Consider the following 138,298-nt stretch of genomic DNA (forward strand, 5'->3'; position numbering starts at 1 on the left):
TACTGGCCTGAGAACTTGGACCAGTGCCATTAAGTAGGGGGGGGGGGGGGAAGGGGCCAATCAATGAGGGTTGTGACATTGTGGCCCATCATATTGTGATGGATTCACCTATTAGGTTGGCGCCAGCACAGCTAAAATCTACACTAGATATTTACTTGGTCCCGTTCTGGCGGTGGATGTGGTGCTGAATTACAGTGAGATTTAGCTGCTAAATGTTGCTATTTCTGTGCCAACTTTATGCCATTATGGGTGTAAATTTGGCAGCCTGTTTTCACATCTCCCCAATTTTAATTTCTATTGAAATCAATGGATAACCAGAGAGAAGGGGAACAATTGTGACTTTGTGCGATAGTATAAAATGGGTGATAGCGCGTTGGCAGCCTGTTTTATATCTCTCAATGTTTATATTTCCATTGATTGCAATAGAAATTAAAATCGGGGAGATGTAAAAACAGGCTGCTGATTTGTTATCACCCATTTAACACTATCGCACACACAAAGTCAAAGTTACCTTCAATATGTCCTTGTGGACTTGCTGGTTTGATTTTTTTTCTTCCCTCAATCAGAGGTTCTGAGGCTAACTGCAGCGACCCACTCCCCCCCCCCCTCCGCCCCGCCCCCACCCCTTGAATTTGATCAGCAATGTATAGTTTTGAAGAGTTTAAGAGAGTGGCCCTGAATACACTGTATGCCTTTTATGGCCAAAATATGCACATGACCTGAGATACTTAATCATGCATAAAAACATTTTATAAATCAGACCTCATCTCAAGTATTGTGTCCAATTCTGAACACCACACTTGGCAAGGATGGCAAGGCCTTGGAGAAGGCGCAGAGGAGATTTGCCAGAATCACACCCAGAGGAGGGACTTCAGTTAAGTGGAGAGACTAGAGAAACTGGGATGGTTCTGCTCAGAGCAGAGAAAGCTATGGGGAGATTTAATAGAGGTGTTCAAAATTATGAGCGGTTTTGATAAAGTAAATAAGGAGAAACTGTTTCCACTAGTGGGTGGGACACAGATTTATGGTAATTGGTAAAAGAACCAGAAGGGAGATGAGGAGAATTTTTTTAACGCTGCGATTTGTTATGATCTGGAATGCACTACTTGAAAGGGCGGTGGAAGCAAATTAAGTAGTACCTTCCAAAAGGGAATTGGATATATCATTGAAAAAGATTTGCAAGGCTATGGGGAAAGGGCAGGGGAGTGTGACAAATTGGAGAGCTCTTTCAAAGAGCTGGCACAGGCACGATGGGCCGAATGGCCTCCTCTGCGCTGTAAGATTCTATGATTCCCCCTTACTGAATCTACCTCTGCCAATTTGTGCGCTATTTCTTTCAGTGATTCATGGTGCTGTTTGAGTCTGTGCTGGTCTTGCTATCTAGATCACCTGTGTTGCAGAGATGAGTGATGTGTGTGAGTAGCACTTTACAATGTGCAATGTTGATGCATGTGCAGAGCAGCCATCCATCTTGCAGGTGATATCATGCTGTTTAAGATTGATGCGTGTCTGACACATGTACTGTTGAGTGGAATCAGCATCCATCTTTCACAGGGCTCCTGGCCCATGTCGGACAAGCAGCTGTCTCGCAGACTCTTCCAAAAGTCCTTCAACTTGTAAGGTGGACACTTCACAAGATATTCAAACGAGGGAGACCTATTCTAACGCAGCCATCCACAGCCCTCCCCATCACAGCATCCAACTGTCTTTGATATGATTACAATTTTTTTACCTCCACTGCCTTACCCAGATTACATTCCATGTGTTGACCATTCTTTGTGTGATTAACTGTCTGCTATCAGTCCGAAATTTGGCTTTCACCAGTTTAAAGGTGTGTTCCCCTGTCCTACAGTCATGGTACACCTTGTTCCTCACACACCCGTAGATAAGCATTCGGGATTATATATGACACCTCAATTTAGATTCTCAGACAATAACCCTCTGGTATATAACAGGTAAGGGACGAGGAGCAAAGGGATTTGGGTGTCTCGTGGACACAAATCACCAAAAACTAGCGCACAGGTACAAAAAGTAATCAACAAAGCTAATGGAATGTTGCCTTTTAACTCAAGGGGGATTGGAATACAAAAGCGAGGAATGCATGCTTCAGTCGTGCTGATCAGGGCAGGTTTCCCACCCTCATTGGCCGCTGTTACTTCCAAGTAGGGGTGCCAACACTCCAGGATTGGCCTGGAGTCTCCAGGAATCAAAGATTCATCTCCTGGCCACTGCTGGGAGCAAAACCCAGGAGAAAAATCATAGCGGGTGTTAAAAAAGTGTGTTTTTTTTCCATTTTCTTTGAACACCTTCTGTTCGTTAGGAGAAATGGCGATTTTACTGGCAGTCAGGAATTATCCAACCGGGTAATGGAGAATCTGTTCGCTTTCCAATTGGCCGTGGGAAGGTGCGGCGCGGCGAATGATGGACGTGTTGGGCGACCAATGGTGGTGAGCGGAGCGATTGGAGACCGGGGGGGGGGGGGGGGGGAGGAGGTCATGTGATGAACCGCCAGTGATACGTCCAACCAGAGATGGCGATCCAAACTCCGAGGCAGATGACCTGGTGACCCTGGACTATCGCTGGGAAACCACCACCAAACATTCCAATGCGCCTGACCCTTGGATGATGCGTCGGGGTCAGAGTGCAGCTCACAGGCAGGTGACAGTCCCGACCTGAAGCACTTCCAGTAGGGACCCTGTCGCGGAGGAAGGCCGAGGCCTGGGTGTCGGGTAGGGGATATATTCCATTTCTCAGTGTTACCTTCCCAAATTCACTGGGGGACAAACGTGCCGGTCCATTTGCAGGTTGTGACCACTTCACACAAAACAAGTGGTTACTTTATAGTTTTTTTTACTGCTCATAAATGTTCAGAATCCAACCCATCTCTGTATCAAGGTCAGTCAGCTCGATATCGGTATTTGAGAGCTCAAGTTGTTCACAAAATAAGTCTACAGGTTTTGATTTGCTACAAGCAATTTATAGTGCAATAAAATGCAGATGTAAATCGAACAACTTAATTACATTGCAGTTAAAAATGCCAATATAGTAACTGTTTTATGACAGCAGGAAGACATGTACAATGCAATAAAAAACAATAATATAGCACACTCACCATACACGAACAAATGCATATCTTTAAAACAGGATTCTTTGGAACGGAGGAGGCTGAGGGGAGACTTGATTGAGGTGTATAAAATTATGAGGGGCCTAGATAGAGTGGATAGGAAGGACCTATTTCGCCTAGCAGAGAGGTAAATAACATGGGACATAGATTTAAAGTAATTGGTAGAAGGATTAGAGGGGAGTTGAGGAGAACTTTTTTCACCCAGAGGGTGGTGGGAGTCTGGAACTCACTGCCTGAAAAGGTGGTAGAGGCAGAAACACTCATCACATTTAAAAAATACTTGGATATGCTCTTGAAGTGCCGTAACCTACAGGGCTACGGACCAAGAGCTGGAAAGTGGGATTAGGCTGGATAACTCTTTTTCGACCGGCACAGACACGATGGGCCGATGTGCCGTAAATTCCTATGATTCTATTCTATGATTACAGTGCTGCCAAGATTATTGCAATAACTCAATGAAGGTATAACCTGCAGTCATCGAGCATTTAAAACTTGGCACTACCTAATCACTACCTCTTGATTTACTTCCTCATCTCTCTTACCTCTTTTTAAATCTTGCTAGATTTAGTCCTAGATTGTAGGCTTTTACCTAGGCTGAATCTGGAGTCAGTTGTAAGATTTGGCGCTTTGGATCCAGGAGGAACCAGATATATATCGGTCAGGCCCAGCCTACTTGAGTGCTCCTTTTTAAAAGTACTTCAATGGCTGTAAAGCACTTTGGGACATCTTGAGGTTGCGAAAGGTGTTGTATAAATGTAAGTCTTTCTTTCTTTCATTCTCTGCTGAGTATTTTAACTGAGCGCATTAACAGTTAATGTACACTTGGTCCATGAGATCGCGTGGGCTAGTTTTGATCGCTTAAGCGGGTAGGCGAGGAATTTTCCAGAGTATTTTTTACCCTATTGGCCCTGGGTTTTTTCTAGGGGGGCGGGGGGGGGGATGTTGCTGATCCCAGGAGATGACATGTCTCTAGGGTGGGGCAGGGGGGGAAGGTGGTGTAGGAAGTGTCTAGACACGATGCTCCGACCATCATTGTGGGGCAGGCTTGATGGACCAGTTGATGGTGTTTCCCTGCCTGTTGTTTTCGTACGCTGGTATGTTTTGTAATCATTACCATCCAGGGAAAGATTAGAAGAATTGTATCTGAGAAAGGATGTTCTTGCCATGGAAGGAGTTCAGCGAAGATTCACCAGGCTGATACCTGGGATGGCAGGAATGATGTATGAGGAGAGATTGGGTCGATTGGGCTTGTACTCGCTGGAGTTTAGAAGAATGAGAGGGGATTTCATTGAAACTTATAAAATTCTGACAGGACTGGACAGACTAGATGCTGGAAGGATGTTCCCGATGGCGGGGGAGTCCAGAACCAGGGGTCACAGTCTAAGGATAAGGGGTAAGCCATTTAGGACAGAAATGAGGAGGAATTTCTTCACCCAGAGAGTGGTGAACCTGTGGAATTCTCTACCACAGAAGGCAGTAGAGGCCAATTCATTAAATATATTCAAGAAGGAGTTGGATATATTTCTTAAGGCTAAAGGGATCAAGGGGTATGGGGAGAAAGCAGGGACAGGGTACTGAGTTTGGATAATCAGCCATGATCGCATTGAATGGCGGAGCAGGCTCGAGGGGCCGAATGGCCTCCTCCTGCTCCTATGTTTCTATGTATTTACACAAAGGGTCATTAGATTATGGAATGCTTTACCAAAGCACCTACTGAAACTAAAGTAATCATAGCATTTAAGAGCGAATGAGATAGAAGGTTGAAGAAAACCTCAAGTGTAAGTATACGATGAGAAGAAAGGAAATGGGACTAGAGGAGATTTCTTGGATGTGTCTTTGTTGATTTTGGTTGAGGAAGGAATGCAGGCCCAGGACACCAAGAGAATTCCTTGCTCTTCTTGAAAGTCCACCAGAATGAGAACAGGCAAAGCCTCAATTTAATGTCTCATCTTGAACCATATCGTACCTATCATTTGCATTTTTAAGCACACTGTCCCCCAGTCACCCAGGATCAAAGTATACTTTCATATGCAGGCTATTTTAAATCAGAGAAATGGAACCTAACATTTCCATGACTAAACCTGGTGTAGTGTATGTAACCTGTACTACCTTAAGAGGATACCTTAAGGTAATGGACTACTTTTGATGGCTCCTGTACATTGTAGTACCGGTGGTGACCACACCGGTATATAAACCCTGCGGAGCAAAGTGTACCTCAGTTCAGCCCTGACCCTCAATCACTAAAGACCTGTTTACTTACTTCTGTAGTCTGTGTCCTGTTATTCAATATAACTGCACTTGTAAACACAGACTCAACAGTGGTGATGAGTCTGATCTTACCTAGTGGCAGTTTTGCATCCAAGGAAGCTTCGTCCTCAGGAACGGGCGTCGAACAAGGGCATCCGCCCTCAACATCCTGCTGAGCACTGCATCGCACGGGAGGCCACCGGGAACCCGGGTTCAACACCAGCAACAGGCGGTGATCATCCCTTCTCCGACAGCGGCGGGTAAGCCCGATCGAGCAGCAAGGGGGGGAAGTCGGCCGAGTTGTCAGTGGGAGAAGGGGAGGGAGAATGAAGAAAAGGGCGGAGAACATGACCGCAGCCGGTGTCAGGGGCCGGACTGCAATCGGGGCAGAGACGCGCAGCAGCCAGAAAAGCGTTTTATTGCCATAAGGACCCCGGGAGCGGCAAGAGCAGCAGCGCAAGGAAAATAAAGGCAGGAAGGACCGCTGGGAGGCGTGGACGGCAACAGCGCGGGAATCGCCATCTTGAGTCGGCGGGGGAAGAAGCCAAGCGCGGGAAAAGCCGCCATCTTAAATATAAAAAAAAAAAATCATATTAAATAATATCCGAAGGGAAAGGAGAAACTCAGCAAGGATGCCGAAAACGGGTAACATCACTGCTTTTGATAACGATGTGGAAGATTGGGCCACTTATGTGGAACGCATCGAAGTTTATTGTACAACGAATGATGTACCGGATGATAAGAAAGCACTAACCCTATTAAACTCGATGGGTGCGAAGACGCACGGGTTATTAAGGAACCTGGTAACCCCAGACAAACCGGCAGGAAAGAGTTTCGCGGATATTGTCACTATCCTGCAAGAGCATTTAAACCCCACACCGCTGCTGATAGCGGAACGATTTAAATTCTACAAAAGAATTCAACTTAAAGAAGAAAGCAACGCTGAATTCCTAACAGAACTGCGCAAGTTATCAAAGTACTGCCAGTTCGGAACAGGACTAGCAGACGCATTGAGAGATAAGTTTGTGTGTGGGCTCCTAAGGGAAGGAACCCAGAAGCGACTGCTAGAGGAAAAGGATCTTACGCTGGACAAAGCTTTCAGCATTGCAGCATCCCATGAGGCAGCAGCACGGGGCGCTGCAGAGATTCAGCAAAGGCCACTGGAATTCAGCACCAATGAAATGGCATTGGACGCAGTAAAATGCTATCGTTGCAGAAGGACAACACATGACCAGAACCAGTGCTGGTTCAAAGACAAAGAATGCAGGCAATGTGGCAAACTTGGTCACATAGCGAGAGTATGCCGGTCAGGAAAGAAGACCAGCAGCAAAAAGTCACCGCAGGAGAAGTACAAAAAAGTACACAAGGTGACAGAACAGTTCGGATGAACAGAAGGCAGATTCAGACTCCAGCAGTAAGGAACTGGGTTGTCTGAAAATACATAATGTGGGTAACACAGCAGACCACCAAACTATCTGGGTCATGCTCCGGATAGCAGGAGTTCAAGTGAAGATGGAATTGGACACAGGGTCGGCATTAACGGTCATGAATAAGCAAGATTACAAAAGGTTATTCTCGCACATTCCCCTGAGGGATACGGAGATTGTATTGAAAACATACACGGGGCAAATAGTATACCCCAAAGGAAAGATAAAAGTAAATGTGGTCTACAATGGTAAAGAAAGTCAGAAAATGGACTTGTATGTGTTACCTGATGGAGGTCCGCCACTACTGGGACGGGAATGGATCCGGAAATTAAATTTGGACTGGCATTCCATACAAGCACTGACTGTGGATGCCTGTAAGGAGGACGACGTCAAACCTAAACGACTGTCCAAAATCTTAGACGATGCTAAGGAGGTGTTCCAACAGGGACTTAGAACACTGAAAGGAATTATGGCAACCATCAAGGTTGAAGAACATGCAAACCCAAAATTTTTCAAAGCCAGACCGGTGCCTTATGCGATACGACCTGCTGTGGAAGCAGAGCTGGAAGGGCTAGAACGTTCAGGGGTACTGTCCAAAGTGGACTGGAGCAAATGGGCTACACCCATTGTTCCTGTCATGAAGCGTTCGTTGAGCAATAAGCCGGGGGAACCTGGGAAGGTTCGCATCCGTGGCGATTTCAAGATCACTGTTAATCCAGTTCTTCACACGGTGCAATATCTGCTTCCGCGGATTGAAGATATCTTCGCTTCGCTGTCTGGCGGGAAGCACTTCACCAAGATAGACCTGGCGCAGGCGTACCTACAGATGGAAGTTGATGAAGCGTCACGACAGTATCTCACAATCAACACACATAGGGGCTTGTATCGGTATAATAGACTGGTTTTTGGAGTGGCTTCGGCTCCGGCGATTTGGCAAAGGGCCATGGAGTAGGTATTGCAGGGAATCCCAGGCACACAATGCTATCTGGGTGACATCCTGATTACAGGAGATAACGATAATGATCACCTCGCGAACTTGGAGCAGGTGCTCATCAGATTGAAAGAATATGGGCTAAGAGCTAATCGCCAGAAATGCGAGTTCTTCCAAAAGCGAATCTCGTACTGCGGCCATGTCATTGACCAGGAGGGGCTCCATAAGTCACCTGACAAGATCGAAGCTGTTGTCAAAGCTCCAGCACCGGAAAATGTATCCCAGTTGAGGTCGTTCCTCGGGTTGGTTAACTATTACCACAAGTTTCTTCCAAATTTATCCACGGTGTTACACCCGCTAAACACTCTTTTGCAAACGGGAATACCATGGAAGTGGAGCGATGATTGTAAGCAGGCCTTTCAAAAGAGCAAGGCTCTGATCACCTCTAAGGAAGTGTTGGCTCACTTTAACCCAACGCTGCCTATTCGCTTAGCTTGTGATGCTTCTCCATATGGTATCGGGGCAGTGCTCTCACATAAGTTTCCAAATGGCTCGGAAAGGCCAGTCGCTTTCGCATCCAGATCATTGACCTCCGCTGAGCGCAACTATGCTCAGATATATAGGGAGGCTCTCAGCCTCGTGTGGGGAGTTAAGAAATTTAACCATTACCTGCAAGGCCAAAAGTTTACGCTGCTGACAGATCACCAGCCGTTGGTTTCCATTTTCAACCTTAAGAAGGGTGTTCCAGTAATGACGGCGCAGAGGCTTCAGAGATGGTCCCTTTTCCTAGGGGCACATCAATATGATATTGAATTCAAAGGTACAAAGCAACATGGGAATGCTGATGGGCTGTCGCGCCTGCCACTACCTACAGTGGAAGAGGCACCGGCAGTTGACCCTGTCGAGATATTTCACTCGACCATCATCGAATGCTTACCAGTCACCAATGCGGGTATTGAGAGAGAGACCCGAAATGACCCGACACTGTCTCGGGTCTACGACTTGACAGTGAAGGGATGGCCAGCACATGGCGACCCACTGTTACCAGCATTCTCAGCCAGACAAGAACAGTTGTCCGTATGTCAAGGAACATTGATGTATGGAACAAGGGTGATTATTCCTCCTAAATTAAGGGAGAGAGTTCTAAAAGAATTGCACGAAGGTCATCTGGGGGGGAGTCAAGATGAAAAGCCTTGCTAGGGCTTATGTGTGGTGGCCAGGTATCGACAAACAAATAGAGGCTCTGACTAAAAGCTGCTCAGGGTGCCAAAAAGTTCAGAACACACCTCCAATTGCACCACTGCATCCGTGGGAATGGCCTTCAGCCCCATGGCAACGTGTGCATATTGACTTTGCAGGTCCATTCATGGATTCCATGTTTTTGATAGCAGAAGACGCACATTCGAAATGGCCAGAAGTAATTAAGATGTCGACCACTACCTCGGAGAAGACGATTGCAGTTCTAAGAACCATATTTGCAAGGAATGGATTGCCGGAGCAAATATGTTCAGACAACGGACCACAGTTCGTCAGAAGAATTCCAGAAATTCATGAAAAAGAATGGGGTGAAACACTATACATCTGCTCCATATCATCCGGCTACAAATGGGTTGGCCGAGAGATTTGTACAAACGTTCAAAAAGGCAATAAAGGCCATGAGTGAAGATCATATTCCACTACAACACAAGGTGGACAATTTCCTAATGGCGTATCGAAACGCCACGCATGCAGTGACAAATCAAAGCCCTGCCATAATGTTCTATAACAGAAGGTTGCGGTCCCAGTTGGATTTGTTAAAACCCAATGTGCGACGGGAAGTCGAAAACAAGCAATTCCAGCATGTAAATAAAAAGGCCACTCGTAGTTTTGAAATAGGACAACCAGTGTTGGCCAGGGACTATAGGGATGATAAATGGCAACCTGGGACAATTCGTGCACGACAGGGACCCTTGATGTACACGGTAGACATTGGAGAGAACGTAATACGACGTCATGCTGACCAACTTGTGGAATCGAGAACAAGGGTCGACCCCATGTCTACGGCAGAGACACCAGTTGAAGAACTTATTGAGCCTATAGCATCTACCTCAGACTCTAACGTATTGGATGATGTTGAATCCATAGGAGATCAAGTGGATGAGTCACCCCAGCAACGGGAACCAGAGATCCCTGAAAGGCGTTATCCGGGCCGGATCAGGAGGCCTCCTCAGAGACTGAATCTTTGAACAGTTTTTGTGTGTGTAATTTGTATATATGTTATCCATGTAGTGTATTAATTGGGGGTGTCCACTGTTAAGCTAAAAGGGGAGGAATTGTAGTGTATGTAACCTGTACTACCTTAAGAGGATACCTTAAGGTAATGGACTACTTTTGATGGCTCCTGTACGTTGTAGTACCGGTGGTGACCACACCGGTATATAAACCCTGCGGAGCAAAGTGTACCTCAGTTCAGCCCTGACCCTCAATCACTAAAGACCTGTTTACTTACTTCTGTAGTCTGTGTCCTGTTATTCAATATAACTGCACTTGTAAACACAGACTCAACACCTGGCTCCTTTATCCCACAGCCTCATAGACCCTAAAACAAAACAGTTCATTGCCACAGTGACCCTAACTAACTTGAGACTTTGTTGGCTACACAGTTGGGTTCAGCCATAGAACAAGTATTAAAATGCAACGCTGGGTGGGGGAGGGGTTAAGTGTAGCCACATCATCAACGTGCGTGTGAAGGTTGCCTCCAGTTGATATTTCTGGCAAAGGGAACAGATTCCTGATTTCGCTGGAACTATTGGCCAGAGGAAATGATCGGGAACACATCGATAATGTGGCTACACAAAGTGAGGGGAGGAACTCACCTCCCCCAGGAGCCATGCACTCTCCATTATTCACATGGGGAAGAGATGCGAGGGTTTGGATGAGCATTTGTTGAGATGTCATTCATTGGATGCCGGCAGCCCTCAGGTATCTCGCCTGGTGAGTGTCAGCAGGCTACTCAACCATGGTGGGCACGACCGCCAAGCCCGTTATGCCCTCACTCCACATCCACACAGGTGTATTTCCCATGAGGCCACAGGATACTGGTCAGGAGTGGGTGAGGAGCCCAGGGGCGCAGAGGCCAAGTGCGGAGCCCCCAGCTACTGTTTTAACTGAGATCGGCAAACACAGCACAGATTAGGGATCGAACTTGGGAGCTTCCTGCATTGTTAAGCATAAAAAAAGACTTGCATTTACATAGCGCCTTTTACAACCTCAGGACATCCTGAAGCACTTTACAGCCAATGAAGTACTTTTGAAGTGTAGTCACTGTTGTAATGTAGGAAACGTGGCAGCCAATTACACACAGCAAGCTCCCACAAACAGCAAGATTCTGAAGGGAAAGGACATGGCAGCTGTCTTTCATTCTGCCAGTGCCATTTACACTCCATCTTTTGTCTCTTAACTTATCCCATTACCATCTCCTTTTGCCTTGCACCATCTCTTAATCTCTCCTGCGCCTTCCATCCTATCACAGACCTTCCCTTTTGTGCTTTCCTCCCCTCCCCCCTTTCCCTGCCCCTACACTTGCTTAAAAACCTGTTCCATCGCCAGCTTTTTCCAGTTCTGACGAAGGGTCATCGGCCTGAAACGTTAACTCTGATTCTCTCTCCACAGATGCTGCCTGACCTGCTGAGTATTTCCAGCATTTTCTGTTTTTATTTAAGATTCTGAAGGGGATTGACAGGGTAGATGCTGAGAGGCTGTTTCCCCTGGCTGGAGTGCCTAGAAGTAGGGGGCATAGTCTCAGGATAAGGGGTCGGCCATTTAAGACCAAGATGAGGAGGAATTTCTTCACTCAGAAGGTTGTGAATCTTTGGAATTCTCTGGCCCCAGAGGGCTGTGCTGAGTCTTTGAGTATATTCAAGACTGAGAGAGATAAATTTTTGGACTCTAGGGATATGGAGATCAGGCAGGAAAGTGGAGTCGAGGTCAATGATCAGCCATGATCTTATTGAATGGCAGAGCAGGCTCAAGGGGCCATATGGCCTACTCCCATATCTTATGTGATAATGACCAAATAATCTGTTTTTTGGTGATGTTGATTGAGGGATAGGTATTGGCCAGGATCCTGGTGACAACTCCCCTGCTCTTCTTCAATATGTTGCCATGGGATTTTTTTTACATCCACCTTAGAGAGCAGACGGGGCCTCAGTTTAACATCTCATCTGAGAGATGGCACCTCCGACAGTGCAGCACTCCCTCAGTACTGCACTGGAGTGTCAACTTGGGTTTTTGTGCTCAAGTTTCTGGGGGGGACTTGAACCCACAACCTTCTGACTCAGAGGCGAGAGTGTTGCCCACTTTTTATTTATTATATATATACTTTATTGAACATTAAGAACATTTACAACATCTTGATCATTTCACTGTATGATACAAATCAATTCCACCGCCCTGCACAGCCATTCTGCCACCACACTTTAACATCAAAACCTGAAGTTTAATTTGTCTCCTGTAACATATATTAATCGATTGTACTTTAAAAATTGGTTGTAAAATACTATCCTTAAATTCCTTTCTGAATAAAACATCCACAGCACCTTATAATGATCTTTCAGCTTATATTTAAAATACTCTTAGACTGATTCTCCTCCCCTTAAAAAACAGAGCATTCCTTCTTTGCACAATCACGAATCTAGCCAAACTGAACATTAAATTAATTGCTGCTCCGCTAGACTCGGGCAGACTCTCCTGCAATCCCCATCTCAAAATTGAGTCCCACGGGATTCCCATTCTCGCTCTTCGGTCCCCACCCAGCAAAAAAGCTTCACACAACTGTCGAACATAGTACTAAGTCATTTAACTGCGGACATAACACCAGTAAATGGGACAGAGTCTCATCCCGTGTCCCACACACTGGGCAAGTTGCCGCCTCCACTCGCCCAATCTTGCACAAGACTGTCATGGTAAAAATCCGGTTATGAGCCAATTTGAAATCCAGTTCAATCCACTCTGGACATTTAAAATTCACCCACACTCCCTTCCAAATCCTGTTGAAGTCCAGCTGTGGGTATATACTCTGCCAAAACTCCTGACCAGCAGGTGTCTTGAATCTCCATTCTCTAAATACCTCATAGAAATCTCAAGTATTACAGTTGTCAAATTGGACCAACTCTCCCCCTTTCTCCAGTACAAAGCTTGGAAAAGCAGGATGCATTTTACTTCCTTTGGAGATTTCCGCATTAATTCCTCCCATCCAATCCTGTGGCATTGCCCTCACAATCTTCTCATACATAATTCCTATTGCTTTTTCCTCTACCTCCTGATCCTCCTCCCACACCATGTCCCTCACTATCGCTTCCGGCAACCAACCTGGAATCACCTCGTATAATACATCTTTCACTGATATAATCCCAGCTTTTATAAAAGCTTGATTAAATAAAACCTCTCCTTCGATGTTGACCCACCTGTTCAAAAATAAGGGCTGTTCTAAAAATTCCTCAGCCCCCTTGGGCATAAACTGCACACTTTTTAAAAATTGGGCCCAAGTCTCTACAACCCCTTTATAAAACCTAGGGAGAAGTTTAATCGATTTCAAAAACATATTATTGTATTCCATATATAATATCCCCTGCCCTCCTATCCCACTTAGTTTTAAAAAATGCTCAAAACAACTCTTCCAAAAACTTGTATTTGACTTCTGAAGAAATCTCTTCACCCATTTGATTCTAAAGGATTTTTTCTTCAAATCAATATCTGGGAAATTGAGTCCTCCCTGATTTCTCCATCCAATGATGGTATTGTATGCCACCAAGGCTGGTTTCCCTTCCCATAAAAACCTCACACAAGCCTCTCGGATGGACTTTTCCGCCCACTCAGGAATATCCTCCACCGTCAATAAGTACCATAGCTTAGATAGCAGGAGAGCAGACACCACTGTCGCTCTTCCTTGCACTTTCAACCACCTTCTTTCCCATCTTCCCAAAATCTTTTTAATTTTCATAACCTTCGGTTCCCAATTTAATCGATCCACTTCATCCCTATCTTTCTTGCACCCCATATGCACCCCCAAAACTTCCAAAACCTCCACCACCTTAAAGGGACATTCCCCCAACCCCTCCCTGCAACCAGGCATTGGGACTTACTATAATTCACTCTGGCACCTGAAGCTCTACAATATTCCTCCACTACCTCCATAGCTTTCCTCACTGACTCCCCTTTTCTCAATGTTAAGGTTGTGTCATCTGCATATTGGTGTATCACCGACACCAGCCCAGAACTGGGGACCACAATCCCAACTACACCTTGTTTCTTTCGCATCATGTAACCTAATGGTTCTGCTACCAATGTGTACAACAATGGGGACAGGGGACAACCCTGTCTCACTGATCTCTGTATCGGAAAATACTTGGATAAAAAACCATTACATTTAACATAGCTAAATATGTTTGAATAAAAAATCCTTATCCACTGAATGAAATTTTCCTTGAAACCAAATGCTTCCAAAACCTTCAATAAAAACTCACGAGACCCCCTATCAAAGGTTTTCTCTTGATCTATCTTTAATACATAAGCCTCCCTCCCACTCTCTTCCATGAGCTCTATCGCATCTCGGATTGAGACCACAGAGTCTGCGATGTCCCGGCCTATGACCCCATAGGACTGAGGAGGCCAAACTATCTGTGGTAACACCTCCTTCAAACGATTTGCCAGAACCCTCACCAAGATCTTATAATCCACATTTAATAATGTGATGGGCCTCCAATTCTTCAGATCCCGCCTATCCCCTTTATTTTTATAAGCTAAGCTTATGATCCCTCTTCTCATAGATGGGGCCAGGCTTCCCTCAATTTTAATTTCCTTAAAAACTTCTAAGAGCAATGGACTTAAAATCTCGCAAAATTCTTTATAAAATTCTGCACTTAGTCCATCGGACCCTGGGCTTTTCCCCCCCTTCATTCCACTTATTGCTACTTTTATTTCCGCTAATCCTACTCCTTTGTCACACATGCTTCTCTCATCCTCCTTTAAACCCGCTTCAATAAAAGCAGTAACCTTCTCTATCTCCAAATTGGAAATGTCTTCTTTAGTATATAACTCTTGATAAAAGCTGCTAGCCGCCTCTAAAATCTCCCCATTTTCATGAATGATCTTCTCCCCTACCTTCAACTCTTCAATTAACGATAATCTCTGTCGCAGCTTTTCTTGCTCTAGAAAATATCTAGTGCATCTGTCGCCCTCCAATGCATCTCTAGCCTTTGCACGGAGAATGGCCCCCTTGCATTTTTCAGCTTGCAATAATTCCCACTCTTCCTTTAACACTCGGAACTTAGTCTCAGCTCCCTTATCCCCTCCATCAACTGCTTTACAGACATCCGTAAACCTTTTGTTTATATTCTCTTCTCGATGCCGGTTAGCTGCCGCCCTCTTTTTCCCATAACGTACCGAAAAAACTTTTACTTCATATTTGAAATTATCCCACCAAACTCTTCTTTCTTTCAAGAACAAAGGTTCCTTCCGAGCATTCTTTATTATATTTATAATCCCTTCTTTATAAGCAATTTCTTTCAGGTATTGATTGTTTAAAATCCACACCCCTGAACCGATCTTAACTCTGCTGTTCCTAATTCTAAGAACCAAAGCCGAGTGATCACTAAAAAATACTTTTTTATAATAAATCTCCAGCACATCAGAACTTAACCCTTCCCGCAATAACACAAAATCTATTCGGCTCTGTTTTAAAACATCACCCACCCAACCTGATCTGGAGAACTCCCTTTTTATGGGGTTCTGGTCCTTCCATAAGTCTCTCAAATTTAAATTTGTCATCATTTTTACAATCATCCCTCTGGAGTTATCATCCTTAAAGGTCATCTGGGCTGAAATGTCCATCCGAGATAAAAATACATTAAAATCCCCCACTATACAAGGATTTTCCACCTCTGCCGCTTCAGTGAATAACCCCCGAAAAAACTCGCGATGCTTGCAATGGTCGTTCGGTGCATAGATATTAAAAAGAGATCGCAATTAAATCCCTCCATTTTTACCCTTAGCCGTAAAATTCTCCCCTCAGCGTCCTTGTCCATCAAGGCAACGTTCTCTTTTATGGACGGACTCACCAAAACAGCCACCCCTCTACGGTTATTGTTTGCACAACTCGCAAACACCTCTCCCTTCCAAACCTTCTGAACGCTTTCTAGGATATCCTCATCCCAAAAGGTTTCTTGCAGACACAAGTCCGTACCTTTAAAACCCTGCAACAACTGCTGCAATTTCTTCTCACCCCTCAGTCCGTTCACATTAATCGAGACCAATGTAATCATGGCTCCAAAGAAGGGAAGTATGCCCGATAATCTCCCCATCATTTAATCTCTGGCCCTTCCCTCCTCACATGCTCCTTCCCAACTTCTCGGGCTGCTGTTGCTTTTTCCTGCAGCCTCGGACTCTTTTTCCCCTCCTGTTTAAACTTTCCCTGCTGTTTCAGCCTCTTCCTTGCTTTAAGTTTGGGCCCAGGAGCTGCCCTTCCTCCCTCCTTCTGCCCCTCACTAACCTCTCCCTTTTCACATGATGCCACCCCATCCCCGACTTCCATGTCTCTGTCCCCCTCTACTTCCTCACACTCAAGCTCTTCTGCAACCCCCTGTGCCTGCTCCCCGTCAGGTACATCATCTCCCATAGAGAGTCTTCCTGCTATCGCAGTTTCTCCCACTGTGCCGCTCCCTTCGACCACGCCTCCACCTCTGACCCTTGCACCTTGTTCCCTCACTCCATGGGACAATGGCGCACCTAAATTGTTCCCTTCTGACGTCTCTATCTCGCCGATCCCATCCTGCTGTCCCTTTAAGGCTCCTGCCTCTTGCACCCTCTCCCCGCCCTGCCCCCTCCCGCTCACCAAAATATCCGACTCCCCGCCTCTCCCCGGAGCACTCACATCCACCACACACCCCGCTCCTGCCTCCTCTTCCCCCGCAGACACCAGACTCCCCAGGGGGGGCCGAACTGCACTAAGGCTCGAGTCTGCACTCGACCCTCGCTGCTGTCTTTGTTCCCCTCCACAGCACTCGCCGTGTTTTCCGCCATCTCCATCTCGATCTCCGCTCCGCCATCCTCTGCCTGTGCTCCTTTTTCCTTCATTTTACCGGCTGTGTCCGCCGACTGCACCGCACCTCCGGCCGTTCCACACTCCTCTCCTTCTCCCATCTCATCACTCATTTGGCTCCCTTCTGCCACACACTCACAGCAGGTGGGGCCTTTACGACACACCCCACAGCTCTCCGCCTTGCAGCTCCGCGCGATATGTCCCGACTCACCGCAATTGTAACAATACAAATCAGGACAGTTTCTTACAAGATGGTCATGTCCCAGACAATAGTAACACACCTTTACTTGGTTATCGTGCAGCACACGAAAGTACTGCACTCCTTCCAGTGTCTCGAACTTCATACTGTAAGGCAAAGACCTCACCCCCTCTGGGAACCGCACCTTTACATACCGGGTTCCGTCTGCTATCCGTGTTCCCAGATAGTACCTCCTCTTTATTTCAGAACAGATTTTAATGTCCCACGACTCCAACTTTTTGCTTAGCACTTCGTCCTCGATGTACACAGGCAAGTTCAAAAATGAAACCGCCACCTCCTCTGAATATAGCAGAGTCACCTCCAAGAATTTCTCCCCAACTTTCAGACTGAGCAGCAGTTTTTCCACCTCCTCACGGCCACTGACCATCACCTCAAATCCCACATTTGGTTTTGGTCGGCAGGCAAAACAGCTTCCCTCACCACAGTCCTCATGAACCACCTGGATTATATCCCAAGCTCGAATCTTATCTTCACATTGCACCACCACCGTATTTTCTTTACCAAACCTCCTGAGGTCCCGGCCCAAATCTTTGGGCCTTTTTTTTCCCCTTCCCACCACAGTTTTTTCCCTAATAAAATTCCTCTCGGGAATATTGTCCTCTGAGGGGCCCGGCACTCCGGACCCCTCAGCAGCCATCTGGCTGTTTTTTGTGGGCCAAAAAGGCCCTAAAACCTGAAAACAACACCCCAAAACCCTCCACCAACTTTTTACAAAACTCCTTCCAACACCCAGCTGCAATTAGGCAACCAGTCACACCTGGCTCACTCCTAGCCCCTCCCACCTAGAGAGTGCTCCCCACTGAGCTACAGCTGACACACTAGTACCAGATTAGGTGTGGGATTACTCAGCAAATCATCAGGTGGAAGAGGGGGTCATATCATTAAAAAAAATAACTGCAAAACAGGGCTATGAAATGAAGTTTCCATAAATTGGATTTAATGCGTGGAACCGAAATCTGCAGACACTAAACCCATTGACCCAATGTCCTTCATTGCTGCCCAATGTTACAGTGCCATATAATCATCGCATGGAATATTTCAAAGCCATAATCATAAACACTAATGCCTTGTCAGGTTGATTGCTTTTAATTGATTCATTGCTTTTTATTGAAGGTTTAATTGAAATCCTGTAAGTAGGACATAAACCGGAAGAAGCCACAATATTAATTAAGTTTCAACAGCCTTGATTGCTTACATCAATAATTTCCCATCGCCATCCCCTTGCTCTGTCCTTAAGCGATTGTTGCTCTGCTGGTAAGTAACGTGAGGCAGACAGAAATTGCTTCTTTCTGCTACTTCCGTGCAGGCAATCACCCTGACACACACCACACGTTATTTAGAGCTACCAGGGCCAGAAGCAACGGCCCATTAAAATAAAGAGATTTTTCTTTTTAATGAGAAGTTTTAACACCAGTAAAAATGTATTGAATGCATTTTCTGACGTCTTAAACGTTTCATCGGAATCGCCCCTGGTGGCTGAGTTGGCAAACGTACTGCTAATTGGTAATTATGGAACGGAGTGAGGAAAGAACCAGGTTTGAACTCCTGGGCCCCCGACTTAGCGAAATCGCAGCCAGGGTAACGGTTTGCTGCCAAAGCTAAGGAAGTGACAAGTCAGCCAGGGTTCCCTCTCCTGACTCCTGCTGAAAAATGTATACATGTTGGCATCAGGTAAAGGCAGACCTGTAATAAAAACAGAAAATGCAGGAAAGACTCAGCAGGTCAGGCAGCATCTGTGGAGAGAGAATCAGAGTTAATGTTTCAGGTCGATGACCCTTCGTCAGAACTGGAAAAAAGTTGGAGATGGAACAGGTTTTTGAGCAAGTGTAGGGGCAGGGAAAGGGGGGCGGGGAGGAAAGAACAAAAGGGAAGGTCTGTGATAGGGTGGAAGGCAGGAGAGATTAAGAGACAAAAGGGATGATGGTGCGAGGCAAAAGGAGATGGTAATGGGACAAGTTAAGAAATAAAAGATGGCTCTAGATGAAGTGTAAATGGCAATGGCAGAATGATCGACAGCTGCCATGTGAGAGAGAGAAAAAAAGATAGGGGCAGAGGTTATGGTCTGAAATTGTTGAACTCGATGTTGAGTCCAGAAGGCTATAAAGGCTGGAAGACCTGTGCTGTCTTCTATCGTCTTATAGCCTGCTGACACTCAAGGGGGCGATTTTAACCCGACTCGCTCCGCAGAAACCTGGCGGGTGGGCAGTTAAAATCGCCTCGGCTCTTAGCTGTCCGAAAGCTGCCATGATGGCAACACCTGCAATTTTAACCTCCTCTCCTGAGCAGGCAGCAAGGACACACGCCCAGAGCCAACAGGGACCTTCTGTACATGTGCATGTTGCGGTCCGATGACATAATTGAGACCCGACTGTAATTTTAACTCGGGCCTGAGCGGGGAATCCGCCTGGAGTTAAAATTGGGGGCCTCGCTGTCCAGGCAGATAGGTCACTATGGCAACCAGTGTCTATTAAATGAAACCTGAGCAAGAATCAGTCCCATTCAGGAGAGGAGAGGTGAAAACAATTCTCTATTGGGAAGGAAATCTGTTTCTATATTTGGAGAAAATCTTGCTAAATACAAACAAAACTCCTAACTGTTATACAGTGATAATAATTACAATCTTAGTACAAGATATGGGGATTCCCCTTCATAGTTTGTCCCAAAATAAAACCCGCAGAACCAAACAAAACCCAGCAGCGACAGAGGTGCAGAGTAACAGGAATTTGGACAAGCATGAACTCTGTGCTGAGTAGCCCTGATTAATTCATGTTTCTCCAAGAGCATAGTAATTTCATCTAGTATTCTAGACTCCACTATATCCGACAACTGAAGTAAGATTAACTGGCCTATAATTTCCTGTCTTATTCCTGTCTCTTTTTTTTGAAGAGGGGGGAGTGGCATTTGTCACCCTCCAGTCTTCTAGCACAATGTTCCTATCCCTACTATTTTGGAAAATTATTGTCAGAGCTTTGCTATTTTGTCCCTAGCTTCCCTCGGGATTTTGGATATAAACTATTAGGTCCTTCCAAGGCCTCGCCCCTCTCTATCTCTGCAACCTCCCCCAGCCCCACAACCCTCCGAGATCTCTGCACACCTCTAATCCTGGCCTCTTGATCATCCCTGATTTTAATCACTCCACCATTGGCAGCCGTGATTTTCAGCTGCCTAGGCCCTAAGCTCTGGAATTCCCTCCCCAAACCCCTCTACTTCTCTCTCCTTCTTTAAGACGCGCCTTAAAATCTACCTCTTTGATCAAGCTTTTGGTCACCTTTCCTAGTATCTCCTTATGTGGCTCGGTGTCAAATTATGTTTGATAATCGTTCCTCTGAAGCGCCTTGGTATGTTTTACTACGTTAAAGGCGCTTATATCAATACAAGTTGTTGTTGTCCTCATGATTAGTCTACTTTGGGTCATTTATTTTCTGCCATTCCTCTCTGAATAGCAACCTCCACTAACAGTTCTACAACCACTGGTAGTTCTAATCTGCCAATATCCACCTGCACTGAGAAAACGGCAGCAAAGTATCGATTTAGTATCTCTGCCCCTCCACAACAAGCTTCCCTTCTTCATCGCTTAATGGACCTTCCCCTGCCTCGCCGATCATCTCAACAACAGGAAGCATGGCCACCAATGGTGGGGCAAAGGGAGTGGGGGGATACACAAGAGTCCAGAGTTGGAGGAAAGCAGAGTTCTCAGTCTCATCGCTGACGTGTCTATGGGAAGCCTCTTACAGCCTTGTTAACGATTTATTTTGCTAATTTTTTTGTCCGAGCTACAAAGCAGGTTGCCTCTCTCCCTAATTATGGAATCCCCGCGATTACCATTTGCTTGTTCTCACGTATTGCACGTGAATCCAGATTACCCTTCATTGTGCATACATCACACATCTGGAGCCTGGCACTCGATCCTGCCAATTCTGTACTTCAAATGCTGCTTTACTCTGTAATTAATGAATTAGAATCAATTCTCACCTACCTGCCTGCTGCTGTAGATTCAGACCCACTCTGTCTCGGCACTAAACTCCCTCTGCTTACTCAGCTGCTTGCCAACATATATAGAGACAGCAACAAGAGGAAGCATGTCAGCAGCACATATATGTGTCAGCTGTGGCTCAGTTGGTAGCACCCTCGCCTCTGAGTCAGAAGGTTGTGGGTTCAAGTCCCCACGCCAGAGACTTGAGCACAACAATCTAGGCTGACACTCCTAGTGCAGTGCTGAGGGAGTGCTGCACTGTCGGAAGGTGCTGTCTTCCGGATGAGACATTAAACCGAGGCTCCGTCTGCTCTCTCAGGTGGATGTAAAAGATCCCACGGCACTATTTCGAAGAAGAACAGTGGAGTCCTGCCCAATATTTATCCCGCCATCAACACCTAAAAAACAGATTATCTGGTCATTGTTACATTGCTGTTTGTTGTGTGCAAATTGCCTGCTGCGTTTCCTACATTACAACAGTGACTACACTTAAAAAGTACTTCATTGGCTGTAAAGCACTTTGGGACGTCCTGAGGTCGTGAAAGGCGCTATAGAAATGCAAGTCTTTCTTTATCTTTTTTATACAGAGAGACAGAAGAGTGGAAGACAATAAGAAAGACAGAGAGAGGGAGGCTGAAGCAATTTAGGGAGAAGGAAGTTATAGCAAGAGAGAGACTTTCTATTTGCCAGTGAGAGAGGGGGGAGTCAACTAGCGCAGAATAAACATGCATATTTATTTACAAGGGTGGATGGGAGGTTGTACATAGTAGATGGACCAATCCTTTTGTAAATTATTTATGATACATTAGAAGTCTTGCATCTCACATGTGCTTCCTGTACATGTGACACATATTTTCTGTTACATTCTCCTTGTCACACTTTGTTAATACTTCTCTGAGCAGTGCTAATCCTAGTCATAATTTAAGATGACACAATGTCAGTACTCATAGAAAAATGGAAATTTCAGCGTGGGATCTTATCTAACCTGTACTGATGCTAGCTCCACACTGAAGCTATCTACTCAAATTATTGTAACATACTCTAATATTGGAACTGAATGCAGGATCCATCTCATTAATTTAGTACAGTGTGTAGTTTAATAGTCTTTTTGTTTAATTGTAAAGGCTACTGTTGAGATCACCTTGTGTTATTGTACTGATATATTAACACTGGCAGTAATCCAATACTAATGATAATTACTCTTACTGCATACAGTCTTTTTGTATTAACTCCACTTTAACACAATAATGCATATCATTAGATAATAATTTTGTGTGAATAAACTGGACTGGTATTGTCCTGCCTTGTGAGGAATACACTAATGCTGGTTAAGCCTGATTGGAAGTCAAGTGGATTTTCCCCTTCAGTATTATCCCCTCCCCACCTCCCTCTTCATATGTTAGTCTAGACGGTATCAGCAAGCTACTTGGTGGTGAGGGTGGAGGCATCACAGCTGGTCCCCTTAGTGTCCTTACCCAAGGTCTACATATGCTCCTTCCTCATGACAGCCGCCCTCTGGTACCGTGCCTAAGTGGCCATTATTCATGCATGACTACTTGACCTTGAGCTGGGGAGAACATCACAGCCTCACCCAACCTCCGCACGTGGACTCTCCCCCTTAGAGGCTGCTGTATAGCGACAGTGGCCAACTGACCCTTCCGTAGCTCAACGTTGGGGTGGCCATTCATTGTGCCGTTACTGCTGCCTTGGGTGAAATCTGTGAACCCATGACAGATTGGCAATCGAAGCTGGGACTTTATAACTATGGAATCATCAGGATCCTCAGTATTCCAAACAAAAAATAAGGCATTCAACATTCTGTAACATTTCTTTTTAGATAGACAGTACATATATATGGTGTATATCAATATGCACTTTGAATCCATCGCACTTGAGATGCCACACTTTGTTGCAAATGCAAAATAATCTTTAAAAAAAGAAAGACAGGTGTCATTTTAACAATTTTTCTACAGGAAGGGTTTGTAAAAGAGTTACATTTAAATATTGGATTTGTAAAGCAAAGCGTATTCACACGAGTTTTCTTTTTAAAACAGCATGAAGTCAGAAGGTAAGATGGTAATATTATCGGCACTGAAATCACTTCCAAAGGACTTAAAAATTGAAATCAAATTCATTAGCCCATCTCGGTCATCGATAAGCACATCACACTCATTGTGTTGGGAGGTCTCTGGTCCTGCATGCTCGACAGGGATTATCTAACATAAGCCCTCCTCTCTGGTTATAAACACATAGAGAGATGAAATAGGGACAGAAATATTCATCATCAGTCAGGTTTTTTAAATAGTGAAGAACCCCCTCACCCCCAACAAATCACAGCTCAGGATACTAGGGAACCCCTTCCCCAACAAATCACAGCTCAGGATACTGGAGAACCCCTTACCCAACAAATCACAGCTCAGGATACTAGGGAACCCCTTACCCAACAAATCACAGCTCAGGATACTAGGGAACCCCTTCCCCAACAAATCACAGCTCAGGATACTAGAGAACCCCTTCCCCAACAAATCACAGCTCAGGATACTAGGGAACCCCTTACCCAACAAATCACAGCTCAGGATACTGGAGAACCCCTTTCCCAACAAATCACAGCTCAGGATACTAGAGAACCCCTTACCCAACAAATCACAGCTCAGGATACTAGAGAACCCCTTACCCAACAAATCACAGCTCAGGATACTAGAGAACCCCTTACCCAACAAATCACAGCTTAGGATACTGGAGAACCTCTTCCCTCAACTAATCCCAGCTCCGGATAGTGGGGAACCCCTTACCCAACAAATCACAGCTCAGGATACTGGAGAACCCCTTCCCTCAACTAATCCCAGCTCCGGATAGTGGGGAACTCCTTTATCAAGAGCAATGATTCACTAGATTGATCCCTGGGATGAGAGGGTTGTCCTATGAGGAGAGATTGAGTAGATTGGGCCGATACTCTCAAGTTTAAAAGAATGAGAGGTGATCTCATTGAAACATACAAGATTCTGAGGGGATTGACAGGGTAGATGCTGAGAGGCTGTTTCCCCTGGCTGGAGTGTCTAGAATTAGGAGACACAGTCTCAGGATAAGGGGTCGGCCATTTAAGACTGAGATGAGGAGGAATTTCTTCACTCAGAGGGTTGTGAATCTTTGGAATTCTCTGCCCCAGAGGGCTGAGTTGTTGAGTATATTCAAGACTGAGATGGATAGATGTTTGGACTCCAGGGGCATCAAACAATTTGGGGATCGGGTGGGAAAGTGGAGTTGAGGTCTAAGGTCAGCCATGATCTTATTGAATGGTGAAGCAGGCTCGAGGGGCCGAATGGCCGACTCCTGCTCCTAATTGTAATGTTCGAATGAATTGCTTGGGGGGGTTGTGGGAAGAGGGTCTCAGGATAGTGGTGGGGTGGGGATCAAAAGTAGCCTAATTATGACTGATTTTACTCAGCAGCTGCAATGTGGAGTGCACTGAACCTAGAATATGTGCAGGGGGATCTAATCACTATTACTGTGTTGCAAACTTGGAACTGGGGAGAAATCTGTTTTGAGGAAAAATGGGTTTTGTCGATGGTATGAGATTGAGAATGTCAGTGTGTGCAGTGAAAGCTTAAAGGAAGGGCCAATGCCTGAAAGCTTAATGATTAAAGGTGTCAAAGAAAGTGTTTTGGGGAAATATAAATGATTAAAAGAGGAGTGTTTACTAAGTGTACAACTATAAATGTCCGTTTTATATAAAAGTTGCAGTCTGAGGCATTTCAGAGAATCATTAGAAGTACTGCAATCAGTACTTGGGTGAGGCGGGATTGCATTATGCTTGCATAACTTTGTAATTTTAGAAGCTCACACCCTTTTGCAGACGGAAACAAATTTTAATTCTTTAAATGCCTCAACAAAGTCAGATTCTCTTTCTTTAATTGGGCAATTCTGCTCTCCTGTAGTTCCTGAGCAGACTCCGCCTGGGGTGATGATTCCGCAGTTGGCGTGTGTGCGTTCCAGCACAAACTCCCAAGTTAGCGATTCTCATCTGTGAGCCTAGGCAATGCGTGGCGGTGGGCTATTCAACTGCGTGGGGTGGGGGGCACCACAGCACAGCCGAGGCTAATTCCTGTCCGTACATGGGCCTTCTAGCAAGGGGCACGGACTAACAGTTCAGTGTTGGGCAACCTGGCTAATTCTAGTTCTTAAGCCCAGGGGCACCGAAGTCAATCGTAACGCTTCTAATACCACCATGGTAGAGGTCAGCTAACAAGGCGCAGACTGAGGATTAAACTTGGCACCTTCTGGTCTGCTTGGTTCAGTGCTATGCAGGTGCTTTAAACAATAGGGCATTGGGGAGCTTGTTCTTGTACCTTCAGCAACTTACTGCATATTCATTACAAATAAATAAATTAGGATAGCTTCGATGCTGCGCCAATGTCTCAGCTGGTAAATGCACCATGGAACTGAGGCATATAGGCCAAGCAGGCAGCAGGGGCTCCCGTCTGTGGAGCTGTATCCCAGCAGGGGCTCCGCTTGTGGAACTGTATCCCAGCAGGGGCTCCCGCCTGTGGAACTGTATCACAGCAGGGCTCTCGCCTGTAGAACTGTATCACAGCAGGGCTCCCGCCTGTAGAACCGTATCCCAGCAGGGGCTCCCGCCTGTGGAACTGTATCCCAGCAGGGCTCCTGCCTGTGGAACTGTATCCCAGCAGGGGCTCCCACCTGTGGAACTGTATCCCAGCAGGGGCTCCCACCTGTGGAACTGTATCCCAGCAGGGGCTCCCACCTGTGGAACTGTATCCCAGCAGGGGCTCCCACCTGTGGAACTGTATCCCAGCAGGGGCTCCCACCTGTGGAACTGTATCCCAGCAGGGCCCCCTCCTCCCTCGAGGCAGGATGAATGAGGGCCGAAAAATTTAGGAAAAGAGGACTGTTTTTTTTTGCAGTGATGCATATTCCTGGTTCCTTACACACCCAGCTGCTGTCAGTCTGTGCCACGTGTTTAGCACAGGGACACCGCACAGGCCACGACAATTGCAGCATCTGACTAATTGCAGCAAAATATTTTATTTATTAACCCCTTACTTTTGTGCATTTATTTCTGTGTATTGGCAAAGCTAAAGTAAAAATAATTAATCTTATATTCACCTCACTGGGGCTCCTTGGCTGAATTCTACTTCCAAAGCAGGGCTTGGCTAACTAGAGAATTTTAACCACTAAGATGGTTAAATATATTCCCTCTGACTGCTCCTTCCATCCCCGCCCCCCTGCAAGTCATCCTACTCCACCTGTTTTTCTTTTCTTTGCCACAGAGCTCTTTGCAGTGTACCGTGCTTTCCCCTCCCCTGCCCCTCCCCTGCCAAGCTTGCAAGACCAGTTAACTGCAATGCTGGGGACAGATCAGGAAGTAAGTACAGTATAACTGTGCGTAACAGACACACACACATGCACACACCTACTTCAAAATATCACAGGTAGGAGCATCTTAGAGCCAGCAGAGTATTCGATTGGCAGGAGGGCGAGAGAGCAGGTAGGTCACTGCCCTTCTTAGCAGAGTTTAAACCGAGCGGGAGAGTGGTTTTTTGTAATGATTTCTGTGAAACCAACTTGGTGCACTTTGTGTCTGTGCTGCTATTGGGGACTGATTTATTTCTGGTCATTTTTGGCAGGCGCTACCTTTTGCTCTCTAATGTTTAATATTGAATGTCTCACTGTTTGCCAACGAAACCTTTTTGGTTTTCAAGTCTGTATTAAACACTGCTCTTGCATCTGGCTGAAGCAGCAGACTTGCTGTGAGTGTGCCTGAGGTTATAAGGCCGCCACCCCCACAGTATTCTTTCAGGGCCACATGTTTCTTGGGCGTAAATCTTGAATGATGCCGTGACAGTCTCTGGCTCAGCTGTTTGTAGCTTTTAAAAGTACCGGTAGGATTTAGTAAACATTATTAAGATTCTATAACCATTATTATATGGCTATAATATGTGAAATTGTATGTTTAAAAACCTAAGAAGCCTGTATAAAATGGTTATAGAATCTTAATAATGTTTACTAAATCCGACAGGCGCACTCTATCCTTCAAGTTTTAATGGGACTTATAGTGATTCTGCAGCCAAATAAAAGGGCAGGTTTCACTTTTAACAAGTCTGTCCGTCTCCGCTTTTCCTTCACCAGTGAGCCCACGTGAAAGATCACGGAGTGTCCCGCAACAAGATATCGCTTGAGTTTCAGGGTTATCTCCGTGGTAACTACAATAAGAGTACTGGGGGGAGGCGGGTTATGGTGTTGTCTTACTCCTACGACTGTACGACTTCACTTCAGTTGAAAAATGCTGCCTTGCATGCCCAGGAATTTGCGCCCTCGGCGCTTCCTTTCCTAACAACAACAATAACTTGCATTTATATAGCGCCCGTAACGTAGCCAGCTTCACAGGAGTGATGATCAAACAAACGAGCCGCCTGAGCAGACATTAGGACAGGTGACCAAAAAGCTCGGTCAAAGAGGTAGGTTTTAAGGAGCCTCTTAAAGGAGGAGCGAGAGGTAGCGAGGCAGAGAAGTTTAGGGAGGGAATTCCAGAGCTTAGGGCCAAGGCATCTGAAACTGGGGATACGCAAGAGGCCAGAATTGGAGGAGCGCAGAGATCTCGGACGATTGTGGGGCTAGAGGAGATTACAGAGGGAGGGAAGGGCGCCAGGCAATGGAGGGATTTGAAAACAATGATGAGAATTTTAAAATCGAGGCGTTGCTTACAAGGAGGAGCCAATGTCGGTCAGCGAGCCCAGGGGTGATAGGTGAACGGGACTTGGTGCGAGTTAGGACACGGGCAGCCGAGTTTTGGATGACCTCAAGTTTACGGAGGGTAGAACGTGAGAGGCCAGCCAGGAGTGCATTGGAATAGTCAAGTCTGGAGGTAACAAAGGCATGGATGAGGCAGGGACAAAATCGGTGGAAATAGGCGGTCCTAGTGATGGCGCGGATTTATGGTTGGAAGCTCATCTCAGGGTCAAAGGTTGCAACCAGTCTGTTTCAGCCTCAGACAGTTGCCAGGGAGAGGGATGGCTTAGAGTCATAGAATCATAGAAATTTACAGCACAGAAGGAGGCCATTCGGCCCATCGTGTCTGTGCCACCAAAAAAGAGCTATCCGGCTGTTAGATCCGTGGTTCAGTGGATAAATAATTACATGGATGCTGTACATAACAAATAACAGGTCTTTACTGGAGGAGGGCAATCTCTAGACTGGAGTACAGAGGCATGCGCACAGCTTATATACTGGTGTGGTTACTGCCGGTACTACAGTATACAGGAGCTGTAAAAAGTAGTTCTGACTTAAAGCACATACACTACAATTCCTCCCTTTTTAGATTAATAATAACCCCCTTAATATTCAAATAACAATTACATTTTTACATGTACATTCAATAACAAAAGTCCATTTATAGATTCAGTCTTTGGGGCGGCTTCCTGACCCTTTCGGGATAGCGCCTTTCCGGAGGTTCTTGTTCTTGGTGCAGAGGCGATTCTGACCCCCTTTCATCGGGTAGTTCATCGGGTTCCACTGCTACTGGGTCTGAGGTAGATGCTACCGGTATGTCGGGTTCATCCCCAGGTACTCGAGACATGGGGTTGACGCGTTCCTGTGATGCTAAGATCTGATCGACGTGGCGTCTCACAATGTTCTCCCTGACATCCACTGTGTACATTAATGGCCCCTGCCTTGTACATATTGTTCCGGGTTGCCACTTCTCTGTTCGATAGTCCCGGGCCAAGACTGGTTGCCCTACATTGAAGCTCCTTGTCGGCTTCTCGTTGATGTGCTGGAATTGTTTGTCCTCAACATTTCTTCGCACATTTGGTCTGAGCAAGTCCAGACGAGATCTCAACCTTCAGTTAAAGAACATCATGGCCGGGGTCTGGTTGGTAACTGCATGTGTCGCGTTTCGGTAGGCTAATAAGAAATTGTCCATCTTATGCTGTAGTGGAATTTCCTCGTCGCACATGGCCTTTATCGCCTTCTTAAAGGTTTGTACGAACCTCTCAGCCAATCCATTGGTGGCTGGATGATACGGGGCGGATGTGTAATGCCTTACCCCATTCCTTTTCATGAATTTTTGGAACTCATCGGTCACAAACTGTGGTCCATTATCAGAGCAGATCTGCTCTGGCAACCCGTTTCTGGCAAATATGGTCCGTAGGACTGCAATTGTTTTCTCTGTAGTGGTTGAAGACATCTTTATCACCTCAGGCCACTTTGAATGAGCATCCACTGCTATTAAGAACATTGAGTCCATGAATGGACCAGTGAAATCAATGTGCACCCGTTGCCATGGAGAGGAGGGCCACTCCCATGGGTGTAGAGGGACATGTGGTGGTGCATTTTGGACCTTCTGGCATCCTAAGCAGCTCTTAGTTAGGTCTTCGATTTGTTGATCGATTCCCGGCCACCACACATAAGCCCTAGCTAGGCTTTTCATTTTCACTCCCCCCAGATGACCTTCATGTAGCTCATTTAGCACTCTCTCCCTTAACTTGGGTGGAATCACCACTCTGGATCCACACATCACTGTCCCCAGGCATACTGACAGCTGTTCTCTTCTGGATGAGAATGCTGGCAACAGTGAGTCGCCATGTGTTGGCCATCCCCTCACCGTCAATTCATATACCCGTGACAGCGTCGGATCATTGCGGGTCTCCTTCTCTATATCCGCGTTTGTTACTGGCAATCGTTCAATTATTGACGAATAAAATATCTCGATAGGGTCCACTGCTGGTGCTTCCTCCACAGTAGGCAGTGGCAGGCGCGATAGCCCATCAGCGTTCCCATGCTGTCTCGTGCCTTTATATTCTATTTCATATTGATTTGCCCCTAAAAACAGGGACCATCTTTGTAACCGCTGTGCAGTCATTACTGGCACGCCCTTCTTAGGATTAAAGATGGAGACAAGTGGCTGGTGGTCAGTCAGCAAGGTGAACTTCTGTCCATGCAGATAGTGGTTGAATTTTTTTACTCCCCATACTAGGCTGAGGGCCTCCCTGTCAATCTGGGCGTAGTTGCGCTCGGCTGAGGTTAGTGACCGAGACACAAAGGCTACTGGCCTCTCCAAACCGTCCGGGAATTTGTGCGACAGCACCGCTCCAATGCCGTAGGGTGATGCATCACAAGCCAAACGAATTGGTAGTGCTGGGTTGAAATGGGCCAACACCTCTTTTGATGTGATCAATTCTTTACACTTCTGGAAAGCTCGTCTACGTTCGTCATCCCACTTCCATGATACCCCTGTTTGCAGTAGGGTGTTCAGCGGGTGTAATACCGTAGACAAATTTGGTAAGAACTTGTGGTAATAGTTTACCAGCCCGAGGAACGACCTCAGTTGTGACACATTTTCCGGTGCTGGAGCCTTGACTACTGCCTCTATCTTGTCAGGGGACTTATGTAACCCCTCTTCATCGATGACATGGCCGCAATACGAGATCTGTTTCTGGAAAAACTCGCACTTGTGGCGATTAGCTCGTAGCCCATATTCCTTTAATCTGGCGAGCACCTTCTCCAAGTTAGCGAGGTGATCACCGTCATTTCCACCCGTGACCAAGATGTCGTCCAGATAACACTGGGTCACTGGAATCCCTTGCAGGACCTGATCCATCGCCCTTTGCCAGATAGCCGGAGCCGAGGCTACTCCAAACACCAGCCGGTTGTATTGATAGAGACCTTTATGGGTGTTGATCGTAAGGTAATGTTTCGAAGCTTCTTCTACCTCCATTTGCAAGTATGCCTGGGCTAGATCAATTTCTGTGAAGCATTTACCACCAGATAGCGAGGCGAAAATATCCTCAATTCGTGGAAGCGGATATTGCACCGTGTGAAGGACTGGGTTCACTGCCACCTTAAAATCCCCACAGATGCGGACCTTCTTTGGTTCCCCAGGCGTATTACTCAACGACCTCTTCATTACAGGAACGATGGGTGTAGCCCACTCGCTCCAGTCCACTTTGGACAGTACTCCTGAACGTTCCAACCCTTCCAGCTCTGCTTCAACCCTTCCAGCTCTGCTTCAACCGCTGGTCTGATCGCATAAGGCACTGGTCTGACCTTCAGAAACTTTGGGCTTGCATTATCCTCTATTTTAATTGTTGCTGTTATTCCTTTTAGTGTTCCTAGTCCCTCCTGGAACACTTCTTTTGCGTCAGTTAGCATTTTTGACAGTCGTCCAGGTCTGACGTCGTCATGCTTTTTGGCCTCCACCTTCAGTGCCTGTATGGAATGCCAATCTAAATGTATCTTCCGGATCCATTCACATTCTAGCAGTGGTGGTCCTCCATTTGGCAATACATATATATCCATTTTAGGTATTTCCTGACCTTTATATGTCACTTTCACCCTTATTTTTCCTTTGGGGTAGACTTTTTGCCCCGTATACGTCTTCAAGACAATCTCTGTAGCTTTCAAGGGTATGTGTGAAAATAGCCGCTTGTAGTCTCTTTGATTTATGACTGTTAGAGCTGACCCTGTGTCCAATTCCATTTCCACTTGGACTCCGTCTATCTTGAGTGTAACCCAGATAGTCTGGTGATCCTCCATTTCGGTTACATTATGTAGTTTCAGACAACCCAGCTCCTTGCTTCCGGAGTCTGTGTCACTTTTCTGTTCGTCTGAACCACTGTCCATCACCTGGTGTACCTTTTTGTACTTCTCCTGTGGAGATTTCTTACTGTTGGTTTTCTTCCCAGACCTGCAGACTCTTGCTATGTGTCCTGTTTTCCCACACTGTCTGCACACTTGGTCCTTGAACCAACAATCTTTCTGGTCATGTGTTGTTCTGCCGCAGCGATAGCACTTCCCAGTTCCATAGGTCATTTCGTTGGTGCCATATTCTTGCGGTCTCCGTTGTATCTCTGCAGCGCCCCTTGCGGCTGCTTCGTGTGATACTGCCATACTGAAAGCTTTGTCCAGCGTAAGGTCCTTTTCTGATAGAAGCCATTTCTGGGTTCCTTCACTTTGTAGCCCACACACAAACTTGTCCCTTAACGTGTCTGCTAGTCCCGCTCCAAACTGGCAGTATTTCGATAGCTTGCGCAGTTCCGTTAGGTACTCAGCATTGCTTTCGTCTTTGTGTTGGTTCCTTTTATGGAACTTAAATCGTTCTGCTATCAGCAGCGGTGTGGGGTTTAAGTGGTCCTGTAGGATTTCTACTATGCTTTCAAAATTCTTGTTTACCGGCTTCTCTGGGGTTATTAGATTTCGCAGTAACCCATAAGTTTTTGCACCCATGGAATTTCACAGAACCAGTGCTTTATTAGCATCTGGCACTTCATTCGCCCTGCAGTACACCTCAATACATTCCACATATGTCGCCCAATCTTCGACTTTATTGTCGAACGTAGAGATACTGCCACTCTTCGGCATCTTTGGTTGTGCGTTAACTATCACCAATGGCGCCTCCCGCGCTTCCCCTTCTTCTCCGCTGGCACAAAATGGCGTCTCCCGCGCTTTCCTTCCTTCCCGCGCTCGCCCGTTTTCTCTGCTGCGGCTTTGCAAAATGGCGTCTCCCGCGCTCTTCCTTCTTCTCCGCGGCTCAATGGCGCCTCCCGCGCTCTCCCTGCTTCTCCGCGGCTCAATGGCGTCTCCCCTTGCTTCACCCCGCGGACCCTGATCATCCCGTGATCCCTGGCTGTGCTCTGCGCGTTCTTCTCTTGATATTTGTTGACGCCGCTCAGTCTAGAACCCGGCTGTTTCTTACCCTCTCTCCGGTTTTGCAGTATTTTTCCTCGACGCCGCTTGGTGATCAACCCCCGGCTGCGCCCTGCTCTCTTCACCCTTTTTCTTACCCCGTCGATGCTGCCCGGCTCTCTCTGCCGTCGGTCGGCTCCAGCCGCCGCTGCTTGGGAAGGGTCTGCTCTGGACCTGCCATCGGTCTCTTACTGCTCGTTGTGGCTGGGGAACCAAGCCCGGCTCTCCACAGCCTCCCCAGTGAAGTTGGATCTCTGCCTGACTGCTGGGCGGTTGCTCGCGGTCGACGCCCGTGTTCCTGGACTCGACTATTTTTTTTTTGTTTTTGTTTTTTTGTTTAATGTTGCAGGTAGATTCGCATCAAAACTCGTCGCCACTGTTAGATCCGTGGTTTAGTGGATAAATAATTACACGGATGCTGTACATAACAAATAACAGGTCTTTACTGGAGGAGGGCAATCTCTAGACTGGAGTACAGAGGCATGCGCACAGCTTATATACCGGTGTGGTTACTGCCGGTACTACAGTATACAGGAGCTGTAAAAAGTAGTTCTGACTTAAAGCACATACACTACACCGGCCTCGTCCCACTTTCCAGCTCTTGGTCCGTAGCCTTGCAGGTTGCAGCACTTCAAGTGCATGGCTTCGGTGGCCAGGGAACGGAGTTTGTGGCAGGGACCGAAGGCAGTGGCTTCGGTCCTCCCAATATTTAGTTGGAGGAAATTTCTGCTCATCCTAACTTTAAAAGCCTCCTCAAAACCTGTCGCTTTGGTGGCATTTTCAGTCACACGTAACTCCCTGCTCGGTGCCTACTGCCCCACCCCCCCAACTCCCCGCAGTGTCAAAGGAGAGGACTTACATTTATATCGCACTTTATTACTTCCTCAGCACATCCCAAAACACTTCACAACTGATCGACAGCTTTTGATTACCTTTGAAGTGCGGTTACTGCTGCTTTGTAAACATGGCAGTGTGTTTGCGCACAGTAAGATCCCACACACAGCAAATGATTTGTCCAGATAATTTGTCTTTGCTTTTTGTTGGTTGAGGGAGGAATATCGACCAGGAGACTGGGATAACTCCCTGCTCCCCTTCCAGCGCTGCAGTGGGATCGCTAATGTCCATCTGAGCAGACAGAAGGGGCCTTGTTATGTCTGAATAAACACTAAAATTGGTGTGGGAATAACGAGCAGCTTTTAGTTCCAGATGCTCCAGGACCTTCCGTCAAAGAAAAACAAAAACTATATCAGAGGTATCTTGGAGTGTAATTGCTACAAGCTGCTTCCTCCCATCAGAGTCATATTGTCTTCACTTAACAATGTGCAAGTACCATACGTATCCAAATAAGGCACCTCTGACAATGTGGCACTTTCTCGGTACTGCACTAAAGTGAAGGTCTCGATTATGTGCTCAAATCTGTAGTGGGACTCTGAACTCACGGGAAAAATTCAGTATCTGGGGCGCCATTATCGGCCATGCGCAAAGTTTAGCGCCTGGCGCTAATTATCACGAACGACGGCAAACTTGGCTTTTATTGCCCCTGGAGGTGATTGGAGCGCTAAATCAATCGCTTCACACCTGTCTTAAGGTGCAAAGGCCGAGGAGCGAGGCGCTATCTCAGAGCGCTGGCGAAGCAAGGAAGGGCAAATCAAAATGAACCTGCAAAGTGCTGCTCAGTACTCAAAATCCTTTCACACAGCGTTGAATCTCTCCAGAAGTCTCTCTCTCTCTCTCAGAATGCGTGGTGCAAAAATGTCACCAACAAAAAAAGGCAGGAAGCGGTCGCCTTTAAATAGCGCTCCCCCAGTCCCTTTCTGACTGCAAAACGCTCCCCTCAACCTGTTGTTGCTAGTGGCAGGCGGTAATGCAGGGAGCGCCACTCAATATCCGGTCCCGGGCGCTACCGGGGCATTGCGCGCTCAACTGACGTCACGATCTGCGGGCGCAGGAGATTGTGGCGGTAGTGTTTAGCGCCGCCGCAAAATGTCTAGTTAATTTTGCGAGCGGCGCAAATATCGCCGCGCCCGGGCGCTAGTTGCTTTGTGCCCCATTAGCGCCCTCTTAAGGCGCTAACGGGAGGCGCAAACAACTGAATTTTTCCCCCACAATCTCCTGACTCAGAAATTAGAGCGCTAGCGACTGAGCCAAGCCCTTTAGGATAGCTCATTCACTAAATACAACTTAAGCAGCTAGAATCATAGAAACAACGAGTTGTTGCTCTTTTGTTTAGAACTTAGTCAGGTGACTACTGGTTACCAGCTCAGATACCACATGATAGGGTCTCTCGGTTTCTAGCGTAATAAACATACATTCATGTGTGTTGCTGAAGCCTCATTCGCACTACGACAGTCCCTGGGCTGAGGTGAGTCTGAGTAATCTCAGCCGAACTGGCAATTGGAGCATTTCAGCACCACTTAGAGAGGGGGGGAGAATCAGCTCGGGTTCCAAGTTCTCATCGCCATGGAACGACCCCTGCAGGAAAGTGCTGTCCGCGTCTTGGGGTAAGCCGTGATGCCCCCCAGGGTCAAATAGCCGGCCAATGCTCTCTATCTAGGCTGATGCACTGAGAGTGTACTGAAGGGGTGTTGACACACCAGCGCCCAGATCCCAGCAGAAATGCAGAAATACACTGGAAATGGCTTCCAATCGACATGAGTAGATTCAAATAGCACGCTGTGTTTATCCTAGAAGATCAGTTTGTGTTTTGGGGGAATGGGGGATTAGAATTGAGTTAGCACCCTGTGTTCATTTGCAAAGATAGAAGCCAGCGTGTGTGTCCTAAGACAACTGGTTTTCCAAGCTGCTTGACCTTCATTGAAGCATTCAAATTTCTCGAGTCTATAATTACCTAAAAACCTGACTGAGTTGAAGAATGTCAGATGGTTTGTGTGTGGGGTTTGTTAGTTTCTGTGCAATGAATTCCTTGGTGAATAAGTACATCTTTTCTGTGTTCTTATTCACACTGAAATCCTATATCACCTGAATGTTCTATGACAGACTAATGTGATATGTTAATGAGAAGTTTGTAAAATATATAAAAGGTATCCTGCTCCTGATCACTATCCAGTGGAAAGTGCGTGTGTGGGGACATTGGGTAAAGTCAGGATCGGGATCCGCTGAAAAGCTTGTCCACGCTTGCTATCTAAACTCACTCATGGAGAACACCCATTATAGGCGAGCTGCCAACACCCTAAGGAACTGTACTCCAGAAAGAGCTTGTGTTTGCAGGAGAGGAGGAGATAAAATTGAGGAGGAGAGAAAGAGGGTTTGAGTACAGGAGCAAGGATGTCTTGCTGCAGTTGTACAGGGCCTTGGTGAGATCACACCTTGAGTATTGTGTGCAGTTTTGGTCACCTTATCTGAGGAAGGATGTTCTTGCCATGGAGGGAGTGCAGCGAAGATTCACCAGGCTGATACCTGGGATGGCAGGAATGACGTATGAGGAGAGATTGGGTCGATTGGGCTTGTACTCGCTGGAGTTTAGAAGGATGAGAGGGGATCTCATTGAAACTTATAAAATTCTAACAGGACTAGACAGACTAGATGCAGGAAGGATGTTCCCGATGGTCGGGGAGTCCAGAACCAGGGGTCACAGTCTAAGGATAAGGGGTAAGCCATTTAGGACAGAGATGAGGAGGAATTTCTTCAACTAGAGAGTGGTGAACCTGTGGAATTCTCTACCGCAGAAGGCAGTTGAGGCCAATTCATTAAATATATTCAAGAAGGAGTTAGATATATTTCTTAAGGCTAAAGGGATCAAGGGATATGGGGAGAAGGCAGGGACAGGGTACTGAGTATGGATGATCAGCCATGATCTCATTGAATGGCGGAGCAGGCTCGAGGGGCCGAATGGCCTACTCCTGTTCCTATCTTCTATGTTTCTATGTTTCTAAAGTTTGGAGTTGTAACTATATCAATGTCCAACTAACCTTGGACAGGAACAAGTAATGCTTACAGCTAATAGCAGCCACAAGACTAAATGAAAAACTTTATCATTCAGATTGTTATATAAGATCATAAGAACATAAGAAATAGGAGCAGGAGTCAGCCATTCGGCCCCTCGAGCCTGCTCCACCATTCAATATGATCATGGCTGATCTTCTACCTCATCTCCACTTTCCTGCACTATCCCCATATCCCTTGATTCCCTTAATATTCAAAAATCTATTGATCTCTGTTTTGAATATACTTAACGACTGAGCCTCCACAGCCCTCTGGGGTAGAGAATTCCACAGGTTCACCACCCTCTGAGTGAAGAAATTTCTCCTCATCTCAGTCCTAAATGGCCGACCCCTTATTCTGAGACTGTGACCCCTGGTTCGAGACTCCCCAGCCCAGGGGAAACATCCTCCCTGCATCTACCCTGTCAAGCCCTGTAAGAATTTTGTATGTTTCAATGAGATCACCTCTCATTCTTCTAAACTCCAGAGAATATAGGCCTAACTGGTCTGTAGTTCCCCATTTTCTCTCTCCCTCCTTTCTTAAATAGTGGGGTTACATTTGCAACCTTCCAATCTGCATGAACTGTTCTAGAATCAATGGAATTATGGAAAATGACAACCAATGCATCCACTATCTCGATATATCGAGTGTAAATAACTTAAGTGCCACTCTCACTGGAGCATAGTTTGATTCAATGTGAAGCCAATCTTGTCTCAATAACCAAGATCCTTGTCTCCCATAGTAACCGGTTTCATTGAGCAAAATAGTTGTGGAACTGGATCTACCGGTTGGGACACATTCACAACTGTGCAGAAATATGCGTTCTGCAATTATTTAAAGTCTTTCTCCTGGAATGGCAAAGAAAAAGCACCTTTTTTGTTGAAATAAAGTCACCTGTTGTGCAACATGACCCATCCTCCCCATTGCCTACGCCAATGACCTTTTTGCTGCTAGGGGAGATCTGATTCTCACACTTCACCTCTCCACCTCGTTCTCCTCCTTTAAGACAGCTTAAAATCTACCTCTTTGACCAAGCGTTTGGCCACCTGTCCTAATATCTCTTTATGTGGTTCGGTGGAAACGCGGCAGCCAATTTGTGCACAGCAAGATCCCACAAACAGCAATGAGATAAAGGACCAGCTAATACAGAAACACAGAAGATAGGAGCAGGAGTAGGCCATTCGGCCCCTTGAGCCGCTCCGCCATTTAATGAGATCATGGCTGATCATCCAAATTCAGTACCCTGTCCCTGCCTTCTCCCCATATCCCTTGATCCCTTTAGCCTTAAGACATATATCTAACTCCTTCTTGAATATATTTAATGAATTGGCCTCAACTGCCTTCTGTGGTAGAGAATTCCACAGGTTCACCACTCTCTGGGTGAAGAAATTCCTCCTCATCTCTGTCCTAAATGGCTTACACCTTATCCTTAGACTGTGACCCCTGGTTCTGGACTCCCCAGTCATCGGGAACATCCTTCCTGCATCTAGTCTGTCTAGTCCTGTTAGAATTTTATAAGTTTCAATGAGATCCCCTCTCATTCTTCTAAACTCCAGCGAGTACAAGCCTAATCGACCCAATCTCTCTTCATACGTCATTCCTGCCATCCCAGGTATCAGTCTGGTGAATCTTCGCTGCACTCCCTCCATGGCAAGAACATCCTTCCTCAGATAAGGCGACCAAAACTGCACACAATACTCAAGATGTGGTCTCACCAAGGCCCTGTACAACTGCAGCAAGACATCCTTGCTCCTGTACTCAAATCCTCTCGCTATGCAGGCCAACATACCATTTGCCTTCTTAACCGCCTGCTGCACCTGCATGCTTAGCTTCAGCGACTGGTGCACAAGGACACCCAGGTCTCGTTCCACTTCCCCTTCTCCCAATCTATTGCCGTTCAGATAATAATCTGCCTTCCTCTTTTTGCCACAAAACTGGATAACCTCGCATTTATCCACATTATACTGCATCTGCTATGCATCTGCCCAAATCATACTGGAGTTTCTCTGCATCCTCCTCACAGCACACACACCCACCCAACTTTGTGTCGTCTGTAAACTTGGAGATATTACATCTAGTTCCCTCGTCTGGTTTAGTGATGTTGGTTGAGGGATAAATATTGGCCCCAGGACACTGGAGAGAACTCCCCTGCTCCACTTCGAAATAGTGCCGTGAGTTCTTTTATGTCCACCTGAGGGAGCAGCCGGGACCTCGGTTTAACGTCTGATCCACACAACGGCACCTCTGGCAGTGCGGCACTCCCTCAGCACTGCACTGGGAGAGTCAGCCAAGATGTTTGTGCTCAAGTCCCTGGAGTCGGACTAGAACTTTTCTGACCGAGGCAAGAGTTGTTTTTTATTAATTCATGGGATGTGGACGTCACCGGCAGGGCCAACATTTATTCCCCTCGGGGAGGTGGTGGTGAGCCACCATGGTGCTGGCTCGCTGGGCCATTTCAGAGGGCAGTTAAGAGTCAACCACATTGCTGTGGGTCTGGAATCACATATAGGCCAGACCGGGTAAGGACGGCAGATTTCCTTCCCTAAAGGACCTTAGTGAACCAGATGGGTTGACATAAGAAAACTACTAGGCACTTGGTCTAAGCGTTAAACAAAGCTTTAATCAACTGTTTTACAACATGGAGGTCTAGTTGTGTCCTTCACTAGTTCCTGTTAAGAATGTCCTGCGCAAGCTGGGCCCGTGCCCGAGTATTTATACTCTCCCTGGACAGCGCCACCCGCAGGCCACCCAGTATTATTTCATAAGTCTTTCTTCCATGAATGACTGATTCATGTCATGGGTTTTTACAACAATCTGGTAGTTTCATGGTCACCATTACTGACACTAGCTTTTTAATTCCAGATTTATTTAATTAACTGAATTTAAATTCCCCAGCGGCCGTGGTGGGATTTGAACTCATGGTAGTTTGTTTACCCTTCTTGCATGAGTTCAAATCCGGATCATTGGTCCAGGTCTCTGGATTACTAGTCCAGTTACGTAACCACTATGCTACCGTACCCCGCAGAGCTACCCACTGAGCCAAGGCTGACACCAGGACAGAAGAGCAGAGCAAATTGGCTGAATCACCGGGAGGGCAGCACTGGGCCACATGCAAAGCAAAAAAGGGCAGCCTCGGCACAGGAACAAGAGCAGCAAGGGAAACCATCTCATACCAGGAACAATGCGATGACTGTAGGAGATCCCCCCGTGCTCTTGCTGGGCACCAAACCTGCAGATGCCAAAGTTCATTAACAATTCATCGGCAATTTGTTTACACTTCTTGCATGTGTTCTTTTGCTCCCCATGTTCGGAGTGCATGTGTGTCTATCTGTCTCTTATCCTGAAGGGCCTCTCTTGTGCAGATGAAAAAACAACCTCTATTTTGGACTCTTAGGGTGCAGTCCCAAGGTCTCCTGTGCGGCTATCAATTAACCATTGTTGACATATGATGGAAGGGGGGGATGGGACTGCTGGAGTTGGTAGGCTTCTCCAAGAACCTGTTTACTTGAATAAATGTTTTTGTTGTTCAATGTTTAGCTGATTACATAGAGCTGCAAAATGCCTTTACGCGTTGATAGCATTGTCGAGTAATTAGCACAATAACAACAACTTGTATTTAAATAGCACCTTTAATGTAGTAAAATGTCCCGAGGCGCTTCGCTGGAACGTTGTAAGTCAGAGACGCTCTGCACTCCACTTTATTATCGCTCATAATATAGTGAAAGAAAGACAGAAAGGACTTGTATTTCTACAGCACCTTTCGCGACCTCAGGATGACCCAAAGCGTTTTACAGCCAATGAAGTACTTGTTGAAATAACAACAGAAAATGCTGGAAAAACTCAGCAGGCCAGGGCAGCATCTGTGGAGAGAGAAACGGAGTTAACGTTTCAGGTCGAAGACCCTTCGTCAGAACTGGAATAAAAGCAGGAAAAGGGACAGATTTTAAAGCAAGTGGGGGCTGGGAAAAGGGGGAGGGGATGAAAGAACAAAAGGGAAGGTCAGTGATAGGATAGAAAGCAGGAGAGATTGAGAGACATTGAGAGACATTAATCTCTTAATCTCTCCTGCTTTCTATCCTATCTCTGACCTTCCCTTTTGTTCTTTCATCCCCTCCCCCTTTTCCCAGCCCCCACTTGCTTTAAAATCTGTCCCTTTTCCTGCTTTTTTTCCAGTTCTGATGAAGGATCTTCGACCTGAAACGTTAACTCCGTTTCTCTCTCCACAGATGCTGCCCTGGCCTGCTGAGTTTTTCCAGCATTTTCGGTTGTTATTTCGGATTTCCAGCATCCGCAGTATTTTGCTATCGAAGTGCTTTTTGGAGTGTAGTCACTGTTGTAATGTAGGAAACATGGCAGCCAATTTGCGCCCAGCAAGCTCCCGCAAAAAACAATGAAATAAATGACCAGATAATCTGTTTCAGTGATGTTGCTTAAGGGACAAATATTGGCCAGGACAACCCCTGCTGTTCTTCGAATAGTGCCATGGGATATTTTACATCCACCTGAGAGGACAGATGCCTCAGGTGTAAAGCCTCATTCAAGAGGCAGCGCTCCCTCAGTTCTGCACAGACGTGTCAGCCTAGACTATGCACTCAAGTCCCTGGAGAGGGCTCAGAACCTCATGACCTTCAGAGACAGAGTTGAGTGTGCTACCTGTAACATTTGCATATCGAATTATCATTGGCCCGCAGGCATCTGTAAGGAATACCTATTATATTCAGATGTAATCACATGCTGCATTGTCATTGGCCTGCAGGCATCTGTAAGGACTGCTATTGTTTTAGAAGACCCAGGGGGTCCTGACTCCATCTTGTCCACACGGTGCTGTACTGCTGTGTCATACAGACCTGATGCTTCATAAAAGAGTTTAAACTGTAATACTCCGTTGTCCTGCAATTTATTATTTTTGTACAAAGTGTGCAAAACAAGACACTACCTACCAACCGAGCCCACGGCTAAACACCAGTCAGCTATAACTTCTGGAGAAAGCATCACTGAGCACACTCTAGTGCCAACCCCTAAAATCATCATAATCAAAATGTGTTTTTAAAAAGACTTACCCGTAGTTGGTGGTCACGGGGGCCGCTGAAGAATCCCGAGCAGAACAGGCCCGACACCTGGCCTGCCCAGTGGGAATACATTTTGTAGAGGGGCCCTGCAACAGACGTTAGGCCCATCATTAACATATTTAAAAGGACTCACGCCTGTTTTCGCCGCCGCCCGGGGTGCATAGAAAATGGACCCCACGCCCGCACAGATTGGGCACAAGCCATCCTACCGCTAAATTGGTAGGCTTTCCATCCGTTATATGCCTAAAAAAACTGGCGCAATGCGTACCAATTTCTCCCACCAAGTTTCTCCATTCTTTCCTGGCAACTTAATCCTTTGAACCAGGGATCAGCCTCATGGCTCTTCCCTGCACCTCCTTCATTGGCTTAAATGTTTCCCTTATGCCTTAGTAACTAAAACTGAACACTCTGCTTAAGGTGTGTTCTGATTCAGGCACTGCGCACATTCAGCATGACTCTTGTGACTTATATTCAACTAACCTAGCAATATAATTAGGCATTCTGTTCAATGTTCAATTACCAAAAGCCTTTCCACCATCGACAAGGCACAAGTCAGGAGTGTGATGGAATACTCTCCACTTGCCTGGATGAGTGCAGCTCCAACAACACTCAAGAAGCTCGACACCATCCAGGACAAAGCAGCCCGCTTGATTGGCACCCCATCCATCATCTTAAACATTCACTCCCTCCACCACCGGCGTACCATGGCTGCAGTGTGTACCATCCACAAGATGCACTGCAGCACCTCACCAAGGCTTCTTCGGCAGCACCTCCCAAACCCGCAACCCCTTCCACCTGGAAGGACAAGGGCAGCAGGCGCATGGGAACACCACACCTCCAAGTTCCCCTCCAAGTCACACATCATCCTGACTTAGAAGTATATCGCCGTTCCTTCATTGTCAGTGGGTCAAAATCCTGGAACTCCCTCCCTAACAGCACTGTGGGAGTACCATCACCACACGGACTGCAGCGGTTCAAGAAGGTGGCTCACCACCACCTTCTCAAGGGCAACTAGGGATGGGCAATAAATGCCGGCCTTGCCAGCAACGCCCACATCCCATGAACTCATTTAAAAAAACTTGAGACTGGATATCTGTTTATGGGTGTTACCACGGATTTTCTGTTGTTATTTCGGATTTCCAGCATCCGCAGTATTTTGCTATCTGTTTATGGGTATTGACCAACATTTTAGTTGCTGATAGATTTGTCAACAAAGGCTTACTATCATTCAATTAGTGCCTCATTTGGAAATTTTCCAGCATTACTTCTATACGTGAACAAGGGACTAATTCTGTGGATGTCAATGCAATGATATCACTATTTGAAGCCTCATGTTACATATTTTGTCAGTTCAATTAATGAGAGGAACATGGCAACAGGAACAGAAAATATTGTTGATCTTCCTTGAGGGCTTAGTGGGCAGGTGCATCGCATGGGGTGGGACGAAACCACGCAGCCTAGAGGGTTCTAGGATTGATACCTGGTCTGGGCTGAGTTAGCTGACTTCATACTGTGCAGGGCTTGAGGTGCTTCAATTGACCTCCGTACCTGTGGGTGACAGAGTGGAGAAATCAGTCAGGTTTCCACCCTCCATAAACTTGAGCTCATCCAAAACTCTGCGGCCCGTATCCTAACCGGCACCGAGTCCCGTTCACTCATCACCCCTGTGCTCGCTGACCCATTGCCTCCCGGTCCACCAATGGCTTGATTTTAAAACTTAAATCCCTGTGTTCAAATCCCTTCTTGGCCTCGCCCTCCCTCTCTATCTCTGCAACCTCCTCCAGCCCTACAACCTCCCAAGAACTCTGTGTTCTTCCAACTCTGGCCTCTTGCGCATCCCCCGCTTCCTTCGCCCCACCATTGGCGGCCGTGCCTTCAACTGTCTAGGGCCTAAGCTTTGGAATTCCCACCTTAAACCTCTCCACCTCTCTCTCCTTCTTTAAGACGCTCCTTAAAACCTACCTCTTTGATCAAGCTTTTCTCATCCCTCGGCCTTTGGCTCAAGGTCATTTTGGACTCGGGCGTCTCTGAAACGCAACCACAGACCAATCGATAGGCACCCACGCGCTCCAGATAGCAGAAGTTTATGGTTATAATGTTCACAGATAGTGATTTACACAATTCTCCAGCACAAAAGTAATTTTTGGGGGGAATCTAAGGCTTTTAAAATAGGGGCTTGTAACCATGGAAAAAAAGATGTGTCCCATCAATAAGATTTGGTGGAATGGATGAAGGCAAGCAACAGTAAGTGGGGAAATCAAGAATATGATTGAAGAGATTTAATAGATAAATTGACCATGTAATGTGGTGCATGGCCATATAGACTAGGAAGGTCTCAACGAGGTGAAGGTATGATCCGTGGTCCGTGTTGAAGTAGCAGTGAGGGCAATGCAATTAACTGCTCCGGGCCAGAAAAATTAGCCAGGGTTTCTGCTCCCAATTGATTAACACTAGCTCCTGCTATAAAGCTCATGTGAGTGGACATTGGGCAAGGACAGGCCGTAATGGCCCCTCACAGCCGAATAGTCTGTCGACACTCGCTGTCCAGGCTCAACGTGTGTAGGATGGCCATTTGAACAGGGCACCGAAAGGTGGCCAGCGCCTGTGGAACCGTATCCAAACACGAGTTCCCCACTTGAGGCATTTGGGTAGAGGAGGCAATGGGTAAGTGGAGGCATTAAGGCCGGGAGAGGAGGACAGGACTGAAGAAGAACGAGATGTGAACTGGAGTCAAAAGTGATATCGTTTCTTGTTGCATTAACAAAATACTGTTACAAAGTACAAACCTAATTAAACACTGTGAAACAGAAACAACTTAACAACCATCTCCCTAGATTCAACTAATTCTTGACAGTCTTATTGTCTGAGTATGCAGTGCTGCATGTACTGAATAAAACTTAATTCAGTTTCCATTATTGCAGAAATGGATGTCTATGGGATTAAATCACAAGTTGCATCAAACCCTGACTATATTCCCATCCCATTTTCAATCTCAATCTTGTCCGGTCCCGCAAAACACGTTTCCATGTCTGACAGCAACAGCCGCCTGCCTTTATTTAGCACCATTAATGTAGAAAAATGTCCCATTACAGCCATCTATCTTTATATGTATAAAAGGATCCATCCGTCTGTTTGTCTGTCTGTCTGTATGTCTGTCTATCTGTCCGCTATACACTCAAAAGTTATAGAGCGTATCTACACATATGTTATATCAAAAGAAAGCTTATGATTAGGGGAGTTTCATAGGTGTATTTACTTTTTGGTCAGACAAAAATTGTTCGGACAGTATACAAAAAACGTTCAAAAATCCGCTCATTAGCGGTTGACCAATCCTACCGCTCATGACGTGATGGTTGACCAATCCTACAGTTCAGTGACCTGATGGTTGACCAATTGGTGCGTCACGGGGGGGCGTTTCATTCCGTGTGTGGGCGGGACCTAATCCTGCAGCCTCCCGAAACGTAGCCGCCATTTTTTTCACTGCTTTTACTCAACAGCGAGCGGGGCAGCTGCGGCGGCCCGCCGGAGCGGGCGGTGATTTGGGATCACTCGGTCCGGGCCTGACAACTGCTTGGCCCGACACACAGAATGGGGGAGCAGCAGCGGCTGGCTGTAAACTGCGCGGCCCTGTAAACTGCCGTTTTACAAAAAAAGCCTTGGCAACGCCGGGCCCCCCCAGCTAGTGCATTATAAAAGAGGTTACAAATTTGCCAGAATCAGAGAACAAATCTACTATGTAGGCGCCAAAGTCATCGGGAAAGAAAGTGAAGAGAAACACCCCGTGTTACCTGCTGGCAGACGTGGAAATAGTTTGAGGGAAAATGAAATAAATGGATACGTGGATTGAGACTGGGTCCTCTGGCCCAAGGAGCATTTCCTTCCGATTATCAGAAAGAAAGAAACCCACACTTTTTCCCAAAGCATAGTACATCAATGGAAAGGGCTCCCACTGAAACTGGTTAATGCCAGGCCAATTAGTTTACGTAGGAGTTGGACAGATATCAAATTATGAGTAGGATGAAGGTTAGAGAGATAAATACAGGCTGAGATGATCAAATGCTCTACGGAACATTGTTGCTTCTGTTGTGGGAATGGCATCTATGGAATGTAACTAGTCAGGTGTAAGGCGATGTTACACCAGATGTTCTGGAGTTTTGAATCCTCCAAGAGATCAAGAATAGACCCACAGTGATTTATCCTCTTTGTAATTTTCCCTGTGGTTGCCCACCTCCCTCAACCCCCACTTCAGTGACGGCACCTTATGTTGTGTTAGCCGTGGCTCAGTTGGCAGCACGCTCGCCTCCGAGTCAGAAGGTTGTGGGTTTCAAGTCCCACTCCACGTCCACCCGTGAGAGCAGACGGGGCCTTGGTTTAACGTCTCATCCGAAAGACGGCACCTTCGACAGTGCAGCACTCCCTCAGCACTGCACTGGAGTGTCAGCCTAGATTTTTGTGCTCAAGTCTCTGGAGTGGAACTTAAATGACTGCAGGATTCTCGGCTCCAGTGTTGTATCCAGGAGTCAACTCCACATTGTTAACCACTTCCTGATATTAGTCTTAAATTTGCCTTACACCTCCCTGTTTCTGTGTACCGGTGTAGCACCTGTGTACGTTCTATTGTAAGGCCAGTAGGAAGTAGCTCCAGGTTTTGTGTGCATAGAGTGCAGGGTGGCTTTAGAAATGCAAAATAAATTATCTAATGATAGTGCCGAGTCAAAGGCAGGTGTGCCCTGTGACTGTCACCAATGTTGCACTATCGGCAGGTGTGCCCTGTGACGCTCACCAATGTCACACTATCAGCAGGTGTGCCCTGTGACGCTCACCAATGTCACACTATCAGCAGGTGTGCCCTGTGACTGTCACCAATGTCGCACTATCGGCAGGTGTGCCCTGTGACTGTCACCAATGTCACACTATCAACGGGGCTCAGAGGAAGCCTTTGCCTTTGTTCACAACAGAGATTCTCTTTCTAATCCATGACAGGCTTTTGGACACATCACACATTCGTACTCATGATAACACTTTTCCCCCTTGGTTACCAAGTTTAGCTGCTGCTCCCCTCGTCACAGAAAATAAATTTCAACATTTTGTAAGAGTTGAAATATTTACATTTCTAATATTTCTGTATTATTGAATCGCTAACCCTTTGGTATTATGTTTGTTTCCATCCTGCATTTCAGAGTCACTCTGCACTGTCTCTGCAGTAACAGGCCCTACACACTGGTGGGAGGCCTAATTGGGAGAAGCCTTGGGCTTCAGAAAATTACCGTCCCTCCCTCTCCTCACATCTTCCTGGGTAATGGCGCTGCCTTATGTAAAGAAAGAAAGAAAGACTTGCATTTCTATAGCGTCTTTCGCGACCTCAGGATGTCCCAAAACGCTTTACAGCCAATGAAGTACTTTTAAAGTGTGTGGTCACTGTTGTAATGTGGGAAACGCAGCAGCCAATTTGCGCACAGCAAGCTCCCACAAACAGCAATGTGATAATGACCAGATCATCTGTTATAGTGATGTTGGTTGAGGGATAAATATCGGCCAGGACACCGGGGAGAACTCCCTTGCTCTTCTTCGAAATAGTGCCGTGGGATCTTTTATGTACGTCTGAGAGAGCAGACGGGGCCTTGGTTTTGCATTTCATCTGAAAGGCAGCTCCTCCGACAGTGCAGCACTCCCTCGGCACTGCACTGGAGTGTCAGCCTGGATTTTTGTGCACAAATCTCTGGAGAAATCAGCACATGCAACTTATCAGTGCTCTTTTTCTCTACAGTCCTTGAGGCGCCATGCCCTGTAAGGTCAATAGATGGGCATCCTTGACTAGCCTTACTTTTTCCCCACACTTTTGTGCTGCTGCGGGCTTATCATAAAAGCAAGAAAGACTTGCATTTCTATAGCGCCTTTCATGACCACCGGACGTCCCAAAGCACTTTACAGCCAATGGAGTGCTTTTGAAGTGTAGTCACTGTTGTAATGTAGGAAACGCGGCAGCCAATTTGCACACAGCAAGCTCCCACAAACACAAATGTGATAATGACCAGATAATCTGTTTTTTAGCGATGTTGGTTGAGGGATAAATATTAGCCAGGACACCGGAGGATAACTCCCCCCCTGCTCTTCTTCAAATAGAGTTGGCAATCCTATTCTGCACTCCCTCAGCACTGCACTGACGCGTCAGCCTAGATTTTGTCGCTGGAGTGGGTCTTGAACTCACGACCTTCTGACTCAGAGGTGGGAAGTGCCACGGCTGAGACTTGAGGCTTATTAACCTAGAAGGTCCCAGGTTTTCAATTCCTGCTCTGTGCTGAGCAAGGCAGCAGTAGGAGTACGGTTGGCCTCTGGATCCCTGGGATAGTGAAGGGAAAAATAAGCCAGGGTTCCCTAAATAATCTCGGCCCCTATTACATTTTTATATATATTTTTTATCCACTCCTTTGTTTTGTGCCCTTCCCCCTTTTTCTCTCTCCCACATGGCAGCTGTCTCTCATTCATTCTGCCAGCGCATTTCACACCTAATCTGAGCCGTCTTTTGTCTCCACTAGTCCTATCACCATCTCGTCTGGTTTTGAATACCTCTTAATGTCTCTTCACTTCTCTTTTGTTCTTTCATCCCCATTTCCCAGCCCCCAAACTGGCCTTTTAATCTGTTTCATTTCCTGTGTTTTCTCAGTCCTGACGAAGGGTTTCGACCTGAAACGTTGACTCTATTTCTCTCTCCACGGATGTTGCCTGGCCTGCTGAGTTTTTCCAGCATTTTCTGTTGTTATTTTGGATTTCCAGCATCCGCAGTATTTTGCTATCGTATTCCCTAAATAACAGTTGGCTTTAATAAACATTTCTTTGGCTGAATGACCACACAGCAAGATGTTGTATTTTTTCCCAGATTTCAAAGTCCGTAGCTATAGGGCTATGACGCTCTCTTGGAGACTCACTCAGTTTAAACCAGAGTTTGGATGGAGCCTTTTTTATGGGGCTGTGTAAAGTTTGGGACTGATTGGAATCTAGAGAGTATGCATTTAAGGAGAAGCTGGAATTCATTGAAAGAGAAGCTAGATAAACATATGAGTGAGAAAGGGATAGAGGGAGATGTTGATGGGGTGAGATGAAGAGGGGTGGGAGGAGGCTCGTGTGGAGCATAAACACCAGCAGGGACCCGTTGGGCCGAATGGCCTGTTTCTGTGCTGTAAATACTGTGTAAGACAACGTAATTCAAGTATGAAATACTTAATGCACAAAAGTACCTTTTCCTCTTAAAGCACACGCCACAAGGGCTTTTACTGTTGATTGAGGTAATGGAGAGTTTGAGAGGCAGCGGTAGAACCTTATTATAACCTACAAGTTCAGACAGAAGATGAGGGTGGAACCAAGTCTGGCTGCTTGAATTAAACTTGTGTAAAATAGTAAATAACCCCCCCCCCCCCCAACCCCAAAAAAGAAAACTGCAGATGCTGGAAGGAAATCTGAAACAGAAACAGAAAACGTTGGAAAAGAAATCAGCGAGTTGTTACAATCTGGAATGCGTTGCCTGAAAGGGCGGTGGAAGCAGATTCAATGGTAACTTTCAAAAGGGAATTGGATAAATACTTGAAAAGGAAACATTTGCAGGGCTACAGGGGAAGAGCAGGAGGGGTGGGACTAATTGGATAGCTCTTTCAAAGAGCCGGCACAGGCACGATGGGCCGAATGGCCTCCTCCTGTGCTGTGTGATTGTATGAAGTCAGAACTGGGTTGTGATGAAGGGTCCACACCTGGAACGGTAACTCACCTGTTCCCTCCACAGAGGCTGTCTTTCTAGCAGTTTCTGTTTTTGCTTTGCTTTAGGTAATGTGGTGTTAGTTGTCCCAGGTGAGTATTGTCAGTGCCTGCGGTCTCCCCAGGGATATTTCATTCCCTCCCCCCCCCACCCCCCCCCCCTCCCAGTCAACTCAACAAACAGCCTCTGTACCAGTGCAAAGGGCAAGTGGAAAACAGTTTACAGATCAAAAACGTGTTACGAAAATGATGGGGAGGAACGGTTACTTACGTTTGGGTTGCTCCCTTTGATTGTTCTTTCTCGAGGTCCAGACATTCCTCCAGGAGTGCCCTGAGGGCTCTGAGGTGAATGGGCATTTGAGGTTTAATTTAGTTTAAGTGATGCTCTGTGATAGGTGTCAGCCCTGGCTCAGTGGGTCGCACTCTCGTCTCTGAGTCAGAAGGTTGTGGGTTGAAGTCCCCACTCCAGAGACTTGAGCACAAAAATCTAAGATGACACTCCCAATGCAGTGCTGAGGGAGCGCTGCACTGTCGGAGGTGCCGTCTTTTGGATGAGACGTTAAACCGAGCCCCCGTCTGCTCTCTCAGGGGAACGTAAAAAATCCCGGGGCTCTATTTTGAAGAAGAGCAGGGGGAGTTATCCCTGGTGTCCTGGCCAATATTCATCCCTCAATCAACATCACTAAAACAGATTATCTGGTCATTGTCACATTTTACTGTTTGTGGGACCTTGCTGTGCGCAAATTGACTGCTGCGATTCCTATATTACATCAGTGGCTACACTTCAAAAAGTACTTAATTGGCTGTAAATCACTTTGGGATGGACGTGAAAGGTGCTATATAAATGCAAGTTCTTTATTTTTTTCATTATGGGTTTGCAAACAAAGAACAGGGTTTACTAAAAAGGTGTTAAAGACGGCAATGCCCTTTCTTAAGTCTGTGGTCGTACTGCAGGAAGTGGCTTGTTTTGGTAACAGTATCAGGAAAGTGTTGTCCCCACATGAATGTTTGTATTGTGAACAAAGTATACAAGGAGACTAACTGGTTCAGTATTTACACAGAAAGAATTATATAGAAATCAAAACACGGAAACACGCCGCTCAGCCGAACCAGTCTACGTTGGTGTTTACCCGCCACACGCAGTTGTCCTAATCTCATGTGCCCGCCCTGTTCCTATATCCCTTTATCCCCCTTTTCCTTGAGCTAGCTATCCAACCTACCCTTAAACGTCGACACGGTCTCTGCTCCAATCACTAACTCCAGTACTGCATTCCACAGCCTCTCGACTCATTGTGTAAAAATAAAATGTTTCTCCCACTCCATCCTAAATCTCTTAAAATTTAAGCTTGTATCTATATCGCAACAACCATTGGAAACATTCTGTTTCTAGCGACCATGTTGAGGGAGATAGAAACGGTTTTCATCGCTCCACCATTGGCGGCCGTGCCCTCAGCTGCCAGGGCCCTAAGCTCTGGAATTCCCTCCCTCAATCTCTCCACCTCTCTAGCTCTCTCTCTCATCCTTTAAGATGCTCCTTAAAACCTCCCTCTTAGACCAAGCTTTTGGTCATCTGTCCTGATCACTCCTTCTGTGGCTTGGTGTCAAATTTTGATTGGTATCGCACTTGTGAAGCGCCGTGGGACGTCTTGCTACGATAAAGGTGCTATATAAAAGCAAGTTGTTGTTGTTTGAGATGGGAGGGGAAGCAGATCAGCTGCTGGGTGCAAAAAAAACCACTCCCGGTGTAATCTCCACCTTCACATATATTGGGGCAATTTGGTGGCATCGGGATGAGATCCCTACCCCAAAGAGCCACAGTCGTGACAGAAAACATGGCTTCAACTTCAGAAACATGACAAACAGATCAAGATTACATAGAAATGACAACGTCCAGCCAGCTCGTGTTGGGTCTTTATCCTCCACACAAGCAGTGTTCCTAATCCCATGTGTTCCCATATCCCATGTGTTCCCATATCCCTTTATTCCCATTGCCTTCAACCTCCTATCTAATCTAGCCTTAAGTGTGGACACAGTCTCAGCTTCAATCACTAGCTCCAGTGCGGGTACCTTTGCACAACTCTCTGTATGAAAAGCTTTCTCCCGCTCTCCGACCTAAATTTCTTACAGTTAATCTTATATCTCTATCGCCTCAACCACAAGAAACAGTCTGTTTCTGTCTACCCTGATCCATTGCTTCATAATTTTAAAACACCTCTATCAAATTGCCCCTTAGTCCCCTTTGTTCTAATGAAAACAGCCCCAATTTTTCAAGTCTTTCTTCTTATTTACATTACCTAGTATCAGCGGAATCCGAGTGAGTAAAAGGGAGGAATGGCTTTGCGTGACTTGAACTGCTTACACATGACAAAAATCTTGATAAGACCTTGCCATGCAAGGTGCGGGAAAAAGGCCTCACCTTGAGAGAACAGTTATAACAGGAAAAAAAAGGGACTATTTTGCCAGTTTTATATTATAAGAACATAAGGAATAGGAGCAGGAGTCGGCCATACGACCCTTCGAGCCTGCTCCCCCATTCAATAAGATCATGGCTGATCTTTGACCTCAGCTCCACTTTCCCGCCCGATCCCCATATCCCTTGATTCCCCTAGAGTCCAAAAATCTATCGATCTCAGCCTTGAATATACTCAACGACTCAGCATTCGCAGCCCTCTGGGGCAGAGAATTCTAAAGATTCACAACCCTCCGAGTGAAGAAATTCCTCCTCATCTCGGTCTTAAATGGCCGACCCCTTATCCTGAGACTATGCCCCTTAGTTCTAGACACTCCAGCCAGGGGAAACAACCTCTCGGCATCTACCCTGTCAATCCCCCTCAGAATCTTGTGTGTTTCAATGAGATCACCTCTCATTCTTCTAAACTCCAGAGAGTATCGGCCCATTCTACACAATCTCTCCTCATAGGACAGCCCTCTCATCCCAGGAATCAATCTAGTGAACCTTCGTTGCACCGCCTCCAAGGCAAGTATATCCTTCCTTAGATAAGGAGACCAAAACTGTGCACAGTACTCCAGGTGTGGTCTCACCAAGGCCCTGTACAATTGTAGCAAGACTTCCTTACTCTTATACTCCAACCCCTTGCAATAAGGGCCAACATGCCATTTGCCTTCCTTATTGCTTGCTGTACCTGCATGCTAGCTTTCTTCCACGAGGACACCCAAATCTCTCTGAACACCAACACTTGAAAGTTTCTCACCATTTAAAAAATATTCTGTTTTTCTATTCTTCCTACCAAAGTGAATAACCTCACATTTCCCTACATTATACTCCATCTGCCACCTTACTGCCCACTCACTTAGTCTATCTATCTCAGGATTATAGTCTTAAAAATGATCACTGTCTTAGTGAATCAATTTCTTTGATGTTTTATATTATCGCAGGATGATCAAACTGTGAGGAACTATTTAGTTAAGTTAATTTTAAAAACAAATATAGTTTGGGGTGTATAGTATTTGAGATTGTTGGCTGGTCCTGTTGGGGCCTTTAGTAGTGTGAGGACTGTACAAAAACCTTTGCTTTATGTTTCTGACTGTTTTGAGTGTTAGTAAAATACGAGGGTTTTGGTTAATGATTGCTGGTGTAGTTCTGCTCAATTCTTTGTCTGTTTTGCACAGACTTGGTTGCCAACCCTCAAGGATTTCCACAGAGTCTCCAGCAACCCATGAGCAAAATCACAGGGCCATTAAACAAAATTGTTAATTATTTTCATTTTTCTATTGAGCACTTTAATTTATTAGTTCTAAAAATATCAGGGATGGGGAGAAGAATGGCTATATCACTTGACAGTCAAGATGAATCCAGTTGGGTAACAAAGAGTTCGTTCCCTTTCCAATTGGCCGTGGGAAGGCAGTGCGCCTTGAGAATGGACCAATGGGAGGGTGGGGGCGGGGTGGTTCAAGATGGGAGATCATGTGATGAATCCTCCAGGAATACAGCCAACCAAAGTTGGCAACCCTACTCTGCACTCATTATCCTCGATCTATCAAAGATTCGCTCACCTTGTTGGAGGGGGAAATTGAAAGTACACTATTGCTTAATTCATTTTTCTTAAAGCTAGTTTTTCTATTAATTTTTCTTTCTTTTCCAGTGCTCTCTCCTCTTCTGAAGGCACTGGGCTCACAGTTCCACAGTTTACGGCCTCGATTGTAAAATTCTTATCCTTATTTCAAATCCCTCCATGGCCTCGCACCTCCCTACCTCTGAAATCTCCTCCAGCCCAACAACCCCCTGAGATATCTGTGCTCCTCCAATTCTGGCCTCTTGAGATCCCGTGGCACTATTCCGAAGAAGAGCAGGGGAGTTATCCCCGGTGTCCTGGCCAATATTTATCCCTCAATCAACATTACTAAAACAGATTATCTGGTCATTATCACATTACTGTTTGTGGGAGCTTGCTGTGCACAAATTGGCTGCCGCGTTTCCCACATTACAACAGTGACTACACTCCAAAAGTACTTCATTGGCTGTAAAGCGCTTTGGGATGTCCTGAGGTCGTGAAAGGCGCTGTATAAATGCAAGTCTTTCTTTCTCTCTCCTCCCATAAGACCCTCCTTAAAACCTACCTCTTTGACCAAGTTTTTTGTCATCTGTCCTAATATCTCCTTATGTGGCTCAGTGTCAAACTTTGACAACGCTCCTGTGAAGCAGAAGCCTTGGGACATTTTACTACGTTAAAGGCACTATATAAATGAGAGCTGTTGTTGATGTTGTTGTTGTTAATGGAAGCAAAATGCTTGAAGTCATTTAAGAGGAAGTTGGATGCTGTTAAAAGGGATTGTATGTCTTTTACGGATGTGCCAACTGAGATGAGTTGACTGGCCTGCCTGAAACTTACTTATCTTGTGTTCTTGTGTGCCAGTTTGAAATAAACCGGTTATAATCAGCAACTTAGGAATATATGAATTAGGAGCAGGAGTCGGCCATTTGGCCCCTCGAGCCTACTCCGCCATTCAATAAGATCATGGCTGATCTTCGACCTCAACTCCACTTTCCTGCCCGATCCCCATATCCCTTGATTCCCCAAGTATCCAAAAATCTATCGATCTCAGCCTTGAATATATTCAATGACTGAGCATCCACAGCCCTCTGGGGCAGAGAATTCCAAAGATTCACCACCCTCTGAGTGAAGAAATTTCTCCTCATCTCAGTCTTAAATGGCCAACCCCTTATTCTGAGACTGTGACCTCTCGTTCTAGACACTCCAGCCAGGGGAAACAACCTCTCAGCATTTACGCTGTCAATCCCCCTCTGAATCTTGTATGGTTCAATGAGATCACCTCTCATTCTTCTAAACTCCAGAGAGTATAGGCCAATCTATTCATGTAAAAACATTAAAAAAAGAAGAGAGGAACATCTACCCTGCCACGTAGAACAACACAGAGCCCCGAGCGATATGGTAGAACTGTTTCAAATTATGAAAGGATGGGACAGGGTAGATAGAAGCAGACTGGTTCCAGTAGTTGCGGGGTCTAGAATGAGGGGCCATTGATACCTGATTCAAGACATTTAGAACAGAGGGCCTGGGAAACTTCTTTACAGAGAGTTGTGAGGCTGTGGAATTCACTGCCAGGGTTAGTAGTTGAGGCAGAAACTATATTAATGTTCAAGATTAGATTGGATAGGTGGATGAAGGATAAAGGGGTATGGGAACAGGGTGGGTAAATGTGTTTTGGATGATCTGCTCATGTGGAGGGTAAACGCCAACACAGATTGGTTGGGCCGAATGGCTTGTTTCCGTATCGTAACTTCTATGTACGCTGCTAAACAGAGGGGACACAATTGGGGAGGTAATGATTTCATTGGGTTACTGATCACGACTGCTTAAAAGTAAAACCCACAAGGTGAAGGTGTCACCCCGTTTAATAAAATTGTGCAAACGAAGTTGGTTGATTCTGGCCGCTGACCTTCCTCTGTTGTCAGAGGGAGCTCTGCGCGGGTCGGAAAGGCAAAGGTTTGTATCGCTGACCCTGGATTGGGGGAAGCTCAGCCCATCCTCAGCAAGGAAGGCCGCCATTTTGCGTTGCCACGAGTGACGATTTGGGCCCGTGGGGAGGGGAGTGAAACCACCTTGTGCGGGGTGGTGCTGTTTTTCTACAGAGACACGCATACTGCCTCGCTTGCAACACAACATTGTTTCTCTATGTTGGCCTTCATAGCGAGAGGGTTTGAGTACAGGAGCAAGGATGTCTTGCTGCAGTTGTACAGAGGCCTTGGTGAGACCACACCTTGAGTATTGTGTGCAGTTTTGGCCGCCTTATCTGAGGAAGGATGTTCTTGCCATGGAGGGAGTGCAGTGAAGATTCACCAGGCTGATACCTGGGATGGCAGGAATGACATATGAAGAGAGATTGGGTCGATTAGGCTTATATTCGCTAGAGTTTAGAAGAATGAGAGGGGATCTCATTGAAACTTAGAAAATTCTAACAGGACTAGACAGACTAGATGCAGGAAGGCTGTTCCCGATGGTGGGGGAGTCCAGAATCAGGGGTAAGCCATTTAGGACTGAGATGAGGAGGAATTTCTTCACCCAGAGAGTGGTGAACCTGTGGAATTCTCTACCACAGAAGGCAGTTGAGGCCAATTCATTAAATATATTCAAGAAGGAGTTAGATATATTTCTTAAGGCTAAAGGGATCAAGGGATATGGGGAGAAAGCAGGGACAGGATACTGAATTTGGATGATCAGCCACGATCTCATTAAATGGCGGTGCGGGCTCGAGGGGCCGAATGACCTACTCCTGCTCCTATCTTCTATGTTTCTATGTTTCTCAAGGGCAGATAGAGAAATGAAGTGCGAGGAGTCTCCTAATTAAACTGCTCCTTTATCACAGTATCTGCAGTGAGTTGGATAATCTGCATGGTAAACAGAATTGCCTCAGAGTCTTGCCTTACTGCAGCTCAATGCAGATTAAAGGCTGGTACTTGTTCCAGTGCTTCTAACTCCTTTAAACCTATTTAAAACTAGCTGATCCTCCGTAGACCAGACCTGATGCATTTCAACCCTTATCTCTTTATTCTTCCATTAACTGCTGCTCACAGTCCTGTCCCATGTGGTGTCTCGCAAGCTGATGCTTAATATCCCATTTGCTGTTTGCCCTCGGAGATCACTTCCTTTTCTTCCTGCTCTCCGTACCACGTTCATTCTTGTGCAAAGTGATCAATGCAGTGAGTGTCAAAAACGATCAGCCTGGTGTCGAATGATGTACACTTGAAATAGTCAACCTAACAAACATTTTTTAGCGGGCAATCATTGTGACGGATGTTTCCGGCCCCCGTCTTTTGAACACTAATCTTTTTGCACCAGCTGTAAGTGCCCAAGGAGAAGAGAAACCAACCGTCGCGCTCCCCTCGATTACCTGTACCATATCACATCTCTCAGAAATGTCCCCAGGTCCTTCGCATACAATAAATTACTTTTGAAGTGCAGACACCTGTTGTTATGTAGGGCAAACTCAGGAGCCATTGTCTGCACAGCAAAATCCCACAAGCAGCAATTGGATGAAAGATGGCGTTGGCTCAGGGAGGAAACTGGGAGAACGCAAGGGTCTTCTTCAAATATTGCCGTGGGATTGTGACCATTGACCTGAACCACAGAAATGGACAAATGGGGCCTCAGTTTAACAGCGCACTGAAGGGACGGCAACTCTGACAATGCAGTGCTCCCTCCGTCCTGCACTGGAGTGATCCATCGAGATTATGGCCTAGTGGCCAAGGTGTCGCCTGGCGCGCTACTGACCCATACTGGTCCAGAAAGAGCCCACTTTTGATTGCTGGACTGTATTGAGTTAGCTGCAGTGGAACTAAGGCACTACAAATGGACTCTGCATCCTTAGAGCTAGGCGGGGGGGGGGGGGGGAAATGAGACAGGGTTCCTGCTCCTGTTAATCTATTCAGTGAACCCATTTGACTGGGTGCACAAACTCAGGAACACACAGTTGTGTGAAGTGACTCACCAATGGAACCAGTCCACACCAGGGAGGCAGCTCCGTCAGGACAACAGGAGGATAAAGTTGAGAACCAAAAAGTGAGCAAGCAAAGGAGAGAGTCAATGCAAATCGAACCCTGTGAAGAATGGATTTGCATTTATATAGTGTCTTTTCTGACCTCAGGATGTCCCAAAGTGCATTACATCCAATTTTTGAAGTACTTTCTGAAGTGTAGTCACCGTTGTAATGTAGGAAATCCAGCAGCCAATTTGCACACAGCAAAGTCCCACAAACAGCAATGAGATAATGACCAGATAATCTGTTTTAGGGGTTGGAAGAGGGATAAATATTGACCAGGACACCGGGGATAACTCCCCTGCTCTTCTTCAAAATAGCGCCATGGGGTCTTTTACGTCCACCTGAGAGAGCAGACGGGGCCTCAGTTTAACGTCTCAGTCAAAAGACGGCACCTCTGACAGTGCAGCACTCCCTCAGCACTGCACTGGAGTGTCAGCCTAGATTTTGTGCTCAAGTCTCTGGAGTGGGGCTCGAACCCACGACCTTCAAGGGTTCTACTAAATGAGCCACCTGACTGCCTAGAGTTATTCTGGGCCTGTTAAAGATTAGCAGACATGCGACATATTTGCCCAAATTGTCTGAGGACGTGTCGGCTACAAGGAACCTCGCTTGTTGCCAGCAAAACCTTGGATCCCAGCAGTCTCCTGACATGGGCCAGAGGTGGACGAGCTTCCTTGCTGCCACCCTGCACTCAGAAAATGACCCCACGGTGTACATTTAGTGAAAGGCAGAACAACACTGGGCGCCAGAGAGATTCAAGTACAACCCATGCCAGCCAAATCATTGGTTTAAGAGTGAGATTGGAAAGACCTTGGGGGAAAAATTCAGTATCGCCCTGTTTGGGGCGCCATTATCGGCCGTGCGCAAAGTTTAGTGCCTGGCGCTAATTATCGTCTCCGATGGCAAACTTGGCTTTTATCGCCCCTGGAGGTGATTGGAGCGCTAAATCACGCACTTCACACCTGTCTTAAGGCGCAAAGGCCGAGCAGCGAGGCGCTACCTCAGAGCGCTGGCGAAGCAAGGAAGGGCAAATCAAGATGAACCTGCAAAGTGCTGCTCAGTACCCAAAACTCCTTCACACAGCGTTGAATCTTTCCAGAAGTCTCTCTCTCTCTCTCAGAATGCGTGGTGCAAAAATGTCACCAACAAAAAAAGGCAGGAAGCGGTCGCCTTTAAATAGCGCTCCCCCAGTCCCTTACTGACTGCAAAACGCTCCCCTCAACCTGTCGTTGCTAGCGGCAGGCGGTAAGGCAGGGGGCGCCACTCAATATCTGGTCCGGGGCGCTGACGGGGCGTTGCGCACTCGACTGACGTCACGATCTGCGGGCGCAGGAGATCGTGGCGGTAGTGTTTAGCGCCGCCGCAAAATGTCTAGTTAATTTCGCGAGTGGTGCAAACATCGCCACGCCCGGGCGCTAGTTGCTTTGCGCCCCATTAGCGCCCTCTTAAGGCGCAAACCTACTGGATTTTTCCCCCCTTGATTTTAACAGGTTAACTTGATCTTATCAAAAAAAAAAGCACTGCATTAGTGTTAGGAAGAAAATACCAGACCTGATATCAGCCTGAGAAAACAGTTAATGGTCAACTAATGGAAAGTACAGCTCAGAAAATTCAATCACAGCAAGCAGTCAGGTCACTTACATTTATATTCTCATTAAATGCACACTCTAGTGGCAGAACTGACATGTTAAGCTTTTGGTGCGCTTGAAGAGCTTTTGATTTTCTGTTTTATTAAGATTGGGGAAAGAGAGACAAATATAAGAGAAAACAGGGGTCAGTATTTCGGGTGTTGACCCTTCGCCAGACGCTGAGATACATAAGCCCCTTTACCCATCACCCCCTGTGCTCGCTGACCTACATTGGCTCCCAATTTTAAAATTATCATCCTTATTTTCAAATCCCTCCATGGCCTCGCCCTTCCCCATCTCTGTAACCTCCTCCAGCCCCACAATCCTCTGAGATCTCTGCGCTCCTCCAATTCTGGCTTCTTGCGCATCCCCCGATTTTCATCGCTCCACCATTGGTGGCCGTGCCTTCAGCTGCCGAGGCCCCAAGCTCTGGAATTCCCTCCCTAAACCTCTCCGCCTCTCTACCTCTCTCTCCTCCTTTAAGACGCTTCTTAAAACCGACCTCTTTGACCCAGCTTTTGGTCACCTGTCCTAATATCTCCTTATGTGGCTCGGTGTCAAATTTTGTTTGATAATCGCTCCTGTGAAACACCTTGGGACGTTTTACTACAAGTTGCTGTTGTTGAATCAACACAACTGGGCGATGGGTTTACCAACTACGCCATTGGAGAGACACATTAAGGCACTTTAAAAGTTAATTCCGCGAGTTTACTGCTGAATGATGAGAATGTTATTTTCCCACTGACTGAGGGTAATTTGTAACTAACAGTAAGTTAAGACATTAACAGAAATTCCATATAAACTAGAAATGACACATTTGACCTTCGGAATTCAGTCAACTTTTTACTTCAGGCGGTAAAGTGCGGAAAATTACATCCCAAAATCAAGGAGACATACCAGCCTCATTTAAAGGAGTTGGTAGCATAGTGGTTATGTTAGTGGACTAGTAATCCAGAGGCCTGGACTAATGATCTGGAGACATGAGTTTAAATCCCACCACGGCAGCTGGGGAATTTAAATTCAGTTAATTAAATAAATCTGGAATAAAAAGCTAATATCAGTACTGGTGACCATGGCAACTGCCAGACTGTCATAAAAACCCATCTGGTCCTTTAGAGAAGGAAATCTGCTGCCCTTACCCGGTCTGGCCTATATGTGATTCCAGACCCACAGCAATGTGGCTGACTCTTAACTGCCCTCTGAAATGGCCTAACAAGCCTCGCCACACCACCTTCTTGAGGGCAATTAGGGATGGGCAATAAATGCTGACCTTGCCAGCAACTCCCACATCCTGTGAATTAATTTTTTTTAAAGTGGAGCTGTGGTGGAATGGCTGGTGTGGCAACAACAAGGAAGAATTGATTTGTCAGGTCTTTTCACTTGCTTTGTGATGATGTTAGATTTAACTGTGTTTGCAAAGTGGCACCTCTGAAGGCAAATATACCTTACTGTTAGCTCCAGTGACATTGAGCATCTAATGTTTTCCTACAAGTATTTGCTGGTAGATTTTGGGCCAACTCATGTTATAATTAACTGGTATCCTAACTCACACCAAGTCCTGTTCACCCATCAACCCTGGGCTCACTGACCTACATTGGCTCCCAATCCCCCAACTGCCTTGATTTAAAAATTCTCATCCTCATGTTCAGATCCCTCCATGGCCTCTCCCCTCCCTATCTCTGTGTTCTCCTCCAGCCCTACAAATCTCCGAGAACTCTGTGTTCCCCCAACTCTGTGCATCCCCTCTTCCTTTGCTCCACCATTGGTGGCCGTGCCTTCAGCTACCTGGGCCCTGAGCCCTGGAGTTCCCTCCCTAAACCTCTCCGCTGCTCTCTCCTTATTTATGACGCTCCTTTAAACCTACCCATCTGTCCTAATGCCTCCTTCTTTGGCTCGGTGCCTTTTTATTGTCCTGTAACGCTCCTGTGAAGTGTCATGGGACATTGTACCACTATAAAGGTGCTATACAAATGCAAGTTGTTGTTTGATTTTGATTTCTGTTATCCCACTGGGAACTAAGAGTTTCCAAAATACACCAGTGTTTTCTCCCAAATAACATCGGCCAGCCTGATTTGCTATAAATTAGCGGCTAAATTTAAGCATGTTCACAGTAAGTTAGAGGATACAGAGTCTTATAAGGATAAAAAAAGAAAGATTTGCATTTCTATAGCGCCTTTCACGACCACCGGACGTGTGAAAGCGCTTTACAGCCAATGAAGTACTTTTTTGAAGTGTAGTCACTGTTGTAATGTGAGAAACGCGACAGTCAATTTGCGCACAGCAAGCTCCCACAAACAGCAATGTGATAATGACCAGGTAATCTGTTTTAGTGATGTTGGTTGAGGGATAAATATTGGCCACTGCTCTTCTTCGAAATAGTGGCCATGGGATCTTTTATGTCCACCTGAGAGAGCAGACGGGGCCTCGGTTTAATGTCTCATCCAAAAGACAGCACCTCAGACAGTGTAGCGCTACCTTAGCACTCCCCTGGGAGTGTCAGCCTAGATTTATGTGTTCAAGGCCCTGGAGTGAGATTTGAACCCACAACCTTCTGACGGAGAGGCGAGCATGCTACCCACTGAGCCACTGGCTGCCAGACAGGAACATGATACCATGTAATGCTTGTTCCTTTAAGGCCATGAGCTCTTCCTCAGCCACATTCTGAGGTCAATTTCAGGCTAGTTGCTCGGAGACATATCCTGATGTCAATTAGAAGGGGTTCTTTTGTTGCAAGGGAAGCTTCTATGAAACCAACAGGAATTGAATAGTTTTCAATGACTTGGTTGAAGGGAGCTGTGTATACAAGTTTGCAGATGACACTAAATTAGGAGGCACAGTAATCTACCACGAGACAGCAACAGGGCGTGTGGGCAAAACTGTGGCAGATAGATTTCAATGTGGGTGATGTGAAGTCATCCACTTTAGATCCAAGGAAGATAACTCAGAATATTTTGTTAAGGGCAAGAGACTAGGAACTGTGGAGGAGCAAAGGCTGTCCAGGTACACAAATCGCTAAAAGCTACTGCACAGGTACAAAAAGTAATTAAAAAAGCTAATGGGATGTTGGCCTTTACCTCAAGGGGAATGGAATACAAAAGGCAGGAATGGATGCTTCAGTTGTACAGAGCCTTGGTCAGACCCCATCTGGAGTGCTGTGTTCAGTTTTGGGCACCGAACCTCAGGAAGGGTATATTGGCCCTGGAGGGGGTGCAGTGCAGATTCACCAGAGTGATACCGGTGCTTAAAGGGTTAAATTAGGAGGATCTAAGTTCCAGAGCTTCCCTGATGTCTCAATTGGTAAGAGCACTGCCCGATTTGATACCGCGTCACTCAGATCTGGAAGGTCCGAAGTTCCAGCCATAAACTGAGCTCTCTGTAGATCTGTTTAGATCCGTGGAGAAAATCACTTAAAGAAACAGACCGGTTGTACTTTGCTTGTCATGGGCAGTACCTGCTGCCGCCAACACCTGACAATACAAAGGAGATTAACTCCGCACCTACAGTGATGTCGAGGACCCGAATCTTTGTAATCCTGAAAGCTGCTGTCAGATGCAGCGTAAAATTCACCAGACTGATACCTGGGATGGCAGGAATGACATATGAGGAGAGATTGGGTCGATTGGGCTTATATTCGCTGGAGTTTAGAAGAATGAGAGGGGATCTCATTGAAACTTATAAAATTCTAACAGGACTAGACAGACTAGATGCAGGAAGGATGTTCCCGATGGCCGGGGAGTCCAGAACCAGGGGTCACAGTCTAAAGATAAGGGGTAAGCCATTTAGGACAGAGATGAGGAGGAATTTCTTCACCCAGAGAGTGGTGAACCTGTGGAATTCTCTACCACACAAGGCAATTGAGGCCAATTCATTAAATATATTCAAGAAGGAGTTAGATATATTTCTTAAGGCTAAAGGGATCAAGGGGTATGGGGAGAAAGCAGGGACAGGGTACTGAATTTGGATGATCAGCCATGATCGCATTGAATGGCGGAGCAGGCTCGAGGGGCCGAATGGCCTACTCCTGCTCCTATCTTCTATGTTTCTAAAACATTGGCCTCCCCTTTTACTGGCTCTCCAACAGGTCCAATAGGAACTTGCAGCACAGTGCTCGTATGTCATGGTCATGGGCCCACACTTGAATGCTGGGCCCTTAGTGTCCTAATCTATACTGGTCCAATTAGGATTTTAAAAAAATGCTGTCAGTCAAGAGGAGACAGCATGTTGTAAAACTCCAGTGACTTGAGCACAAAATCTAGGCTGACACTCCAGTGCAGTACTGAGTTGCACTGTCAGAGGTGCCATCTTATGGATGAGACGTTAAGCCAAGACTGCCCTCTAAAAGATCCCGCGGTACTATTTTAGGCAGGTTCTCCCGGTGTCCTGGCCAATATTTATCCCTCAACCAACATCACCAAAACAGATTATCTGGTCATTTATCTCATTGCTGTTTGGGGGACCTTACTGTGTGCAAGTTGGGTACCGCATTTCCTACAAGTGACTACATTTTAAAAGTACTTAATTGACTGTAAAGCATCCTAAGGCTGTGAAAGGCACTATATAAATGCGAATTCTTTCTTTCTTTCTTTGCATTCTTATAACTGCACCAAGAATGTAATTGCACCACCCAACACAGCCCAGTCCAACCCAACACAGCCCAGCCCAGCTCAAGTAACCTACTTTCTGGTTGTAAAGTCAACTCAGTGACATTTTATGCTCCACACAAAGAATGTGTCATGCCAGGCAGGGTGCCTGAGGCTAGGGCTCATTTAAAAAACATTCCAATGCAAGTCATGGTTTATGCTTGGGAATGAGGGACTTCAGTTATGTTGATAGACTGGAGAAGCTGGGGTTGTTCTCCTTGGAGCAGAGAAAATTGAGAGGAGATTTGAGAGAGGTGTTCAAAATCATGAGGGGTCCGGACAGAGTAGATAGAGAGAAACTGTTCCCATTGGCGGAAGGGTCGAGAACCAGAGGACACAGATTTAAGGTGATTGGCAAAAGAACCAAAGGCGACGTAAGAAAAAACTTTTTTTACGCAGCGAGTGGTTAAGATCTGGAAAGCACTGCCTGAAAGGGTGGTGGAGGCAGACTCAATCTTATCTTTCAAAAGGGAGTTGGATAAGTATTTGAAGGAAAAAAATTTGCAGGGCTATGGGGAAAGGGCGGGGGCGTGGGACTAGCTGAGAGTCAGCACGGGCTCGGTGGGCCGAATGGCCTTCTTCCGTGCTGTAACCATTCTATGATTCTATTCTATGAAGTAGGAGATCAAACAGTCTGAAGGGGCTACTTTGCCTGAAGCTAACCCATAATCCTGTGGTCACCATGGCAGCCGTGACTCAGTGCTCTCCGAATATTGAAAATGCAAATGACATTTTACATGTTCATGACATCACAGTGAATCAGTGACATCACTGCTTCTTGCTGGCCCAACATCACTATAAATGGCTTTTACTAAAGAGGCATTAAACACACAAGGCTTTACACAGAATGTTTCCTGGGAGTCGGTGTGGGGCGATTTTTATTTCTGTTTGCTTGCCGGCCATTCATGTGTATTCTGGAACATCTGGACTTAAAGATTTTTGTCTGAAGTCTAGATGTGCAGGAGTTCTGTCCAGATGTTTAAGAATGGGCTTTATCCTTTTCTTTATAACAGCTGTGTTGTCAGAGGGTGATGCCTGAAAGTGTAGAAGGAAAATGGTATGTATGTCTGATTTGATGCACATTGTCATCATTCATTCAAGAGGTGAATTCTCATTCCAAGTTTCCCCATGGCTCTCGTGGAGGAACGTTGACTCTCGCTGGGACAGAACCCTCCATTGCCTCTCCCACGTGGCCGTCCTTCAGTGAGCACGACTATTGGAACGCTTCACAGCCAGGCAAGGTCCCGTCATCGTCCAATGCCTGTGCACTTGAACTTTCCACTGGAGGTTAAAGAATGGACAATCTAGATCTGGAATTATGGCTGATTTCCCCCCCTCGCTAGTAGTGCCCCTACCAATACGCCAGCTGAGATTAACCTAGACCAGAGATCACACCTAGCCTTTCTTAGACTGTATAGCTCAGTTCCTACATTACAACCATGTCTACACTTCAAAAAGTACTTAATTGTCGGTAAAGCGCTTTGGGATGTCCTGAAGACATGAAAAGCGCGATATAAATTCAAGTTCTTCTCCTTTTTCTACCAATCCAATGATGCATTTACCCACTGATTCATTGGGGGAGATTATTTTATTCTTGTTTTGAAATTAATTCATTGTATGTGAAGTGGTTTGAGACATATCTGAAAGTTGTGAAAATGCACTATATAAATGCAAGTCTTTTTAAAAAAAAAAATTCTAATTAAGATAGAGGCATCCTTGGCGGCGGACAGTCAGCGACAACATGACATCCCAAACACTCTTGTGTTAAAAATTGACATGGAAGTCACTTGAACACAACAGTGTCCTTTTAAGAAACCTTTATGGGCAATTCATCTGTTTTGGTTTTTGGAGTCACTGAATATTTGGATTGAAAAACTTGACTCTGGCCAGGAGAGAGGAAAAAAATGTTCAGGAAATAATCGGACTTCACTATCATCGTTTCTCAAGAGGAGGGAGAAAGAATTTAATGTACTACATTTGGACAAATGAAGCCAACTTGACAGCAGCATATTGGCCGTGAGTGGAGATCGATATAGAAATACGAGCAAGGGCTAATTTCACATCCATTTCTTTAAGAGATGAGGCCAGGCCTGTCAGGAAATATTCTGATGTCACAAACATCTGCGACTCTTTTTTCCCAACTGATATTTGTTCCCTCCCCCCCCCTTAAAGGGGCACTACCGCCATGAAAAAACATTTGTTAAACCTATTTAGGGACGGTGAAGAGCTAAAAGAGCTGGGCATCACTTACTGACAATATCATTCACAAGCAAGCTGGGATTTATGTCTTTATGATATCATTGCTGTTTGTAGGATCTTGTTGTGTGCATAATGGCTGCCACATTTGCCTACATAACATCGGTGCCTGCACTTCATAAGTAATTTATTGTATGTGAAGACTTTTGAGAGGTTTCTGAGGGTTGGGAGAGGGTGCTCAGCTCTGGTGCGACCCAGCACCCCCGTAACAGCTATGAGGATGCAAAACCGGCACGACATCTGCCAGTCAGAGTAAGTGATGCTCGGACTGAAACTGGACCTAGGAAACACATTCATTATCTCCTTCCCTGCAGAGATCCCACGTCCCACCACCCCAATCATCCCTACGCCATCCTCTAAACAGACCCCATCACCCACCAACCTCTTTACCACCCACCCCGCCCCACACAGGTACCAGTACCATCCCAACCCACTGCCTAACAAGATCTAGCACTTCCCCTTGCTTTACCCCTGATCCCAAGAATGATCCCAGCCCTGCCAACCAATAATCCTACACAAGTGTGAGGAACTGGTTACATAAAATTACATAGAATTTGCAGCACAGAAACAGGCCATTTGGCCCAACTGGCCTATGCCAGTGTTTATGCTCCACACAAGCCTCCTCCCACCCTACTCCACGCCATCACTAAGACTGCCTACTTCCACCTCCATAACACTGCCCGACTCCACCGCTGCCTCCACCTACATCTCCTGTTGAAACCCTTATCCATGCCTTTGTTACCTCTAGAATTGACTATTCCAATGCACTCCTGGCTGGACTCCCATCTTCCCCTCTCTATAAACTTAAGCTCATCCAAAACTCTGCTGCCCGTGTCCTAACGCGCACCAAGTCCCGTTCACCCATCACCCCTGTGCTCCCGTTTAGCAACGCTTCAATTTTAAAATTCTCATCCTTGTTTTCAAATCCCTCCATGGCCTCGCCCCTCCCTATCTCTGTAGTCCCCTCAGCCCCACAACCCCCTGAGATATCTGTGCTCCTCCAACTCTGGCCTCTTGCACATCCCCGATTTTAATTGCTCCACCATTGGCGGCCGTGCCTTCAGCTGCCTCGGCCCTAAGCTCTGGAATTGCCTCCCTAAACCTCTCCGCCTCTCTACCTCTCTTTCCTCCTTTAAGACGCTCCTTAAAACCTACCTCTTTGACCAAGTTTGTGGTCATCTGCTCTAATATCTCCTTATGTGGCTCGGTATCAAATTTTGTTTGATAATCGCTCCTGTGAAGCACCTTGGGACGTTTTACTACGTTAAAGGCGCTATATAAATAAAAGTTGTTGTTGTTACTTAATCTAACCCTATCAGCATATCCTTCTATTCCTTTCTCCCTCATGTACATATCTAGCTTCCCCTTAAATGCATCTATGCTATTCAACCACTCCGTGTGTTAGCAAGTTCTACATTCTAACCACTCTCTGGGTAAAGAAGTTTCTCCTGAATTCCTTATGGGACTTATTAGTGACGATCTTATATTCATTACCCCTAAGTTTGGATTCTCCCACAAGTGGAAACCTCTTCTCTACATCTACCCTATCAAACCCTTTCATAATCTTAAAGACCTCAATTAGGTCACCCCCTCCGCAATGTTCCCGTTAACCTGCCATGCGCAGCGCAGCGCTCTGGAGGTCCCATGCAGGCCGCTTGTCGGCTTCACAATGGAGAAACCGCGCATGCGCGGAAATTTGAATAAGCCGCGCAGCCCGTTAAATGGGCCGCACACCCAAAAAAAATTAGAGGGAACATTGAAAGAAGAAAAAAGCGCCTTTCACAACCACCGGACGTCTCAAAGCACTTTCCAGCCAATGAAGTACTTTTGAAGTGTAGTCACTGTTGTAATGTGGGAAATGCGGCAGCCAATTTGCGCACAGCAAGCTCCCACAAACTGCAATGTGATAATGACCAGATAATCTGCTTTTTATTATGGTGATTGAGGGATAAATATTGGCCAGGACACCAGGGATAACTCCCCCTGCTCTTCTTCCAATAGTGCCCTGGGAATCTTTTACATCCACCTGAGAGAGCAGATGGGGCCTCGGTTTAATGTCTCAGCTGAAAGACGGCACCTCCGGCAGTGCAGCACTCCCTCAGTCCTGCACTGGAGTGTCAGCCTAGATTTTTGTGCTTAAGTCTCTGGAGTGGGATTATGAACTCACAACCTTCTGACTCCGAGGCAAGTGTGCTACCCACTGAGCTATTGGCTGACATTGACATTCCCCCCTCAGCCTTTTGATTAGATGTATTTGTAAAAATAAAATGAGACTGCGAATAGCTGAGCCATAACAGACAGGCAAGGTCCAATGTTCAGTCTGTGGTTTGAGATGAGATCGCTGCTCTCAACTCGTTGGTGGCTGGGGCATTTCCAGATCGCTATCCAGTGATCCCTACAGTCCGCAGTCAAAACAGCCTGCCAGTACTCACTGAGCAGGATCACAGTTGAAGAATGACCACTGGGAAGAGGGGTAGTGGAGGGCACGAGCCCCTCTCCAAGCAGGAGTCAACACCATCAGCAGAGGTGGGGAGATAATTGGCAAAGCAATTGTTGGCTTTCCTGAAATCAAAAAAATTAAGCTCTTCCCCTTTAATCGCGGCACGGTGATATTCATTACCTTGTGCAATTTCTGTGCTTGGAAGTCATTCCCTGCTGTTTGGCTTAAAACCTCTCACACAACACAAGCAGTGCGACTGAGTAATGAAGTGTCTGTCATTGTCAGCTCTTGGCCTCAGCACCAGGCACGAGGGGGTGGGGAGATGGGACGGAGATTACCCGGTTGCGTGTGTGCTTTGTTTTTTGGCCGTCTGCAAAGTTGACCCTTTTTGGCAATTGCCTTTAATTGCCGCACGGGAGACAGAGGACAAGAGGAGTTGTCTGCGGGGGACCAGGAGGCTCGAACTGGATGATCCGCTCCAGTGCACGACTGACATGCAGCCAGGCACAAGTCTGCTGAAACGGGCCACCACGCCACACATTGGCAGGATGAAGAGCCCTGGGATTTTGTGAGGCATTAGCAGCTGAACCTGCAGTCTGGTAAGAGAAGAGGACAAACTGAGAAACACTGCAAAATAAAATCTGTACTGGGTTAGCATTTCTGAGACTCTCTGTTTACCAGTCGGTACCTCTTAAAGGGGGCTGTGTTGTTTGCAATTGTCTTATGAGGCAATCTTTCCTGTTTTAAGGTGGTGTTTCATTGTAGACTTGCATTTATCTGTTCCTTGGTGGTCAAGTGGCGATGGCAGTGGAATGATGTAAGTTATGTAGCAGCCCGTCCTCTGATCGTCGTGGGCCGATATGGGTATGTGACCTTGTGTTGAGTGCGGATCTACCGAATTTCTGATTGTATAGTGGTGACCTTCTGATGCGCTATCAATTACTCATAAAAGACTGAGAGTTAGAAGAGTAACTAAAGGCTTTTATTAACAACAGAATGGAGGTCTGCCTCGAGTGGTCGACCGGTCCAGGATACAAAGGCTGGGGAGCAGTCACCTTTATACTAGGACCTGTGGGAGGAGTCAGCCGAGGCATGTCCAGGCATGTACACAGTGGAATACAAACAGGACAAACAGGAATACAAACAGTGGTTTACCACACCTTCTAATGGGAGGGTACCTAAAGTGGCACAAGAAAATAAGTGAGCTTCATTATGGTGAGACCAGCCAACAGACTGTGGGCACATTATTCAGACTGATACCTGGGATGGCAGGAATGACGTATGAGGAGAGATTGGGTCGATTGGGCTTATACTCGCTGGAGTTTAGAAGAATGAGAGGGGATCTCATTGAAACTTATAAAATTCTAACAGGACTAGACAGACTAGAAGCAGGAAGGATGTTCCCGATGGCGGGGGAGTCCGGAACCAGGGATCACAGTCTAAGGATAAGGGGTAAGCCATTTAGGACAGAGATGAGGAGGAATTTCTTCACCCAGAGAGTGGTGAACCTGTGGAATTCTCTGCCACACAGGGCAGTTGAGGCCAATTCATTAAATATATTCAAGAAGGAGTTAGATATATTTCTTAAGGCTAAAGGGATCAAGGGATATGGGGAGAAAGCAGGGACAGGGTACTGAGTTTGGATGATCAGCCATGATCTCATTAAATGGCGGAGCAGGCTCGAGGGGCCGAATGGCCTACTCCTGCTCCTATCTTCTATGTTTCTATGAATCACAAGGAAAGCTGTGGGGTTTTTACTGTCTGGGTTAATTGTTGGTAATAGATTAAGAGGCTGGCAAAGGAGAAGATAGCTGGAAGGTTTGACGAAACATCAGGGACCGATATAGTCCATCTGTGTAGAGGGAAAAAAGTGCGCTCGTCGCAACCCCCAGATCAGAGGAAGCAAGGCAGGATCAATTTGTCGCTCAGTGTCATCAGTGGAGAGCCATGTTCTAAGGCAATAACAACAGAAAATGCTGGAAATACTCAGCAGGCCAGGCAGCATCCGTGGAGAGAGAAACAGAGCTAACGTTTCAGGTCGAAACCCTTCATCAAAACTCTGAAGTTCTGATGAAGGTTCCCAGACCTGAAACGTTAACTCTGTTTCTCTCTCCACGGATGCTGCCTGGCCTGCTGAGTATTTCCAGCATTTTCTATTGTTATTTCAGATTTCCAGCATCCGCAGTATTTTGCTATTGCATTCACGTTCGAAGGGAACCTAACATGACTCCTCACTTCCCCTCATTCACCACCTTGTGATCGGAGCCTGCTGGCTAAACCACACACAAGGCAGGAGTGTCGGAAGTGCCCACTCATGCTCACATGGAGCTACAGGCAGACCCATGGACACATCACCCGTGCATGTGCACACGGATTGTTCGGACGTGACGATTGAAACCCACAACCTTGCTGCCCCGTTTCCAATGATGCAAATTAGCGGGAACCTGCTCCACAACACCAGAGTCTCCAGTTCAAATCGGCACAGGTGGCCATTTGAGACAAAGCCTTTGTCTGGAACATACAAAAATGACGGGCAGGTATAGTCCAGCTGGTCCCTCAAGCCGGCCCCATACTCATGATGACTGGAGGCTTCTTCAGCAGCACTTCCCAAATCCACGACCTCCACCACCTAGAAGGATGAGGGCAACAGGTACATGGGGACACCACCGCCTCCAAGTTCCCCTCCAAGTCACACACCAAACCCGACTTGGACATATATCGGCCGTTCCTTCATCGTCGCTGGGTCAAAATCTTGGAACTCCCTCCCTAACAGCGCTGTGGGAGTACCTTCACCACACGGACTGCAGCGGTTCAAGAAGAAGGCAGCTCACCACCACCTTCTCAAGGGCAACAAGTGATGGGCAATAAATGCCGGCCTTGCCAGCGACGCCCACATCCCAGAAAAATGATTCAGAAAAGAGCGTCACCTAAGAGGCAGCAGGATGTTATATGGAGGGGTTGTAGTTTATTTTTCTTTCTGGATGAATGAGCTAAAGGTGTGTTTATACAAGGCGCTTGTTTATTTAGGATTTCAGGAGAAGATGCCACCAGCTCAGAGTTTCCATTGCTAAAACCGGCTCTCTTTTCATTTGTAAAGGGTGCAGCCAGAGCACGGAAACGCTTCTCCTGTGATTCCAGCCAGACACGTGGCAGTGTGTAGGTGGCTTTAAGAAAGAAAGGACTTGAATTTCAGCCGTCTCGGCCCTAAGCTCTGGATCTCTCCGCCTCGCTACCTCTCTCTCCTCCTTTAAGACGCTCCTTAAAACCTATCTTTGACCAAGCTTTTGGTCGCCTGTCCTAATATCTCTTCATGTGGTTCGATGTCAAATTTTGTCTAATTACGCTCCTGTGATGCGCCTTGGGATGTTTTACTACGTTAAAGGTGATATATAAATGCAAGTTGTTGTTGTTGTTTTTGCATTTCCGTAGCGCTTTTCAGGACGTCCCCAAGCGCTTTACAGCCAAAAAAGTACTTTTTGAAGGGTAGTCACTGTTGTAATGTAGGAAACATGGCAGCCAATTTGCGCACAGCAAGATCCCTCAGACGGCAATGTGATAATGACCAGGTCATCTGTTTTAGTGATGGTGGTTGATTTTTAACTGTGTCAGTCAGTTCTCCAGGACACCTGCTGTCATAAGTATCTCTGACATCGACTGTAAACATTACCATTTGGACAACACTAGAAATAATATTCCTTATCATCCTGTTCTATAATTTTAATAAAACATGCCAGGGGTGAAGGTGCTACAGTTGGACCCGAGCACTCTTGGGCTAGGAAGGGGGAGAAATCCCTGCAGGTACCTCCGGCTTCTGATCGCTGTCCAGTGACCTTGGCTGGAAAGTGTGCGTGTGGACGTCGGGTGAGGACGGGACAGGACTCGGCCGCGACGCTCCCTATGGTGGAATAGCCCCGCCGAACACTCACTAGCCAGGCTCACACATGACGAAGGAGCCAATTGAGCGAGGCGTTGAATGCATGTATTAAAAAAATGCACTTTATTATCTGCTTGTGGCAAATGTAATGTTTGTTCCAGTGTAAATATTCGATGCAGTGTTCAGGGGAAGGGCTGCTGGAGAACTGAGCACACGCAAGTGCAGCGTGAGGGGGGGCAATTAATCTTCTTTAGAAATAAGGCACAGAATGGATAGAATCTCTGCTAGAGCAATCTGTGCAGCTGAGGGCAAAGCAAACACAGACTGCCACTTTAAGTGCCAAATCTCTTTACCCATCATTCTTTAGATTTAGGTCAGTGTCACTAAATACCTGAAACTGCAAATAACATTGAAACGACTTTAAACAATGACTGTGATAATATCATTACAGAAATTCAAAGCAAGGGGAGAGCCAAACAATATGTATCTGACTCGGTTACAGATCTTGGCACAGGCCTGTATTATTATTTTAAAGTTCCTAAGATAACTGATGGATAATAAAAGTTGTTTGTGAAAATTGCATGGTGGAATTGGAGAAGATATATTCAGTTTCAGTTAGCTACAATCCCACCCCGCTCCGGGTGTGGTAGTTTATGGACTGCTCCATTACTAAGGAAATGTACATCGTGGAAACACGTTTATTTCAGGTACAAAAAATAATCAAATAATCAAAAAGGCTATAATGGAATGCTGGCCTTTATATCTAGAGGACTAGAATACAATGGGGTAGAAGTTATGCTGCAGCTGTACAAAACCCTGGTTAGACCACACCTGGAGCACTGGGAGCAGTTCTGGGCACCACACCTTAGGAAGGATATATTGGCCTTGGAGGGAGTGCAGCGTAGGTTTACCAGAATGATACCCGGACTTCAAGGGTTAAGTTACGAGGAGAGATTACACAAATTAGGGTTGTATTCCCTAGAATTTAGAAAGTTAAGGGGTGATCTGATCGAAGTTTTCAGGATATTAAGGGGAACAGATAGGGTAGATAGAGAGAAACTATTTCTGCTGGTTGGGAGTCTAGGACTAGGGGGCATAGTCTAAAAATTAGAGCCAGACCTTTCAGGAGTGAAGTTAGGAAACACTTCTACACACAAAGGGTGGTAGAAGTTTGGAACTCTCTTCCGCAAACGGCAATTGATGCTCGATCAATTATTAATTTTAAATCTGAGATTGATAGCTTTTTGTTAACCAAAGGTATTAAGGGATATGGGCCTAAGACAGGTATATGGAGTTAGGTCGCAGATCAGCCTTGATCTGATTGAATGGCGGAACAGGCTCGAGGGGCTGAATGGCCTATGTTCCCTTAGCAGAGAGGTCAACAACCAGGGGGCATAGATTTAAAGTCATTGGTAGAAGGATTAGAGGGGAGTTGAGGAGAACTTTTTTCACCCAGAGGGTGGTGGGGGTCTGGAACTCACTGCCTGAAAGGGTGGGAGAGGCAGAGACCCTCATCGCATTTAAAAAGTACTTGGATATGCACTTGAAGTGCCGTAACCCACAGGGCTACGGACCAAGAGCTGGAAAGTGGGATTAGGCTGGATGGCTCTTTTTCGTCCAGCACAGACACGATGGGCCGAATGGCCTCCTTCTGTGCCGTAAATTTCTATGATCCTATGATTCAAGGTTCTGCTACTGTACTCCTGGATCAGAAAGGATTGATGATGAGGCTCAGGCAAAGGTTCTAAGCGCTAGAAATTACTGCTGATTGCAGCACCGATTTTAGGCCCTGCCCTTAGATTAGAAAGTTCATTTTAGGCAAATAGGGTTAACAGTGAGAGTCAATTGGAAAATGTTGCATTTAAAGTGATGTAACCGCAATAGTATTTCGAAATGCGGAGAATCCCGATAATGAAATTGCCAAGAAAAGTTACACTTTCCTCAGGATTATGCGGGGCTCTGAAATTTTCTATAAACGACAGATAAAAATAGGCAATTTGTAAATGTTTGTTTCACGCCCAGTTAAAGCATTCACTCAGCAAATTCCATCTGCTCACAAAGTACAGAGAACCGTGGGGTAGATCTTGACTCCGTGCAATAGTGTAAAGCTATAGAGCGAGTCGACAGTCTGTTTTACATCTCTCACAATGACCTCGATGGGAATAAACATCAGGAGAGTTGTAAAATGGGCTGCCGACTCGCAATCACCGGTTTTACACTATTGCACACAGTCAAGATCTACCCCAGTGAGTGTAGAATATAAAAATTAAACAGAAATGATTAAACATTTCCAGGTGATATCTGGTACTGAGCATCAATCAGTGAGTAGTTGAGCCATACGGACCAGGATGGACCCAGGTTAGAACCCTTGTCTGTGCTGAGTTAGCTGATCTGAGCTGGGGCATTGGTTTGGGTTCTACAAAAGGCCGCTACGCTCCTGAGCTGGGGAGAGAGGAATTGACCGGGGTTCTCACTGCTCATTGCTATCCTAGTGGATGTTCTATAAGGACAAGTTTGGGCTCGACTGTGAAGGACCCCCCTCCTCATCCCCCAACCCAATTAGATCACCTGCTGAGACGCTTGGTCCTCTTGGGTGGGGCACCAGAGGGTGATGGGCACTTGTGGATTTGGACCCAGTGAGCAGGTGATGCCAGCAGCAGGGTAGGCATGAAAGCTGGTGGACCAAAAAACAATTAGTCACCAAAACAAAAGAGAAATTGGACGTGTTAAGTTATATTTGAGCGATATCTTCCATTTTCACTCCTCACGTCTCCTTAGGACATAAACCATAAACATCGACTGTTCCACAATTGACTAGATCGGGTCACAAGAGAGCATCTCGAGGATAACTCTCCCCCTGAATTTTCCCTCCTTCCAAATAGGGAAATAAATCTCTGGCCTCCACCTGGTCCTTGCACTCGACATCACCTCATGGTGGACAGTCCAGATCAGACAATCGTGAGCACGACTTTGATCTCAGAACCTTGTGGCAGAGTGCTGGTGCTTGGTGCCACCCCACAGGTCTTCATCCAAAATCTGTCTTCTAATATTGTAATGGCAAGATGGTAGATTGGCATTCTGGATGAGATCAAACGGTTAGAGAAGCTTCTTCATTCGAACCTCTCTTGTGGCTTATTTTCTACAGATGTATTGTTTCTGTTAAATGTTTTGCAAGATCGGGTTACGTTACATGTATTGTTAAAGATCGTCCAAGGCTGATCAACAATGAAAACTTGCATTTATGTAGCACCTTTGACGTAGTAAAACATCCCAAGGAGCTTCACAGAGGTGAGGACAGATGGCAAGCAGTAGTAGAAGAGTTAGGTGTTTGACCAAATTACCTCATGTTGAAGAGATCGGCTTTGAGGAGGCTCTTGAAGGTGGGGAGAGAGGTTGCAAAGGGAGCGAGTTACAGAATGTAAAGGCACAATGGCTGAAAACTCTATCAGAGAAGGCGGAGTAGAAGAAAGTGGGGGTTGGAGGGCTGGGGGGTTACAAAGCATGCCAGACTTGAAAGAGCAGAGGGCACAGGATGGCACATCGGGCCAGCGATGGCTGCAGAAGTCGGGAGGGGCGAGGCCATGGAATGATTTGCAAACGATGATGAGGATTTTGAATTCAAGCGTTGGGAGAGGATGGGGACAGGGTTGGTAGTGCAGCACAGAATGTAAGTGGCAGAGTTTTAGATGAGGTGGCACTTGTGTGAGTCCAGTAATGTTGGAGAAGTCGAACCCGGAGGTGATGAAGACAAACACGTATGCATATCCCATAAACCTAAACCCTAAGCGTTACAGGTGACTTGTTTAGTCCATTATCGGTAATACATTCTAAAGGCAGCAATATTTCTAGGTATTTTGTTTCATGATTTTTTTTTAAACTGCTTTCTCATTATTGCCTCAGTTTTGGAGAATGCCCAAGGTCGGGGTGAGTCCATTTTATCTCAATGAAATGCCTCTCCGATAACTCAGAGAAAAAGAGATTACCAGTCACAGCGATGGTGTGAAAATGTCTCTATCAGCCTCTGTCGTTGACTGTTTAACCCCTAAAATACTCAGCAGTGGTTACAACACTATACTGTAGTCTGATTGAGGGGTTCAGATGGCGTGATAAACAACAGAAGCATAACGTACATGGCTTTTAACCAGCACCTGAAGGCTAGACTTTTCTTATTCTGTGGGGTAAACTGTAAAGGTTAGTGGGCCCGTTCAATAGATGGCAGATTGGACAATCAGGCAATGAGGGTGGACACGCCTGAGTCACAGCCCAGACCAATTTTCCTGTTATTAATGTTAATGGAAATTAGGAGGGCTGAGAATTGGACAGGCTGATCTCCAGCCTGATTGGCTGACCTGCTCAGTGGGTAGCACTCTTGCATCTGAGTCAGAAGGTTGTGGGTTCCCCTTGATACCCTCATCTAACAAAAATCTATCGATCTCAGTCTTGACCCAGCATCCACAGCCATTTGGGGGGCGAGAGTTCCAGATTCCCGTTACCGTTTGTGTGAAGAACTGCTTCCTGATTACACTCCTGAATTTAATGTTAAGATTACAGACCCCCCACCCCCATGTTCTGCATTACCTCACCAGATAAAATAGTTTTAGGAATTTAGGAACCAGATTTAGGAACAGCTTCTTTCCCAGGGCTGTCATCCTACTGAACTCCACAAATAAACTCTAAAGCCTGCACATCTGCCAATGCACTTTATTATGGTTATAGTTATGTTAATATACTACAAGCCAAATGTATGTTGAATGTTTAAATGTCTTCATCCAAATGTACACTCTCAGGAGCTGCAAGCCTACATTTCGTTGTACTGCACTTGTGCACTAACAATGACAATAAAAGTTGATTTGATTTTGATTTTGATTTGATTTATCTACCCTATTGAATCCGGCAGGCTGACCTACTATTTTCAACACAGATCTTATTCGCTCCGCCATTGGCGGCCGTGCGTTCAGCCGCCTAGGTCCTGAACTCTGGAATGCTCTCCCTAAACCTCGCCGCCGCCACCTCTCTCCCTCTCTTTCCACCTTTAAAGACACTCCTTAAAACCGACCACTTTTAGTCACCGGTCCTGATATCTCCTTATGTGGCTCGGTGTCAAGTTTTGTTTGATAATCGCTCCTGTGAAGCGCCTTGGGACGTTTTACTACGTTAAAGGCGCTAGATAAATGCAAGTTGTTGTTGTTGATTAGATCACCGCTCAATCTTCTAGACTCAAGGGAATACAAGCCAAGTTTATGCAAACTGTCCTCATAATTTAACCCTTTTAGCCCTGGGACACCTGCTATAATGTGTCTCAAAGTGGGAAAGCCAGTGGCTGTTAATGTTTTAATCCCACCGCAACAAATAGGAGAAAGTAGTTTTTGCTCAAATAATCTTAATTTACGAGTTGGGTGGGTGACAATTTGGTGGTCTCGTATCTACAGGGATTCCCCCGTGTTCCAGCTTCGAATGGAAACAGGAAAGAGAGCTGATCATGTAACCTGCAGCGAGTTGCAAGTCAAAGAGAGGACATCAGTAAAGTACAGGATAAATGCTCATCCACAGGGAAAAGCAGGGCTGGGATCCAGGAGACTCCCTGCAAATCAGTCAGACCAAGCCAAAAGAAGATAAAAGTCTGGAAGCATTTTCTTTTAAAACATTTTACTGCTTCTGGGTGTGTTCGCATTTAGCGGGAAGAAATTTCTAGTCGGGAATTAAAAGCGAATATGGATAGAAATGTGGGAATTACAAGAAGTGTCTAATTATGGTGCTGGAGTATTTGGACTGAGCGAACTCCTCGCCCATCACAGATTTTCTCTCCCGGCTGCTCTCCTGAAGGCACTCACTCTTGGTGGGACATGGTTCCACTGATGTCGACAGCCCTCTTGGACCTTACCTAAGTGGCCATTCTTCATATGTGAGGCTGGACTGTGAATGTCGGCAGGGTATCCAACTGAAGACATCATCCCAACTGAAGACATCATCCCAACTGAGCCTGACGTCGGCCTCGCCTGATTGGCTGCACACATACGCTTTCCATAGTGCTCAGGAGCGGGAACCCTGGCGGATGCTCCCCCTCCCCCAGTCTAGGAAACAACTAAATTAGGGACATAGGGGGAAAAATTCCGTTGTTTGCGCCTCCCATTAGCGCCTTAAGAGGGGGCTAATGAGGCGCAAAGCAACTAGCGCCCGGGTCCGGCGATGTTTGTGCCGCTCGTGAAATTAACTAGACATTTTGCGGCGGCGCTAAACACTACCGCCATGATCTCCTGCGTCGGCAGATCGTGACGTCAGTCGAGTGCGCAACGCCCCGGACCGGATATTGAGTGGCGCCCCCTGCTTTACCGCCTGCCGCTAGCAACGACAGGTTGAGGGGAGCGTTTTGCAGTCGGGAAGGGACTGGGGGAGCGCTATTTAAGGCAGCCACTTCCTGCCTTTTTTTGTTGGTGACATTTTTGCACCACGCATTCTGAGAGAGAGAGAGAGAGAGACTTCTGGAGAGATTCAACGCTGTGTGAAGGAGTTTTGGGTACGGAGCAGCACTTTGCAGGTTCATTTTGATTTGCCCTTCCTTGCTTCGCCAGCGCTCTAAGGTAGCGCCTTCGCTCCTCGACCTTTGCGCCTTAAGACAGGTGTGAAGTGCCTGATTTAGCGCTCCAATCACCTCCAGGGGCGATAAAAGCCAAGTTTGCCGTCGGAGGCGATAATTAGCACCAGGCATTAAACTTTGCGCCGGGCCAATAATGGTGCCCCAAACGAGGCAATACTGTATTTTTTCCCCATAATCTTAAAATCAGGAAGCACTTTTTCACACAAAGGGTGGTAGAAATCGAGAACTCTTTCCCCCAAAAGACTGCGGATGCTGGGGGACAGTTGGAGTTTTCATGATCTTTTGTTAGGCAAGGGTATTAAGGGATATGGAGCAAAGGTGGACGAATGGAGTTGTGGTACAGATCAGCCATGCTCTAAGTGAATGGCGGAGCAGGCTCGAGGGGCTGAATGGCCTCCTCCTCTTCCTGATTGTAGCCCTGGCTTGGAACAGCACAGCTTGAGTTTGTATCACAAGAATCAGACAGCTCAGCACAGACTGGGAGTCAAATTTGGGACTGTCTAATCTGTATGTTTCAGTACTTCATCAGTGCTGCCCTCACCCACTAGGCCCATTGTGTGAACTGAAAGCAAAGGATTAAAGACATTGCTGGAACCAACTACAGTGCCAAGAACTGAATCACCACACTGTCCATTTGAGCTTCTGTTAGAATATGCACTGGTAACTTAATACATGACAGTTATAAATTGCGGGCAGACTGTAAAGTGTACTCTTTGTGTGGCTCCCAGTTATTATCTGGGAAACAGTCGAACTATTAATTTACATTCTCCAGTCGATCATTGATCCTATTATCTTGACATTACAAAGCAAGCTCTGTGGAAAAACTGAGATGAATACTGGAAGAGAGAGAGAAAGAAAAAAAAAATTGCCACGATGAATTGATATGGGAGTGGCTTTTTTTTAGTCAAAAGTTAAAGTGTCTCTGGTACTTGCTTATATCTGCGTTACTATGGCGATGACACATGTGCGTGCTTTTTCTTTTGCTTCCTTAGCACAGATGTGCTGCAGCCACCGCCGAGTGTGCAAGAGGAGACTGATGAGAAGGACGTGGATGCCGGGCTGCTGAGGTAGGGGAGGGGAGATCGCGGAGGGGCCGTTGCCGCCAACACACACTCGGCCTGTCTGAGCGGAAGCTGCTACATTGGGCAAAGAGGGCAAAGTAACTTCAGGAATGCTGAGCTTAAAGTTACCTCGTCTGCTCAGCATCAATCAAGTGCCCAAAGTAGGTGCCGTTTCTGTCTTCCCTTTGACCCCTCTCGTCGCTCCGTTTGTGTAACAGTTATCAATTCAGATTAAAGTTTTAAAATCAACGCGCTTCATGAAGTTTCTAGCCAGCTCTTAAAGTGGTAGCCAGTAACATTTTTATTTCAGCAGCGAAAGACTCCTGTTTTCTGTGACCTTAATTGCCAGTGTGTGACATGGATATAAACAAGGAGGCCTCCAGGCATTGCAGATGGCAGAGAATTGAATTCTTGTTTGACTGCCTTGGGGCTCCCCTCCCTCCCTCTCTCTCAGCCTCGAGTCACACCTCCTGGGGCCCACCTGAATTAGTAACAGCAGCACTCGTGGGCCTGCGTCACTGGGCTGTGTGTTTTTTTTTTGGGGGGGTAGTGCTTTGCCTTGGCAGAAGCGAGCGGCCAACCCGCTAGAAAAACAAATTATTTTAGAACCATGAAGAAAAACGAGGCATGAAGTGCTGTTGTTTGTTCCCCTCACGTTGCTGGAAGAAATGATGCACCTTTCATTCCTCTGAGACCAGTGACTTTAAAAGTAGGGCAAAAAAAAAATACAGCACCTGAGCAAATGTCACCTTAAGGAAAACAATAACATCTTGAAGCCCATGTTATAGAATCCCACTTTAGCATCGTTGCAGGAGCTATCCCGATCGCTGAAGTAAAGCCCCCGCCATTGTGAGTAGGAAGGCCCCAAGTTCCATCCCCGGCACATGCTCTTATCTGATCTCAGTCAAGGCGGCCAGTAAGGTTGCTACAACTGATCCCAGCACTTGGGGAAAGGGGGAAGTCTTCCAGGGCTCCAGCTCCTCATCACTATCAAGGACTCATAAATATAAGATAGTCACCAATAAATCAAACAGGGAATTCAGGAGAAACTTCTTTACCCAGAGAGTGGTAAGAATGTGGAACTCGCTACCACAGGGAGTAGTTGAGGCGAATAACATAGATACATTTAAGGGGAAGCTAGATAAACACATGAGGGAGAAAGGAATAAAAGGATATGCTGATAGGGTCAGATGAAGAGGGGTGGGAGGAGGCTCATGTGGAGCATAAAGGCCGGCACAGACCAGTTGGGCCGAATGGCCTGTTTCTGGGCTGTAGCCTCGATGTAATTCTATGTAAGTGATCGGCGCTGGTAGTCCAACTACAACTGTGAATGTCGGCGGGACGCACGCAACATAAAGAACCAACAGCTCATCGCTGGCCCAACAGCAGAGGTCCCTTGGCTTCGGCCTCCCTCGCAGACAGTGGACGGCGCTCAACCCAATCCGTACAGGGCACGGACGATGCAGCCACCTGCTCCACGAGTGGAAGATGAGGGACGACCCGAAATGCGGCTGTGGCCACGAGTCCCAGACCGTGGAACATGTCACATCAACCTGCCCACTGAGATCTGTTGCAGGAGGCACCTCGTTTCTCCACTCGGCATCTCAGGAGGTCATCGAATGGAGAATCGAACTAGACATCCCATAATAAGCTTTTCCCACAATACGAAAGAAGTAGTAAGTGCCAGGCACTCGAACATACGAATTTGAAAAATATCCTCAGGTAATCTCATTTGAGGAGTTTTACTAGAATGGTACCAGGGATGAGGGACTTCAGTTATGTGGAGAGACTGGAGAAGTTGGGATTGTTCTCCTTGGAGCAGAGAAGTTAAAAGGAGATTTAATGGAGGTGTTCAACATTATGAAGGGTTTTGGTAGAGTAACGAAGGAGAAACTGTTTCCACTGGCAGGAGGGTCGGTAACCAGAGGACACAGAGTTAACTTAATTGGCAAAAGAACCAGAGGGGGAGATGAGGAAAATATATTTTACGCAGCAAGTTGTGATCTGGAATTCACTGCTTGACAGGGCGGTCGGTGAAAGCAGATTCAATAGTAACTCTTAAAAGGGAATTGGATAAATACACAAAGGGAAAACATTTGCAGGGCTTATGGGGAAAGAGTAGGGGGAGTGGGACTAATTGGATAGCTCTTTCAAAGGGCCGACACAGGCACGATGGGCCGAATGGCCCCCTTCTGCGCTGTATGATCCTATAGTTCCCCTCATGAATCTACCTCTACCAATTTGTGTGCTAGTTTTTCTGTTGTATCCAACGTTACCAATTCTAAAAATAGCACCAGTTTCACTGCCTAGGGGATTATTTTATTCATTACTCTCAATTCTGTATTGGCGAATGGTTCAAATGTTTCATTGTATTTTATCTGTGTAAAAGTGATATTTATTTAATGGTGCTAAAAATGACACATTCAATTTATGCTCCATATATTGTTTTAAACGTTACTGCAGAATGTAGCTGGGGGGAGCAGCTATACTGTTTTAGAACATAAGAAATAGGAGCAGGAGTCGGCCATTCGGCCCCTCATGGCTGATCTTTTACCTCAACTCCACTTTCCTGCACTATCCCCATATCCCTTGATTCCCTTAATATCCAAAAATCTATCGATCTCTGTCTTGAATATACTCAACGACTGAGCCTCCACAGCCCTCTGGGGTAGAGAATTCCAAAGATTCACCACCCTCTGAGTGAAGAAATTCCTCCTCAAATGGCCGACCCCTTATTCTGAGACTGTGACCCCTGGTTCTAGGCTCCACAGCCAGGGGAAACATCCTCCCTGCATCTACCCTGTTAAGTCCTGTAAGAATTTTGTATGTTTCAATGAGATCGCCTCATTTTTCTAAACTCTAGAGAATATAGGCCTAGTCTACTCAATCTCTCCTCATAGGACAATCCCCCCATCCCAGGAATCAGTCTGGTGAACCTTTGTTGCACTCCCTCTATGGTAAGTATATCCTTCCTTAGGTAAGGAGACCAAAACTGTACACAGCATTTTCTGTTGTTATTACAGTACTCCAGGTGTGGTCTCACCAGGGCCCTATATAATTGCAGTAAGACATTTTTACTCTTATACTCAAATCCTCTTGTAATAAAGACCAACATACCATTTGCTCTCTTAATTGCTTGTTGTACCTGCATGTTAACTTTCAGTGATTCAAGTACAAGGACACCCAGGTCCCTCTGAACACCAACATTTCCCAGTCTCTCACCATTTAAAAAAAATACTCTGCTTTTCTGTTTTACCTACCAAAGTAGATAACTTCACATTTCTTCAGATTATATTCCGTTTGCCATGTTCTTGCCCACTCACTTAGCCTGTCTATATCCCCCTGATGCCTCTTTGCATCCTCCTCACATCTTACATTCCCACCCAGCTTTGTATCATCAGCAAACTTGGATATATTACATTTGGTCCCCTCATCCAAATCATTGATGTAGATTGTGAATAGCTGAGGCCCAAACACTGATCCTTGCGATACCCCACTAGTTACAGCCTGCCAACCTGAAAATGACCCGTTTATTCCGACTCTCTGTTTTCTGACCATTAACCAATCCTCAATCCATGCTAGTATATAACAGGAAACTTTCTGGTATCCGGCACGGACAGGACCGACGTGTTGCCGGTTCATCAGCAATTCCGGATAACCGAACGCTATAGTTAAAACATACGGAGCTTCTGAGCTCCGTATCTAGCAACAAACCCTGTTGCTTAGCAACAGCTTCAAAACAATCAGCACAACTTGCAAGCGTCTCTGTAGCTTAGCAACAGCTTCAGTTAGACGCTTGCACAGCCAAATGAGTAAAAAAATGTAACTAAAAGTAAAAAAAGTTACCTGAACCGACTCCTGAATTTTGTCGGTTAACCGACATTTCCGGTTATTTAGTGGCCAGTTAATCGAAAGTTTCCTGTACCCCCAATCCAATGAGCTCTAATTTTGTTTAATAACCTCTTGTGTGGCATCTTATCAAATGCCTTCTGAAAATCCAAATACACCACATCCACTGGTTCCCCTTATCTATTCTGCTAGTTACAACCTCAAAAAACTCCAACAGATTTGTCAAACACGATTTCCCTTTCATAAATCCGTCTTGACTCTGCCCAATCCTATTATTATTTTCTAAGTGCCCTATTACCACGTCCTTAATAATAGGTTCTAGCATTTTCCCTACTGCTGATGTCAAGCTAACTGGTCTGTAGTTCCCTATTTTCTCTCTCCCTCCTTTCTTAAATAGTGGGGTTACATTTGCTACCTTCCAATCGGCAGGAACCGTTCTAGAATCAATGGAATTTTGGAAGATGACAACAATGCATCCACTATCTCTATGGCCACCTCTTTCAAAACCCTAGGATGTAGGCCATCAGGTCCAGGGGATTTATTGGCTTTCAGTCCCATTGATTTCTCCAGTACTATTTTTTTTACTAATACTAATTTCTTTCAGTTCCTCATTCTCGCTAGACCTTGGTTCTCCAGACAGATACAAAGGGCTGGATTTTGTCAGCCCTGGGGAGGCAGGTTTGGAGGTGGGACTGCCAGCAAAATGTCAGAATTCGGGGGCAGGTGCCCAACCCGCCCCAACCCGCCTCCATGCCATCTTGACAGGAGGCAGGTAGCCATCCCGCGCTGGGTCCCGTCTCCTTGGAGGCGGGAAGGGATTAAAGCCACTTAACTGCCTGTTAACAGGTAGTTAACAGACAGAAAATAGGATTTATCCCCATTTTGCCCAAACAAGTGCGGGCTTCCCGAAGGTTCTGAAACCCGCCAGGGTCACCGAGGCGAATAGTGGGTCTGTGGGGGTCGGAGGGGTGCAAAAGTGCGCTGTGAAGGTGAGTGATGGGTGCAAGTGTGGAGTGGTGAGTATCTGAGGTAAGTGGAAAGTGTTAGAAAAAATGTACTTACTTTTGTTTCTTCCTGCAGGCTTCAATTGGTGGGTATGCGGAGAGTCTCGCACCTCCGCGGCAGAGATGACAGAAGAAGAAAGAAGTTTGATGAGGTCGTGAATTCAAGACCTCATCAAACTACAGAGAATGTCAGTGTTTGACAGCTTCACAGAGCTGTCAAACGATGACAATTCATCTGTCAAAAGTTTTTGACAGATGAAACATCATACGTTGACGTTCTCTGTAACCGGCTTTCCCTTAATTGGCCTGCTAAGCCCGCTGGGCGGGCTTAACAAGATCAATCAAGAGAAAATAGCGTGGGTTGGCTAGAAGTTGATGGAGGCGGGACTGAAACATGACAAGTGGGAGTCCCGCCTCCAAAAGCTCCCCATTGGCAAAATCCAGCCCCTAGTATTTGTTTAATTTCTCTGCCATTTCCTTATTCCCCATTATAATTTCTCTTGTCTCAGCCTGTAAGGGACCCACATGTACTTTCGCTAATCTTTTCCTTTTTACATACCTTTTACAGTCTGTTTTTATGTCTCTCACTAGTTTACTCTCATATTCTATTTTCCCTTTCTTTATCAATTTCTTGGTCCTCCTTTCTTGAATTCTAAAATCCTCCCAATCCTCAGGCTTACTGCTCTTTTTGGCAACATTATAAGCTTCTTCCTTTGATTTAATACTACCTTTAACTTCTCTTGTTAGCCACAGTTGGACCACTTTTCCTGTGGGGTTTTTGTGCCATAAAGGAATGTATATTTGTTGTAAATTATGTATTAATTCTTTAAATGCTAGCCATTGCTTGTCTACCTTCCAATCCGATGGTCCCTCTTCAGTCCTGGTCTCCATGGGAAAGTGAAGAGAACAACCAGGTATTCCCGATTGGGAGCGAGGAAAAGTCAACTTAAAAAAAGTATTCCCAGGATTCTGGCAAGCCTGCATTTATTGCGAACATACGAATAATGACGGACAGGTAAAGACCCTTTGGTCCATCCAGCCTGCCCCACACAGTTGCGATACCTCGTGTATCACAATATACACTCTCCACCCCACCCGGAACCATGTGATCTCCTGGGAGAGGCAAAAAAAACAGATTAAAAAACCCAGGCCAAGTTGGGGAAATAAAATCTGGGAAATTCCTCTCCGGCCCATCTAGGTGATCAAAACTAGTCCGGGAGATCGCTCTGGCCCTGAATTGCCTGCAGTACCCACCCTTCTGTAAGAGGTGATCTCTGCCCCAGCCAGAAACAGGTCCAGCTCTCGCTTGAAGGAATTCAGCGAGTCCGCGTCCATCGCACGACACGGCGGCCTGTTTCAGAGGTCCACTATTCTCTGGGAAAAGAACCACCACCTGACCTCTAACCTAGATCTGGCCTTGTACAACTTAAATTTGTGACCCCCTATTGCCCATCCTAAACCTAGTTGCCCTGAGAGGGTGGCGAGCCGTCCGTGTAATGAGTGCTTGTACAGCTGAATGGCTTTTTGGGTCACTTCAGAGTCGGGTTGCCAACTCTGGTTGGACCTATTCCCGGAGGTTTCATCACATGACCTCCTCCCTCCAACGACCCCCAACTAAAGCCAGGCAAACATAGAAACATAGAAGATAGGAGCAGGAGTAGGCCATTCGGCCCCTTGAGCCTGCTCCGCCATTCAATGCGATCATGGCTGATCATCCAAATTCAGTACCCGGTCCCTGCTTTCTCCCCATACCCCTTGATCCCTTTAGCCTTAAGAAATATATCCAACTCCTTCTTGAATATATTTAATGAATTGGCCTCTACTGCCTTCTGTGGTAGAGAATTCCACAGGTTCACCACTCTCTGGGTGAAGAAATTCCTCCTCATTTCAGTCCTAAATGGCCTACCCCTTATCCTTAGACTGTGACCCCTGGTTCTGGACTCCCCGACCATCGGGAACATCCTTCCTGCATCTAGTCTGTCTAGTCCTGTTAGAATTTTATAAGTTTCAATGAGATCCCCTCTCATTCTTCTAAACTCCAGCGAGTACAAGCCCAATCGACCCAATCTCTCCTCATACGTCATTCCTGCCATCCCAGGTATCAGTCTGGTGAATCTTCGCTGCACTCCCTCCATGGCAAGAACATCCTTCCTCAGATAAGGCGACCAAAACTGCACACAATACTCAAGGTGTGGTCTCACCAAGGCCCTGTACAACTGCAGCTAGACATCCTTGCTCCTGTACTCGAATCCTCTCGCTATGAAGGCCAACATACCATTTGCCGCCTTAACCGCCTGCTGCACCTGCATGCTTACCTTCAGCGATTGGTGCACAAGGACACCCAGGTCTCGTTGCACTTCCCCTTCTCCCAATCTATTGCCATTCAGATAATAATCTGCCTTTTAATCACAACTCTTTAGTTGTGAAGGGGTAAAGCCTCAGGGCTGATACTCCATGCAGTGGTGTCGCAGCTTCCCCCAGATATTTAAGATGGTCAGTGTCTTTATCGGGAACACTTGGTTCCTGTGATCTCCTGGACTGGTGTCGATCGCCTGAGGGTGCCGGAGAGGAATTCTCCGGAGTACTTTTTCCCTTATTGGCCCTGGGTTTTTCTCTGGTTTTTTGCCTCTCCTAGGAGATTACATGTCTATAGTGAGGGGCGGGGGGGAAGTGTCTAGTCGCGATACTCCAGCCACCATGGTGTGTGGGGCAGGCTTGATATACCAGCTGGTCTTTTCCTGCCCATCAATTTTGTATGTTCGTATATAAATATAGGCCTTTCTTAAGTGGCAGCATCTTGTATGGTGCTGCTCTTAACATAATCTTATAGACAACTTGACCTAGAAGGTTGGACTATGTCATGAAATTCGCCGTCTCATCACGTTCACGAGTCTGTGTGACATCGGATCCAGGAACAAGAGATGATTTCTCTCCGCGGTCTGTCTAAACCCAGCTCCAGCAATTCTGCCACAAAAAGTTTCAGGCAGTTCAGTGAAAGGGTAAAAAGCCACTTAATATCTTGTGCTCTAATTACGTGCAACAGGTGTTCCATGAGCACAGCATCATCTTTGGATACCGCCACCCAAGAAGCACAGCAACCGATTGCTTATTCAGCCTTTTCCAGTTGACGAATGAGACCGTGAACATCTGGACCCACTTCCTGCCAACCTGGTGAGTGGCGACTGGACATGAAACTACAGCAACAACGAAAGAGCTGGGGCAGGATTTTCATTGGGCCCTGGAGGCGTGTGGGGGGTTAAAATCGCGAAATCGGGGGGCACGAACCCATCCCGCCCCCAACCCATCCCGCCCCCAACCCGCCTCCATGCCAGTTTCAAAGGAGGCAGGTACCCGACCCGCGCTGGGAGCCGCCTCCCCGAGGCGGGAAGGGGATTAGTGCCAATTAACTGCCTGTTAACAGGTAGTTAACAGGCAGTTTTTAGCCTAATCCCTATTTTTAATGTTGAAGTGTGGGATTCCCGACGGCTCCAAACCACGCCAAGTTAGCGAGGCGGGCCGTCAGGCTGAAGGGCTTGGAGGGTTCGAGATGTCCGGTGTTCAGGTGAGTGATGGGTGCATGAGTGCAGAGGTAAGTGTGTTTGGTGTGTGTAAAGTGTTTAAAGAAGTTTAATTACCTTTACAGCCTTCCTTCCTTCAGGTCTCGGGAGTCCCTCATCTCACCGGCACAGAAAGCAGAATGGCTGCCAGCTGCCAAAATCTGCAGCCTCTGCTTTCTGTTCTGGAGAGATCTCTAAATCAGCCTGAGAAGAAGGAATGAACTTGGTGTACAGATTGTCATGTTTGACAGCTTCAAAGAGCTGTGAAACGCTGATATTTCATCTGTCAAAAGCTCTTGACAGATGAAATATCAATCTGTGACATCACCTGTTGCCAGGTGGCCCTTAATTGGCCTGCTGAGCCCGCTGGGCAGGCTCAACAAGATCAATCAAGTGAAAATCGCGTGGGTTGGCCACAACTCGATGGAGGCGGGACTACAACCCCAAAAGTTGTAGTCCCGCCTCTTACACGCCTCCAGTATCAAAATCCAGCCCCTTGTATTTATAGAGCACTGTTCACATCCTTGGTGCGGTTACTGTTGTTTTGCAAGCAAATGCAGCAGCCAGTTTACGCACAGCAAGGTCCCACAAACGGCAATGAGTTGAGTGGCTAGTTAATCTGCTGTAGTGGTGTTGGTTAAGGGATGAATATTGGCATGGGCACCAGGGGACCTCTGTGGTCATTTTTTGAATAGACAAAACCTCAATTTCATCTGAAAGACATCAATGCAGCACTCCCTCAGTACTGTCTGAAGGGGCAGCCGAGATTATTCTGCTCACTTGAGGCTTGAATCCACAACCTTCTAAGTCATGGGCAAGAGTTTTACCACTGCACCAAATCGATACTGACAGTAATGCAGTAAGAAGCTCCATCTGACAGTAAATCACAGATATCACCCACCCTCTCCACGTCCCACAGATATCACCCACCCTCTCCACGTCCCACAGATATCACCCACCCTCTCCACATCCCACAGATATCACCCACCCTCTCCATTTATTTTATAAATAGAATGATACCCAGGAGTGATCACAAGATTTGATTTTACAATACAAACAGGGGTTTACAGTAGTTTATATTGAGAGTAATGTATACTCAGGAGAGATTATAAGGCCGTTACCCAAACACAGGCTAGCTTATTAAACGGTAGCTGGCAATGAATTGTTCCCATTTGAGATGCTGCTGGAATGTTTGTTCCTTTTATCTCCGTTTCACTTTACATTATTTGCCCATTTTTATGAGGGGGGCATTCCCTCCCTAAGCCTCATCGCCTCGCTTTCCTCCTTTTAAGATGCTCCTTAAAACCGTCCTCTTTGACCAAGCTTTTGGTCATCTGCCCTAATTTCTTATGTGGCTCGGTGTCAATTTTTTGTCTTATTACACTCCTGTGCAGCGCCTTGGGACGTTTTACTATGTTAAAGGCGCTATATAAATACAAGTTGTTGGGGGGGGGGTGGGGAATTGGAACAGATGTCAGTGCTGCAAACTGGAGCACTTTGTGCCACTTTTTTGGCACCCAGTATCAAGTTATTTAGAGCGTGACAAAGTTCTGTTTACATTGTCCCAGCAATGCTGTGGGAAGGTGTAGTGACATCGTAATTTCTTTTTTCACAACGTGTTTAAGAAAGAGCTTGCATTTCTATAGTGCCTTTCACCGCCTCAGGACATCCCAAAACACTTTATGGCCAATGAAGTACTTTTTGAAGTGTAGTCACGGTTGTGATGTAGGAAACGCGGCAGCCAATTTGCGCACAGCAAGCTCCCACAAACAGCAATGTGATAATGACCAGATAATCTGTTTTAGTGATGTTGATTGAGGGATAAATATTGGCCCCAGGACACCGGGGAGAACGCCCCTGCTCTTCTTCGAAATAGTGGCCATGAGATCTTTTACATCCACCTGAGAGGGCAGATGGGGTCTCGGTTTAGCATCTCATCCGAAAGACGGCCCCTCCGACAGTGCAGCACTCCCTCAGTGGGAGTGTCAGCCTGGATTATGTGCTCAAGTCTCTGGAGTGGGACTGTGAACCCACAAACTTCAGACTCGGAGGCCGAGAGTGCTACCCACTGAGCCACGGCTGAAACCATAGTAACCAGTGTGAACGTCTTTTTGTTTCCCAAAGCAGCCAGCCTTCCGGTTTTCTTAGTAATTTTGCTAACTGGTGGATTTTTCGGTTGATGCTGGCCAAGTCCGAGCACTTAACACATCTGGTGTAAACTCCTCTCTGTCTTATTTTAAAGCCAGTGAAAACCTACTTATCTTTCACAGGTTAACAGCACCAATTAGACCAGCTGCTGAGAGCCATGTCTGTACTGGACTGGCAGTAATCGTGTGCTGCAGTTTTTTTTCCCCTGTCTGCCGGGGTTTGAGCTGAGGCTGGATTCCAACTCATTTCAGTTTGATTAGTTTTAATTGAGGAGATGAAGCGTTGTTTGCAGTCACGGAAGCAAGGGAGAGGTCAAGGCTGTTAAAAATCCAGTAAGGAGTAAATCTCCTGCTTGTGCTCACATGGAGCTACATAACATTACAAGGAATTTACAGCCCAGGAACAGAGTTGTTTGGTCTCAGTCGGTGGGGCGGCAGACGGGGTTACCCGCCTGGATTAGGGAAGGAAAACTATCTGCCAGGGTTCCTAGTCCTGATCACTATCCTGAGATGCCTGCTGGACAGGGCATTTGCATGGACGGATCCCACGAGCATTATTTCGAAGAAGAGCAGGTGGGGGGAGTTCTCCCCGGTGTCCTGACCAATGTTTGCCCATCAACCAACACTTTCTTGCTACAGTTGTACAGGGCCTTGGTGAGGCCGCACCTTGAGTATTGTGTGCAGTTTTGGTCGCCTTACCTGAGGAAGGACGTTCTTGCCATGGAGGGAGTGCAGCGAAGATTCACCAGGCTGATACCTGGGATGGCAGGAATGACGTATGAGGAGAGATTGTGTCGATTGGGCTTATACTCACTGGAGTTTAGAAGATTGAGAGGGGATCTCATCAAAACCTATAAAATTCTGTCAGGCCTGGACAGACTAGATGCAGGAAGGATGTTTCTGATGGCCGGGGAGTCCAGAACCAGGGGTCATAGTCTAAGGATAAGGGGTAAGCCATTTAGGACTGAAATGAGGAGGAATTTCTTCACCCAGAGAGTGGTGAACCTGTGGAATTCTCTGCCACAGAGGGCGGTGGAGGCCAATTCATTAAATATATTCAAGAAGGAGTTGGATATATTTCTTAAGGCTAAAGGGATCAAGGGATATGGGGAGAAGGCAGGGACAGGGTACTGAATTTGGATGATCAGCCATGATCTAATTGAATGGCGGAGCAGACTCGAAGGGCCGAATGGCCTACTCCTGCTCCTATCTTCTATGTTTCTAACAGAGCAGGTGTTCTGGCCATACATCCCAGTGCTGATTGTGGGATCTTGCTGTGCGCAGATTGGCTGCCGCGTTTCCTACATTACCGCAGTGGCTACGCTTCAAAAAGTAACTTCATCAGCTGCGAGGTGCTTTGGGACGTCCTGCAGTCGTGAAAGGCGCGATAGAAATGCAAGTTCTCCCCTTTCTTATGGGTGAGGGCGGGATCAGCTTCGCTGTGATGCTGCTTATGGTGGAATAGCCCGCTGATGCTCGTTGCCGAGGATTACTCATGTGGAATGGCCACTCGGGTGTGTAGCGGAAGGCAGCCATTGTGCAGTCGCCTCCATCTGCGCCTTGTTATTAAACCAGCTAATATGCAAAAATAAACCAGGCCTTTTGTCTTGGAGCAAGTAGCACAGTTGACCCTGGGGTATCACTTTGCAGCACTTCCCCGGACAGCAATTTGCTTTGAATCATTTTCATGATATAATCAAGAAAATTCCTTGGTGCAATACTAAAGGGAGTCTGAGAGTTTCCTGATTGCTTGCTGGCTGCTGCACTACAGGCAAATGGAGGTGATAAATGTCTTGCTAATTATCCCCATGGCAATCACATGCACTATACGCTAAGGTTTATGGACGCTCAAAGTCAATTAGTGAATGTCCTGCACCAGCCTGTTTACATCAGGTGCGGGACATCTCAGTCTGGGCTCTGACCACAGTGGTAAGATGGTGCAACATGTTTGCGTTGCGTTAAAGCCTTGTAAATAAAATAAAAACACCAAAGACTTCAGCGCACAAAGCTGCTGCCATCGCCTTCAGTAAACGTAACGCCGCTCACGCACGATTAATTACATTGGGAATTTGCAAAGCGGTAGGGGGGGGGGTGGGGGTGAGGGCAATGTTTCCAGGGATCGGTGAGATTCAATCATTGTTTATTTCTCCCAAAAATGTTTCCGGAAAGTGAAATCCCCTTTTCCAGAACCCTTCTCACAATTGTCGGTCCCCGTTATGAAGCAAAGTCTGTTCTTCACAGAAAGGGTGTCGATCCGTGAGCTTATCTGGCAGTCGCTACAAATGGGCTAACGGGTGTAGATGATAAGTGCTGCCCTTCGTGGCATTCGAGCTAGTTCTAATCACAGCTCGTTAGAAAGCACTCTGGCAGCCAACAGCGTGGAATGTTGTTTACTGTAAATAATTCAGGAAAAAATCCATACAAGCAGAATATACAAACGATTTATTGGAAACAAGCAGTGACCACACTTAAAGGAGCTGCTCACCTCTGTCTGTAGAGCGAGTTTTTTCTCAACTGAGATTTGACTGAATTTACAGCAGAGAAACAGGCCATTCGGCCCAACTGGTCCGTGCCATTGTTTACGCTCCACACGACCCACCTTACTTCATCTATCCCGGTCAGCATATCCTTCGATTCCTTTTTCCTTCAAGCACTTATCTAGCTGCCCCTTAAATATATCTATGCTGTTCGCCTCAACCACTCCGTGGTAGCGAGTTCCACATTCTCACCACTCTCTGGGTAAAGAAGTTCCTCCTGAATTCCCTATTGGATTTATTAGTGACTCTCTTATATTTATTACCCCTAAGTTTGGATTCTCCCACAAGTGGAAACATCTTCTCTACGTCTACCCTATCAAACCCCATTATAATTTTAAAGACCTCTATCTGGTCACCCCTCAGCCTTCTCTTTTCTAGAGGAAAGAGTTCCAGCCTGTTCAGTCTTTCCTGATAGTTACAACCTCTCAGTTCTGGTATCACCCTTGTAAATCTTTTTCACACGTTCTCCAGTGCCTCTTAATATTGTGAATATTTCTGCCTGCAACAATCTGCTGTATTAAAACACATAATTACAGAGAAATATTTAATGAATTACAGCAGAATAATCCTGGAATTATCCAGTAATCACCGACGTTAGCCTTGACTTCAGTGGTACCAGTCTTGCCTGTGAAATCAGAAGGTCGTGGGTTCAAGTCCCACTAAAGAGACTTGATCACAAAATCTAAACTGACACTCCAGCGCAGTACCGAGGGAGTGCTGCACTGTCGGAGGTTCAGATGAGATGTTAAACACCGTCTGCTCTCTCAGGTGGACATAAAAGATCCCACGGCACTATTCGAAGAAGAGCAGGGGAGTTCTCCCCGGTGTCCTGACCAATATTTATCCCTCAACCAACACCTAAAAGTAGATGATCTGGTCAGTTATCTCGTTGCTGTTTGTGGGACCTTGCTGTGCGAATTGGCTGCCGTTTTTCCCTACATTACAACAGGGACAGCAGTTCAAAAGTTCTTCATTGGCTGTGAAGCATTTTGGGGTGCCTTGAGGTTGTGGAAGGTGAGATGAATAAATGCAAGTTCCTTTATTTGAATTAAGGTGCATAAATAACATAGGAAAGTAGGAATTTAGTGCGGCAATATTGAATTCACGTAAGCTGAATGAAGTGACTTTGAATGAAGACTATCGCACATCTGCTAATAAACAATGCCAGGGTTACTGAAGTACTTTTGAAGTGTAGTCACTGTTGTAATGTATGAAGTGGGTAAAGCTGGGGGGTCACCATTGACCAGAAACTTAACTGGACCAGCCACATAAATACAGTGGTAACAAGAGCAGGTCAGAGGCTGGGTATTCTGCGACGAGTGTCTCACCTCCTGACTCCCCAAAGCCTTTCCACCATCTACAAGGCACAAGTCAGGAGTGTGATGGAATACTCTCCACTTGCCTGGATGAGTGCAGCTCCAACTCAAGAGGCTCGACACCATCCAGGACAAAGCAGCCCGTTTGATTGGCACCCCGTCCACCTTAAACATTCACTCCCTCCACCACTGGCGTACCGTGGCTGCAGTGTGTACCATCTACAAGATTCACTGCAGCAACTCGCCAAGGCGTCTTCAGCAGAACCTCACAAACCTGTGACCTCTTCCACCTAGAAGGACAAGGGCAGCAGGCACATGGGAACACCACCACCTCCAAGTTCCCCTCCAAGTCACACATCATCCTGACTTGGAAATATATCGCCGTTCCTTCATCATCGCTGGGTTAAAATCCTGGAACTCTCTCCCTAACAGCACTGTGGGAGTACCCTCACCACACGGACTGCGGCGGTTCAAGAAGGCGGCTCACCACCACCTTCTCAAGTGGCAACTAGGGATGGGCAATAAATGCTGGCCTTGCCAGCAACGCCCACATCCCATGAACGAATATAAAAAAAAATAGCTAAGTTGAGTTAATTTCTGCTTTTCCATTGGTATCACACTATTGTCTTCTTCTGCCCTGCAGGTACTTCCTCTGGAACCTTCTGGCCCTCTCCTACACCCTGGACTTTTGGAATGAAGCTTACACGTGGCCTCTCCTCGTTTACATGCTGTCAAGTTGCATCTACCCATTTACCTCAAGCTGTGCCCACACCTTCAGCTCAATGTCCACCCGAGCCAGACATATCTGCTTCTTTTTCGACTATGGTGCTCTCAGCCTCTACAGTCTAGGTACAAGTGGTTACATTGATTCCAGCTCAATGCATCACTGACCTGTCAGTGTGGGGTGGGTGGATATCCTCGGAGTTTCTCCCGCTGCCCTGTCGTAACTTTGGCAGAAAACCCACTACAATGCACGTAAACAGGGGTTAACATTGGGTACGGTAGCATAGTGGTTATGTTACTGGACAAGTAATCCAGAGGCCCGGACTTAATGATCCGGGAGACTTGAGTTCAAATCCCACCACGGCCGCTGGGGAATTTAAATTCAGTTAATTAAGTAAATCTGGAATAAAAAGTAATGGTGACCATGAACCTATCGGATTGTCGTAAAAACCCATCTGGTTCACTAATGTCCTTTAGGGAAGGAAATCTGCCGTCCTTACCCGGTCTGGCCTATATGTGACTCCAGACCCACAGCAATGTGGTTGACTCTTAACTGCCCTCTGAAATGGTCTAGCGAGCCACTCAGTTGTACCAAATCGCTACAAAGAAGTACCACACAGACTGCAGCAGTTCAAGAGGGTGGCTCACCACCACCTTCTCAAGGGGCAATTAGGGATGGGCAATAAATGCCGGCCTTGCCAGCGACGCCCACATCCCGTGAACGATTAAAAAAAACACCAAACTTCCGACGAAGTTACAGCAGTGCAGCGGGAGACGCTCCAAGGAAACTCTCCCCCAATTAATTTTGCCGATGAAACACGTCTGACAATTTTGCGTTTTTGCACTGTTTTCCCCCCAAGGTTCCGCCACTGTCTATGCAGCCTACATCATGCCTGACAAATGGATCAATAGCACCTTCCACAAGTGGTTTGTACCTGCCGCCGTCTTCAACACCGTTGTTTGCACTGCTCTCTCGTGCTACTCCAGGTAAGGCCGGGTTACCACAGCATCGCGCTGTCTTTACAGTTGTTACGGTGCAATACGCGGCAGCCCTTTCAATGTGTGGTTCGCTGGACTAGCCTCATGCTGCTCACTGACAGGGTGGCAACAGAATTACATGCAAGAGCTTTGTATTTGATTGCCTGAATCAAAAATCATCAAAACATACCGGAATTTTATGGTAGCTGCTGGTGAAATGCCTCACTGTGACCCTAATTACACTCTGACTTGCTGCGGCATTCCTGGACAAATGGCATCAACAGCAGGAGGTTGGGAGAATCCCCGCGGAATTTCCAGGCGACAGTGACCCTGATGATACTGGGGCCGCCGGTCTTTCGCTGATTCGTTTCACGGATCTGATGTCTATTTGTCCGAACTGTGGGACATGCCAGCCTAGTTTACCCTGCGGTAGGATTTCCACGGGGGGGATTCTCCCAATTTCCTGCCTTAAGTTCAGCGGAAGGTCGGCCATTTATCTGAGGCTTGCGCCAATCTGGAAATCGGGAGAGCCGCCCTGGAATTCTACCTTCCCGCGTCTATTGGACTAAGAGTCAGCCTCTCAGTCCATCGAGCCTACTCAACTATTTCTTTAACTATGGCAGCACTTTTATCTTTTTAATCCTAATTCCCCATCGTTTCTCCTAATCACTAATATCCTCACTTCCTAAATAAATACCCATTGCCCTTGTAAACACTTCAGTAGATTTTAAGTTGCTGGATCTCTCGCTGGGGCCCGTGTGTTTCACATTCTCGCACCTCAGTGCGTGAAGAGATTTCTCCTGAATTCACTTTTGACTCTTGTTTCTAATTTTTAAAGAAAGACTTGCATTTCTATAGCACCTTTCACGACCTCGGGAAGTCTCAAAGCGCTTTACAGCCAATTGAAGTACTTTTTTTTTTGAAGTGTGGTCGCTGTTGTAATGTGGGAAACGCGGCAGCCAATCTGCGCACAGCAAGCTCCCACAAACAGCAATGAAATAATGACCGGATAATCTATTTTTAGTGACGTTGATTGAGGGATAAATATTGGCCCCGGGACATCGAGGAGAACTCCCCTGCTCTTCTTCAAAATATCGCCATGGGATCTTTTATGCCCACCTGAGAGAGCAGACGGGGACTTGGTTTAACGTCTCATCTGAAAGACGGTACTTCCGACAGTGCAGCACTCCCTCAGCACCGCACTGGGAGTGTCAGCCTAGATTTTTGTGCTCAAGTCTCTGGAGTGGGACTATGAACCCACAACCTTCTGACTCGGAGGCAAGTGTGCTGCCCACTGAGCCACGGCTGACACTCAAAGATAATAAAGTCACGGAGTTAGTTGCCACACATTAACATTGAGGTTGTGTCCTTTTTCCGCCCCCCCCCCCCCCCGAGTAGTCATGGAAACGACAGTAGCCATCACGAAGTTTCTTGAGATGGATGGTAACATTCGTGTTCTATGAAGTTGCTCGCTGCTCCGCTCCTGCTGCAAGTGTACAATTGACGGCAGAATGTTCATGTCCCAGGCACCACTCAGCATTAGCTGACCCTTGCTACCAAATGGCTTAGTGACTAAACATAAGAACATAAGAAATAGGAGCAGGAGTCAGCCATTTGGCCCCTTGAGCCTGCTCCGCCATTTAATAAGATCCTGGTTGATCTGACCTTGGGCTCAGCTCCACTTCCCTGCCCGCTCCCCATAACCCTTCACTCCCTTATTGTTCAAAAATCTGTCAATCTCCACCTTAAATATATTCAATGACCCAGCCCCCACAGCTCCCTGGGGCAGAGAATTCCAAATATTTATGACCCTCTGAGAGAAGAAATTCCTCCTCACCTCAGTTTTAAATGGGCGACCCTTTATTCTGAAACTATGCCCCCTAGTTCTAGATTTCCCCACGAGGGGAAACATCCTCTCTGCATCTTCCTTGTCGAACCCCTTCAGTATCTTATATGTTTCAATAACATCACCTCTCATTCTTCTAAGCTCCAATGAGTATAGGCCCAACCTGCACAACCTTTCTTCATAAGTCAACCCCTTCATCTCAGGAATTAACCTCGTGAACCTTCTCTGAACGGCCTCCACTGCAAGTATATCCCTCCTTAAATAAGGAGACCAAAACTGTACGCAGTACTCCAGGTGTGGTCTCACCAATGCCTTGTATAGTTGTAGCAAAACTTCCCTACTTTTATACTCCATCTCCCTTGCAATAAAGGCCAGCATTCCATTTGCCTTCCTGATTACTTGCTGTACCTGCATGCTAACTTTTTGTGTTTCATGCACAAGGACCCCAAGATCCCTCTGTACTGCAGCATTTTGTAATCTCTCTCCATTTAAATAATAATTTGCTTTTTTATTTTTCTTACCTCACACTTTCCCACATTATACTCCATCTGTCAAATGTTTGCCCACTCACTTAGCCTGTCTATATCCCTTTGCAGATTCTTTATGTCCTCTTCACAACTTGCTTTCCCACCTATCTTTATATCATCAGCAAATTTGGCGACATTACACTCGGTCCCTTCATCCAAGTCATTAATATAGATTGTAAATAGTTGAGGCCCCAGCACTGATCCCTGTGGCACCCCACTAGTTACCGTTTGCCAACCGGAAAATGACCCATTTACCCCGACTCTCTGCTTTCTGTTAGTTAGCCAATCCTCTATCCATGCTAATATATTACCCCCAACCCCATGAGCTCTTATCTTGTACAGTAACCTATTATGTGGCACCTTATCGAATGCCTTCTGGAAATCCAAATACACCAGAATCGTAGTTGACACTCTAGTCTCAGTGTCATCTTCCTCCTTTTCCTTCTCTTCCACTTCTTTGCCAATGGCGCTGAATCTGGCTGGGGTAGAGTTCCACAGGCCCTGACAACCCTCTTGATAACTCACCCATTCTTCTTGTGTGAGCCGGGAGTATTGGCGAGCTGCTAGACTAGGGTCGCCAACCCTGCAGGATTGCCCTGGAGTCTCCAGGAATGAAAGACAAATCTCCAGGGCACCGCGGCGAGCAAAAACCCGGGAGAAAAATCATAGGGGCAGTAAAGAAAATGTGTGCGTTTATTTCATTTTCTTTGAACACTTTCGTTTATTAGTTATAAAAATATTGGGGATGGGGAACAAAGGGCTGTTTTTGAAGGACAGCCAAGAATCATCCACTCGGGTAATAAAGAGTCTGTTCGCTTTCCAATTGGAAGGCGTGAGCCTTGAGAATGGACGTGTTGGACGACCAATGGTGACAGTGTGGGGGAGGGGCAGTTGGAGGGAGAAGGTCATGTGATAAACCCTCCAGGAATACATCCGGTCAGAGTTGGCAACCCCTATTGTGGAGCTGCTTGCCTCGCTTGGTCTTCCCTTCCACTTGCAGTCTACGACCCAAACATGGCGTCGCCCAGCCAGGGCTTCTTGACTTATCTCGTCTCCTCTTTATCCAAAGATGATGGGTGTCCTGCACTGTGAGCCTTCACCTCGCTTCTCAGTATTAAAAATGGGTGCAGGGTAGCAGGAGGCAACTCAAATTCTCCTGTTTTATGTTGGAGCTTCATTTCACAACGCGCTCTGATTGTGACTCACTTTGACATTGCACAGAATTTACGGCACAGATGCAGACGGTTCAGTCAGACCAGTCTCCGCTGGTGTTATTGCTCCACACACGTCTCCTCCCTTCGATGACCTTCTATTCCTTTCTCCCTCACGTACTTGTCTAGCCTCCCCTTAAATGCATCAAATGAGATGATTACTCTCCAGTAATTACTTATTCTAACCTTCTTACACGCTGAACATATACAGTTCGGCCTCTGTGGCTATTACAGGGAATTTTTTTTATTTTTATTTAAAAATTCTGTTTGGAATATATTGCGAAAGGAAAAGCTTAAACCAGATGGCAGGGCTGCGGCTGATTAAGAGACAGTAATTCAATCCCTGGGTTCAGTTGATTTCCACAAACTGTTTCTTTTTGCGGTTAATGGCGCAATTAGAAGGCTGGGACTAAATTCCTCATTATATGCTCACACCCACCCATTATACTGCCAGTCTCTCTCTCTCTCTCTCTCGTGAAGCCAAGTTATTTTAGGTGCAACCTGCCCCATTTACGCGCCGTGGCAAGATTCCGTGGCACTGGTAGCAACAGGAAAATAACCAGGCTTGGTCGTGTGCTTGTGCAACCACGGACCTCTCTGGTGGCTGGGGAAAGACGGCACAGGCCAGTCAGCGAGAGGGCCGCGAAGCCGCACCGTACGGCCAGGATTGAGACCTTCCGTCAGTCAGAATTACATCGATTTTACAGCTCAGAAACAGGCCATTCGGCCCAACTGGTCCGTGCCGGTGTTTATGCTCCACATGAGCCTCCGCCCACCTCTACTTTATCTCACCCTGTCAACACATCTGTCTATTCCTTTCTCCCTCATGTACTTATCTAGTTTCTCCTTAAATACATCTCCGCTATTTGCCTCAACCACTCCCTGTGGGAGCGAGTTCCACATTCTCACCACTCTCTGGGTAAAGAAGTTTCTCCTGGATTCCTATTAGATTTATTAGTGACCATCTTATATTTGTGTCCTTTATTTTGGCCTCCTAAATTAGTGGAAACATCATGAATTGTTTTTTTTTAAATCATCATTATGCGGGCAAAACTGGCGATGTCACATTTATTGCTCCACCCGGAGAGCCCTGAGAAGGTGGCGGCGGGCCTTTTATAGTGAGGAGCTGTCGGCGGCGGCCATTTACATCATTTCTCCAGCTGTGCCTCATCTGGGCAAAACCACCTCTTAACTACTGCACTCCAGTGAACTCCCTGGCCTAGAATTTCAAAATTTTAAAAGTAGCGCCCCGGAAACATTCGCGGCCGCCCGCCGGAAATTCAGTTGGAGCGCCCCAAAGGGAAGCGCGGCGCTACTGGAGGCGCCCCGCATCCCTCTTGGGGCGCTGCAACTGAATATCGTGGCGCAACGTGCTGCAGCGCCACACGCTGTGGCACGTCGCGCTGCGGTACTGCAGGCCTTCCTCCCCTACTTAAAGGGGAGGGGCCTTGTTCAGCGCGATCTGGGGCCCAGCTGGGCCCCCGAGGATCGCGAGTGCCGGCAAAAGAGCCCAGCACCGAGGAGAAGTGCCGGGCTCTTGGAACGCAGCCGGCACTCCGCGGGGGGGGCGGGTTCCGGAGGCCGGGGCGGCAGCGCAGAGAGGTGCTGGCAGGCGGTCAGCAACAAAAATGGTCGCCCTGCACCTCCTTTAATTTGCACCTCCACCGCCGCAGGTAGGCCCCCCTGAACCGGTCACACATAGCGTCCGGCGTTAAATCAGGGGGCGCATCTAAATATCGCGGCCGGGACGCTGCGCACACCGATGAGGTCATCGGTAGCGGCGCAGCGCTAACGGCTAGTGCTACCACTAGCGTCCCGCTGAATTTAGCGGGAGGTGTGGCCAGTGGCTTGCGACCCACTTAGCGCCCTCTTAAGGCGCTAACGGGTGGCGCAGCCAAATGAACTTCTAGGCCCCTGTCTCTGTAACCTCCTCCAGCCCTACAAACCCTCCGAGATCTCTGCGCTCCCCCAATTCTGGCCTCTTGCGCGCCCTCCGATTTTAATCGCTCCACCATTTGCGGCCGTGCCTTCAGCTGCCCGGGCCCTAAGCTCTGGAATTCCCTCCCTAAACCTCTCCGCCCCTCTCTCCTCCTTTAAAACACTCTGGCCTAGAAATTGAGTTGCCTTAGCGCCGTTTTTGCGGCGCTAGAGGGCCTAGCGCTGCAATTGGCGCCGGCGCCGAAATTGCCTGGGGCCCTTCCGCCGCGCTAGACCGGTAGCGCTGCGCCGGCACCGATGACGTCATCGGTGTGCACAGCGTCCCGGTTGCCATGGCGACGGGCCCCAGCGCCGAAATTCAGTTGCGGCCGCCTCGCCCGTGGCAGCCGCAATTAAGACTCTGGCAACAGAGTCTTACCTGACTTTGCGCCGGCGCATTAAAGGCCCCGCGGCGGCCGGCCGCTTTCCCGCCGGCCGCCTGGCCGCAGCTCCCTCCCCGGACTTCCCCCCCCCCCCCCCCCCCCCCCCGGAACAGAAGCAAGCCCGGCACTTGTCCGAGGTGCCGGGCTCATTTTTAGAACGATTTTCGCGGGCCGCGGCCGGGTGCAGGCAGCTCCTCCTTAAGGGAAGGAGGAGGCCTGCACTTCCCGAACCTGCCGCACCGCAGCGGGCGCCGCAGCGCCGGAATAGCGCCGATATTCAGCACGTAGCGCCAGTTTTCAGGCGCAAACACCTCTCAGCAGCGCCGGCAGCCGTTTGGGCGCAGAACTATTGAATTTTGGGCCCGACCAGCGCGACTTAGCTCTGGCACAAACTTCCGGCGCTAAAGCCCTGGCTGCGCCAAAACTCAATTTCTAGGCCTCTCTTTGACCAAGCTTTTGGTCACCTGTCCTAATATCTCCTTATGTGGCTCGGTGTCAAATTTTGTTTGATAATCGCTCCTGTGAAGCACCTTGGGACGTTTTACTACATTACAGGTGCTATAGAAATGTAAGTTGTTATTGTTGCTGCCTTATTTACTTTACAAGAATACATTGAACGTCGAGGTCAACTTAGGCTAGCGCTATGAGGGTAATGCAGCTTAAATAATGCTCATGATTCATTGCTCCCGAACTGTTCCACTGGGGTGTCCATGATGTGGTGCAGGTCAAAGAGAAGAACTCAAGCATGAACTATACCCAAAACTGAAACCTACCCAAACATCAACCCAACTAAAACATGAACTGCACCCAAAAATGAACCCAACCCAAAAGTGAAGCTTACACAAATGTGAAGCCTACCAACCATGAACGGCACCCAAACACAAACAGCAACAAAACATCACCACTACTGAAAAACAATCACCCAACCATGAGGCACACTCAAACACTAACCCTAGCCAAACATGACCCCTACCCAAAGATGAACCGTACCAAAGAGGAACTTACCCAAAGATGGACTGCACGTTATGAATCAGCTACTTTAGTAGAGTATCAGGGCTGTGCCTTGTACTTGTTTAAGCATCGAGTTCCAGCTGCAGCACTCTTTGAGCAGAGTTCTGTTCTCTACAACTATTAGTCACAAAAACTCTTAAGGGTCGTGAATCTTTGGAATTCTCTACCCCGGAGAGCTGTGGAGGCGGAGTCATTGAATATATTCAAGGCGGAGATAGACAGACATTTGAACTACAGGGGAGTCGAGGGGTATGGGGAGAGAGCGGGAATATGGTATTGAGATAGAGGATCAGCCATGATCATATTGAATGGCGGAGCAGGCTCGAAGGGCCGAATGGCCGACTCCTGCTCCTATTTTCTATGTTTCTTATGTTCTTATTTACCAGTTAGATTCTTAATGGTTTTGACACTGAAGAAAGCCAGAGTCGTTCAGAATTTGCTGAGGGGTTTGTGATCCCGATTCCCGCTCTCCAATGACGGCAGTGTTCGGCTTTTGTTGTTGACGTGTTGCCTGAAGTGATTCAGCGGCTCCACCATAATCATAATCATCCTGATGTGTCCCGACCCGAGCTGCGTCGCTGCAGCGACGGCACTTTCAGGATCATTACCGTCATTTGTTTTTGTAAATTAACTGAAAAGTGTTATGTCGAGAGATGGGTTTTTTTTGTTTCCCGGAGAAGGAAGAAAATCAGCCAGGGTTTCCACTCTGCTGGTTATCCAGTGATCTTGGGACGGAAACTGCATGTGCGTGGATCAATGTTCTCTGTAATATTTTTTGGCGTGGCTGCGAGGCCCATTCAAATTACGGCGCATACGCGGTTTTTGCATTGAAAAGCCGGCTGTGCCGGATCCCTGGAGCGCCGCGCGGTCCCGCAACTTAAAGGGAACATTGATGTGGATGTCAGATTGACATAGGCCACAATGCCCTAAGTGGTGAACCTGTGGAATTCTCTACCACAGAAGGCTGTGGAGGCCAAGTCACTGAATATATTTAAGAAGGAGATAGATAGATTTCTAGACACAAAAGGCATCGAGGGGTATGGGGAGAGAGCGGGAATATGGTATTGAGATAGAGGATCAGCCATGATCATATTGAATGGCGGAGCAGGCTCGAAGGGCCGAATGGCCGACTCCTGCTCCTATTTTCTATGTTGAATGGTTCGCCCACTATCACCGTATAGGCACCCAGCTGGTCATCTGAGTGAGGCACCAACTGCTGGTGCCTGGAGGACGACGACCTCGGAGGGAAGCGGAGAGAATTGTGAAAAATGATAGAGCTATTTAATGCCACACTGTAACTAAAGTCCCACAGAGAACAGTCAGAGCTTCAACCTCAAATGTTATTATCAAAGAAATAGTAATTGTGGTTTTTGTGTGACTAATATTTTTCTTGCGACCATTAACATCCTTCTGTTCATTCATTGCTAAAGTATTTCACTTTAAATGCCATTACATGGAACGTACAGCACTGAAACAGGCCATTCAGCCCAACTGGTCTGTGCCAGTGTTTATGCTCCACACGAGCCTCCTCCCACCCCTCTTCATCTCACCCTATCAGCATATCCTTCTATTCCTTTCTACTTCATGTACTTATCTAGCCCCCCCACCTTAAATGCATCTGTGTTATTCGCCTCAACCACTCCCTGTGGCAGCGAGTTCCACATTCGCACCTCTCCCTGATTAAAGTGATAGCAGGAAATTGCAACCTCTGCTGGCTGAATATGGTACTGCTGACCTGTCAGGCCAGAAATAGTTCTGCGCTGTGTTTAAAATGAACTTAAAAGCAGAAAATACTGGAAAATACACCGGAGTTCCATCAGCAGCTGGGAGAAGGTTAACATTTCAGCTGAGCGCCAATTGCCTGCTGTCCAGATCCACCGCTTTCTATTTTCATTTCAGTATTTGTATTTTTTAAGTTAATCTTTAAAATCAAGCTGTCATTTTAAAGTACTTGAGTGGTACATCACTCCAAGCTTTATTTAGAGAAAAATCCGTCATCAAATTCAATCATGCCTCACATCAGAGGGAGGATTCTATTCCCATTGCAAAATCATTAAGTTGCACGAACGACATGATGCGGTAGCGCTAAAAATGTCTAATAAGCGAGGGGAAAAAATCACTTTCTGTCAGAATGGGACTTTCTTTGGAAGCTGTATGTGATCAATGGGTTTGTTTGATTTTTTTTACTGAAATTGAAACGAGTTTTGTGATTTTGCAAGAAATAGCAGAGGAGATTTTCACACCGAACACATTTCTGATGTCTCTACACAGAGACATTATCAACACCGTGTGCAAGGGTTACAATGTCGCAGCATAAAGAAAGACTTGCATTTATATAGCGCCTTTCACGGCCACCGGACGTCTCAAAGTGCTTTACAGCCAATGAAGTACTTTTTGAAGTGTAGTCACTGTTGTAATGTAGGAAACGCGGCAGCCAATTTGCGCACAGCAAGCTCCCACAAACAGCAATGAGATATTGACCAGATAATCTGTTTTAGTGATGTTGGTTGAGGGATAAATATTGGCCCAGGACTCCGGGGAGAACTCCCCCTGTTCTTCTTCGAAATGGTGCCGCGGGATCTTTTACATCCACCTGAGAGGGCTGCGGTTTAACGTCTCCTTCAAAAGACGGCCCCTCCGGCAGTGCAGCACTCCCTTAGCACTGCACTGGAGTGCCAGCGTGGATTGCGAGCTCGGGTGGGGCTTGAATCCACGACCTTCTGACTCCGGGGCCAGATGGCTGACACCTTATTGGCATCATGTATGGTGAACAAATGAAGAAAGGTTTGCCCAGTGTCTCTTCACGTTTGGATGGCGATGCTGGCTCTTTGAGGTGTTCTCCCCCCACTGTGACACTGTGTGACATTTGTATAAAATGCTGCTATTTCCACTTTCTTTAGTTACTAATCCAAAACTTGCCATTTCCTTCCCTTCGCTGTTCTTCTAACCCCTGCATAGGCTTGGTATGCCTTTCAGCCATTATAACTGCAACATCATTCAAAGGTAAATAACACCTAAACGACAGTAGCGTTAGAATAATGTTCGGCACTATTCTCGTGTGGACGTTTAGCGTGGCTGTTCCAAACTCTCCTTGCACTGTCTTAAGCAGGTTAATGCCCGCCTTAAAATAGCAGAGGGAGGAAATGAGAACGAGTATATTATGTTGTTGTATGAGAATGGCAGTGGTCGTTATTTTGTACCCTATTCCGTTCAGTTACAGCATCTTCACTCTGCTTCACTCTTTTACTTTGTTTTTACATTGACACTTTGCATTCTGAGGTGGTTTTACTTCCCTTTCTGCTCACCAGAATCTCGCCACAATGATAGTGACAGTTTGCAGTGAAATCTTGGTTGGGCGGTAATTTGATTCACCTCTCCCCCGCCCCGCACAAGATGCAACTGTCGTATCGTGTACGCCCCAAACCCCGCTCCCAACTCAGTAGTTGAACCATACGGACTAGTAGGTCCCTTGTTTGATTCTTAATCTGCTGAGTTATCCGATCTCAGCCAGAACAACGACAGGGGTGCTAATATTTGATCGCACCGTCTCTCTGTGGAAGGGAAGGAAAATCAGCTGGGATTCCTGCCATCCAGCCCGGCCGCCCTTTTGCTGGACGTGTGCATGTGCCGACACCAAATGAAGGCAGGATCAGCCCTCTCCTCCATTGTTGAATAGCCTTCTGAGGCCCCCCATTGTCTAGACCCACGTATATAGAATGGTCCACGGGTGGATGTACTGAAGGGTACACTGACCTGTGGGCCTGTACCACCAATAAATTGTCAACACCTTCAGGATCGAAGAGGGAGGGGAGATGACTTGGAGGGAGGGGCGGTAAAGGTTACACACTAGTACCCATCTGCTTCACTATGCCCATCTACTATCTTGTGGCCAGCTCGGGAGACCAATGCCAAGATATCCTTTGCCTACTCTGAGAGGAGAACTGCACTGTGCTTTCACTGTTGTCACGGGCACTTTGTGTGTGTCAGACTGCACGAGTTCAGGGCTTGGATGAGATTGCTTTACCATGCTTGCCTTGCATGGATTTGGCTGCTTGATCTTTGGGAAACCAGGCTAACCGAGTGTGTGTGCATGAAGCTGAAAGGATGATACTCTTGCATTGCTGTGTTGGTTTACGTTGACTGCCATTTAAAGCCTTTACCCTAGTTTCTTATTTTTTGGAACTGAAATATTTTGTTGCTTTAGTGGATAATGTGGTGTGGTACCGAACTACACAGACAAACGGGTCCCAGTTTCGAACCCGGTCTGTGCTGTGTTAGCTGATGGTAATAGGGCCGTGCGATTGACCTCAATTTCCACGAGCGAGGGAAGGGGGTGGTGGGAGAGTGGTGGGGGGGTGGGGGGGTGTGCTGTGAGGAGGATACTGAGAAACTCCAGGATGATTTGGACAGGTTGGGTGATTGGGCAGAAGCGTGGCAGATGCAATATAACGTGGATAAATGCGAGGTTATCCACTTTGGTGTCAAAAACAGGAAGGCAGACTATTATCTGAATGGCAATAGATTGGGAGAAGGGGAAGTGCAACGAGACCTGGGTGTCCTTGTGCACCAGTCGCTGAAGGTAAGCATGCAGGTGCAGTAGGCGGTTAAGAAGGCAAATGGTATGTTGGCCTTCATAGCAAAAGGGTTTGAGTACAGGAGCAAGGATGTCTTGCTGCAGTTGTACAGGGCCTTGGTGAGACCACACCTTGAGTATTGTGTGCAGTTTTGGTCACCTTATCTGAGGAAGGATGTTCTTGCCATGGAAGGAGTTCAGCGAAGATTCACAAGGCTGATCCCTGGGATGGCAGGAATGACGTGTGAGGAGAGATTGGGTCAATTGGGCTTATACTCACTGGAGTTTAGAAGAATGAGAGGGGATCTCATCGAAACTTATAAAATTCTGACAGGTCTGGACAAACTAGATGCAGGTAGAATATTCCCGACGGTCGGAGAGTCCAGAACCAGGGGTCATAGTCTAAGGATAAGGGGTAAGCCATTTAGGACAGAGATGAGGGAGAATTTCTTCACCCAGAGAGTGGTGAGCCTGTGGAATTCTCTACCACAGAAGGCGGTTGAGGCCAAGTCTTTAAATATATTCAAGAAAGAGTTGGATATATTTCTTAAGGATAAAGGGATCAAGGGATATGGGGAAAAGGCAGGGACAGGGTACTGAATTTGGATGATCAGCCATGATCTCATTGAATGGCGGAGCAGGCTCGAAGGGCCGAATGGCCTACTCCTGCTCCTATCTTCTATGTTTCTATGTGACGCGGGGGCAAAACAACAACCAGGGTTCCCATTGCCATTCGAGATCCTGCCACACTGCCAGATGTCGGGTGGGGGCGGGGGGTGGGGGAAAGGACAGGATTGGGCTTGGCTCACGTTATCTCCCATGGTTGAATTGCCTGTTGCTATTCACCTCCCGAGCTTAGACGGGTAGAGTAGCCAATTGGACAAGGTGCTTGAGGTACGGGTGCCCCAGCCGGGGCCACTGCTGTCTCTGCGACTCAGCACGGATTGGAATCAAACCTGAGTCAACTTTGCACTGAAATGGTGGTAAGGGTAGATTTTGCAAAGTATCACACCACAGCCAGCTCAAAGTAAACAAAAATAATAGGCCGCATACCGTATATTTTCTCTGTGTAGCTGCTTGTGTTGACGTCTGTGTTTTCTGGTGTGGTAGAAAACTGTGGTAGAGTAAGATGATAATTAGGATGAATTAAGAGCAGGAAGATACAGGAAGCAAGGATGCCAAAGGTAACTGGAAGCTGGAGCAGCCTCTCTGGATCATGTACAGACCAGGATGGTGCCAGGTTTGGTTGCCTGGATTGATCTGTCTTGCTGGATCGCAATGTGAGTGGCGATTGGAGCTTGGCTGGGGAAAAGAATTATCAGCCAGAGTTCCCACTCCTGATCACTATCCAGTGAACTCTGCGGGCAAGTGGATGAGGGTAGGATCGAGCACAGCTCTTCGCGTTCCGCCTTCCCCCACCCCCACAGTGTATTAGCCTACTGACGCTCTGGCCTTAGACATGATGGGGGTGAAATTCCCAGCAGCTCCCAAACCCGCGACCTCTTCCACCTGGAAGGACAAGGGCAGCGGGCGCACGAGAACACCACCACCTCCACGCTCCCCTCCAGGTCACACACCACCCTGACTTGGAAATACAGGAAACTCTTTTTTATCCGGCACCGACGGGACCGGCGTGGTGCCGGTTGATCAAAAAGTCCGGATTACAGAGAGGTATACTTACCAAGGTACGAGAGCCCCGTACACGGCCACAGATCCAGGTGTCCCTGTTGCATGGCAACAGGTGCAGGAACCCCGGTTACACGGCCACAGATCCAGGAACCCTGGTTACACGGCCATTAATATGAAGTAAAACTTACCTGAACCTACTCCTGAATTTTGCCGGTTAAGAGAGATTTCTGGTTATTTAGGGCCGGTAAAAAGGGAGTTTACTGTACATCGGCCGTTCCTTCATCGTCGCTGGGTCAAAATCCTGGAACTTCCTCCCTAACAGCACCTTCACCACACAGACTGCAGCGGTTTGAGAAGGCGGCTCACCACCACCTTCTCAAGGGCAATTAAGGATGGGCAATAAATGCTGGCCTTGCCAGCGACACCCACATCCCGTGAACGAATAAAAAAAATTGGGCCTGGGCGGGAAGGCAAGGCAAGCGGAATCACTTTTGCTGCCCAATATGGGACACGCCCGATTATTTAGTCCAATCGAAGTCAATGGATCTGAACATCGGGCGGGGCATATAACAAGCAACCGATGCGATACCACCCGATTTGCATCCTCGCCCGTGTCCCAATTTCACCCCTTATGAGTCCATCTGGTGCGATGGGACCATGGTCCCAACCGGGGGGGGGGGGGCAGCAACTACCAGAGGGGAAGGAAGAAAATGAGGGGAAAATAGAATTAAAGAGCAGGAGAGAAAGTGACCTGGAAATTGACTGCAGCCATTTTGCGATTGACTGCAGTTACCACGTCATGTTAGTTGACATTATTCAGGTTAAAGTCGGAACAGTTTGTGTTTGTTTCTTAACGATTGCTCTTGTTTCAGATCTCCAGAACAGGAGCACCCAAACCTGAGTAAAGTGTTACGGATCGTGGCCTTTGCTTACCCGTATCTCTTTGATAACATCCCACTGTTTTACAGGGTATGTTTGCGATCAAGTGGTATCAATAACATAAAAGGAACGTTCTCTGTTGAGCTGCCCTTGGGGGTTCCTGTGCCTCTCATGTCTTAAGACCAGTAATCCTCCTTTATCTATAGACTGGGTTTGGTGAGGAAGGGAGAAGGACACCAAAGGTCTCGGGTGGTAGTTTTAGATGTTTAAAAGGTAGCATTATTGGCTCCTGGTAGCTTAACCAGTTAAGGCACCGAGTAAGTGAGCAATAAGACCAGCAAAGGCCCAGATTCAAAGCCTGGTCTGTGATGACTTGGCTGATCTTGAGCAGGGTGGGATTTGAGGCATTAAAAAATGGTCTCGCTGTCCCAGAGTTACGGCAAAATCAGCCCAGAGTTCCTGCCTCTGATAACTATCCAGCGTCTCCTGTTGAAGAGTGTGCCTTGGTGTACTTGGAGTGAGGACAGGACTGGACTTGTCCGTGAAGGCCTCCACGGGCAAATAACCAGCCAACACCTGGGCTGAGAAATTCGGACACAAACCAGCGCTGCTTCTGACTCTGCGTAAACGTAAGTATAAAAGAAAAAGTTGACTCACCTTGAGCGGTCCCTTTAAGGAGCACCGGTGTGGACCTGGAGAAACTGAGCACGTGTGGGGTGCAAGGTTCTAGTTTTATGTCAGATTTCGAGCCGGGGGGGGGGCCTAAAACAGGTGTTAGGACCCTGATTTGCATACTCAAGGTGCCTATATTTCTGACGGGCACCCTGCACACTTGGAGGTTGCTGTTTTTACCAATTTGGCAGCCGACACATTTCTGGGGGAGATCGGGAGCAAGAGATCGCGCCCTGAAATTGGTCTCAGTCCCACCCCCCTCCCCTCATGCTAACATTTGACCCAAAAAAGCGGGCTCGCTGGCACCAATTTCTCCACCTTGTTGCCTAGGTTCGCACATGATGTACTTAGATGAGGCACAGGGAGGCGTCAAGTGGGAATGTAAACCTCAGCTGGAGTCAACACCATTGGGAGAGGGTCTAGAAAACTGGGGAAAGGACAAATAATTAAATATTGGGGCCAGGCCGTGGTTTTCTGTTGGCTAAAGTGAATGGGTGGAAATCACAGGATGTCAAGCACAGAAACAGAAGACCCAGGCCTGGAAATCGCAACAAACCATCACCGACAGACAAACAGCGACAAAGCATTACAGAGATTTAGATATTTCAATATTTTTAAAAAAATAGTTATATGCAAAGTTATGGCCACAAGGTTTACAAACTGCAGACTCAATCAAAATGCCATCTTTTGAAATATTAGATTGTTTTTGCGATGTCAGAAAAACGTCCCAATGTTTTTTGGCAAATGAATTGCGGTGTAACTGAATGGCTTTCTGTTTTATTTTTCTCCGTGCAGTTGTTCCTTTGCTCAGGAGAAGGTTGTGCGCACAATGAAACGATTCCTATCCACTACAGGCACGTGGCGCTCGCCTTCCTGACCTGCTTCTTGTTTGCCACGCACTTGCCTGAGTGCCTTGCTCCGGGGAGGTTTGACTACATCGGTAAGGGGTTGAGAGGAGTTGGAATCGCTGTACTATAATCTTGATGCCATTCTTAGCTTTGTGACCCTTTTAAGGTACCCACTCATCCCTGTGCCGTCAGCCCCAAGAACCAGATGCCATCCCACCCTTGTTCTGTCCAAAATGGAGGGCAGGATGGGAATGGGGCACAGGCACAAGGCGCATAGAAAAATAGGAGCAGGAGTCGGCCATTCGGCTCTTCGAGCCTGCTCCGCCATTCAATATGATCATGGCTGATCCTCTATCTCAATACCATATTCCTGCTCTCTCCCCATACCCCTTGATGCCTTTTGTGTCTAGAAATCTATCTATCTCCTTCTTAAATATATTCAGTGACTTGGCCTCCACAGCTTTCTGGGGTAGAGAATTCCACAGGTTCACCACCCTCTGAGTGAAGAAATTTCTCCTCATCTCAGTCCTAAATGTCCTACCCCGTATCCTGAGACTGTGACCCCTCGTTCTAGACCCCCCCCAGCCAGGGGAAACATCCTCCCTGCACCCAGTCTGTCTAGCCCTGTCAGAATTTTAGACATTTCAATGAGATCCCCCTCTCATTCTTCTAAACTCTAGTGAATACGGGTCTAGTCGACCCAATCCCAGTCTGATGCTTACGTGTTGACGATGAAAATCTTAATAACCTCAGTAATTAATGACTCCACATCATGAGACACAGACAAGGAAAAACGTTGTTCTAGAAATTTGATTTTTTAGAGCCCAGTTTGCAATTTAGAAATTTCTGGATGGCTCATTCACAAAATATCCAGTAGCTGATTCAAAACCAGATATGTGCCAACCCTATGCCAAAGTAAGAAGAAAGAAAAGACTTGCATTTCTATAGCGCCTTTCACGACCTCAGGATGTCCCAAAGCGCTTTACAGCCAATGAAGTACTTTTTGAAGTGGAGTCACTGTTGTAATGTAGGAAACGCGGCAGCTAATTTGCGCACAGCAAGCTCCCACAAAGAGCAATGTGATAATGAGCAGATAATCTGTTTTAGCGATGTTGGATGAAGGATATGCTCCCTGTTGTTGCTGTTTTTTTAAAAGGTATTTGTCATTATTTTGCCCAGGTCTGAAGGCTCCTTAGGGTGGGAGTTAAGTTCAGAGGAGGGTAACCAGCGGAGAGGCCTGGAGTCAGTCCCCTGCTCCCTGTCGCAGACGACACAGGCAGTCTGCGCACAGGCCTCTGCCAGTGCCGCTGTCTGCCCTTGTACGCGAATGCCCCAGGAAGTGTTTGACTGAGTGGTCTGCACCTAAGGTCACTTTCTGCGGCGCAATGCTTGACCACCAACAAGCGCACAGCAGCACAGTTGAGTTTGGAAACTCACCATGTGGAGAATTGTGGGCTGGCACTCCATTATACCCTGAATTGTTTCATCAGCATCCGCTTTCAACAGGACTCCCCAGTCGAGCCCAGAGGTCATGCAGCTTCACTAGAGCACTTTCTATATTGCTGTGAATTATGGGAAGAGTGTGCCTCCATTGCAATCCCTCTAAGTGTCTGTAACTGCTCACTCGGAGGTAATCTTCCTTCCTTTGATGGTGAGATTAAGAGAACTGGGTGTGCGAGAAATTAAGAGCACAAACCCACTACTTGCAAACCTCCCTTTGTAGATGAAACAGTTTTAACACGCTCTCGAGTCCCTTGTCTGAGGCTGGCATGCTTTGTGATGACCTTCTTTCTGAATGTATTCCTTTCAGGTCACAGCCACCAGCTGTTTCACATCTGTGCAATCATAGGCACACATTTCCAGATGGAAGCCATAATCATGGACATGACATCGCGCCACGCCTGGCTCACACTTCATGCACCTTTGCCCTCTTTCATGGACACCATTGGTGCAGTCGGCTTTGCCCTTGTGTTGAACCTCCTCACCATTGCTCTCTTCTCCCTGGCTCTGTACTGGATACCAAAGTTACCTGAACTGAAGTATGAATACATGAACAAGAAGTTCAAGATTGACTAGGATGGCGCACCTCACCTTGACCCGGCTGAAGAAGAGGCTGAGATTGTTGAAGGAGTATAAGCGCTTGGAATACCACTTCAGTTAAATACTGTGATTATCCAAGAAATGAAGTACACTCCTGATTAGAACGAATGCATCTCTCAAATAATAGGCTGTGCCTTTAATGGGTGTGCGGTAATCTTTAATATGATTGTGCCTGGTGCTGTGGATATTTAGATTACACCATGTGAGTTTATATTTAACGTGGTTCTAAAAACTGCCCTTGGGGTGAGTTGAAGGTCAGTTCAGCTGTTTCACCTCTGGTATTTGGGTATGCTCTTCCTCCAATTAAAGGAGATGAAAGCTCTCTCACTCACGCCCAACTCCTGAGTGGAAAATATTATCGTGCCTTTCCTCTGGAGCAGATTTGATTGTGCAATGTTCTGAGAGGCCTGGCTTTGTGAGTTTGGGGAAGAGACATGTTTCAAGGTAGCTGGAGCAGTGGGTGTTCTTGTCATTGGGGTGGTTTAAGGGCTGATTATTAACTTAAATGTAAGGGGAACTAGTCATTCACTGTTGACCTGTGTCAGACCCAACCTGACCCTGAGAAAATGGTTCATCCTTCAAGGAAGTAGTCTCGATATTGCCGCCCCCCCCCCCCCCCCCCAACCACTGCAACCAATCACTGTGGGGTAAAATTTCCGCTGGCGTTCCCAATCTTCCGCCCTAACTTCAGCAGGAAGAATGGCAGGGGACCCGGAGATGCCGTTTCTCTGGGGTAAAATTTTACTCTGCATCTAACCCTGTGCATTAATGTCTAAATGTGGCCTCTTGAAAATTGGTTCAAGCGCATGTTGCCCTTCTTGGAATGACCAGCCCTTGCATAGAAACCGATCTTTCAATCGTGAAGTTACAGAAAAGCTTCTTGTTTGGTTCGTAACTTCCTCGAAAACCGTGGGCGGAGGTTTCCTCTGATTGCTGTGCATTAGGCACATTGTAAACATTTCCTATGCTTATCACGGCAAGGGAAATGAATAAAAAGAGGTTGTTAAAGAACAGGATTATGCTTTTTCTAAGAACAGTGACCAGAGGAATGCTCCCCACTCACCTGTCAAAATGTACCCAGTTTTTTTTTCTAAGAATACCTTTTATATTTGTGACCTTTAGATTGAAATACATTGACTTCAGCAAATTAGCATCACTTCCCTGAACGTCACAAGAATGAGGGGTGATCTTATTGAAACATACAGGATACTGAGTGGGCTCGACAAGGAAGATGCAGAGAGGATGTTTCCCCTCGTGGGGAAATCTAGAACTCGGGGGCATAGTTTCAGAATAAAGGGTCGCCCTTTTAGGACTGAGATGAGGAGGAATTTCTTCTCTGAGGGTCGTAAATCTGTGGAATTCTCTGCCTCAGAGAGCCGTGGAGGCTGGGTCATTAAATACATTTAAGGTGGAGATAGACAGATTTTTTACAAGATAAGGGAATAAAGGGTTATGGGGAGCGGGCAGGGAAGTGGCTTTGAGCCCAAGATCAGCCATGATCTTATTGAATGGTGGAGCAGGCTCGAGGGGCCAAGTGGCCTATTCCTGCTCCTATTTCTTATGTTCTTATGTAGGTCGAAGTTCGAGCTTCAGATACGCTGTTCATCACCAAATGTGAACCACACTTTAGGAGGGATGTCAAGGTCTTGGAGCGAGTGTCATAGAGTCTTAGAGTTATACAGCACAGAAAGAGGCCCTTCGGCCCATCGTGTCTGCGCCGACCATCAATCCCTGTCCAGTCTAATCCCATTTTCCAGCATTTGGTCCATAGCCTTGTATGCAATGGCATTTCAAGTGCAGAGGAGATTGACTAGAATGGTACCAGGGATGAGGGATTTCAGTTATGTGGAAAAACTAGAGAAACTGTGATAGTTCTCCTTCGAGCAGAGAAGGTTAGGGGGAGATTTATGGGGATCTGGAATACAAAAGCTCAACAAATGATGTCTTTTTCAGTCCAGTGACTGTGATGGTGTGAATCTCTTTGATCAGCTGTAGAAACAGCATCAAACAACATAAGGAAAGGGAAAAAATCGTACAGCAATAGCCAAAATCTTCCAAAATCTTTCTATGGGAAAGAATTAGTCAGGTACGAAAGAAAGACTTGCATTTATATAGTGCCTTTCACGACCTCAGGATGTCCCAAAGCGCTTTACAGACAATAAAGTACTTTTGAAGTATAGTCTCTGTTGTAATGTGGGAAACATTAATTTAGTAACTTTACTCAACACAAGAACAAAGTGGAAAATTGGACTTCTAATTGTGTATATGAACACTTTGTCCACCATTTTAACAGAGAATCTAATCATTTATTTTGAACGGGTTTGTGCTTCTGTTAAAATAACAAACAAAGAAATTTGACATAAACAAGTTAAGCCTTCGGATGTTAATATCACACAGCACAACTTCACCCCACTGGTGTCCACTTCATATTTGAGAACTTTCTGGACCAACCGGATATAGGAGGGTGTTGCCAGGACTGGAGAATTTTAGCTATGAGGAAAGATTGGACAGGCTGGGGTTGTTTCCTTTGGAACAGAGGAGGCTGAGGGGAGACTTGATTGAGGTGTATAAAATTATGAGGGGCCTAGATAGAGTGGATAGGAAGGACCTATTTCCCTTAGCAGAGAGGTCAGTAACCAGGGGACATTAACTAGAAGGATTAGAGGGGAGCTGAGGAGAACTTTTTTCACCCAGAGGGTGGTGGGGGTCTGGAACTCACTGCCTGAAAGGGTGGTCGAGGCAGAAACCCTCATCACATTTAAAAAGCACTTGGATATGCACTTGAAGTGTCGTAACCCACAGGGCTACGGACCAAGAGCTGCAAAGTGGGATTAGGCTGGAGAGCTCTTTGTTCGGCCGGCACAGACACGATGGGCCGAATGGCCTCCTTCTGTGCTGTAAATTTCTATTATTCTGTAACAAGACTGCCACAGCTCCAAACTCAATCCAGTGACAGTCCTAGTGGGAAATGGGGCTTAAAATGAAATATATTATTAGAGACAAAGTTTAGAGATTTCATAGCCTTATATAGTATTTACAGCACAGAAACAGGCCAGTTAGCCCAGCAGGTCCATGCCAGTGTTTATGCTCCACACGAGCCTCCTCCCACCCCTCTTCATCTCACCCAATCAACATATCCCTCTATTCCTTTCTCCCTCACATGTTTATCAAGATTCCCCTTAAATGCATCCAAGCTCGCCGCCTCCGCTGCTCCTTGAGGTGTAGCTGTGTTGTGTGATAGCAGCATCCAACGTCTTCACATGATTATGTCAAATTGCTTTGTTCATTATTTCAAAGTGAGAAGAATGTTGTGTAAAGGATGCCAATTATTTTTCACAGCCCTTTGATTTGGAGGATACTAGTATTGGCTCAAAGTCTCTGCCAGTCTTGTGTGAATGTGGGACAGGCTCCATAGCTATTTTTCCAAAATGAAAAACCCTGAAGTTTGAATTTTCAATGTTAAGCCGAGTCTCTAAAGGTCAAAGCATCCATCCATCCATCAATGATTGATTTTCTAGTTAATATAGTTGCAGGGAATGTCAATCCTAGTACAATTTTGAAAGGGATTCCTGGATGTCTTTGGCATCAGTAGTTATATGTGGCTTAAAGTTACATCGCGATTTTGCAGACACTGATCATTTGACGGGATGGGGGCAGGGTAGATAGAAACAGACAGTTTCCAATGATTGAGGGGTCCAGAGAGAGGGAACATAGAAATAAGATTCAATGTAAGAGATTTAGGATAAACAAGCAGGAGAAACCTTTTTTATACAGTGTTGTGGAATGCTCTACTGATTGAAGCAGAGACTTTGCCAACACTTAAGGCCAGATTAGATAGGAGGTTGAAGGCAATGCAAATAAAGGGATATGGGAACAGAGTGGACACATGGGATTAGGAGCACTGCTTGTGTGGAGGATAAAGACCCAACACGAGCTGGTTGGATTGAATGGACTGTTTCTATGTTGTAATTTCTATGTAATCTTGATCTGGTTGTCAGAAGTTGAAACCATGTTTTCTGTCACGACTGTGGTTCTTTGGGGTACAGATCCCACCCGTTGCCTCAGAATTGCCCCAGTATATGTGAAGGTGGGGAGGTAGGGCTGTAGCTAATGCCAGGAGTGTTTTTTGCACCCAGCAGCTGATGCGCTACCTCTCCCTTCCCTCAACCCTAACTCACCCCTCCTCATTGTCCCTGGGACTTGACTGTAGACACCGACCCTGTAGCCACCAACCCTGTAGCCACCAACCCTGTAGACATCACCGCGCCTTCCAATTCTCTGGATCCACATAAACAAAACAGTGGCAAACGAGAGGTGCTCTGAATCCTTCTCAGCCGCAGCCAAGACAATAGTGAAGTAGATCTGTGCACAATCGTTTACATCCGACTGTACTTTCTGTAAGCAGGGAAATAACTCAGTGAGATTCTTCCTCCTTCAAATCAGGCAACTTTGACACATTCATCAGCATATGGACACTAGTGAGCAAATCCCATAGGTTACTGGCAGTGTTCAACATGTTCTGTCACTTAGTACAATATTCTTATTACTGTAACACAGGTCCTAGATTTTTTTTTAAATTGAGAAACCTGGGTGAAAGCCCATAGTGTAGGACATCACCATGGCTGTAGAGAGAAGACAAGGTAAACCAAAAGGTAGTTGACAGTAAGTTTGGGTTTGTGTAGAGTGTAGAAGGAAGAATAGACTGAGAACGTTAAGGAGTTTCACGGTTCTGAGGCCCTGGGAAAGCATGGGCTAGAGTAGGAGACGAATCGGAATAGGAGTGCAATGAATCTTGATTTGAACATGGTGGGATGCAGGGCATTAGGTGTTGTGGTTGAGGAGATGGCTGAATAAGACTTCTTGGGAGTCATTTTTCATATCCCGTTTTATTCAAATAAACATTCTTAGGGGACTGTTGTTTCATATTGTGCGACATGAGAAGCAGTGGCTCATCGTCCACGGGACGTACTGACTCAACTATGTATTGAAGACAGACCACCAAATGTAGTATGCCATTGAAGCATGCCCAAACCACTCTCGCACACACATCTCCTGGCATCTGGGAGCAAAGCTTGGAAAAGGGGATGGGGAGAAAATGAGAAGATAAATTTGGTCAGTGACGCACAAGATTGTTATTATTGGGAGACCCAGGTGACAGGTGAAGACCACAGCGCAAGACGCCACCATGGCTGAAAGGAGTAGGAAAGAAGATGAGATAGGTTAAGAAGTATTGATTAGGCAAGGACAAGTTCAGGATTTCAAAAGCCTGTAAGTTGTAGGAGGGAGGGGAGGAGTTCCACAAAGATCCCAAGATCCTGGGAAAGAATGAAGTTGGATTAGGAAACAGTGCGATGAGTCTTGAAGTATTATCAGCATATTCTTTTAGCAATCTTCAACACATGCTTCTCTTATCTTTTTGGCAATGTCTAGTTTTCAATGACCAGTATATGGGGCAAAGGCTAAAACTGGACGTAAGATATGCTTTGGATAGACTTAACTTCTGCGCAAATGTATCTTTCAGTTGTGAGAAAGCACATAGGGAATCTATGAGACTATAATGTGAAGAATTACTGCTGATTGTCACATCTGTTCATGTTATTGTGATGTTATGGGATGGTGATAAGGGAGACGTGATAGCAAATTTCAATCCAAATTGTATCTGAAAGCCATCTGGGAGTGTTGATGGAGATGCGCCAAATCCAACACTTCCTACTAAGTGCTACTTCAAGCCTGGGATGCGCATTCAGCATATTGGCCCTTAACTCTGTATGCACATACTGAGTGGGTATGACTCCCACAGCCGTTGTTCGCACGTAGAGGAAGTGGGAATCACAACTGATTGCAAACAACTACAGTTCCTGCTGAAAATCTTTCTGAGAAGAGTTTTAGAATTTCGTTCCAACAATTTGTTGTTGGTTTGAAGCAGAATCTGTAAACATACAAAGGATAGTCCACTGCCTTGGCTAACAATGGTGAACCAACTGTTCACCAAACAGGGCAGAAAGTCTGTCTCCCCCATCTCCAGCCACAGAACGGCATTTAACTAACTTAACTACTCTAACCCAAGGACTCTAATGGATATATTAATGCAGATTTTAGTTACAGGTGGGATAAGAGCTTCAAAATAATTGGGACAAACTTTAGATAGTGCCTTAACTTTATAGAATACTAGCTGGAGTGCCCGGCGGTGCCGAGGGTTTTTTGAGGGCATGTTGTTGTTGGAAGAGAGAGAGAGAGAGACTGGGGGGAGGAGAGAGAGACTGCTGGATTTAGTTTGGGATTAACCTGGAGAGAGAGGGGGGGAAGGAACGCCTCAGGCCTGGCCCGATCGACCCCTGCGAAGGAAGGAAGGAAGGAAGAAGGTGAGCTCTCCCTCCCTGTCCCACCCCCTCACTCTTTCCCTCCCTCACCCTCTCTCTCTCTCCCTCCCCCTGTCTCTCCCTGCTTTACTCTCTCTCCCTCCCTCCCCTCCCCCTCTCCTCCCCCTCCCTCCCCCTCCCTCCCCTCTCCCTCTCCCCTCCCTCCCTCCCCCTCCCCTCTCCTCCCCCTCCCTCCCCCTCTCCTCTCTCCCCCTCTCCCTCCCTCCCCCTCTCCTCTCCCTCCCCCCATCTCTCCTCTCCCTCCCCCCTCCTCTCCCTCCCCCCCTCTCCTCTCCCTCCCCCCCTCCCCCCTCTCCCTCCCCCCTCCTCTCCTCTCCCTCAGGTCGCGCTCCGGGCCGCCGCCGACGTTGACGACGCGCTGACTCCCACCCCGCCAGCCTTTACTAAGATGGCGGCGATGGCTATGCTCGGCTCAGTCCCACGCCGCCAGCCTTTACCAAGATGGCGGCGATCGTGGGGCGGGCCCAGCGGGACGGGCGGTGCCTAGCTCGGGCGTGGCTGGTGAGGAGAGGCCGAGGCTTCGAGGCCTGCAGGTGGGGTAACCCTCCAAGATTGCGGCGCCCGGCGGAGGCAGTGAGTCAAGAGGAAAAAAAGGGTGAACGGTAGGAAAATTAATCAGCTTAGAAAAAATATTTAGAAATGAATTTACTTTTTTTTAAAACAATTTCCCCTCCACACACACAGAAAGTGGGAAAAATAAACATACAGAAAGTGGGAAAAATAAATCAATAGTTAGAAATCAAGATGGTGGCCACTCACCTCAGCTCAGAAGGATTAGGCCCGCCCACACACACAATGAATCCCCCCCCCCCCCGTGATGCACCGATTGGTCAACCATCACGTCACTCAACGCTAATGAGCGGAATTTTGCCGTTTTTTTGAACCTTTTTTGTATAGTCAGAACAATTTTTGTCTGACCAAAAAGTAAATACACCTATTAGACTCCCCTAATGATAAGCTTTCTTTTGATATAACATGCGTGTAGGTACGCTGTATAACTTTTGAGTGTATAGCGGACAAACAGAGACAGAGAGACAAACCGCTTTATATATATAGATAGATAAGGTTTGATTACATATTACATTTGTAGCAGTTAATTATTTAAAGGGCAATATAATTTGGTGCAATGATCAATTATATTGAAAATTTGATACAATTTTCACCCAAAGTGCTCAGTTTTTAGAATCAACTCTTTATGAGGGTTCATTAGATTATTGAAAAACTGTATGTATGTGAATAGTGATTGTAAAATCATATCTAATTGCTTCTAAACAAAAAGATGAATGTGAGGTTATTAATATATGTAATATAGGAGTGCTTAGATGCTGGACTTTCATCTCTTGCACTTGGATTCAAATCCAATTGAGATTGTTGCAGTGGAAGTCTTCTCGGCTACATGAACTGAGTTTGGGGCCATCTCAATCCAGATACTATGGAGCACGCCGCCCCTAATTTAGAACTAAATTGACAATCTGACTCCGAGAAGCCTCTGGTCTCTCCCAGTCAACCGTCAGGTGGCTGGTGTGAGAAATGGGGAGAAGGAGGAGGAAAGAAACATCACACTTTACTGAGTTTGGGACTGAGGCATGTTGAGGCAGTGTAGTCGGAACTCTCTTGCACCACGCTATATCTGACCTGGGAGTGCCCGATGCTGACGCTAAGGGGTGGAAATTTGTCGGGCGGTATCTGATTGCCGGGCATATAACAGGAGGCAGACACGATAGTGCCCGTTTTGCGTTTCCGCCAAAGATGGATTTCTACCCCCCGGGTGCCTTAAGTAGAAAGTGTCCCATTCCCCTGCACAGACATTAGTCACCTTGGTGAGCACAAAATCCACACAAAAATAGTACAAGAAAAACACATTTGCTTTTAAAACAAAATGGAAAAAATACATTGCAGTTATTTAATATACCTCACAGAGCTACACAGTGTTGCCTTTTATAAAGAGCATGATGCTGGCTTGTAGAAATGATAGGTTACAATTACAAGGGGTGTTTAAATGTAATTATGGCTAAAGCACTATTGATTATTCATGAGAATTGTAACTAGTTTACCAACGGGTATTGACGGTTTCTGCAGTAACCATTTTTTTCCTTTTAGAAATACAGAAAATGGATTAAAAATGTGCTGAGTGCTTCCTCCGTTCCATAATATAGGGAGAAGTGCCTGCAGACTTCCCAGATTTACATGAGCCTAGAAACTCCTAAGTCAATCCCTTTTAGTTAATTAACCTTTACCCTGCTGAACTAACAGAAACAAAGGCCCAAAGGGTTACCCGCAACAATATTTTCGAAAGTGGTTAAAGGATTGTGGAGTCATCAACTAGCAGCTGGAGCAATTTGTGGGGGAGAGAGTGTGGGAAGGTAGAGAAAGAAGAACAGGAAATGATTTAGCGTGTTGTTACACTACTATTTTTGCAAAGCAGATTTGGGAGCACATGACCAGAAGTGGCATTGCGCCTCACAATCAGGTCGGTGATATGTCCCCTGAGTGTCCTAAAGCCATGAGATATTAGACCCCCCCCACCCTCCGCCCCCCGTAAGTTGGTCTCAAAGACCTATTGGGCTTTGCACAGAGCACGGGATAACTCCAGCTTAAATTTTTGCCAGCTGGCCTGGGAAAGTTTGAAAATGACTATTGTTCTTGATCAAAGCAGCATGCTGACACTCGTGCACGTCGTGCCCTAACACCGAGAGGTGGAGCTCTGCTCCCGTGTGCTTGCAAAGAACTGTATTTATATTGTGCCTTGTCCCACCTCATTTAGCTGTTATGTAGGAAAATGCAGCAGCCATTTTGCACACAGCAAGATCCCACAGACAGCAATGAGGTGGATAACCAGTCTGTTTTTTGGTGTGTTGGTTGAAGAGGAATGTTGGCCTGGTCATGGGGATGATTCCCTCCTCCTCTTTTATATGTAGTCATGGGATCTTCAATGTCCAACTGAATCAGCTGAGCAGGGCCTCAGTTTAAAATCTCATCCGCAGGATGATGCCTCCGGCAATGCAGCACTCCTTCAGTACTGCACTGGAGCATTAACCTAGACTGGTTGAGTTGGGCAGGTAGCCACAACTCGCTGACTCTGAGGTGCTACCAACTAGGGGTTGCCAACTCTGGTGGACGGATTTCTGGAGGTTTCATCTCAGGACTGCCCACCTCCAACCGCCCCGCCCGGTCAAAGAGCCTTTTGTCCCCCCATTTCTAATAAACGAAAGTGTTCAAAAAAGCACACTTTTTTTGAATGCCCCAATGATTTTTCTCCTGGCTGTCCATGAGATTAACCTTTCATTCCTGGACACTCCAGGGCAATCCTGGAGAGTTGGCAACCCCTACTACCAACGGAGACAAGCTGGCACCAATGTTCCCTTTAAGCCGCACCGGGCAGCGCTCTGGACCCCCTGCGCAGCCGGCTCACCGGCTTTTCAACGGGAAAACAAAACCAGGCATGCGCCTTAAAGGGGCCGCGCACCCCAAAAGAAAAATTAAAGGGAGCATTGGCTGGCACACTGATGCAGAGTTCACGCCGGGGAGAGTTCGACACAGAGCTTGTGCTGGCTGCACATCACACTCTATACATTGCCAGCCTGAGTACTGTAGCACCCTCTGTTGCAGTAATACTGAAGTACAGTTCTTTGTACATGCTCCAAACTTACACAGAACAAAAAAACTATGTCCAGGTATTGTTTTTTTGCTTGTTGTAAAACAGGTTGATCTGATGTTTTCAATGTTTTTAAAAAAAAAATCCAGGTTATTAGCACTAACACTGTGAAGGGACACACTCCCTTGTATTTTATTTAGGGCATGTCTGTTAAAATAAGCAGATGAATTTTCTGTTACTTTTGCAATCTCTTGTTACATAAAATGTTTGGAAAATATGCAGCGTGATATTACCATACGGTTCTCAATGTATTTATTTTATATGCCTCCAAAACTCAAGGCCATCAATAAAAGATCGTCACCAATCAATCCAATAGGGAATTAAAAGAAACTTCTTTACCCAGAGAGTGGTGAGAATGTGGAACTCGCTCCCACAGGGAGTGGCTAATGCGAATAGTATATGTACATTTAACAGAAAACTAGGTGAAGAAAAATGAAAGTCTTGCATTTATACAGCGCCTTTCACAACCTCAGGACGTCCCAAAGCACTTTACAGCCAATGAAGTACTTTTGAAGTGTAGTCACTGTTGTAACGTAGGGAACACGGCAGCTAATTTGCGCACAGCAAGCTCCCACAAACAGCAATGTGATAAATGACCAGACCATATTTCAGTGATGTTGGTTAAGGGATAAATGTTGACCAGAACACGGGGGTGAACGCCCCCGCTCTTCTTCAAAATAGCGCCGTTAAATCTGCCTGAACAGGCAGACGAGGCCTCGGTTTAACATCTTATCGGAAAGACGGCACCTCCAACAGTGCAGCACTCCCTCAGCACTGCTCTGGCGTGTCAGTGCTCGGTTCTCTAGAGTAGGGCTTCAACCCACGACCTTCTGACCCAGAGGCTAGTGTGTTACCTACTGAGCCACAGCTGACAGTTGCGCACAAGTGTGTAGAAATGTAAGATTTTTAATATATTAACAGATGTATATTGGCAGACAATGTACAACATAATCAACTTGGGCAAAGAAAACGCTTTGGGCTGAAAGTTGTGCGAATCCGTGGCAGCGATTCTCCAACAAGCTGCCCGGGTATCCACAGGTGACTCCGGTCTCTGAAGATTTAGCCCCAAATGCATGGTCTGAATTTAAAGCCATTTCTTTGTTCAGAGGTAATAAGAATTATTTTTTTTTTTAAATTTCAATCTGAATTTGTACATTTTTAATGTTCAAACTTTCTTTTAAGCGTATGTTTTCGCAGTTGCGGGCCTGTAATGAATTCTAAATCAACATAATCTGAAACTGTACGCACAAAGGTACTTGCCCAGCGTTGCAGATCATTTTGATATCTCTGTGCCTTTTATTTTGGAGAATTACATCTTAAAGATGTGTAGCAAAGCGAATGTATCATGAGACTCGGTAACTATCTCCAGTTGTTGGAGTGGAGGGCATGGGGCAAAATCACAAAACTGCCCCTAAATCGCTGATGTTGTGAATGGAAACATGTCGCATTGGTGAAGGTTGTTGCATCCTTCTGAGATTGGCAAAGAGTGAAAAGGACATGATTTGGGATTGCTTGATGCTGGCACCATGTATCCAACTTGGAAAGCCTTCCATCGTGCAACACTCCCATCCCAGACCTCAATGGGCACCAAGTGAATTAGCAAATAAATAAATCAGTTTAAATAGAGGAACTGCTGTGAACTCTCGCACACTGTGATACCATACCATGGGTCACAGAGGATCCAGTGAGCAGCAACCTGTGCGTTGCACCAACACTATGATCTGTAGTGTAAATCCGGAATCATGCTGAAGCGGATTGAGACTCCCTCCCCTGGGAAGTCTCGTCTCACTTTATTTCAAAGTTAGATCAGCCTTGGATTCAAACGAACAAACTTAGCCTTTTTTGATAAGTGCAGTCTTAGGCTTGCAAATAACTTGGAGAATTGGGGAATGCAACCTCTGTATTTCAGCCATACCTTTTAATCGGCCAGAACTTTATATAAAGCTACTTTAGCCTAGCAAAAACTATTGTGTGTTTTTTGATACTTCTGGAATACGTAGTTTCCGATTTACGTGGAATGTGCCTTGTGTTGTTAGAACTGTTTCTGTTCTTGCATAGAGCTGTAACCAGGTTACTGTGATCAAGATAACTGCACTAAAATTGCAACCTTGTTGTCATCCCTTGACTACTTAAATGATGAGAATTCTACATTTGAGACTGTAACTTGTTTGTGTAAGATTTTCTATTTTTGTTACATTGTTCACAACTAACACCAATTGTACAGTGTTTGTGCGGAAGTAAATAAAGTTATTTAAATATGAACAAAACACGTTGTGATGGGAAAGGAGGGCGTGCTCACTGGCTGATGTTCGATGTCTGCTTTACCAGCTGCGCTCAACTTAATTGTGCGTCATTGGTGAAAGCTTCGCCGCCTCGTTCAGCTCCTGATGCTCCACTGTGCTACATCGCTGAGCTCCCTGGTATCTCCGACCTCTTCGGGATCTCTGTGGGAGATTACGTGGGTCTGGTATCTGTAGAGAATGGTAATCCAGAATATTTGACTAACCCTGTCATAAAGTGCCAATTAGGATGACACATTGTCATCAATAAAAAGGTTAACAGAAGTGCCCCCTTTTTAAAGGGGCACAAACAATAAACTCCAAATTGTAAGTAAAACAAAGAGAAAACTTACTAAATTAAAGCAAAATGTGGCTCCTGGTGTTGTCTACGTCCTCCGGTCCCTGCAGTGCCCACCAGTCACGGAAGGCTTCAAGGGTACAGGCGGACCGCGTGCTCCCTCTCCAGGGATACCCGGGCACGAACGTAGCCGCGGATTTAGAGGCGGGCAGTCGGGCCGAACGATCCCCTCGACCGGGCGTTGGCTGGACCAGTTAATGGTCAGTTTGGCCAGACCCAGGAGGAGGTCCTACGACTTGCCCGTTGCCTCCCCTCCGCACCAGGTGACCAAAGGTCAGGAGCGCGGGACTGAAGTGCAGCCGGAAGTTGAGGAGCAGCCCCTTCAAATAGCGGAAGAGGGGCTGCAGCCTCCCGCACTCCGTGTAAATATGAAACCCGAACCCATCCAGGCCGCGAAGATTGCAGGCAACCTGGGAGCAGAATAGGTGACTAGCCATTCATGTGTTCGCCACATGGTTTTGTTGCTACGGTGACTCCCATTGCAACAGCTTACCATGGCTACAAAGCACACACATTGTATTCAGAGGACCTCCTCGCGGATCTGCTGCTGGGCCTGGCCAAGGTTGCCATTTACAGGTCCAGGTTGGACACGGCCCATGGGGGTGGTCGCTCTGGCTGTTTTGCCTCTTTTCCGTGGCCGGGTGTCCCCGGAGAAGGATCACGCGGTGTCCACCGGCAGGCTTGATGCCTTCCGCGACCGGTGGCCACCGCAAGGGACTGGAGGACATAGTGGACACGGGTAATAATATTAATGGGGCCTGAATTTCCGATCGGAGGCCTCCTGCGGGCGGATGCCTCCCATCGGAAAAAATCTACGCACTTAACTTTGGGCTCCGTAGGTCCCGAAACTTCCGATCCTGGGCCTCTGCTCTACGAAATGCGCAGAGGCCCAGGTATCCCAGGGGCGCAGGCAGTCGGCGGCAAGCACCCCTGAGATCATGTGGGCCATGGGGGACCAATCAATGAAGGGAATCCCCCTGCACACTTTTGACAGGTCTCTACGCACAGAGCTGTCAAAAGTATGAATGGGGATCACTTAAAAAACAGTTAAACATTAAATAATTTTTTTTTAATTAGTTAAATTACATTTTAATTTAATTTTTTGGAAAAAATAAAGTTTTTTATGGGGCTAAAAATAAACGTACCTTTTTTAAAAAAGTATTTTAAAATTATAAATGAGTGAAAAAAGTTTTTTTTTAAACTCTTAGGGCTAAAAATTGAGTAGCGCCCCAATTGAGGCGCTAACTTCGCCGTTAGCACCCCCGCCCTGGATATTGAGTGGTTGCACCCCAAGAGGGAAGCGGGTTGCTACTGGAAGCGCCCCGCCTCCCTCTTGGGGCGCTGCGAGTGAATATCGTGGCGCTACGTGCCGCAGCGCCACACGCTGCGGCACGTCGCGCTGCGGTATTGCACGCCTTCCTCCCCTTCTTAAAGGGGAGGGGCCTTGTGCAGCGCGACCTGGGGCCCAGCTGGGCCCCCGGGGATTGGGAGTGCTGGCAAAAGAGCCCGGCACCCAAGAGAAGTGCCGGGCTCTTGGAGCGCAGCCAGCACTCCGCGGGAGGGGTTCAGAAGGCCGGGGACGGGAGCGCAGGCAGGTGCTGGCAGGCGGCCAGCAACAACAATGGCTGCCTCACACCTCGCCTTTAAATTGCACCTCCCAAGCCGCAGGTACACCCCCCTGACCCTGTCGGACATAGCGTCCGGCGGTAAATCAGGGGGCGCTCCCGAAGATCGTGGCCGGGGCGTGAGCGGGGTGCTGCGCACACCAATGACGTCATCGCCAGCGGCGCAGCACCGCAGGGCGCTACCAGTTAGCGCCACCACTAACCTCCTGCTGAACTTTGCGGGAGGCGTGGGCAGTGCCGCGCCTGAGCGCTAGTTGGTTTGCGCCCCACTTAGCGCCCTCTTATGGCACTAACGGGAGGCGCTACCAACTGAATTTTTCCCCCTTATGCTGGTAAAAGCAGCCAAGTGTGAGATTTTTAAGTGTTTTCAGCGGGCGGAGGTTGTGCAGAAAGCGGAACTGTCCGCCCGCGGAGGCCCTTTTCCCGGGCAGGCGGAGGATCTGTCAAGAGGATTCTTGACAGATCGCAAGTGCCGGGTTTCAGCGCATGTCTGAAACCGGCACTTGTGTGGCCCCTACGGGGTGCGTACACGCCTTGTACGTACCAGTGGAGGTCGGAAAATCCAGCCCATTGTTTAATTTTATAATCTTCCTTTGGTTTTGCTCAAGTCCTTTAATATTTGTGCTCCTTTAAGAAAGGGGCCCTTTTGTTTTGTTCAGTTTGTTTAATTAAGAAAAGGCATCTGAAGTGATGTAAACATTAAAAAAGAAATGACAAAATATTTTCATGCAATTAACTGTCAGTCAAAGGCATATCATCTTCACACTCTCCAGTGCTAATATGTTTTATTTTCAGTTCACATTAAACACAAGTATCAGCGTTTGACAGATGGTGGGATGCTAAACAAGGAACGTTATGGCTATCGCTGTGTATTAAAATCTTATTGCTTATAAATAATAGTTGTTGACCTCCTTTACACGGGACGGTAGCATAGTGGTTATGTTACGGGACTAGTAATCCAGTAACGATCTGGGGACCTGAGTTCACATCACTGCCATGGCAGCTGGGGAATTTAAATTCAGTTAATTAAATCTGGAATATAAAAGCCAGTTTCAGTAATGGTGACCATGAAAACTACCAGTTGTCATTAAAAACCCATCTGGTTCACTAATGGCCTTAAGGGAAGGAAATCTGCCGTCCTTACCCGGTCTGGCCTCCCACAGCAATGTGGTTGACTCTTAAATGGCCTCAGTTGTACCAAACTGCTACGACAAAGACACTGTGGGAGTACCTTCATCACACGGACTGCAGTGGTTCAAGAAGGCGGCTCACCACCACCTTCTCAAGGGCAATTAAAAGAAGAAAGAAAGAAAGGCTTGCATTTATACAGCGTCTTTCACGACCACCGGACGACCCAAAGCGCTTTACAGCCAATGAAGTACTTTTGAAGTGTAGTCACTGTTGTAATGTAGGAAACTCGGCAGCCAATTTGCACACAGCAAGCTCCCACAAACAGCAATGTGATAATGACCAGATAATCTGTTTTTGTTACGTTGATTGAGAGATAAATATTGGTCAGGACACCGGGGATAACTCCCCCTGCTCTTCTTCGAAATAGTGCCACGGGATCTTTTACCTCCACCTGAGAGGGCAGACGGGGCCTCAGTTTAACGTCTCATCTGAAAGACAGCACCTCCGACTGTTAGGGATGGGCAATCAATACCAGCCTTGCCACATTCCGTGAATGAATTTTTTAAAAATTGCTCATCACAATTATTTTAAAATTGGAACCGAGCAGCCTCAAGATCTGACACTTCTGTCCAGAACTGCTCATAAATTTACTCCCAGGATTATCCAGGGGCCTAGGGCTTTGACCAACTCGGCCTTTCAACTTAGTTAAAAACTTGTTAGCATTTACAATTTAAACTGAAGCAAGAGGAGCCATGTCCAATGTCACATGGTTCCAATGGCTACAAATGGACCCTCAGATCATGGACTAATTAACTCAGTATAAAGGGACACTTAATTCTTTTTGATGATATAGGCATATTAATAACCTGCCACCAATTCTTTGGTGAAGCCTTTGAGGAATGCTCTAGCATTTCATGTCTCTGATATACTATTCAGTCAGGTCCAAGCATCAGATAATCATCATACCCTGTCATGCATCCTCTTAATAATACATAGATAATATGCACATTGGTTAGAGTGTGTTACAGGGCAATGCCAGCATAGTTAAAAGGTTTATTACTTTATTTTTGGGCACTAAGGGCATCAAGGGATATGGGGATAGTGCAGGAAAGTGGAGTTGAGGTAGAAGATCAGCCATGATTATTCTGCCCTTGCAGCGCATTCCTATGCAGAGCTAGACAGGTAGCTAACAACTTGATATCTTCCCATAAAAATCACAAGGCTTGACTTTTCTTGTAAACTTTACTGAAAGATTCTTATTGTGAAACTGAAATACAATATAGAAATGGAAGCACACATTAGTACACAAGCACATAACTGATATGCATACACAAATTTAGGTAGGCCTGAGCAACACAGTACATTTGGCACGTAACTTACCAAAACACGTGGAAACACAGCTTACTGTGAATATACATTTAGCAAACTGAAAGACATTCTCTTTAAATTAGCCCTGTACATAGTGCATCAAAATACAGCTACAAGTTAACCAGCTAGACAGAGAGTGAGCACTTCACGGCTAGCTGTGTAAGTTTGCTTACAGAGAAAAGTTACAAACTAAACATTTTCTGCAAAATATAGTGTACACTAATCATCTATAACATTCTCAAGTACTTACAGACAAATAGTGTCCAAGGCTGGAGCGTGACAAGAATATAACTTCCCAGACCATGTGTGGCTGCAGGTCTGTGATATACAGTAGTTTACTTTACTGCGCTTTACTGCACTTGCTAGGTACCAAATATCCACTAGGTGGCGGCACACAATGGAAATCGACCCAAATTACTCAAACCCCTGAATTAACTGGAAAACTAACATAAATTCCTAAAGGAAGGCAGCACAATGATCTTATTGAATGGCGGAGCAAGCTCGAGGGGCCGAATGGCCGACTCCTGCTCCTATTTCTTAGGTTCTTTATATTTACAGTTTTCTCCCCTCCTCTTGTAAAGACACTGATCAGAAAGAAAGAGAAAGCTCTGCCGAATAAGTCATGGACGGTGGATTGGCGAAAGGTAAAGGAGTTGTGAAAGAGGGGGGGGGGGTGTCCTAAAAATAATTGCCTTCAGACACTAGCAGGACTCTGGATGGGAAAACGGGCAAGAAAAGACAAGCAAAGCTGAGAGGCAATTGCTAATTTTAAATCTGAGATTGCTAGATTTATGTTAACCTAAGGTATTAAGGGATATGGGGTAAAAGCGGGTAGATGGAGTTAGGTCACGGATCAGTTGTGATCAGGTTGGATGATATGGCAGATGCAGTATAATGTGGATGAATGCGAGGTTATCCACTTTGGTGTCAAAAACAGGAAGGCAGATTATTATCTGAACGGCAATAGATTGGGAGAAGGGGAAGTGCAACGAGACCTGGGTGTCCTTGTGCACCAGTCGCTGAAGGTAAGCATGCAGGTGCAGCAGGCGGTTAAGAAGGCAAATGGTATGTTGGCCTTCATAGCGAGAGGATTCGAGTACAGGAACAAGGATGTCTTGCTGCAGTTGTACAGGGCCTTGGTGAGACCACATCTTGAGTATTGTGTGCAGTTTTGGTCACCTTATCTGAGGATGTTCTTGCCATGGAGGGAGTGCAGCGAAGATTCACCAGACTGATACCTGGGATGGCAGGAATGACGTATGAGGAGAGATTGGGTTGATTAGGCTTATACTCGCTGGAGTTTAGAAGAATGAGAGGGGATCTCATTGAAACTTATAAAATTCTAACAGGACTAGACAGACTAGATGCAGGAAGGATGTTCCCGATGGTCGGGGAGTCCAGAACCAGGGGTCACAGTCTAAGGATAAGGGGTAAGCCATTTAGGACAGAGATGAGGAGGAATTTCTTCACCCAGAGAGTGGTGAACCTGTGGAATTCTCTACCACAGAAGGCAGTTCAGGCCAATTCATTAAATATATTCAAGAAGGAGTTAGATATATTTCTTAAGGCTAAAGGGATCAAGGGATATGGGGAGAAAGCAGGGACAGGGTACTGAATTTGGATGATCAGCCATGATCTCATTAAATGGCGGAGCAGGCTCGAGGGGCCGAATGGCCTACTCCTGCTCCTATCTTCTATGTTTCTATGTATAGGGCAAAGCAACTAATGGCAGAACTCACCTACTCCGTTATTTCCTGGAACATTTACATTTCAATAATGATGCACGCTGTCAACGTGTCATTACTATGACGCAGGTTTCCAGTAAATTCCAGCCCATGCACAAATCTAACCTGGGTCCTTGTGGTCTGCACAGTTCTGGTACAGACGGGCTACACCAGGCGATGGCCATATTTACTTCTGGTGCAAAGTTTAATGAAAACAATATATGTAAATAGAAAGAAAGAAAGACTTGCATTTCTATAGCACCTTTCTTGACTTTAGGACGTCCCAAAGCGCTTTACAGCCAATGAAATATCTTTTGAAGTGTCGTCACTGTTGCAATGTAGGAAACACGGCAGCCAATTTGCGCACAGGAAGCTCCCACAACCAGCAATGCGATAATGGCCAGATAATGTTTTTTTTAGTGATTTTGGTTGAGGGGTAAATATTTGCCCCAGGACACCGGGGGAGAACTGAAATAACAACAGAAAATGCTGGAAAAGCTCAGCAGGCCAGGCAACATCCGTGAAGAGAGAAACAGAGTCAATGTTTCAGGTCGAAACCCTTCGTCAGGACTGAGAGAAAAAGGCAGGAAATGAAACAAAAGGCAGTTTGGGGGCTGGGAAATGGGGGAGGGGATGAAAGAAGAGACATTAAGAGATATTCAAGGTGAGACAAGATGGTAATAGGACAGGTAAAGAAACAAACAATTTCAGATCATAACCTCGGCCCCTATTATATTTTTATATTTTTTATCCACACTTTCGGTTTGTGCCTTTTTCTCTCTCCCACAAGGCAGCTGTCTCTCACCCTGCCAGCGCATTTCACACTTCTAGAGCCATTGTTTGTTTCTTTACCTGTCCTATTACCATCTCGTCTCACCTTGTATATCTCTTAATGTCTCTTCTTTCATCCCCTCCCCCATTTCCCAGCCCCCAAACTGCCTTTTAATCTTTTCATTTCCTGCCTTTTTCCCTCAGTTCTATAGAAGGGTTTCGACCCGAAACATTGACTCTGTTTCTCTCTCCACGGATGTTGCCTGGCCTGCTGAGTTTTTCCAGCGTTTTCTGTTGTTATTTCGGATTTCCAGCATCCGCAGTATTTTGCTATCGTACCGGGGGATAACTCTCCGGTAATAACTCATCACCTAAGTAATGAGGGAAGCAAGACCGGTAGAAAGCGGGAACAGATTTTCAGTCCCAGTGCTCTTCGTCCCGTGTTCAAATGTGTTAACGAAAATCAATCAACAAAATGCTGCACGTTAAACTCTTGCGTGGGAGGAATTCATGAACGTTGATTTCTGAGCTCTGGGACTCCAGCCGAGTGTTAAGCTTCTTATAGTTCTTCATGCACAGGCTCGTTTCTTTCTCATTCTCTCCCCTCCTCTCCTGGAGGTGCTAACTCACACCGGGGCACAGTTCCACAGGCAGTGGCAGCCCCTGTAGTGCGTGAGTCAATGCTCTCAGAGCATAAGAAGGCTTTTCTTGGGAAATTAGTTTTGTTTATTGACTCTTTGTTTAGTTGTCAGCCAGTGGCTCAGTGGGCAGCACGCCCGCCTCCGAGTCAAGAAGGTTGTGGGTTCAAGCCCCACTCCAGAGACTGGAGCACAAAATCTAGGTTGACACTCCATTACAGTACTGAGGGAAGCTTTGACCACGCTCGATCAGCTCCGATGGACGGGTCACATTGTCTGCATGCCCCGATACGAGACTCCCAAAACAAGCGCTCTACTCGGAGCTCTGGCACGGCAAGAGAGCCCCAGGTGAGCAGAGGAAACGCTTTAAGGACACCCTCAAAGCCTCCTTGAAAAAGTGTAACATCCCCCCTGACACCTGGGAATCCCTGGGCCCAAGACCGCACAAAGTGGAGGAGAAGCATCCGGGAAGGCGCCGAACACCTCAAGTCTCTTCGCCAGGAGCAAGCACAGGCAGCGCAAGCAGTGCACGTTAACCCGAGAACCCGCCCCTTCAACCACCGTCTGCCCCACCTGTGACAGAGACTGTAGACTCATCGGTCACCTGCGAACTAATTTTTAGTGTGGAAGCAAGTCATCCTTAGTTCAGAGGGACTGCCTAAGAAGAAGAAGAAGAGACTGTCAGAGGTGCCGTCTTTCGGATGAGAGACCAAGGCCCTGTCTACCTTCTAAGGTTGGACGGAGAAAGATCCCATGGCACTAATTTTAAGAAGAGCAGGGGTGTCCTGGGCCAATATTTATCCCTCAACCAACATCACTAAAACAGATTATCTGGTTATTATCACATTGCTGTTTGTGGGAGCTTGCTCTGCTCAAATTGGCTGCCGTGTTTCCTACATTACAACAGTGACTACACTTCAAAACATACTTCATTGGCTGTAAAGCGCTTTGGGACGTCCTGAGGTCGTGAAAGGCGCTATAGAAATACAAGTCTTTCTTTTTATCTTTTCTTTGGAAAGCAAAATTCTCAGCCACAAACCATCATTGAACCAGAGTCAATACATTCTTTTAAAAGGGTATTAGATCACGGCTAAAAAAAGTGGAATTTTAAAGAGTATGGGGAGCGAGCAGGAAAATGGGATTAGACTAGTTGGCTCATGTGGAAAAAAATACCAGCACAGACTTGATGGGCCAAATGGGCAGTTTCTGTCCGGCACCATTTCATAATTTGTAATTATTCCCCCGCCACTCTACTCCACCCCTGTCCTGCCCCCTGTTTTCCCTTGTAAAACACAGGAATTCCTGCAGATATGCGAATGTTTTTTGGGGCTGGTGAAACAGTCCTGTATATTTTGTTTTATTGCATCGATGTCTCAGATTACAGGCTTAGGAGGTGCGCAGCGATATAATAAAACAGAGCTTCTGCCAGATACGTCCTCAGACAATATGTCAGATGCAAGCAGGCTGCCTCAGTTATTCTGATAGCTGAACAGATGTAAGGAGAAAAATTCCTTCTCCTCTGTCTACCAAGCCGCAATGCTCTTTTTAAAATGAATGCGTCCGAATCTCCAGGCAGCTGGATAGAAGCTTGCTCACACTTGACTGAGAAGTAAGACATTACCCATGCAAAGCCTGAACCAGCTTTCCAACTGCAGGCACTTTCTATTTCCTTTCAAACTAATCACTGTTTTGGGTGTAAGTCCATCAGAAACAGCCCCGACACACACACAAGATGAGACGTGATCGTATTCTGCACATCAGCCCAGGATAAGCAGTGAGCGTGTATACCAGAGGCGGTTTATATAATAATACACTGCCTATAATATCTTCTGTCTGTAGCAAGCACGTCAAAACAAGTTATGGGTCTATTCTACTGCCAACATCGTGAATGCTTTTTAAAAAACACACAGTTGCAAACAGTAATATAATAGCAAAATACTGCGGATGCTGGAAATCTGAAATAACAACAGAAAATGCTGGAAATACTCAGCAGGCCAGGCAGCATCCGTGGAGAGAGAAACAGGGTTAACGTTTCAGGTCTGGGACCCTTCATCAGAACTGGAAAAAGCTGGAAATGTAACATATTAAGCAGGTGCAGAGACAGGGAGGGGGGGGGGGGGTTTAGGAGGTGAGGAAGGAATTGAAAGAACATGCTGTGAAAATGTTGCAAATGGGAATGGCAAAATCATCAACTCTTGGACACTAACGCCCCTCCAGAACCTTCTTCCCTGTTACTTTCCTCTGATCCCATCCCTTCTTCCAATCTCACCCCCTGCTGTGTTTTCACTTTCCCCTCTGACCTTCCCCTCTCTGACCCCGAACGATCAGTCCTCAGCAAAGGCCTGAGCTTCATCCCCTTACGCCCCCGTCTGAATGAATTTCAAGCTCGACACGATGCTGAGCTCTTCTTCCGTCGCCTTCGTCTCCGTGCCCACTTCTCTGGCCAGGAGTCTTCCACCCGCACTGCTGATCCTTTCTCCCGCTTTCTAAATTCTCGTTCTACTTGGACCCCTCCCTCTGACCTCTTGCCCTCTCTAGATCTTTTCATTGCTAACTGCCGACGTGACATCGGCCGTCTCCATTTCTCTGCTCCCCTCTCTCACTCCAACCTACCTCCCTCTGAACTTGCAGCGCTCCGTTCTCTCCGATCCAACCCTAACATTATCATTAAACCTGCTGATAAGGGTGGTGCTGTTGTTGTTTGGCGAACTGACCTCTACCGTGCGGAAGCTGAACGCCAACTCTCCGACACCTCCTCCTACCTCCGCCTGGACCATGACCCCACTAGCAAACATCAAGCTATTGTTTCCAAGACTGTCACTGACCTCATCTCCTCTGGCGATCTTCCCTCCATGGCCGCCAACCTCATAGTCCCCCAACCCTGCAAAGCCCGCTTCTACCTCCTTCCCAAGATCCACAAACAGGACTGCCCTGGTAGACCCATCGTTTCAGCCTGTTCTTGCCCCACGGAACTTATCTCTTCCTATCTCGACTCTATTTTTTCTCCCCTTGTCCAGTCTCTTCCCACCTACATTCGCGACTCTTCCGACGCCCTCCGTCACTTTAACAGTTTCCAGTTTCCTGGCCCCAACCATCTCCTTTTCACCATGGACGTCCAATCCCTCGCACCTCCATCCCCCACCAGGACGGCCTTTGGGCGCTCCGTTTCTTCCTTGAACAGAGGCCCAACCAGTCCCCATCCACCACCACCCTCCTCCGCCTGGCTGAACTTGTTCTCACATTGAACAACTTCTCCTTTGACTCCACTCACTTCCTCCAAATTAAAGGTGTTGCTATGGGAACCCGCATGGGCCCTAGCTATGCCTGCCTGTTCATGGGATATGTGGAACATTCTTTGTTCCAGTCCTACTCAGGTCCCCTCCCTCACCTCTTTTTCCGGTACATCGATGACTGTATTGGTGCCGTTTCCTGCTCTCGCCCTGAACTAGATAAGTTCAGTCACTTTACTTCCAATTTCCACCCTTCCCTCACCTTCACATGGTCCATCTCCGACTCTTCCCTTCCCTTCCTTGACTTCTCCGTCTCCATTTCTGGCGATCGGCTTTCGACAAACATCCACTACAAGCCCACCGACTCCCACAGCTACCTGGACTACACTTCCTCCCACCCCACTTCCTGTAAGGACTCTATTCCATTCTCCCAGTTTCTCCATCTCCGCCGCATCTGTTCTGACGATGCCACCTTCCATACCAGTGCTTCCGACATGTCTTCCTTTTTCCTCAACCGAGGATTCCCCTCTACTGTGGTTGACACGGCCCTTGACCGTGTCCGTTCTATCTCCCGCACTTCTGCTCTCACCCCTTCCCCTCCCAGAACCATGATAGGGTTCCCCTTGTCCTCACCTTTCACCCCACCAGCCTTCACATTCAACGGATCATCCTCTGCCATTTCCGCCACCTCCAACGTGATCCCACCACCAAACACATCTTCCCCTCACCTCCCCTTTCAGCATTCCGAAGGGACCGCACCCTCCGCAACACCCTGGTCCACTCCTCAATCACCCCCAACAGCCCTTCTCCTTCACCTGGCACCTTCCCATGCAAAAGCAGGAGATGCAACACCTGCCCTTTCACCTCCTCCCTTCCCACTGTCCAGGGCCCCAAACACCCCTTCCAGGTGAAACAGCGATTTACTTGTACTTCTTGCAATTTAATATACTGTAGTTGCTGCTCACGATGCGGTCTCCTCTACATTGGGGAGACCAAACGCAGACTGGGCGACTGCTTTGCGGAACACCTCCGTTCAGTCCGTAAGGGTGACCCCGAGCTTCCGGTCGCCTGTCACTTTAATTCTCCACTCCACTCCCACTCTGATCTCTCTGTCCTCGGCCTCTTACACTGTTCCAATGAAGCTCAACGTAAGCTCGAGGAACAGCACCTCATCTTTCGGTTAGGCACTTTACAGCCTTCCGGACTCAACATTGAGTTCAACAATTTCAGATAATAATCCTTGCCCCCATTTTTCATGCAGTATGATTTTGCCATTCCCATTTGCAACATTTTCACAGCATGTTCTTTCAATTCCTTCCTCGCCTCCTAACTGCCCGCCACCCGCCACCCGCCCCCCCCCCCCCG

The 138,298-nt window shown here is 46.7% G+C and overlaps 1 protein-coding gene across 2 annotated transcripts; it reads left to right on the top strand.

The window, feature by feature from the left end:
• The first annotated feature begins 68,627 nt into the window (after positions 1-68,627).
• LOC147099960 (membrane progestin receptor gamma-B-like) lies at positions 68,628-120,313 on the top strand. Of its 2 annotated transcripts, XM_085968494.1 has the most exons (9): positions 68,628-69,076; positions 79,939-80,168; positions 87,904-88,031; positions 95,061-95,266; positions 96,001-96,127; positions 106,032-106,076; positions 110,148-110,244; positions 111,622-111,766; positions 113,485-120,313. In XM_085968494.1, the coding sequence occupies exons 2-9, from the start codon at positions 80,118-80,120 to the stop codon at positions 113,748-113,750; spliced, it is 1,065 nt and encodes a 354-aa protein (XP_085824620.1). In that variant the 5' UTR covers positions 68,628-69,076; positions 79,939-80,117; the 3' UTR covers positions 113,751-120,313. The 2 variants fall into 2 exon arrangements, with proteins under 2 accessions (XP_085824620.1, XP_085824621.1); XM_085968495.1 differs by lacking the exon at positions 106,032-106,076.
• The last annotated feature ends 17,985 nt before the right edge of the window (positions 120,314-138,298 follow it).

Source organism: Somniosus microcephalus, chromosome 27 (genome assembly GCF_052327205.1).
Source record: "Somniosus microcephalus isolate GS21.2 chromosome 27, FLI_Smic_1.0, whole genome shotgun sequence".
Taxonomy (NCBI): Eukaryota; Metazoa; Chordata; class Chondrichthyes; order Squaliformes; family Somniosidae; genus Somniosus; species Somniosus microcephalus.

Excerpts from the sequence above, each read along its gene's own strand:
- LOC147099960 (XM_085968494.1), top strand. The coding sequence starts at position 80,118 with ATGCTGAGCTTAAAGTTACCTCGTCTGCTCAGCATCAATCAAGTGCCC. Across the intron at positions 95,267-96,000 it reads TCTCAGCCTCTACAGTCTAG|GTTCCGCCACTGTCTATGCA; the intron begins GTACAAGTGGTT and ends TTTCCCCCCAAG. Across the intron at positions 96,128-106,031 it reads GCTCTCTCGTGCTACTCCAG|GCTTGGTATGCCTTTCAGCC; the intron begins GTAAGGCCGGGT and ends ACCCCTGCATAG.